Below are 144,179 nucleotides of genomic sequence, written 5' to 3' on the forward strand. Positions count from 1 at the left end.
ATTAACTTCTTTTAATCCATTATTATCTGCCAGTTTCCATACAATTCTGGAAAACAAACAAACAGGGAAATGTATATAATTAAGATAAAACTAAGACTTCTTATTTTGACTGCAAAATATAAAGAGCATGAAAAGATGGATTGGAGCCAAAATAAATTAATCTGAGTAGCTCTATGAAGAATATATATTAGATTACTTCTATTTAAATAATACTGGAAGAGATTTAAAAAGGAAGACATTCTTGGATGTTGCTTTAAAAGCAGCCTGAAAATATGAACTTGAGTTAACCTTTTCATAAAAGAAAAGAGGTCAAACAGATAAAGGAATGTGATACTTGTCTCTGTTGTACTTTAGTATGTGTTTATCTCACAATAAATTAACTTGGTTGAAGACATGAATTTGGTGAAATACAACGTGAATCTTTAATAGCAACTACATAAAGTCTGTCTTTTTAAAATTAATTTCGGACTTTAAAAAACAATTCCAAGTACACTCTGTCTGCTTTTTGGATCTGCAGTTTTATAAAGTTTGATAATCAAAGAAGTTAATACAGGACTCTAGGTTTATTTGGTTATCTAAAATGTATTACAGTTTTCCATATGAAGAACTTTCAAAGTACCATTCTACAACCAAAGGTCATTCACTTCTATGGTCTTTATGACCAGACTGACCAGACTGACCAGTTGGCATGCTCTTCTTTGTACCTGAGTACTGAAATCTTAGAATCATAGAATGGTAGAGGTTGAAAGAGACCTCTAGACATCATCCAGTCCAAGCTCCATTGCTCAAGCAGGTCCACCTAAATCAGGTCACTCCAGGTGGGTTTTGAAAACCTCCAGAGAAGGAGATTTCTCACCCTCCCTGGGCAACCTGTGCAAGAGCTACCTCACCCTTATAATAAAGAAGTTTCTCCTTGTGTTTGAATGGAACTTCTTGTGTTCCAGCTTGTGTCCATTACCCTTACTCCTGTCACTGGAGACAACAGAAAAAATGCTGCTCCATCCTCCTGACATTCACCCTTTAAGTACCTGTAAGTGTTGATGAGGTTCCACTTAATTCTTCTATTTTCCAGGCAGAATGGCCCCAGGAGTTGTAGCCTTTTCTCATGACAAAGATGCTTCAGTCCCCTGACATCACCCTGATACCGTTTTTGAGTCTGATGCGCTCCATAGACTTGTAAAAACACTATTCTAATAAATGTTTAATATCTAAGAAAGCTACGTCTTGGCTATATAAAATGTTTAATGTGAGTTACCAAATCTAGAATCAGATGCAAGCTGCTTACAGTGAAACTTAGAGGTAGAATGAACATATCAAAGTATAAAATTATTATCTCAGACATACTGATTTTCTTCTGTAATGTTTTTGAACACATCCTCTTTGGACTCTAGTATAATCATTTCTGTGTGATGACAGATTTTTTTCAGTCACAGCAAGACTGTCAGTGGCATTCTTGCAAAAACCAGGAGTATCTGTTTGAACTTCTCAAGGTATGGAGCGAAATAATTCAAATCTCACTGTCTGAGTGAGAGTTTAAAACAGGAAGTTTATCAAGAGATTACTGTAGCAACACTGCAGACTGTAGTGACACTGCAGAAAATTACGATTCTTCCTCTATTCCTTTAAAGAATGTCTGGGGATACACTTATAGTTTATGGATCACAAACAGCTCCCGATTAATGGGCTTTCTGGGATAGCTCTTGCTTGATTTCCTTTGCCAAAAACTGACCTACTATGAATAAGTTCATTACTGGTTGAGCTGGAGGAAGGGAATTTTTTGAAGGAAAGCTCATTAGAGCACCCAGAATACAGGCCATAAGAGTCTCCATGAAAAAAGGGCAAAGCCTGCCTAGAAATGCATAAAGGACCAAGCCCACAGTTCACATTATTTCACAGTTGTTTACATAAACTTTGTTCTTGTAACTACAACTCCTTTAGGTGCTTCTCAGAAAAGTTTACACCACGAAAGGTTGCCCAGAACAAAAATGTTTCTGACTGCTAGAATTAAAGATCTCATCAAGCTGAGGACAAATACCAAAAGCTCTAACAACTAGGACACTCATTCCATTCTTGTACTAGTATTGTTTCTCCTTGGTTTTCTTTCTTTGTTTATTTCCTCTTTTTCTTTTTCTCTTCTCACCTGTCCTATTTTGGAAGCCGTAGGCCTGACCACAGCTTCAAAAGGCAGTTTTCTTCATATGAGGCAACTTGTAGCTGCTTAAGTTTAAGATAATCACACAAAATCTTAATACCAATTTTGTACACCTAAACTCAAACAAAAAGAAGGAAACATTTGTCAAAACCTGCAGAGAGCCTTCTAATAACATTAAAAAAAAAAAAAAGTACCTCACCTCTTTTTAACCAACTACAAGGAGTCACAAGGTATCTGTTTCCATTTGGATCCAGTACTTTGCTTTGGGGAAAAAAAAAAAAAAAAAAGAGACATTATATAGTGTGTGTGTGTGTGTACAACTTTATATATACAGGTTAGCACATATATATATACATAGCTTTCCATTTCCAGAGTTGGTCCTGAAATAAGAAAAAATCCTGTATGATGCTGAGTTGAAAGTGCTGAAAATAGGGAGGACATGGAAAATGACAACACTAGAATATCTTGCATAAATACTTAGAACCATAGCAGATATGACTTTCAACAGGGACAAGAGATTTTCCTATACTTGAAAGAATTTGTTTTGGAGTACTAGTGTTACAGATGTTATTTTATAACTATTTTAAATATTAGAAATAGTATTTTCTCTGGAGTAGTTTCTTCCCCAGTAAGAATAATCCTTTCTTGGATGTTACAGACTTGCTTCTTACAAGACACTTTTCAGCAGTGTCTACAGTAGGACTGATTTTTAAAAAAAAAAAATTGATTTTATCTGGAGTGCATCCTTACATTGGCATCTGTGGTGGTTTAGCCAGGTGTTCGTCAAGTCATAATATCCCCCTCCTAAACTGGACATGGGAGAGAGAAAAATATAATGAGAGGTTTGTGAGTTGAGATAAGGATAGAGAGATCGCTCAGCAATTGGTGTCATGGGCAAAACAGACTCAACTTGGGGAGAAAAAGGTTTAATTTATTAAAGGAACAATAAGAACAGGGAGATGAGAAGTAAAACTCAATCTTAAAACATCTTCTCCCACCTCTCCCCAGGACTGTCCTTCCCTCTACCCAAGTGGTGCAGAGGATGGGGGATGGGGGTTGCTGTCAGTTCATTACAGATGGACTTGCCTCTGCTACACTGTGGAGTCCCTCCCCAGGGGAGACAGTCACTCACAAACTTCTCCACCCAGGGTCCTTCCCATGCGCTGCAGCTCCTCATGAACTGCTCCAGCCTGGGGCCTCCCACAGGGGCACCTCTTCACACCCTGCTCCAATGTGGGTCATCACCAGGAGAACAGTCCTTCAGGAACAGACTGCTCCAGCCTGAGTCACTCACAGGATCAAAAGTCCTGACAGCAAACTCGTTCTTTGACTTGGGCTCCTCTCTCCTCACAGACTCCCAGGTCCTGCCAGGAACTTGCTCCAGTGTAGGCTTCTCACAGAGTCACAGCCTCCTTCAAGCACCCACCTGCTCTAGTGTGGAGTCCACCATGGGCTGCGAGTGGATCTTTGCTCCCCAGTGGCCTCCATGGACTGCAAGGGGACAGCTGCCTCACCATGGTCACAAAGGAGTCTTTCTTTCAGGGCCTAAGCACCCTCTTCCCCCTCCTTCTCCACAGACCTTGGTGTTTAGCAACTGCGCAGCAACTTCCTCTCCTTCTCAAATACGTTAATCACAGAGGCATTACCTCCATCACTAATTGGCCCGGCCTGGGTCTGCTGCAAGGTCCATCTTAGAATTGACTATCCCTAGCCCTATCAGCTACAGGGGAAGTTTCTGGCAGATCTTTGTTTAAAGAAGCCACCTCAATCAAAATGACTACAGCATTATTTGTTTATTTTTGATGTATCACACATAAATAAACTGTTGTGGAGGTAGTGAGACGAAGTTAGAGTGGTTATTGCTGGAAGAGAATACTAAGACCTATACAAAGTATATACAAATGTATAATTTGCAGAGTAAGATTGGATGCTCTTTATCCTTTATTTAAGTGGATAGTCACCACATAGAGAGGAATTCTGATGTGAACGTAGTAAATGAGAATTTATTATTTACATTACTTGTTAAGTTCAACATAAAGCTCTAGGAAAGTTTTATTCATGTCAGATTATTTTATTTCCCTCTTTTCCACTTAAATTTCTTGGGTTTAGTTGTCTTACTGACTTTGTTTATAAAGCCTGGGCTGACTATGAGATGATTCCAATTATTTTTGCAAGATATTGAGTCGTTTTGGAAACAGTCCTTAATGCTCCACTTAGGCCGTTCTGACTTAATTTAGCCAGGTTTGATAAATGAGGGAACAAGTTTAGGTCCATTTTAAAATTAAAAAAGTGTATTCCAGTGCTCTGACTGTTGATTACATTAGCTCAGACTGAAAGACTCTTTTAAGCTTGCTTGTTATCTGTGTGTAGTGTATTATCTGTTGACTCCATGAAGCTTTGTGCTTATCAGCCTTTGAAGACTGAACATATTGCTAATATTTCATTGTTCTTCTAGGGAAAGAAAAGGATGACAATTTTCATTTAGGATAATAATTTTCATTTTTGGTCTCCACAGAACTCGTTCTACAGTTCATATGAGTCACAGAACTGGCCAACCATATAACCTAGGGTGTTCTATGTCCCATAGAAGTTTGCAGACAGGCATGTGTGCATTCCTGAATATTCTGGGCTGCATGGTCTAATCTAGTGTTTCTCCACTCTAGGATTATGCCATATCAGAGAGGGGATTCCTAAATGAAGGAGAGGTGTAAATGTCAGAGTAAAGAAATGAATATCTCTTCTATATTTGAGCAATCTAGAGCTGCATTACAAGTTGTCACCCTGGAACTGCTTTTTATTATGAAAATAACAAAAAGTTTAAGGTGTTGGTCTAAAATTAAACAGACAATGACACCTAATCAATGCCACCATGTAATAGATTAATTAAATTAAATTTATTTAATCAATGAAATACATAGTAACAAATCTCCAGTATCCAAAGTGGAAGAGTTACTCAAAAGTAGGAAAGAAATTCAAATATGAAACTACAAAATTATTAACCATAGTGTGTAATCATGTTGTTTCATGAAGCCTCAGTACCAGAACAGAAACAAAATTTTATTCACTAATCTTAAAAAGGGCTTTAGGAGGATCATGGAGCAATATGTACTTGATTTTGGTTTCCATGCTAGGTGAATGTTTTGAAATGACATCAGAAAAAAAGAGGAGACAGAAAATGTGCTGCTCTTATATTAAAGAAAATTTTAACTCATCCATCACTAAAGATGATACCAGACTCCTATATTTCCAGGGATTCCTATGGAGACCTCTCCTTATTTGATGTTGTACTTCATACAATTTGGACTTTGAGTTGAATGATGAGTAATGGGATCATTGCAACCAAAGAGTTAAAAGTATTGAAAAATGCCAGTGTCTGCTTATCTGTTGTGCAGATATCTGCCAGAGGGAAGCTGCAAAATCCTTACTCAAAGGAAAATTCCATTCTGAAAAATATATATAATAGCCACCCTTTTATTTTGGGTCATTTCAGAGCTGATGAACTGTTGAGCTCTCTGATAATCTTGGTATGTGCTGAAACCCCATTCTTTTTAACACATAATATTTTCCTCTTGGCAATTAGATGCCCATTGGTGTCTTCTAGTTTCCCAAATCTCATTTGAGAAGTCTCATTGGAGACTGCATATCTTTAGTTTTGCCTTTAGTTTTGGTCAGCTTTTTGTTGACAAAACAATGCAACAAAAACATATAAATTGAAAACACCTGCCATTTTGTTACATTATTTACTTTTGCACAGCCCATTTAGTGTGCATTTGTTGCTAAACTTGTGAACTGACTTAGTTGTGTTGATTTGTCTGTTAATATATTGATTGTCTGTTAACATACTGCCATTGAAATATGCTAAGGTTACCATTATTAAACTTGTTGTTTCAGGGTGACGACCAAACTGCTTGAATTCTGATAGTACTAACACATAAAGTTATGACAACAGTGAAATGCAAAATTTTATTTACGATTGAAGGTTGCATTCTCTCACTTCTGATGATAGCGATATTAACTTAATCATGAGAGAAAGCGTGGGCATGTATAATGTGAAACTAATAGAAAAAGAGCTGCAATCATTCTAAATTACATAAAGCACATATATTCTTTCCAGTTATTTGATGTTTTTCTTGTATCAGCTTGTTTTTCTGTCAGTTAACAGCAGACACAAATATTAAGAATAAAACTGTCAAGTTGCAGTTATCACCTGCATCTTTGTTAAACCACTCACATACCTCTGCCCCTGCTTTAACTATGAAAGCTGTGTAGTTTAAGTTTCATAAATGTACAGCCATGGGTACATAAATTTTTCTCTTTTGATTGCAATAGTATTCCAGCTGGCCCTACAGAAAACCAGAAATTGTTTCTTGACACTTGTTTCTGGATGATAGTTTTCCCTGTTAATGGAGCATGCAAAGTCAGTGCATGCTTTCTCCTAAAATTACTTCTGGGGCTTTTTTTGTCCTGGAACAATCTGGTAACATCCATCCATCCATCCATCCATCCATCCATCCATCCATCCACCCATCCATCCATCCATCCATCCATCCATCCATCTGTCCTTGTGAAAGTTGGGCTCTTCTGAGGCAAGTTCTGTCATAAATGCATTGCTGTTCATCTCTGGTATCCTGGCTGTGGTGATTTGCATTGCATTTTCCCATTATATTTGCCATACTTGTGCTCTCCAGTCTTGGCATTGATGCCTTATATTTTTATAAATAAAATCATTGCTTTGAGCTTGAAAGGATTTTTTAAGTTGATAAATGATCTTGTAATTATAGCTGTTCAGTTCATACCATCAACGACTTCATGACTTAGATACCATTAAGCTCCTAGACCATGAATAATTTTTCTGCTTTGGAAATTCTAATTAATACTGTTTCCTTTGATAATAAACCATCTTACCTTTGTAATTTCATTATGATTTTAATACTTTTACTTCATTTTTCTTCTCCTATTTCTCTACATTCGTTTACTCCAAGAAGTCTGACATTATAGTCCTTCATGTTTTCTCTCTGCCTGCTTGCTTTCTGTTCCTGCAGACATTGATTTTGTGTTCCAGAGATCTGTCTGTAGACTTTATTTCTTCTTTTGTAACTAAATGATTTCTCAAAGGCTGGTTCCATTTTTTTGAAGGTCCATCAGTTCAGTAAATTAAACAACAGTGAGTTTTTTTCCTCTGTAGTTTAATTTTTCTTAAGTCAGACTTTTGACTTTTCACTGGTTCTTCTACCTGGGGAATCAATGAAATTATATCTTTATCCTGCCACTGCGAATTTGTCATTTGTGTGCATTTCCTTACCACTATTTTATGAAACTGTATTTTGATTATTTGGAAGTTTCATTTGTGTAATTTCTAGACAGTCTTTATCTATAAATAACAGACTACAATATTCATAGAATCATACAATATTCTAGCTTCAGACAATTTAACATTTTCCATAACAAAAAAATTTTGATCCTTGAACAGTTTTTTAGCTACTTGCATGTTTTTATTGAAAATGTTTGCTAATGGAAAAAATGTTAGCTGTCTGGCAAAGAAATCAGAACCATCATTTCTGGACTAACATCAAAGAAAATTCTGTTTGAATATTACCCTGTCATTGATAATACCTGTGAATTGTATTTATGTACATATATATATATATACACACACATATATGTTTTAAAAACTGGATGACATCTCTCATGGAATAACAGAAACAGACTTTCACACTGACTAGTAAAGACAGAATATGGTACTATGTAGAAGGCATTGTCTAAGTCAGTTAATTTTTATTATGTGGAACAATAATGCACTGATCCCATCAGACACTACAGTAATATTTTAAACTGAAAAGGTTAACTGAAATTTTTATTTTCACTCTGCATAAGAGAAAAAAAATGGAGAAATTGCATAGAAGATAAGTTTCTCCAAAATTATTTTTATTATCTCAATCACCTAGGAGCCTCTGAGCTACAGACATGAATATCCTTAATGTTCAAAATGCATGCCATGCTCCTCCAGTAGTAACTTTGAGTCAAACTGTAAGGAGATATCCTTACTGCAGAGACATTATCTTTATGGCATATTGTTATATGAAAGTAAAGCAATTTAATTTTTGTCATGACTATATTCTCTGAAATTGCTACTCTTGAACAGACGTGTTACTGCACTTAGTCTCTTTTTACTTTGCAGTCATGTAAGGAAATGCAGTTTTTAAATGAGAATTGTATAACATAATTAAAAGGGATTACTATGAATTTTAAAATATCAGTTTACAGACAGTTAGCTTGGTAAGTAATGATGACAAATCTTAGTTTTACTACTTTGTTCATTAGTGGCAACACGCCCAAGCAGACTCAGAGCTTCCTGTAGCTGGAGAAAAAATTCAAAGTCTGGTTAAGTACCTGTTCTATTACAAAGAGAGCTAGCTACATGCAGCACAATAGCAAAGGACTTTTGTTTGTTCTAATTGGGTTTAATACAATCCAGTGTGATAAATGTGTTTCCATTTTCTGTCTGTGTGCAGTTGGATAGGACAAATATCATTGGAGGCAAAGGAGTGAGATTCCCATCTGAAACAGGCAAATGAGATACAAAATTAAGATTATTTTGGATAAATTAAATATATTCTGGGCTTAGTGTTTTCAGATTTTACTCCATCTCATATTCAATGTCAGCCACTTAGAGAAAAAACTTCGCAATGGTAAGAATTTCTTATTTTCAGTTTTTAGACAGATGAAGCTGACAAATGGAGAGACCTTTCTCATTTTCCTGTTTTGCTGCTTCAAAGAGTTTGAGCATCATCTGCTGTTATTGCTTAGGCCCAGCCAGGTACAAGGACCACAAAGCCACTTTTTCACTCTTTCCCCACTCCCAGCTCCCTGTGTTGGGGTGGGAAAAAGAAAAGGTAACAGAATCTCAAGGAAATTCCCAAGGACAGGGAAGTCTTACTCACCAGTTATGGTGCAAAGCAAAACAGACACGACTGCTTGATTTGGGGAAGAAAACAAAATTAATTGAATCTGCCACCAACTAGAAACAGAACAAGCAGGAAGCAAAACAGAGTATGAAGATGAGAAAAATACAGCCAACCTCTTCCCAGGCTCAGATTCCTGAACCTGATATCTCTACCTCCTCCCCTTCACCGGTGAAGGGGACAGAGAATGGGAGTTGTGTTCAGTCTATCACATGTGGTCTCTGCTGCTCCTTCCTACTCTTCAGATGAGGACTCCTCTCATTCTCTATCTGCTCCAACACCAGGTCCCTCTCATGGGATACAGTCTCTAACAAACCTCTCTGACATGAGCTGTTCCTGAGGGCTGCAGCTCCTCACAGACTCCTCCCTGTGGGTCTCTTCCACAGCAGCAGAATTCCAGGTGCATTCTGCTCCAATGCCAACTCCCCCCAGAGTCATGGGCCCTCTGGGCACATCCACCCCCTCCGCCATGGGATCTTCAACAAGTTGCTAGCAGAGCTCCGCTTTACCATTACCTTCCATTGGTTGCAGGGGAACAGCTACTGTCTCACTATGGGACTCACAAGGGTGTCTGCTCTAGCACACCTCCTCCTCTCCTCCCTCATTGACTTTGAGGTCCACATGATTGCCTCTTTCTCATCCCACTCTGTTCACCTCTTCCTCACACTGCTGATTTCCCCATCCTAAATTGTGATTGTAGATGTGTCCAATAGGCCTGGCCCGGGGTCTGAGTGTTTTATGGAGGTGGATCTGAGCTTGGAGAAACCCTTGCAAGGACCACAACTGCAGTACTCTCCACCTGTTAACAAAAAAAAATGCATTTCCACACAAACGCAACACATCTGCAGATACACATATTTTTTTCATATATTAGCATAAAGTTGCAATTTATTGTCATGGTAATTCCTCATTATCAGTCTAAAAATGGAAAAAATATATATAAAAGACATTGAAAACAGGAAGGTATGATATTAAAGAATTCAGCAGTTCAATAAGTACAAGGTTTTTTTGTTTTTGTTTTTTCTGGTAAATTATGCAGGTTCAGAAAGTTGTTGTGAACAAATCTCTGAATTAGCTCTACTTAGAAAAAAATAATTGGTCCAGTAATCAATTCTAATACACTAAAAATAAAACACAATATAAAACTAAGGCAAAATTTATTAGATTTTTAAAATTGTGTGTGGCAGATACACAAAAGGACTTGTTATTTTTGGCAGAACAGTTCAAACATTTAAAAGCCCAAACTTGTTTAAACCCTACCTACATATGAAGTAACAGGCACTTGTACACTTAAAAAGATCACTCAGATGTATGTTTTCCAAGTTATTACACAGAGATTTGGTATACAGCCAGGGCTGTATTGCATTTATCTCTTAGATGGTGAGCTATTTCTCTTGATTTTTAGGCTCTTACACAGCAAATATTCTCAGAGTATGCTTTCTTGGAAAGTGTTCAAATGAAATGCAGTATTTCATCTGAAAGGCATTCTGTTACAGTACTATTAAAATATCCAGTCTACTTATGGGGTTTTATGCCTTTTGAAACTATAGTTAGAAGATAGTATTAATATAGACATAATATTTGGATTGCATTTTCTCATTAGCATAATTTTTGCTGAAATCAAGATGAAACAAGGTAACTTTAAAGTATCATTCACCCTTCAATCTTTAATCCAAGTCCCAAAGTCAAAAGAAGAGCACAGCACGTTGACCAAGGCTGATTACTAGGTGCTTAGGATAACACTAAGATATGAGATATTAATTGGTTGTGCCTGTTGGAGATTATGCAGTACGAGTGGGCACATACTGAGACTGTTCCTGTCTCTGTGCTGATCTGCTTTTGTGTAGCTTAACTTCCTGACGGATTAATTTCACAGCTTGTTAAAACTTTCTAGGTAAGTAGTATATGTTGTTTACATATCTGCATCATTACAGTGAATCTTATCCTCTTTTAAATCCTTCCAAAGTGCAGCCTCTGAAAATAATTTGTTGACTGCAGTCTCCAGTTTATTCCAGTATATGCACTAGATTTTTCTTCTTCAAACACAGGACTTGACTAAAGGTTTTAAGACTCAAAAACCTCTTCTATATTTGGCACTTCTTATTCTATACTTATTTCTATAGATACTAAATCACATATGCACCATTTAGTAATTTTAGATTATAGATAGAACTATGCAATTTTGAAAGCATCTCCATCTGTTCTTAAATTAACAAAAAAAATCAGAATTAGTCTGAAGAAAACATAAAATTATAGAAATGATACCTGGTAAGAACTGAACCTGAAGAACTCTAAGAACAGTTCTAAACAAGGTACTTTAGTCTGAAATCTTTTTGTAATTTAAAAAGTGTTATCTAAAATATAAACAAATTATTATAAATTTTATTTCTGAAGTAATACAGGGGGAAATGCAGTCCACTACACACTGCAATGCAATGCTTGGGTCTATCTCCCTTTATGCACTTGCTATTTTGTAAGTATAGTCAAAGGTCCTGAGAACATTCCCTGCTGAAGATGAAACATGCCTGTTTTTCCCAGCTGCTTGCAGTGTGGTAGAGTCCTCTCTGAAGAAGTATCTCATTCACCACTTTGAATTTCAAGAGAAAACAGCAGCTGTTGTACTGTTCACAGGTCAACTATATCTTGCAATAAGGGACACTCGAGGTATTGAAACATGAATCACTGCATATAACAAGCTTACATGGATCAGTCAGTATATAAAATCTAACTGTAGTGTCTGATAAATGTATACTCATAATGTCCCAAAATATGCTATCAAATGCCTAGAGATAAGTATGTGTGCCCACAAAGCCAGTCATCAAGAAATTATTTCCAGAAGTGTTTAACAGCCATTGCAAGTATGAAGGGGACTGGTGGTAATTTTTTCTGCATTACTGATTTATTTAAATGAATCTAATTGCTTTCAGGCCGAAAAGCCTTGAGATGCTTCACTGAGAATCTCAAAACACAAAGAAGAAAATTTAGTCCTATGCAATTTGATTAATAGTACTAATTTTTTTACATTTTGTTGTAAAGAATGAAATATGAGTTAAAACAATGAGAAGTTTTTAAGTACTACTGATATTTAGATCTGCTATCATGTAGACATTAATATATTTCAATATTTTCATCAATGGCTCTAGCAAAGACAACAGATATTCCCATTGTTTGCTTAATGTTAATGTGCACAGAACACTAATACTTTGCTTATTACTATTATACTCTTAGTACTGTTATAGCCAAAATTTAAATATTTTCTTTGCTTCTGTTTGTTGTCATCCATTCATACTCTTCCTTCTTTCTACATGTCTTCCTCTCTGAAATATAATCTACTTGCTAGATGAAGACAATCCCATATTACATTTTTAGCATTACTGACACTGCAAATAGCAACATTTCAAGTATGTCATCTTTATAATTCAACAACTTTTCTACAGGCAGTGGAATTAAGGATAACACAGTGAACTGCACTTCTGTACAGTTATTCCACTGTGTAGGACTCAAGGTTTGGGTGCTTAATTTCTCTTGATGATCAGAGATACAAAAAGTCAGTCAGATACTGTATTTAAATTTACGTCCCCTTTCATTTTTGTGACTAGCATGCAATGATGACTCACTATTGGCAGTCACCTTGCAGAATCACCATGGGATTAATAACGTGGAAGCATTTGCAATAAGCTTACCTAAATCTCTCAGCCATTTTTATGTGTGTGCATGCTAGGTGGAAAATGTCTTTTTCTCTAAAAGAAATGCTACAGCAATTCCTTGGAAAGCACTGGAATACATCCCAATGAAGCCTCATTCAATGTTTTAAGTTCTTTTGTGTAGTGATGGATTTCTCTCCTACAAAGATGCTCAGATGAAGTTGCAGGAGCACTTGCTGTTGTGGCTATTACATTACAGACCTCTCTGATCCAGGCAAACTTTCATACAGTAGCAAAACATAAACTTTACTAGCTTTTCAAGGAGAGTGCTTATGCACATAGAGGCCAACAGAAAAGAAACGTGTCAGTTGTCATGATCTTCTAATTAGCTTTGTGACATGGGGTGTTGCAATTGTCTCATAGACATTGGTTTTAAGTATGCAAATTTTCTGCTAATTCAAAGTGTCTATCGGCTAGTATGCCTTTAGGGAAGGCTAAAACCTCGTTGCTTAAATCAAAATGACTATCACATTTCTAGAGGTTGCATGTGTGAAATTTGATAATCACGAACTGCACTGCTTCCCATATTTTTTTTCAGTGAAGTTCAAGACAGTCTGCCCCTAGGAAAAAATCATCATGTATTTTTTATAATTGAGATGAACAGAAAAAAATGAGGAAACAGAAATAAGGATTAGAGAACATTGGGAAACTAACAGAAGAGAAAGAGAGAAGAGGCAGTAGATACAGAAGGATGGGGATGAAGGGATTATGGGTTTGGGAACTGGTGGAAAGGGAAACAACTGTATCTGGTGCAATAAAAGAAATGGGAGAAGAAGTTGAAAACCCAGAGGAAGTACAAGACAGTATCTGAATGGAAGTAGATGACTACTCAGGCCTGAAGAAGTTAGATGTCAAGGTAGATGACATCTGCTGATCTCTCCTCATCTAGCCAGCCAGTTATGCACTCATAGTAGGCTATGAGGTTAGTCAAACAGGATTTCCCCGTGGTGAATCCAAGTTGACTCCCCCTAATGTTGTTTTCCCAATCCCGAAAAACTTATCTACACAGGAATGCAGATAAGCCAGGCACTTCTTTATTATGCAGCGCTGGGAAAACACAGGGGATAGCTCCTCCTTGTTAGTTACCATTTTCAGGGTTTTTCTACAGCTCAAACAAAAGAATCACATTTGCCAACACAAGCATGCATAAAACGTCCATCTATCAATTTAGCCCTTCACCTTGATTGGTTCCCAACAAACAAAAACTTTCTAAAATCACAGTGATTGGTCAAAAAAAAAAAAATCAGTCCCTTTGTTTTAGTAACAACTAAGGTAACAGCAAAGGTAACCTAACAAATACATTCACCAGGGTCTTGTAGCTAAGGTAACAGGTCTCCATCAGGTGTGGTATGTAACTCTTATTTGAATCCTTATGTGATTCAAACAAATACTTACTTAATCAATAGGTGTTTGAGTTATTTGCAAGTGCTTAGCTAATTGATTGAACTGTTACTAGGTGATTAACAAGTGCTTGACTACTCATTATGATGATAAGTTGTTAACTAAAATAATCGTGTATCTGCAACACTAATAACCATCTTTTCCTTCACATGTTTAGTGATGAAATTCAGGATGAGTTGTTCTACCACCTTTCCAAGGATGAAGGTGAGGCTGACTAGCCTGTAGTTTCTCAGGTCATCCTTCCATTCCTTTTTGAAAACTGGAGTGACACTGTGACCTTCCTCCAGGCCTCAAGCACCTTGCCTGTGCTCTATGATTTTTCAAAAATAATGGAGAGAGGCTTAGCAATCACATCAGCCAGCTCCCTTAGCACTCTGATGCATCCCATCAGGACTCACTGACTTATGAGCCTTAAGCTTGGTCAACAAGTCTTTAACCTCTTACTCTTCATCTTCCACCCAGGGCAAGTCCTCTCTTGCCCTGGCCATCCTACTCTGTTTGACGGACTGGGTTTCCCGAAGGCTGGCCTTGGCCTTAAAGACTGAAGCAAAGAAGGCCTTTAGTAGTTTGGACTTCTCTACATCCTATGTCACCAGGGCACTCTCTGTGTTTAGTAGCAGGCCCATATTCCCCCTCATCTTCCTTCTGCCGCCGATGTAATTGAAAAATGCCTTATTACTGTCCTTAACATCCCTGGCTAAATTTAATTCTAGAAGGGCTCTAGTCTTCCTATTTGCACCTCTGCATGCTCTGGCAATGTTTCTATACTCTTCCCAAGAAGTCAGCACCTGTTTCCACCTCTCATAGATGGCTGCTTTCTGCCTGACTTGTCCCAGCAGATCCTTACTCATCCATGTAGGCCTCCTACCTTCTTCTCCTCCTTTCTTACATGTTGGAACACATTGACCCTGGGCTTAGAGGAAGTGGTGCTTGATGACTGACCATCTCTTTTGGGCACTTCTGTCTTCTAGAAACTTATCCCATGAGATCCGTCCAAGAGGCCAAAGTTGGCTCGCCTGAAATCCAGGGTCATGGTCCTGCTTTGTGTCCTGCCTCTTCCATACAGGATGGTCACTGCAGCCGAGGTTGCCTCCAACCTTCACATCCCCAACCAGACCCTCCTTATTTGTCAGTACCAGGTCCAGCAGCACACCCCTCCTCACTGGTTCCTCAATCACCTGCAACAGGAAGATGTTGTCAACAATCTGTAGGAACCTCCTGGACTGTGTGCGCTTGTGATCATGAGGCAGCTCTCAGCTGCTCATAGAAGGCCTCCATCCACTTCCTCCTCTTGGTCAGGTGGCCTGTAGCAAACTTCTACAACAATATCACCTGCCTTGCCCTGCCCATTAATTTTTACCCATAAGCACTCAACCTGCCCCTCATCCCCATTCAAGCACAGTTCAGTACACATTAATTGCTCCCTCACATAGAGAGCAACTCCACCTCCTCATCTTGTCAGCCTGTCCTTCCTAAACAACACATAGTCGTCCATGGCTGTGCTTCAGTCACAGGAGCTGTCCCACTATGTCTTTGTTATGGTTGTTTCCGCCTTTTTTCTTGATTTGTCCTTCCTGTGAGAACAAGTGTGTTGCCTCCCTTGCTCAAATGTACCTTTATTCAAGCCCTATGTTGACTGTTCAGATGCACTGTTTTTTTGAGTCTGAATGAAGAATGTACCTTTCTAGAATGCAAAGTATGGTTTACCTTGGATACTGCTATTTACTTAGAAGTTTCTTTTTGGTCAAATGAAAGAAAGTCAAGAAAATTTCCATCCTTGCAGTCTAACAATCTGTAAATTACAAACACAATTAAAACATAACCAGAGAAGTGACTGCAACTTCAGAAAGCACTCCTCTTTCTGATTACAGTGAACCTTCAACTCTTGTCTTTACAACAAGACATTTTTCCTTCAGATTTTGAACCTAGGCCTAATGGGTTAAGTATTCCCAAACAAGGCTGTTGACAGTTAATTACTCCAGAAAATCTTCATACTATCCAGCCCTCCTGACACAACTTTCCTTGAGTCATAGAAATTACTAAGAGTTTAAATAGACTATGAATATCTCCTCATGATATTAAATGTGCTGCCCATATTGCAGAAAATTGTGAAGAACGATCATGACTATACGTTAACATTAGATTAGACCTGGATTTTTTGTCCTTGCTCATGTCTTTTGTCCAAAGTGGCTCCTCCAAGTGGGCTAGGGTTTAGCTTTGGGGTGAAATGTCAGGGTTGGGGTTGGGGTTAGAACTAGGGGTTAGGATCCTTAGGATTAGAATTTAGGGTTAGGGTTAGATGTTAGGGGCTAGGTGTTATGGGTTGGGGTTAATGATTATTATTATCATCTCTATTCTTGCATACTCATTTAACGTGGCATACAAAGCCTAAAACAATTAGAACAAGCTCTATGTTTCTCTTTTGTTCTTCTGTGCTTTAGGCAAAATTCTAGAGCTGAATAACCTAAAATCACAGCAAGGTGAATGTGGGTTTCTAAAATGCAGCACCAAGGTACTTACTTATTCAGAAGCAATATTAGTTGAGTCTGCCTGAATTTTTAAGTGCTCCTTTTTGCTAAGAAGCAGTAGGCAAGCACAAGACAGGAAATAACATGATGAATTGTAATTAAGATATGTTGGTAGTGCACCTGCTACCAGATTACTTTTCAGTAGTTACTGTAGAGATGAGATTTAAGCAAGTATCTGAAAGACATAATAATACTTACTTTGCATCTATTAGTCTAGAGCTTGCATGTTTATTTTGTTTCCCCCATGTGAATAATTATGGTTATAAAAGCGAGAAAGATACATTAAATGACTTTTTTTCTTTATTTGAAATACTATGCTTTAATTTCCTTCATTTATAGTACTTTGTAACTCATTACTGCATGCAGAATAATATATTTCCTAACCACACTGCAATGAAAAGATAACATGAGAGATTACTGCATGAATTTTCCATGTCTGAGAAATGGAAAGATATTTTCTGAGAAGCTGTAGAGTAGATTTGTGAGGTTCTACTATATTTTAATAGCTGTGAATGGCCTCCCACCAAGAACCATCATTTTACTAACAGGTCCCACCAGGATACTCACCTAGGCTATATAGATTTGGAAGTGGGTAAAGAAGTTTTTTTGTCTGAGTTCAAACCATAGCAGGAGCCATTCACTATTTGGGAACTAATTCCTGTTTTATTATTGATATTATTAGTTTTGCTTAACATAATGGTTGTTAAACTGTATATAGATAGCTTCTGAATAATAGGCTAACTGCTATTGCTTTGTGTTAAAGTCATACAAAAGAGTTTCCCATATGCCTTCAGTTGTTTCTTACTTGTCTCTTTGACAGGAACAGTTTGAGGGATTCGCTGAAATTAAGACCGTGTCTTGATGTGAATTCTTTTTTTCCCTAATGAGAAAACTGTAATTCCACAACACTGTTATAGTGTCTTATTTTTGTTTGTTTGCTTTTTAAGTTTCAACAAAGGGGGATTTTCTCCATGTCCAAAACTGTATTTCTAGTCAGAGGGAGAGACCAGACCTACCACTAATTTAGCTTGTTCTACACTCATCTGGCATACAAAAGATTTGGACTCCAATCCCTGACAGAGGTTTTTAGCTGTCTTCAGCAGCAGCTTATACATTTTGTATAGGCAGATAAATAAGCAAGGCCTTTTATTGACAGCTAATTACCTCAATATTATCTCATATTTATGTCAGACAAAAGCATGCATGCAAACTGTTACTGTACAGCAACCAACAAGCACTGCAAGTTCAGATCATACCCTCTACTGTAGTAAATTGTGAAGCTGTACTTTCAGCCTTCATTTCTATGATCAAGCTCCTTTTTTAATGACAGTTTTACAGCCTGAATGAAAGAGGTTTACAGCATCATCTCATGCTTAAGACAGGACAAAACTCCAACCTACCATATTCCAAGTAGGATCTTTAAGCAGTAGGCTCTTCAGGGCAAGTCACTCTCTAAAATACAATAATATAATTTATATTATTTTCTGTTTTATTTCTTTGCACACTAGGATTTGGTAATTGAGTTGCAGATGATCAGGGTCCAAGGTATTTAAATTACTATGGGAAAGCTCATCTCAATAATTACAATCCACACAGAAGACACTGGCACCAACCAGGACAAGAAAAACCCAGAAGGATATGTAATTTCCTATATGTCACCTAGGCCTACAGGCAGACATGTGTACACCTACAGTTGACTTTCTGACTCCGCTGAAGTAGATTAAAATTTTGATGGACTTCAATAGAATCAGCATACTACCTCAGCTCTACCTTCCAGTCCTATACTAAAAATAAGAAGCTACTAAATGTAACAAAAATATATCAAAAAAGATATTCACTAATTTACTTGCCTTTTTACTTATCTTTTTAAAAATGTTATTTCTAAGGCTGAAATTTTTTTAAAAATTAAAAATATACAAATGTATCTCATAGAAATTGCATTAACTATCTAATCTTACTCTTTGTAGTCTGCTCAGAGACAACATAGAGGGAAATAATTTTTTCCATGTTTTGATGACTCAGAAAAAGCACAAAAAAAATCTCAACCACTCAATTATAGAAGTACTTCAGAATCTTTTTCATCTGAGGAAATATAAGCACTATAGACATTTTTTCTTTTAACTTTTGAAGGTATGATTTGCATTAAATTAAAGGCAGAGAACTTTTTATTTTTGCTTAGAATACTCAATATTTCAATACTACTTAAAGGAAATTACACTACAAAAAAAAAAAAATGTTTTTGATGGAAACAAGTGGCACAATAACCATTTTTATAGTTCAGAGAAATGCTATGGAAAGTAAATTTGATTTACCAAGCTTATCACAGACTGTGACTGAAGTAATATAAGATATGAAGAAATGTAAGCATATATATACACATACATGTGAAGGGCTATAAGTCTCAAGATGTAAATATTCTGTAATTACAGAGGAAGGACAAACATGAGTCTGAAGTGCTTGAACAGGAAATTGCCATCTATGTGAGCAGAATTTTCAGAACTTATTTTTGTATGTCTGTTTTGTCTTGCTCTGGAGTGGGAAAATCGGTCTTGGTTCTAGGCCAGAGAGAAGTATATAATTACTATATATTTATGCCCATGAACATTGGGCCAAAAAACAAAAGGTCATTGAAAATAAATTTGCTCAAGTTTGGCAAAGTACTGTAGTCCGGTTGTGTGCTCTCAGTGGAGAATTCCCACACTGCAAAGCACAGATGTGCCATGTCTTGGTCTGTGTTTCTTCCCCACGTCCTTACCTCAAAATAAAAAAAAAATGCCAAGCAGAAGGAAGAAGAGCTGGAAGAGAGCTGTAGTGTACTATGTCAATCCTGTCCTGGTAGTGAAATTGCTTTGGAGCCAGGTTCTATCAGCCCAAGCTCTGGTAGAGACCACAGAGATATCCTATGTTCTCAGGACAAGGAATGGCTTAGGAAGCCCTTTGTCAATAATAGTACAATGTCTATGAAGAATGCTTCCCAAAACTCTATAGCTTGCAGATTTTACAGTATAGTATGGAAGCATCTCTCAGTATGAGTGTATTGACAGCTTTCATAAGCACCTGCGATGCATTAGCCTGTGTTGACCACACTGTTGTAAATGAGTTCAGAATCTTTGTTTGCACAACATAATGCTGGATGTGTCTTACATCTAGGACTCCTCTTAGCATATCTGAAAGCATTTCAGATTATCAAGATTCAATCTGCACACTTTACAAAACAGCATTCTTCAGGCAACAATTTTAGAATTCAAATTGACGATTTGCAAGAAAATTGTGCTTATTTGCAGGGAACTTTGTAATTTTACAGGCTGGAGAAGCAAGCAAGTTGGTGATGAATGAGCTCAAGCTTGCTGGAAAAAAAAAAAAAAAAATCATTCTTTGCTAGGTTAACTTCTTTTCCAGCTGTGATATTCTATTGTATTCCCCTGTGACATTCTTTCTACAGGGCAACAGAAAAAAAGCAATTTGAGGAAACAGACTCTGTTCAGATGAAACATTGTTTTGTGTTCACAAGTCTCTTTCTCTACCGATGGATCCTACATCACAAAAACGCTCTTTCTTTGTCCTCAATATATACATCTTTTCCAGCAGGCTACTGATTCTTTGAGTTTGTGTACAGTGTTTTATTCCTTTGTCCTGACTCCCCAAATCTAGTCAATTACCCAGTGCATTGCTTATTTGTTTTGCTTTGTGTGCTGTATAGCATAGAAAGTTTTTCTAATGAATTGAATTGTGTGTCATTTGCTCCATTTCAGCTTTAGATTTTGCCTTACTGATGGCTTCCTAAATGCTGGAAAATATCTTCAAACTCCTGGAAAATTAATATAATCCTCTGCAATTGAAGTGTAAGTAGCATTTTCATAAGGTGAAGCTTTTAGAATTGTGCTGAATAACATTGCTTAACATTATTCCTGAACCACTAGAAAGTTGAAATTAGGAGTGAAAACACTACATTTCAGCTTGCTCTGCAGTGGTCCTTCTCTTCACTCATATTGTACATGGGGTATAGATGCTGACCAGTCCATGCAAACACCTGTGTATTTCTTGCACCTTTTTTTTGAACCTTTTTTTTTCAACATGCCAAATAGTGCCCTGGCTTGTTGGCTGTCACATCCTGTATATCTTCATCTCCTTGATATTCACATTTCCAGATAAGAATTTTATTACTTAAGTAAATTTGAACTTGCAATCATTGTATCAAAGTACTGTTCATTCTTACCTCAAGTTTCCTCCTGGTCTAGGAATTTTTAGTAGGTTTCGTCTATCCATCTGTTTGAATGGGTTTCTCCATATTCTAACTACTATCATCTCTCTCAGGGAGGACTCATTTCAATCAAGACTGCAAGATTTACTCTGTTGTTGTTTCAGTATTTTTTTTTACTTCTCTGTTAAAAACTATTACTTTGGTATGTTCCCTGTTCATATTAAGTAAAGTAGATCTTTGATTTCTGTCTCGCGTCTTGAGTGAACATTAACTGAAGGCACCACATTAGTCAGTCCCTTGTTTTTAGCTCTGCTGAACACTTACCTGTGTCATTCTTCCAGACACTGCATTTCTATGTGTCCTGTGGGAATGCCCTCTTGTGAGCAGACAGTCCAAGGCTGCTCTACCCTTTGTAACACTATGAACAAGATCTGACAGCCTCTCTGTAACTTGTGTGTTCATGCTGTCTTTCCTTAGAGTTTTTGCATCTGAGAAGAGAAATAATTCAAAGAACAGAGTTTTTCCTTGCTTGAGTTGTACCTACTTTTATGTAGTTAAGTCCTGTCAGTTGTTTAAATGAGGTTGAAAAGAGAGGGGAGGTCTCATAGCAGCAGCCAAAGTGACTATCTAGGCTTTTCCTGACTTCTTCTAAAAACAAAATATAACATAGAAAAGAAAATTCAGTTCCCTATATTTTTTAAACTTTCTTAAATTCCCTGTGATGTCCTTCAGTACTCAAATAAGGCAAACTTTTGGATGCCTTTCACACCAAATTTCTGGACAATACAACTAAGGAGATTTGTAGGAATAGGTATTTAATCAATTAGTTTTCAATAACAGAGGTAGCACCTTATGCTGTGAGCCATTTGACAAAGCCCAGAAATTTTCCTCTTGCCATGACTTGCATATATCACATTTCCATTACTTGGTTTGAGAAAGAAAATAAACACTTAGCAAAAGAGAAGAAAAGCCTCCACAGCCCCTCCTACTTCTGCTTCTGTTTTCTTCGTAAAGCAAATCATAGTGTAATTGGATATGTGAAGTGCTGCAAATTTGAAGATTCAGGAACCTATGATGTATTACACCAGGAGCAGGAAAAAATGCTAGACTAAATTATTCAAAATTTAAAGAATTTTTGGTAAATATTTGATTTGAAGGGAAATTGCAAGATGCCTTGTGAAAGTACAAAACAATCTTTCCACAAGCCTGCTAAGTCATATGCATTTTAATATCCTAGTCAGAAGTTAGTGGCCACATACCATGTGAAATAAGAGGCAGCATACAAAGTTACTGTGGAGAGACCTGCTCTACAAATGCCAACAACTGTCCTCAGGGCCAGTGAAAACTCTGCTTCACAAATGCTCTTGTTAGCAAGAAAAGGAAGAAAGAAATGCCAACTAATTAAACACAGAACTCACAGAAACAAAATAAAACAAACAAACAAAACCCCACAGAAGGTTAAACCACTGACTGAAATAAGCTGTCTATGCAATAAATAGAACATTTCTCAAAGCAAAATACTGGGACATGCAGGGCAGAAACAATACATCACATAATCATTAGTATGACATTATCAACATAACAGACCATACAAAAGATTTAGTCAAAATATTAAACAAATTCAAGAATGAAGCCATTAGCCATGTCTGTTCCTGAAACAGAAGCATATACAAACACATGATCTTTGAACAATATTGAGTATCCTATTAAAAGTTATGTAGCAATAAGAAAGCACGTTGAGCAAACTTACATCAAAATTATATATTACGAAAGACAGTTAGAACAAACTTTAAAAAGTTACCTCATTCATCCTTTCAAGTTGAGTTAAGAATTCAGATATTTTTGTTTTGTCCTAAAGACATCCAATGAGAAAACAACTACAGCTTCCTCAGGCAACTTCTTGTAATGTTTCTCTATCCTTTGTCATATCACAGACAGTATTAATTCAGAATATATTTCTGGACACCCACACAAAACATGAAATACTCTTAATGCAAAAAAGACTTTATATGATCATATATTTAAGAAAATGTAAATGTTTCAAGTTCCTAGTTCAAGTTTCAGCATGAAGTGCAGTCTTTCAAGAAGTCTTTGCTGTAGGAACTAATTAGCACTCTGAAATTTGAAATGCTTAAATGTACAACGATTTGTATTATTCACATATTTTCTCCTCCAGTAGTCTTTATGAAAGAAATTCTACTGTCATCACTATATACCATGAAATAGGATTTACTGAACAAGTTTCTGGGTTCACAGAGCTAAAACATTCCTTTAATTCATATAAAAGAAAACATACTATTTGATATAAACCCTATTAATTATTTAAATATCATTAGATTGAATGAAAAAGAGAAAATAATTTCAAGGCATAATTTAGATGGCTTGTTAGAGTTTTTAAGTGCTTTTGACAGTGCATTAAAAAGGTAATTAAATTAATTAGTGACATACTAGATATGAATGTTTGAATGTTTGAATTATCTACACAGCAAATTAATTTTGTGTTAATTTTGTCATTGCAAATGAAATGTACCACCTGGCTCAATTACATTATGTACATGCTATATACCTATATAGTGTGTATAAAAGTATGTATACTACATATATACACATACTGCTATATATATATATACACTGCTATATGTATATACTATATATATAGCATTTATACTATATACATCTGCTTGTTACTTGAATACATGAGAGAGCTTGATAGTAACACTGTATTAAGAAAGAATCCTGGTCCAAAGAGCAATGAGAGGGATCTTCTTCACTGTCATCACCACTTAAATAGAGATCAGGACTGATTTGAGAGAGCAGTGAACAACTGGGCAACTTGCCCTGGATCAGCTTTTAAGGAACTCCTGTGACACTGGGACCCTGCTACACAGACAACCTCAGAGCTTAGAACAGCATATGCAGAAGCTGAAATGGTGAATGATTGCAGGATTCAATTGATGGGAGATGATAGTTGGTAGTCTTGCCAACAACAGAAGTCCTCAAGAACAGGTGAAATTATATGGGTCAGGTATATGAGCAGTATTGCAAATCCTGCCTTGAGACAAGGGATGTGTTGGGTTACTTCGCAGGATCCTATAGTCGTCTGCTGACCCAACAGTGTGTCTCCGTGGTAGCAGAATGACAGGAACGTAAACAGCTTGAATTTTCAGGAAAACAGACACAGATTATTGAGTGCTCTTAGAAAAATGTTTTGCTCAATATTTTACACAAGTGTAAACTGATAGTTTTACATTTTAGTAACTGAATAAAAGTTTTAGAGTCTTGGTGGTTTAAACCTTGTAATTACAGTTAGATAGGTTTCTCAAGGGCACTGGGAGAATTATAGAGAACATGCTGCTAACATGCTACCATGCTGCTACCACTTCATTTTAAAACATATAGAGAGTAAAAAAAAACAAAACAAAACAAAATCAACAAAAAAATCCAACCAAAATAAAAGTGTCTGCTTGTCTGGATGAGGCTGCTGTAGTTATCTGTGTATAGAGTCAGTTTGGAGTAATTTTTTTCCGTCTCTCTGGGTGGTGGAGGCCAGTTTCAGTCAGAATGGTTGCAAGTAGACTGAGCACAGAGAGAAAAGTGTACTGCTGCACTCGTGACACCCACTATCATCAGTCTCCAATTCTCTTGGATGCAAGCAGGGATTCCTAGTGTGGGGTGTGCATCAGTTCCACATGAAGCAGCAGGAAAGTCAGGTATTAAGCTTCAGAGAGAAGGAAGTGCAGCAGAAACTAGAGAAGAGGTTGAAGACACAGTACTTTCTGAACGCGCATGTGGCCTGGCATGAAACCAAGAGCTACTGTGGCTAAATGACACTGCAAATTGCCTTTCACAGTTGTGGGTGGAACCAAGTAAAACCACTCCTGAAGGTGGCTGAATCTGGGATCCTGTGTATGAATTTTCCTATCTGTTGTTGAAAACCCCACCTCTCGGCGTGGATGCGCAGGGACCCCGTCGTTTCCCTTCTCTGCTCCACGTGCTCCCGCTGGCGTTGGGATCGGGGTAGCGCCGAGGTGGCGATTCTGAGGCTAGGAAAAACCTCCGGTGGTCTTTTCAAGCTCCAGCTGTCCATCAGCGAACAGAAAGGGGCGGGGGGGAGGAACTAAACCAACAACAAAAAAACCCCTTTTCCTTCTGAGAAAAGGAAGCGTGTTGTTTTTTCGTGGCACTGCGGTCGCGGTCCTCAGGGCACAACGGTAGCTATCCCCCAAAACGCCGCAGCTAACGGCCCTCACAGCCCCGGCGCAACTTCATCCTCCGCCTCGGATCCGCTGCCCCCACCCCGCCAGGTGCCCGCCCCGCGCAGCGTCCATTGGCAGCGCTCCGCCCGCTCTCCGCCCCCCCCCCTCCCCCATCCCGAGGAGGGACGGGAGGGAGGTGCCACCGTTGCCTGTGGCTGCCTTCACCGAGATCGAGACGGGGACGCAGTGGAGCCGGAACTGGAGTGGCGGTGGAGCAGCTGCGGGAGGAGGGCGAGCGGGCTGAAGGGCGGGCTCAGCAAGGGCGGGAGGCAGCCACAACCACACAGGCTCATTCCCTCGGCCGAGGAGAGCTAACTGCTGCTTGCGAGCTCGACCCCTGATCAGAGAAGGGCAGAGTGAAAGAAAGACAAACTAAACGCCAGACTGATCCCAGCCTTTGCGACCGCCTGATTTTCTTTTTTTCTTCTTTTTTTTTTTAAAAAAAAACCCCAAAACCAAAAAACTGTGGTTTTGACAATTTGATCCGTGGAGTTGTTTTCCACACACCCCTGACAAACAAAGGAAAAGGGGGAGGGGGACCGCGTTTCGCAGAAGACATGCGTTCAGTCAGGAAGAGGTGGACTGTATGCACGATAAGTCTCCTCCTCATCTTTTATAAGACGAAGGAAATCGCGCGGACCGAGGAGCGCCAGGAGGCATCTTCCGCTGGGTAATTGTGGGCACCGCACCGGGAGGGCTCTGCGGGGGCGGCGGGGCGATGTCGCTGCCTGAGGTTTTCTCCGCGGCTCCACACGGGTCTGCAGCTCCCCCGGCGCCCCGCAAGCCGTGACCCTCCCCTGCGGTGCCACCGCATCCTAGCGCTCTCGCTGGAAGGGGTGGGGGCGTGTGCGGGGAGCGCTGCTGCGGGACAGGTTGCCAGCGGGTTTGGCTGGCGGAGCCGGGCGGCTGTGGGCTGGGGGCTCGGCCCCAGTAGTAGGGCGCGGCCGGCGTGTCCGCTTGGCCGCGGCTGGTTCCGGCGGGCCGGGGTGGCGAGGGTGCTTGTGCCTCGTTTCTCGCTTTGGAGCCCTTCAGTCACCGGCGTTCACGGGTGCGCGGCCATGGGCAGCTCCCTCTGGCACGTGCCAGCGTCCGTGAAGTTTGCCTGGAAGCTGAGCTTAACTTTTGTGCTGCTTGGGGATGCGTGCTCTGAGAGTGTGCGGGACGTTGCCCTTAGCTCCCGGGGCCCCTCCACTGGAAAATCCCATCACTCATTGTGGCTCTCTTAGGTATTTTCCCCATAGCGCGTGTCTTCAGTTCAAAATAAACTGCAAAAAGTCCCTTGACATTTTCCTGTTTGCAGTTCAGCTTTGTCTCTGTTGCACATCGTGTTGGTGTTCGTGCATGCCTGTGTTTCTCGTTTTTCTCCCAACTTGCGGCTGTCCTGTGGAGATGCTGAGTTTTCAGCCATGACTGTTTCTCCTTGGGGGGCTATCGTTTTGTGTTTTCACAGTAGCAATACATACATTCTGTGGTCACTTTATGAAATCGGCAAAAGCAGAGAAGGGATTCACACTTCCTGTTTGCTTGTGCAAAATTACTAGGGAGGTTCACAACAGGTTTGTGTCCTTTGATGTAAACCCTTGCTTTAATTTGAGGACGGGGCATAAGGCGTTGTAAGTGTCCGTGCGGACCTGCAGGAAGCTGGGTCAGTTACAACCTACTTATTCCCCCCTCAACCCTGTGGCCTGCAGAGTTAAAGGCAGAAAGTGCATTTCTCTTTGGTGACCCTTGCACAGGCAGGCTGGTGTGGGAGCAGGGCACAAACAGCTGAGTGCAGCTTGGGCACAGTGGTCCCAACATGTCTCAGGAGCAGGGGATTGCCTTGCCTGGTAAATTATGATGTGATGCTTGCTTCTCTTGGTATTGGAGGTTTTCACAAGTTGCTGTTAACTCTCCCTCTCATTCAGCCTGGTTGTAAGCCCAGTTTCTGCCACTGTGCTGTGATATTTGTGTACTTCGAAGATGTACAGAAGTTTAAAATTTTGGGGTTGTAGATGTGCAAAAATATATATGAAAGTCAATATGTGAGGGAGAATCTGCATTCAAGATAGCCATGATTCTCAATAGGTACTCCTTCCTGTCAGGCTAGAGGTAGCTGCTAAAAAGATTCAGAAATTTGTCACTAGGTAGAATACGTCTATATTTACAAGAAAGTCCCTCTCCAGCTTATGATACATTGTTTGTCAGAATTTAAAAGATACTAAGATGAACAAGAATCTTGAATGAAATAAAGTATATTTAGACATAAATATGTATGTCCTTTACAACATTTAAATATATAACTGTAATGTACTTCCACCAGGTTATTTAGTGATACCTCTACTTCTTTGCTGTCAGTGAGACTTCCTATGTAGTATGGTCCTACTCACTTTGGCTATATTCAACTATACTGGAATATGCTTTCCTTTCCCAACTGGTTGTCCCATCCATTACTGTATGAAGGGAGACAGGGGAAAAAAAGCACCTAAGGGTGCTACTAGTATCTGCTGCTGCTATTGATGTCATATTTGCCTTTCTTCTGAAGGAAGGTTCATTCTGCTTGGTTGTTTTTTTGACTGGCCGACGTGGACAAGCAAAGTCGTTTTTTCCATGGCATGTTTGACTTCCAGAAGTACTAGTAATGCAGAACTGTGAATGCCCATTTTATGGTTATTAGTGATGCTGGAGGTAAATCCCAGGTATTCTAAAATGGACTATTTGCAATTCCAAAGTACATGATCAGCTGTGTTCTCATAGCAAAATTTGCTAGGACAGTAATTGCAAAGCACCCCCTTCTTTAACTACACAGTAATAGCCCTTTAAAGGTTAAGCATGCATATTATATAGAATGCAGTATTTCATAAACAGCATTATCTCCTACTGATATGGAACATACTTGAAGACTCTTACTTGTATTTATTGAACTGTCTTCAGGATAAAAGGTAGCCATATTTTGTTGGCGTGATTAAGTCATTAAGGCAAGGTAATTCAGAGTGAAGGCTGACACTGTCAGCCACTAGTTGCTGTTACACTATGGCAGCTGTTTCATTTACATCAGAGAGGTGATTCTAGAATATAGAAAGTAGCCCAAATTTATTTCATTGTTGTTTACACAATGAAAACTTTTCCAGGTTAAATTTGGCTTTTGATATGTTTATTTAATGTTACTGTAAGTGAAAATGAAACAAAACAATTAAAAAAAAAAAAAAAGAGAGGAATGTGTTAAGTGAGCAACATTGTCCTCATAGTAGAACTTTTAATACCAAGTGCCCAGGGCCTTCTTTTAGCTCATAGAAACATAATGACACTTTTTACTGCACAATATGTACAGCCCACTGCAAATGAAAATTGTGACTATTGAAGACAACCACATTTCAAATACTAGGGTGCTTTAAGTGTCAGCAACATACTTTGTTGCCAAATTTTATCAACTGTGTCAGTGTGGAAGTGTCTACTGAGTAACATTTAACCCAACATAAACTGAAGACAGCTCTGATGTACTTTTAAACTGAGTTCTTCACCTGTATCTTGGTAATTTTCTATACATCTAGAAAATATGTGCACAAAGTTATATATATTTACAGCCATTATGGGGCATAAAAAAGGGAATTAAACAGCAAGACATTTCAATCACATTGATTTACGGACTCCTGCGGCATACCTCCCATGCCCTCAAGTCAGTGTGATCCGCATAAGTTGCATACAGCGGTTATACCGCCATAGTTGTTGCTTCAGTTATGTTGCAGCTTCTGCCCTGCAGCTTGCCCGGTAGGTGTCAGGCGTAGCCGCGAGTCGACTGGGGGCCGAAGCGGGAGAGCCGCGCTAGCCACGCTGCCGCGGTGCCTTCCATCAACTGTGTCACACAGCTCCCCTAGCTACAGGAGCTTTTGCAAGCCTAGCACTGCTTGAAAATGACTACATGTTACCAGGACAGATAAATTGCGTTAATTCATGTCCCACTGAGGTTAGTTTGAGTCCAGTCTGCTACATAATTTACCAAATTTTACTTCATATACACAGCGCTACATGTAAATCATGTATTACTGTATACATAGTTTATATATGCAACAGTAATGTTGCTGTAGCTCTTACTAAGGGCAGGGTGCAATAGCTTTGAGAATTTACAGCCATGGGAAAGCAAGAGTCTCTAGGATTCTCTAGGATTGCATTCTCACATTTTTGCATTTTCTTGGTAGAATGGCTGGTGGTCAGAAGTTCTACTTGCAGGCTGAAAAGAGTTATTGTTGTTGGTGGTATTCCAGAGCACAGTTGTTGGGTAGATAAAGAGATTTCTTTATATTACTGCTATAAATACTTCTGAGATACAAGACATTCTACATGATAGAATGTTACATCCAGCAATTTTGATATATTTGTGATTAACGGCTGCATTTGACCTCAGCTGAACATTTCTCTGTCACTTAAATGGCGACAGTATGGAAGGTGATAGAAACATGGAGATAAGACCAGAATTTAGACCTAGTATCTTAAATTGTGCATTTTTTTGGTTTCTCTGTCATGTTTGTGTGACCATATTGAGTAGTATTGTTGCAACTGACAACATGATACATCACCAGATGTTTTAGTGGTTGTCACCCACAGCTTACTATATTTTTAAATGTTACCTTACAAAAAATGATGATTATGGTAAGAGGATAAGAGATCAAAGATTGTTTCAAAATGTGCTTACAAAAGTTTGAGAAAGTCTTTAGGAAATGTTGTGTTTTGCATGCTGTTAAACTCCAGAATTCTCTGCAGTTTTTTAGTGTTGATGGGAGGCAAAGGGAGTCTGTTGTTGTAGAACATTAGCAATTGCTCGGCACAAGCTTGAAAGTTAACAATTCTTTGCTAATACTGTAAACTTGAACGTACAAGTGAAGAATGTGCCTCAGTAACATACTGAAGTTTGGTCCAGGTTCACAATTTGGTGTTTCAATTTTTATTGTATTTCATTACAAATATAAATACATTTAAGCTCTCAAGTTTCATGTTCAAGTATCAGGTATAGATATCTCAAATATTTCTCACTGGTAGTTTATTTGCTTTGGCAAACAGAAAGATTATTGTTTCTTTTGGTTATGGGTGAAAGGAATTATCAGGAGTGCTTGTGACAGAAATTACTTAAAACTAGAGTTAACCTTGATGTAACTATGTCTTTTCTACATTTCATTGCAGAGATGGTGAACTGAGTTTGAGTAGATCAATGATCAATAGCTCTGATAAGATAATTCGAAAAGGTGGCTCCTCAATGTTCCAGCATGGTATGGAAGGGTGGAAAATCAATTCTTCTTTGGTACTGGAAATAAGGTGAGTGTCTTAAATAAAAAAGCAGTTAATTTATTTTAATTTTATTTTTTCTTCTGGTCTGGAAAACAATCATTGATTTATGGTTGCAGGTGAACCCCACCCCCACACACACCCACCCCCACACACACCCACCCTGACACACCCTGACACACCCTGACACACCCCGACACACACAGACACAGACACACACACACACACACACACACACACCCCCCCAATACATATTTAGACTTAGTCTCCAATCTTTCATGAGAGTAAATAAAATGTTTTAGTCTCTCTGTATCAATCAGACTAGTGCAGTCAGTGTCTGCATTATGCATGTTCACATTTGAGATGGTTGTCTAGAGCTCTGTTGCAGTCAGTGGTGAGAAACCAAGACTCTGAGGACTTAATTTTCTCTTATTCTAAATGTCTGAAATAGAACAGTTTGCATTAGTGAGAACATACCAGTTTTTCTCCCCTAAATAATACAAAGGAAGCTTAGGCACACAACTTAGATGTAGGAATCAGGACCTAGGACATCAGGTCCTGCAAATCCAACCCTGTCGGTCACTGGTCCAAGTCATGAGGTCAGATGATGACCATACCTGTATCTTGCACAATTTTCTTTGCTGAAATCAAAGAGGCCAAAAAGAGCCTTAGGCTCATGCTGAGAGGGGAAATGGTAGCAGAGTTAAAGTGAGAGGTAGTTCTAATGTGTCTGGTAGTTACAATGAGTTTAGTCACCTTGGGGCCCTAGTGAAAAGAAAGCAGAAGCCTCTTAGCATGTAATGTGTTGTATTGTTACCATATCTTTGCTATCTTAATCAGGAAGTGGCCAGTGCAAGAAGTATGGAGCATAGACTGACAGTTTGGAGGGCCAGGAGTGTCACATTCTGTGGAAATCATAGAAAATAACTATTTTTAGCAGTAATTGCATAGCAGAGTAGACTTGATTTCTGAATATTAAAACTTTAAATAGGAATTTGGTCTAATTGAAACATGAGTTCTATGTAATTTCACTTTTAATTAATGGACAGCTTACAAAACTCTTGAACAGACAATATTTTCATGTACAAAAGCAAGGCTTCTCTGAATGAGGAACTAAATTTTTTAATGACTGCTATTTTATGTTCCTATTTCTAAAAGGTGCAAAAGGTACAGGTAGCTCAGATAAGTATGAAGCTGTTGTAAAGCTGAAGTTCTGAAAGTCTTGGATGTAGTGCAGGCTCTCTGTGAAAGGCAAGGAAGAGTGTTGGGGATAGAAGGAGTGGCAGGATTTGGGTAGGCAGTAAATTAATATTCTGAAGCCTATAGCTGTGTCTCAGCTGCTGGCAAGTGTTCTGTGGAGTCCCTACTCCCTAAAAGCCTAAATAGTATACAAAATTTATGTGCATATAACTGACAATTCAAGCTGAAGAAATATTGAGTAACTTTAGAAGAATGCTGTTGAAATTTCAAATGTTAGGTTATCCTTCTGACAATTGAGATATAATACCACACTCTTTTACTTGTGAAGTAAACCAATTTGGAAGACATTGAATGGCTATAAGTGGAGGCAGACAAGTCTTTTCAGTCACTTTGTTGAAAAATTAAGTGTCATATTTCAGAACTATTTAAAACCAATACACCTTGCCGCTAAAGCCAAACAACAAACAACTGAAAATATTACAATAACTTCTTGATTAAAAAAGAGAAGGAAACATGGAATATGCTTATTTTTCACCTATTTCAAAAGCAAAATACATCATGTAGAGAAAGAGGTAAAACAGTAGAGAATGCTTTAGATTTTGTTAAGCCTAATACTATGTATGTCTCATTTCAATCTACTAAAATAATGATTTCAAAATTACGTTTTCTTACTTTTAACTGCTATGGGAAAGTTCTCTCTTTTTTTTATAGATTGCTAATGTGCTCTTAAGAAGCATCATGACGTGGCTATGTGCTGTCTTTCAAAAACTGTACAGTGAAGGATGTGTTTTTTGTCTCAGTAGTACAGTGAAGAAAAATGTGTCTTGTACACTGGTTTCAACAGTAAAGGTTCCCCTTTATCAGTGTGAAGATTTTCTGTACAGTAGGAAGCATAAAGCTGGGGTTATATATCTCTATATATCTATATTTATATAGTTATATTACTAGTCTTGTTTTGAGATGAAATAGCTACCATCCTGGACACTGGTGCATAGAGCAGGTGTTTTCACTGAATCAGTAAAAAATTTTAGATTAATGTAACTTAGGGTCAAAATTTGACAGAAACTATGTGAAAGGAATCAATGCTACAAGCCAGTTATATTCTTTACAGAAAGATTCTTTGCTACCGTGTGTAGCATATTCACTTATGGTACCAGCAGTGAGGGAGGGAAGCTGAACATTTTTTTTCCCTGTGGAAGCCACATGTAGCCCGTTGTGATGTTTTCTACTCTGATGGTGACTAAACAATGTCCATTCTTCTTTCACTTTTACAGGTAGTTTGCTATGCAACTCACAGCAGTAAGACACAGCTGTAAATAGTTTTGTGCTTACAGACCTATCAAGACTGATTTCAAATGTGTCTAGCAATCTCCTAGAGTGTTCTCATGGTTAAACTAACTAATCAGCCCCCTGAAGTACATTACATGCGTAAACTGTAAAGATGGTTCCTACTCTATTATTGCAACTCTTAATGTGAACAGTGAGGGTCTTGTGGTGTGAGATTGACCATAGCAAATAAGGATAAGAGAGAAAAAAAATAGGTAGCACCTGTTGAATAATGCATTAAAAAAATCATCAGTTTTTAGTAGTGGATTAGTAGTGCAGCATGAGGACATTTCATAAACTTATAAACAGCTGCAAATGGCAGCTACTTATGTGTTTTATGTCAGGATGATACCCACATTAGTGATTTCAAAACAGAAAATATTTGATAGTTTTGCTTTTTGCAAGGACTGTTGACCAATGGTGTGTCTGGAGTTAGTTACCTGGTAGCTTGAATATTATGCTTTACTATTAGCTTTGTTGACCATGAACATCATCTCTGGTCATCTTATTTTTGCTTAGATTAGTGACCGGTGAGCCTCAAAGGTCTTATGAATTGTTGGCAAGGCCAGGCTCAGATAACAGTCAATGACTGAGAAAGCTCCTCTATCAGGGTGCCATGGGAGAATGAAAAACTTCCACTGGGTTTCTGGTGTCACAGGGACTTTGGAGCCAAAAGAGACAGTCCAGGCAGTGTAACAGTTCTTTTGGGAATGTAGCGAGATATTAAGCAGGCATTAAAGGAGAGAGCTGGACTTTCTGTGGTTGAGGTGGAAATCATGGATATTAATTACTGAGACTGGCAAATTTGCTGCCTTGACAATAATGATTTGTCTAGTGGGAGAGTAATCTTTTCCAATTGACGTTACCTTCTAATTGCTGACGATTTCTTTGAAGAATAATTGGGAACTCCTATGCCTAAGGGAAGACGGCTGCTTGGTTAGCTTGGTTATTTCAGTCATGAAACAGAATCTACTGTCTGCAAGGTTTTGTGAATTCAATCCTTTCTACTCTCGGTAGCAATGTGAAGGCTTTCCAGTAATGGAAATTAGGAAATTTCAGTTGTATTGAGATCTATTCTTTCAGAAAGGAGAGATGTGGCTGAGATGGTACAAACTTACTTGAGGAGGCCTTCCATAAAGGACTGATGGCAGGACGTATGTGACCTATTTGAAATGAACTACATTCTGACATCTCTGAGTGTGACTTTCTTCTTCCACTTTTTTTTAATTAAATATGGGCACTTATATTGTAAAGAGAAGATTAAGGTTTTCAATTGCAGGAAGGTAAAGTGAAAAAAAGAAAAAAAAAAGAAAAAATAGCAACCCAGTATATATCAAGGATGTATGTATCTCTTTGCAACCTAATAGAGAATTTGATGACTGGAAATTTCCTGTCAGAAAAGTGTAAGAACTTGTAAGATGTTAACAGCATTATTAAAAAAAAAAAAAAAAAAGAGGTGCGACTTCCTACTTAGAAAGGTTCAGGTTATTATCATTGTTTATCTTTCAAGTTAAAGTGAAACAGTGGTAAGCCCCTGAAGTACAAGCAGTAAATACCGAACTCGCAATTGAGCAGTAAAATTATTCTAAAGCTTTTTTGATTTTGGGACAGTTGCAGCGTTTCCTTTGTTTCCTTTTTGTCTCTAAGATATGCAAACCAGGGCCCTGTAATCTGATTTAGTCATAATAAACCTTACGGGAGTTTAGCTTCCTTAGACCCTTGCTTCAGCTGAAAAGTCAGTGTTCACTATCAGTTAGGGTGATTAGCTCCTTTGACTATTTTCTTTTGACTCTATCTTGCCTAACTTCATGAAAAGCTGACATACAGCTGAACTTCAAATGGCAAGCAATAGTTGAGTCAGCTGTATATAAAAGCCTTCTTTTCCTTTTACATACCCAGTGAAGACTTGTACCAAATTCAGCTACTTGTGCTTCAGCTACTGAAATGATCTTTCTGGTTAAGCGAGAGTGGGGTGCCTGAAGGGCATGAGAAAGGCTAGAATGGGGACAGAGCCAGATAGCAATTTCACCTAATACAACACTTCTGTTTGTGTGGTCCTCCATGGGCTGGACAATGCCAGGAACCTTTCTAGGTAGGTTTTGATTTTTTAACAAATTCAAATTGGAAGTTGGAGTGAATGACCTTTAAAGTTCCTTTCTAACCCAAACTGTTCTATGATTTTAAATGCTTCTTTCTTTGAAGAGGTTTCCTTAGAACTCTCTTCAATCATACTAAAACGTAACCCAACACAGATAAAAACAGTCCCCACTGCCTCCCCAGGAGGCCAACAGGAGTTGTTGTAAGGGCAGGCTGTGATGTGTAACCACTCAGTTCATTCTTGTTTTGGTTTGGCTTTTAGTAAAATTATCTGGCAAATAGTATGCTTTACCTAGGTTGTAGACATTGGTGATTTCAAAGGCTGAAAGCTGCCTTCTGCCTTTTGACTAAGGAGTGAGAAGTAGCATCTGGGCTTGCTAGGGTTAGAAGATCAAGTTGTTTAAAGACTTGTGTGTAGCAGTCAGAAAAAGTCTGTGCGAGAGAAATAAGAGGGGTCAAAGATCTGCAACACGTGTCCTGTCCAATTAAAAAATAAAAGGTTTTAAAAACTTAGATGGCTTCTTAGACCTCAGGTAAGTGAAGGCTATTGCCTAGAGTAAGGAATAGTGTATACTTCACAGGCAAGGTATAAGGAATGAGAACAGGCCTCAGTTGTTCTGGCAAGGATTGGAGCTAGCACAAGGAATATTGTCCTGCTGGTAATGCTAGGGAAGCATGGTCATAGATAGTGTGGGGAGTTTGCTGAGTCACAGGAAGTTGTTAGGAGCATATTAGATAAACATGGACTTGGGGTCATGTAGAAAAAAGCACATCTTCAGTGGGGTCAGAGTGTGGACTAGGTAGTCAGTGGGTCCATCTCTGTTTCAGCAGTGTGGTGGCTGGCTAGCTAGCCTAGCTTCCTGAGTACTAAGTATGCACTTCAGGGGCTTCCTGTCACAGCTAGGGTCCAGATAAGCCCAGATGCCTGAGCAACCAGGGCTCCTGGCACTGCCTTGCTCAAAAGGAATGATTTCCCAAGGAAAAATGTTGAAAGTCATATTTCAGTGTTCATAGCAATGTCTAAAAATATACATTTATTTGTAATTGTAATAGGCAAATGTTTAAGTGATTTTTTTTTTTCCTTAATCCATGCCACTTTGAGGCAGATGAGAATTTGCCATTTTATAATAGTAATGTAGCATAAAGACTGCAGTACAAAATAAAACCAGAAAAATTCACGTAAGTATGAAAAATGTCATGGTGTTGCCCCAGAGCAGTACATACTTAAATCACGTGGAAACCTGTTCAGATACAGTGCTGTCTGTTATGCGTACTTTTTTGTCAAGTAACTCGGAACTGTAGTTAGGGTTTAAATATTATGAACATCTGTTTCTGGTTATCAAAGAAAAACTCTAGGTCAACCACAGGCGACACACTATTTCTGAGCCATGTAAACACGTTGCAAACGGCTTTGGAGAAGAGCAAGCCCCTTCTGCCTTGCCTACCCACTAAAGGCTCAGGCCACACCTCAGATACGATTTTATTCATCAAAACAAAACTTGAAGACCACCTCAAATAAAAGAATTTCTTTACACATTTTAGCATAAGGTTGCAGAACACCATTGCTTTGAGGTTTACTAAAAATCATGATGTTTTTTGTCTCCCTCTAACTGAGCTTGCTTTTGGATATTATGTGCATCTGGAGGTGAATTAACACTTATTTGAAATTATTTTGTTATTTGTGATTAAAATCACCTTGCTGAGCTATTTTCAGTGCTTTGTGTGGGACAGAACAGAGGTTTAAATAACTTATTGTTACTAACCTGCATCAAAGCTGACTGAGACACTTACATATGTGCTCTCAGTTCTGGTCATATTCCTTAGTAAATTTTTTTTTTTAGCACTTACTTGAAAATGAGAAGTACTACTATCCCCATGATACAGATGAGTCAGTAGCAAAGAAGGACTTAACACAATAGCTCGAACTCTGCATTCTTAATAATGTTGCAGTATTAAAAGATGCTTGGATACAGTCAGATCAATCAATCAAAATAATAATTTAAGCATTGTTACACATCTCTTACACAAGGATTCTTAAGTATAATGTGATTTTTAATTGAATATGCTACTGACAACTTCAGATAAAAAAGTGTTTTAAGATATGAGACAATATTAAGACTGTGAATTTTGCCCATCTCAAAATTTTATTGAAAAATAAATTCCATATATATTTGTTAAATTTTATCTCTGTTAAGTCAATGTTTGATTATCTGAATCTAATTCAGATCTGCTTGAAACTCTTTGAAGGAATTCTGTGTGCATATGCAAGCACATATATAACTGAGCTTGTCTGTAAGTAACCAAATTAATAATGGAAGCCAAGGCGCCCTTTTTTGACAGTTTTTGCATAATGTCATTGCCTTTCTCTTTAGTTTTAAAATAATACACAAAATACTCCATTCATGCACAAATGTTGCTATGTGTTTGCTAACAGAAACAGTATTAGGCCCATCCATTCTGATTATCAGAAATGGGTACTTTATATTACTAAAGTGAATCCACTGGTGATCACAGGTAACTTTTTAGTCATAGCCCTAGGTTTCTGTACATTTAACATGATTTCTTTTGCTTTTTGAGACTCATTTGTGGTTAGACCTTATGTCAGAGTACATATGAAATGGCTGTCTAGATAGTTTGTCTGATGCTATTGATAATTTTTGGTGCAAACGTCTTGTTGTTTACAGACACAACTCTGGTTGCTCTCTACTTAGGTAATGAAGAATGCCAGTAAATTTTAATACTACTAGATTGACCGATTCTTTCTTTCTTACTCTTTTTCATTTTGTAGCCAGATATGTATATATTTAGATTTAGGTTTATACATATATGTTGCTGACTACCCACAAAATGAAGCACATCAAACCCAGAGAGATTATAAGTCCATCCACCTTAAAGGATGAAGTTTAGTTTTTCTCTTACTTTTGCAGAAATAAGCTTCCAGGCCTTACCAACAGCATTGTACACAATGGATTTTAATTTTGGCTATCATGGTTTGTTATTCTGAGTCACAGAACAAGCTGTCTTTGCTCTGATTCTCTTTGTTCTGGTATGCTGTCCTTTTTGGTTGGGTTGGTGGATTTTTTGGTTCCAATTTAAGAAATAAGAGGAAACACTTGAAAATAAATATTTTTAACAGTTTCACTTCCCTATGGCTTTTAAGATCCGTTCCAGGGTATTTGGTATCACTGGATGCAACGTTCAGCTCAGCAAGCACTCCATAAGTGTGTTGTGCTGAAGTATGTGTTAAAATTCAGGTGTGATCTTTATGCCACTTCACAGACATACATGCTTTCCAGAAGAGGAACGAACATGGTCTTGTAAGGCTTTGCTCATTTGCAATCTTGAGCTAACAGTGGGTCCTGCAGCCCTGGCCTTGAGTCCTCTCCAGCTTTTACACCAAGGGTGAAAGAAAACTGCTAGGGTGTACTGAAAACTGCTAGACACTGCCAGTGCAGGTATGACTAACTACATAGCTGCAGTCATTGAAAGTATCTTTTCTGAACTTGTATATGGAAAGTGCATCAGTTTTTACACTTCTACTCCTGTAAGCAGGTACAACTACCATGGCTTAACTTCTTCAACTGACATTTACGCACACATTTTTCTGCTTGCTGTAGATTGGGAGTATACAACTGTTTCATTGGCATTATTCATTTGACCCATGGTAGCTTGTTAAACCCTCTTATCTTGGTCATGTCTGTCTGAACCTGGCTAATAGTTTAAACAGTTAACTACAGAGTAGCAAGATAAAAAATTTGACTAACCAAAGATTGAAAGCAATTTTTTCATAAGTGTGTCTCAGTTCAGCTAACAGCTTGACTATACCCTGAGCAGTATGCTTTTAGGCTGATCTTGTTCAAATTAGTGTTAAAGATTCTTGAGTCTTCTTATTTCAAGTTAATTCAGATAACTTTAGCTGAACCTAATTAGGAGAAAGTTTTCTATAAACTGAATATGGTCCTACTCTGGCAGGAGGACTAGATGATCTTTCTTGGACCTTTCCAGCTTTTGAGATTCTGTGAATATATTATGATGAAGTAAGAATCTGTAAGAAAATGTGGCCATTATTTTACCAAGCTCGTTTGTGAGCGATAAGGTTGTAGTGAAACCTTATCCTTGTATTCCTTATGACCTTGTATTTCATAAGTCCTAAATACCTCACATGTTTAATTAATTGTTTTGTAAAATACTCAAGTATTATATACCTTCTGATTTCCAAAGTCGTCTTCTCTTGATCTCTCAGTGCCTTTCTCTGTAGGAATTCATTAAGCTCTATCACTGTAGTATTTACATGTCATATTGTAACCAAGCTTTGAAGTCTGTCCTAACAGCTTTGTTCCAACTCCATCCTAGACCACAGGAAATGACCTCAGTCTGTCTGTCTACCCTCTGCTTTATGTTGTATAATCTGTACAGTCTGTATTACTGTTAGATGAACTCCATGCAAGCAGTGAATGTGGGGTTTTATCTGTACTTTTTTCTGTCAACCCAGAAAGAACATTCTTCGATTCTTGGATGCTGAAAGAGATGTGTCAGTGGTTAAAAGCAACTTCAAGCCAGGAGATGTAATCCATTATGTACTGGACAGACGTCGCACTCTAAACATTTCTCAGGATTTGCACAGCCTTCTTCCTGAAGTTTCCCCAATGAAGAATCGCCGATTTAAAACCTGTGCAGTTGTTGGGAATTCTGGCATCCTTCTGGACAGTGGATGTGGAAAAGAGATTGATAGGCATGACTTCGTAATACGGTGAGTTTTCAACTGCTGCTGAAGATATAGCTTGTTATGTTTTTAGTAGAAAAGCTGGGACAAGTGATGTGAGACACATTTCAGGCATTATCTCAAATTAATCTGAATCGATATCTTTCACCACGTGAGTCCCCAAATTTAAGTACATGTCTATTGTCCATAACAAGACCATTTTACAGTGAAAATAAAACAAGAGCCAGAGCAGAGAAGTTTGTGCTACTTATTTTTGTTGTTTGATGTTTTTATTCCAGACAAAATAAATATTCATGTGGAGGCCTTGGTAGAATAAATGCAAAATGTGTTCTCTTTCAGAATTAATCTTTCTGAGCTGTTGGCAAATAAAGAAAGCCTGTTGTAAATCACTACACTACTTATGTGCAGCATGGGGTAAAATTGGAGTGTGATGTATTGATGTTGAACCAGAGAGCTACCATTATGATATTGGAAGTCACACATCTAAGTTCCTTCATATGACTCTAAAAATGTATCCCCGCAATGTGGACAAAAATGTTGATATCTTTCACTTTTTATTCATTCTTCAAACATACCAATAGGAAATAAAGAGGAATAGCTTCTGCATTTCACAGTCCATTATATAGACTTAGAGAATCCTGGACGAGAGATGAGTCCTTCTAGTTTTGAAGCAGGAGTTTCAATTGGTTTGGTCCGAGAAGAATGAAAGGGCAGAAAACAGAAGGGCAGTGGTGAAAAACAATATAGAAGCAGTTGTTACTGCAAGTTAGTTGCTTTATTTTTCCCTCACCTTGAAGGAAGATCATAGCACAAAAAAAACCCAAAGGATATGGAAGAGAAAAATACAGTTTTTCATTACATAAATCCAAACAGTATTTATACATGAAAGTTGTATTTTATTTGAAAGATGTACTAGCAAATGGCAACTGAAACAATAACACACCACTTTCATTTTCTTTTTTTTTCTTCTAGTCTTTAAAAGGAATAAAAAAGGAATTGCAAAAGGAATAAAAAAATACAGACAACAGTTTCAAGCCACATTTAGAGTATGCTATGATTTTGTACTCTTTCAGATATTAAATATGATACATTTAACAGGATTACAGAAAAAATTAGTGCCTTGGTTTCAGCTGGCACAGAGTTAATTTTCTTTGTAGTAGCTGCTACAGGCCTGTTTTGGGTTTATGCTGAAAAGAATGTTCATGAGAAGAATGTTTTGGTTACTGCTGTGCAGTATGTGCACAGCCTTACGGCCTTTTCTGCTTCTCCACCTGCCCTGACAGCACTAGGCTGGAAGTGCACAAGAAGATGGGAGGGAGTGTGGCCAGGCCAGCTGACTACTACTATGGGCTACTCCGTACCATATAGGATATCACGCCCAATATAGAAACTGGGGGAGTTCATGAGGAGGGGCAAATCGCTGCTTGGACATCGGTCAGCAGGTGATGAGCAATGACATTGAGCATCATGTGGGGTTTTTTTTCCTTTTTTATTTATCTCCTTTGTTATGTTTCTTTTCATCATTATTGTGATTATTATAATTGTTATATTTTATTTAATTTTGGTTAGTAAAAGTGTTCTTATATCAACTCTCAAGTTTTACTTTTTTTCCCTGATTCTCCTCCCTGTCCCACTGCAGGACAAGGAATGAACAAGTGGCTGCATGTTGCTTAGTTGCTGGCTGAGGCTAAACCATGACATTTAGATACTGGATTTTCTAGATTAACGTTTTCTTTCACAAGGCAAGGTACATACTTTTACTTAAATCAGGTGGTACATACTTTTACTTAAATCATGTGGTTAGTTTCTTTAAAGTACTTTTCCCCATGTTTTGGCTAGCCATGAAATGAGGTGATGATAGGAGATTTTAACTAATTCAAGGATGATAGGAGTTTTTAACTAATTCAAGTCATGTGGAGCACAGATAATATTCTGGAGGATTTGATATGAATATGTATATGAATAAAAAAAAGAATGATCAAGCTTAATAGGAACATCAGGAAGTTACTGTTGCTAAATAGCTGTTTACACTGGAGAAACGTCTGTTCTACAGTGACTAGTAAAGTGAAGGCTGATAATGTTGTGGATAATACTCTTTATCAGATTCTGGAAGCAGAATACTTGACCTTATAGCCTATAGAGAGATTTAATCAGTGATTTTTTTTAATTATTATTTTACAAATCAAAATTAGAACATTTTAGAAGTTATCTCACAAGGTAAACTATATAATATTTATTTATGGATGGTTGCATATGTACATAACATCTTTTTAAAGTTAATTAATTAACTTTAATAGTAATTAATTAATTTGTATTTTAAGTTAAAGGAAAAGGCAAAGCATTCTCCAGAGTTAGTTTCCTACATACCTACTCTTCTTTTCTTTTTTTTTTTAAAAAAAAAAAAAAGTATGTAACATGCTTTGTATTCACATGATGTAATGATACTGGCATACCCATCTCTATCGCTGTTAGGATTCTGGTATTAATATGAACCATGACAGTCTATTACTCTCTTTATTTTCAGCTGATTTCTCTAGCAGTAAAATACAGATTCTGCTTGTCACTTGATGGTCTTGCAGTTACTCTGTGTACTGTATGCAGCTAGGTATAGGCTGATGAACAGCATTTTTGTAGAATTTTCTGATGCTGGGTGCATTATGCCTATAAGCTGTGACAAGCATGCCATACTGGTTTGGTTAAATACGTTATCCAGTCGATTTTGATCACTCATTATGTTCTTTTTAAGCTCTGAAACAGAAATGTTTTTGAGAGCATTGTTTCTTAGAGCGGCAGTTAGTTCAAACACCAATGGTACCAATAGTTTAATGATAAAACTGGTAGTAAAGGTCTGTGAAAGTGAAAAGTACCCAACAGATATCCAGTAGTATTTGCATTGCAGTACAATAAACTCAATATCCTGAATTTTAATGATTCTATATAGGTGATATAAAAATGTTAGTAATAACTGATAAAGATACATATACATATATATGTACATATATATGTAATTTAAGTTTGATAGTATCTGTCAATGTCTTTGAAAGACATTAAAATCTAAAAACTGTCCATCTTCCTTTGAGACATTACAGCATATTCAGTGCATTTTCTGAAACAATGCCTCTCAAAGAACATTGATCCAGAAGAGATACTGGTAATTAGAATATTTTTATTATGAAAAATGTTTAAAAATAGACACATAAACTAGAGTAAAATAATAAGCATGCCTGCAAATCAGCTTATAATTCTGACAGCAAATTTTACAAGTAGAACAATACAATTATTCTTCTTTAACATTTATAGAAGTGCATAAATAAGGGTCATTTTTGCAAGCAAAGTAATATCTTGTCAGCGTGAGTAGATTTACATGTTTTAAAGTGGCTTAGTTTTAATTGCTTGATCACATAAGGCCTTATTTTGTTCTCATGGCTTCAGAAATCAAGAGTCTAGGGACATATCTTATGCTAGGATAAAATGGATGAGTTTCATAAGTTTAGTGAAGTCTTGGCTATTCTGACAGTGGGAATGTGACCCATCTAGTTAAAATGGAAAGCAAGGAGATCCTTTGCTGCCAGTGCTGACTACAAACTATTTTTTGTTTTCTTTATTTCCCTTTTACTTGTTACATTTTTACACCATCTTCAGTGAATATTGATCCTCGCACCTCTAGTTTTTTGCAGAGATGACCTAAAGCATGATGCATTTTGATACTATACCCAGGAAGGGTTTGAAACAGTCAAAAGATCTCTGATTCCATAAATAAATCAGAATGAAAAGATGAGCTAATCAACCAGATTACACTTAAAATGTACAAATGTCATGATACTATTGAAAAAACTTTTGTTTGCTTGGTAGTCTTTCAGCTATTTTCTAGCTGCTAGGTCAGATATATGGTGCTCACTCCCTATGAGATTTAAAAGCAATATGTCTTGTTGCCCAGTTGTCTACAATTTCTGATGCTGAATTTCTCACGCCAAGGCTATGTTAGCTGTTAAATCTTACAGAACAGATGAACTTCTTATATTAAGTGGTACATTTTAAAAGGCAGTAGTTACATAGGTCTTCCTGAAAAGACAAATGTATTTTGGGTAAATGTAAATAAAAAAATAACAATAGTAATCATTGCCAAGTAATAACTTTCAGATTCCGAGAATTACTTCTGGCAGCCAATAAGTACCAAAAAGAATTAATTTTTGCTTTGGGTTCACAATTTGAATAATGCTAAAGATTAGAAGAAAGTTTAGAGGTGTTTTTTACTGATGGAATTTAACATTTGTGCTGTACACTGAGCAAAAGCAGAGGCCAACTAGACATTTGGGGTCATTTGGTTAAGCAAACAAACAAAAAAACACAAACTAGTAAATAGTCTTGTGGGGTTTTTTTCTGTGGATGACACTACTCCCTTTTATTTGAGTTGGACTATATGGAGAAAAGACCTGTTGAATGAAGTTGTTTGACTAGCTTAGGGCTGTTATGACAAGGAGCAGCTGTGAAAAGATCTTAATCACTTCTTTCTTTGGTTTGAAGTCCCTAGTTTATATATTATGACTCAACTCTTCTTTCTCCTGTTGAAATGTTTTCCTGTTAAATTTGTCAGCATCTAGGAATGGAGCTGGATATTTTTGCCATCGCTGGTGCAAAGTTTTGGCTGAGCAAATGCAGCTCTTGATATCAGAATTTCATTTGTCCTTCATTTTTTAACTTGGCAATTCTTGTGGTTAAGTTCACATGGAAAAAACTTGTAGTCCTTTAATAGAGCTGTTGTTTTAGCCTGTGGAAAGAGGAGGATAATCTGTTTGACTTCCTTCCTGATGTCTTGCCATTGTGGGCAAGCAGCTGTGATACAATCAGAAGACAGTGTATTGGTTCAGGAAGAAGAAAAGTAAAGACCTAACTGCATCATAGGGATGTAGTGCTGATTTCAGGAGAAAAAATTGATTTTTTTTCTGCTAATGCAGTTGCGTTAGAAGAGAGTGATAGTAGCTTCTTCTGTGTTGTTCCTTCAGCTGATAGGAAAAAACAATCTTGATTTTGATGGAATGAAAAGATTTAGGATATGAGTCAGCCTACAACTTGGAACCCTTTTTTGTAACCTATATCACATTTTTTTGTCCAATTATCTATTTAATACACCTTGCTTGGAGCATATAAATTGTGTCAATAGAGCTGGATGCTCAGAGCCAGCAGATCTGTTGAAAGCAAAGTTGCTGATTTAACAGACTTATTTTAAAACATGAATCTTCCCTTATAAATAACATTTGAGACTAACTTATTAGACCTTTTTCATCTCACAAATGTGGTGGCTCTGTTTTTACCCTCTGTCTCTTCCTACAGATTGTTAGACTATATTGAAACATTAAATGAAGGCAGAAGAAAACCAGAAAGCTGTAGTCTTCAGATGTTCTTGCGTAGTGGTCTGGGTACCTGAGGAAGGGCGAGCACCTTTTCAAGTATTTTCAGTCAAGGTAGACAAGGGTGACCTCCACCTCAGAAGAGCCTTGGAAAAGGCCACGCTTCTTGTGGCCACATTTTCTGTTTTTATCTTCACCTCATGCCTTCTTCAGCTGCTGGAAGTGTCCTTTCATGACTGTTATTCCAAGTAGCCCAGCTGATGCAGAGATGTCTACTTATGAAGCTGAATCTCTTGTTCACTCAGTACTCCTGGTACTACCTACATTGATGGACCATAGCACTGGGCACCCTCCATAAGCATTTATAATTCCACCTTTGGTGCCAGTTTCCTTTTTTTTTTAAAGGAATTTAATTCTTAAGTATGTCATATATGGTAGGATTGAAAGACATAATTTTTAGAAGGCTAAGAAGTGACTTACATAAACCAATATACAAATGATCAAAAACTCCAAAGTAGCTTCTTAGGTAGATGGGTGTCCTATGTGTACTCAAATGTGTAGGGCATATAGGGCTTTCTATAATTATCCTGACATAAAGGATAAAATCCTTTTAAAGTTGCTTACTTTTATTCTTAATAATGCAGAACTTTTAATATGCTAGTTTTCTGGGCAGTTTCAAATGGAGGAAAGCTTCAGTAGTCCATTTGTTCACTGATCAAGTGTTTTGATTAAGAGATATGACAATGTTCAGAACAGTTTTAATCTAAGCATTGCCTTTTGTGCTCTTCTCCATTTTTGAATATTCGAACTACTGCTTTTTTCTACATTTCAAGCTTACAACCCCAAAGTGCTTCTCCAAAACAATAAAAAAATATTATTTTTCCTTCATTAATTGCAAGGATAATATTTTGTTTTAACCTTTCTGTCCTCGCAGTCTAAAAATTTCTGTATCAGTAACACGTAGCATTTATTATAATTGCCCTATAGAAATTGCCCTTCATAGATAGCAAGGTATGAGGGTATTCCCACATAAAAAAGCAGAGATACCAGAAACTACAGAGTTCTTGTTTTGTTCCTAAGTTACTTGTATTCGGTAAACTACTAAGTTCCATTTCTCAGGCTTTCTTACATTAAAATATCATTCCAGGTGTTTCACCACTGTAGTTTTCATTTCCATATATAACACACTTCCAATGATAAAAATGTGTTTTCTTAGTGGTATTGGAAAGAACAGTGAAACTCTGAAATCGTAGCGTTATACAAATCATAGGGTAATTTCATTTGGAAAAGACCTTTAAGATCATCAAGTCCAACCACTAACTGCCAAGCCCATCACTAAACTATATCACTCAGCACCATGACATCGCGATGTTGAAACAAGGGTTCATAGTAAAGAGATAAATCATATGTTTTACCCGTTTCTAAAATACCAGTTAGACCTTTTCTGTCACTTTGTTAAGCTGTGTCAATTGAGGATAACTTGCAGTTCAGTCACTAGTGTTAAGGAAGATGCTAGGAAGAAAGAATTCAGTGATCATCAGCGTGGATTCTAGTTTGGGCAACAATAAGTAATGAAGTTTATTAGCAGGTGATGTTATAAAAATGCATCGTCTAACTAAAGTGAAATATAATGTCAATAATTGTATATTTTACATGGCATGTCTTAGAAAACTGTAATCCCTGTATGTGAATAGAATGCATAACTATACTGAGCCTCTACACAGATGCAGTTCTCACGAGACATTCTCTATTGTGCCATGCAGAGGACAAGGACTGGAATGAAATGGGCTGTGTCAGGGGATTCCTTGCTAATTCAGATCTCTGTAGTTAATCTGAAGCAATTTTAGTTTTACCAGGAGCTAAACAAATATATAGAACATATGAGAATCCATACATTATACCAATCATTAATGTTGGCAGAGAGAGATAGATTTGTGCATGATTGGTTTCTTTCACATCTACCTTCTTTCCTTGTGTGTGAAAGTTATTATTTTGCTGCTGCACAACTTTTTATTTTACTATCTGGGTGAAATTATGTGCTAGAGTAATGTGCTTCCTGCAAGTAGGCTGGGTAGAGAGTACTCTTTAACTGTTAGGCTGTGTGCTACCTGTAGCTTAACTTTTTTTCCTTCCATGTGCTTTCATATCCAAGTATTTCTTAAAATGCCAGAATTCAAGATTACACAGGGGGAAAAAGAAGGAGCTATAGCTTCTGATTAAGCAAAATTGTATTAAAAAAACAGCCATTAATTGTTAGTTTAAAGGATACACTTAGAATTTTCATGGGGAAAAAAACCCTAAAAACCAAAGGAACTCATGAAAAGCAGTGTTTTTCAAAATTATTTTTGCTGAGGCAAATTACATTTCATCATTTTGTCTGGAAACAGTCAATAGCTTGGACTGAGGAGAAAGCGGTTTACAAATAATTTATACAATATGTTGTATATTCTCAGTTCCCACACTTACAGCTGGTCAACTCAATCTTCAATACTGTGTTTGACTGTTAATTGCAACCTGTTTTCATATTTTTGGTGTAAGTAACATTGTAGCAAGTTTGTCCTGCTCAGCTTTGACCTGCAACCCAGTTATTTTCAGCTCTACTAGTATGAAGGCAATATTGATGTTCTTTTAGACTGAATGGAAGATGGTGGTATGTTGCAGAAAATTTTGTTTTGGAGTAAAATTTTAAGTAATTGTATAGTTGCGAAGTATTAATGATATGTCATGTGAGAAAGAGGAAATGTAACTTAAAAACTTAAAAAAAGAAAAAAAAAGAAAGATTTCATTTGTTGCCTAAGCACATAATGGTAAAGCTTGTGGTGAGGAATCCCCCTCATCCCTTTTCTGGATATATTTGTTATTTTGTGCCTTTACAACATACGAGCTAGAATTAAAGGAAGGGAAGGGTACTGCTTTGCCTATCTCAGAGCTATTCAGTTATGCAGGCTTCTTAATTTCATTTAAAATAAAAGAGGTATATGTTCTCAATAAAAAAGAGGTATGTCTCTCAATATGAAGTTTTCTTGAAAGAGTCCTGAGAATTGACAGATCATTGACATTCACTAACAAAAATTCCAACAAATACGTGAAACTGTGTCATAGCATAAAATTGCATTAGAGCTTAAGATAAAAGCCTCTGAACCAAGTAACAAAAGCTACTTACATATACTTGGCTCCATACACAAATACAAAATAGCTAGTTTTATTACTCTTGAATTATGTAAGAAAAATAGGGAACAACTTTGTAGCAGAATCTATTGTGATATAACATGGGGTAATGGATTTAAATTAAAAGAGGAAACTTGTAGACTAGATAAAAGGAAGTTTTTTACAATGGGAGTGGTGAAACCGTGGAACAGTGTTGGGGACCTCACTAATAAAAGTTAAAAGGGTATGTCAAGAGCATAGGGCAACACTTTTTTCTGTAGTGTCCAGAATATTTCTCTAGTTTTCTGTGGTGGACTAGGGGTAATGGACAAAATTTGGAACACAAAAAGTTCTACTTAAGCTTAAGGAAAAACTTACTGTGAGGGTGAGGGATCCCTGGCACAGGCTGCCCAGGGAGGTTGTAGAGTCTCCTTCTCTGGAGGTTTTCAAAACCTTCCTGTACCTGTTCTTGAGTGACCTGATCCAGGTGGACCTGATCCAGGGGGTTTGGACTAGACAATCTTTAGACAATCTTTAGACGATCTTTCCAATACCTGCGATTTTGTGATTCTATGATTCTAACAGGTTGTACTGAGAAGTGGTACACACCCCAACTGTGGAAACATTCAAGATCAAGACAGGCACTCTCAGCAGCCTGATCTAGTTAAGATGTCTCTACTTATTGCAAGAATTGTTCTAGATGACCTTTAAAAGTCCCTTCCAAGCCAAACTATTCTGTGATTCTATGATACGTTTATATGACGTTTTCTTGAACTGGAATAATAAAGTTTAATAATAATATTTTAAATTTAATAATAAATTAAAGTTTTATTGAATCTAGAAATATAGCTCACTAGAACTTTAGGGTACATGTTACAGTTCTTCACTAGCACATAAGCTCCTGAAATCATATATTCTCCACTTATTCCCTGATGAAGAATTTGAATTGCAAATTTTAATTGATGGGGTTTAGCAGGTGTATCGTATTTTCCAACTTTGTGGATAAATATAAATACTCAATATTCACACTTCTAGTTTAGTGATCATTATAATCATTCTTTGAAGGAAAAAACCTGTAAGAAAATGAGAAGTGACATTATGAGGGTAATATTTTTATAAGTTGGTCATCTACAACTAATTTAGTAATGTTTATTTCCTTAAAAGAGCTAGAAATTTGTGTAGAGCTTGTCTTACGTGCATTTGCTACTAAAGTAACAGTCTTAGCAGGGCACTGCTAAGAGCATCTTGTTGTTTCTTTGAAAACAGGGCAGGTGCTGATGTACTTCTCACAGTATTTCAAACTTTGACACTGCTGCTAATCTATGTTTATATAAGTGAATTTTTTAAATTCAAAGGTTAAGATGTGTTCAGCATATGTAAAGTAAAATGCCTTACTCGCCTGTAATGTTATAACGAGATGTTGTTTGAGACACTAAAGCTTGAAAAATATGGATGATGATAGTATAAATAATGGTTCATATACAATCCCATTTTTACAGAGTGCATTTGGATTGCTCAGAAAGTGTCTGAAGTTATACTTGAAAAATCTGAATACGCAGTATGTGAAAAATTTATTCTACTTACAATGTATAGCTTTCTAAAGTACAGTGTTTTATGTTAAGTATACTACTGAAGCAGCAGTGACATGCCATGTGAGTAAACGTTGTATTTGTATTCCTATAATAATTTTTTTCAAGTTTTCGGTGAAAGGATATTTCTGTACTGGTTTCGAACTACATACACTATTAACACTGATGCTGTTGGCAGATCAGAAAGGAGCTATCAAAAGACATGGAATCATATTAGAACCATAAGTCCTATGTTACATGTTCACAATTAGCATATGGTGTACACAGCTTTTTAAACAAGACAGTGGTGGTGGTACATAGGTGCTTTTCCAAGTTGGACACAGAGAGCAGAATTTGTAATGTCAAACTCTGTCTTATATTTGTAAGTAATGGATGTTCTGTGCACATATGTGCACCTACTGAGAAAAGCTTGCTGTGCATCAATGTCGTGCAGCCTGCCCTTAAAAGAGGTGTTTTCAAGAGCAGCAGTAATTCAGCAAATTTGATTGGTTCATTTTAAGGCTTTGGGTTGTTTTTTTCCTTTTCATATTTTATGCAACACAAAACTTAAGATAATTGCAGGTTTTGCATTCATGCATTAAGTTTTTTAGAAACAATTTTCAAAGCAAATAGGAAATCAAGGGGAGTTTTTCTTGTGCCCTAACTACTATTTTCTAGAAGATAATACTCTTAACAGCCTAATACATGCAGGTGATTTGAGGAATAGATGTACAAAGATACTGAAGAACATAAATCCATTTCCTAAGAGCCATTACATGTGCCCACATATCACTAGAAATTTGGACATTACAATCTTTGTAACATTTCTTTCTGAAGAAGACAGGATCACTTATTTAGCTGATAGTTACAGAATGAAAATTATGTTGTGAGGAATTAGTATTATCATTGAGGACTAGGTTATCAGTTGGTGTTAATCAAAATTGTTCTGCGGACTTCAGTTATTTTTATATGATGTTTGAGGTTTATCCATTACAAGATGCTAGGGGATAAGCTTAAGTTAAAAATGTGCTGTATCAGAAAATAGTTACAGAACTAAGAGAATACAGTTTACATTACAAATATAATGATATAAAAATGTTTTGAAGGATGTAGTTTGGATATTGCTTCTTAGCAGTCTTCACCTCAATAGAGCATTTTTTAAAAATTATAAAAATGTTGTTGTGTCGGGATTCTTATTTGGGTCATACCAGCTGCAGGCTAATTCACTGAGGAGGTTGTGTAGGTGATCTGTTTCAATTGGATCATACTGGTCACTGAAATTACAACTGATTTCTGAATTGTATTTTTCACCTGCATTCAATACTGCCATGGAGAATGCTGCTTCTGTGATTATATAACATATATGTGTATTTATATAACTGAGGTAAAAAACTACCAAATAAATATCTTTTTCTTGAGCCTAAAATAACCCACAAAACTACTGCAAAATTATCAAGGTCTGAAAATGAGGCCTCAAGGAAAAATGAAGATTCATACTTTTTTCCCAACAACTTCATTTCTCAATTAAATGAAAATACTAAATTTGAAAATATGCAATCTGCCGGAATGATGATAGCAAAAATTGAAATACAAAAACTCATTTAACAGGAGTTAAAGTTCATTTGTATATCATATGGATTTTTTTTTTTTAAAGCAGCCATTCACATGTGTAAATTATAACTTAATTGGCTGGCATGGTTTCCTTTAAGAGCATGAACTGTTGGTATCATGACAGATGAACACTTATGAAAGCTAATGGGTGTTAGAAAGTATACTCTTATTCATTAAGTGCAACTCCAGCTATCAATGCATTTTAAAGCATGACGTGTTTTTCAGATGTTCAAGGTGGCATATTTTTTCTTGCAGCATTATGTACGTTTCATGTTTTTTAAAAAATCTAACGAGTGTCGAAATTGAGTAAAAAGCTGCATGTTATCACACCTATTATCATTGGTATTCTTTTTTCATGTTAGTCGAAACGTATATGCATGTTCATTTTGGACTTTCCCTTCAAGCACACCTCTTTCTGAGTTAATGTGTCATATATATTTTCATTTTTTCCATTAATAATTTCTTCTTCTTCTTCAGGTGCAATCTAGCTCCTGTGGTGGAGTTTGCTGCTGATGTGGGAACTAAATCTGATTTTATTACCATGAACCCATCAGTTGTACAAAGAGCATTTGGAGGCTTTCGGAATGAGAGTGACAGAGAAAAATTTGTTCATAGACTGTCCATGCTGAATGACAGTATCCTTTGGATCCCTGCTTTCATGGTCAAAGGTGGAGAGAAGCATGTGGAGTGGGTTAATGCATTAATCCTTAAGAATAAATTGGAAGTGCGAACTGCCTATCCGTCACTGAGACTTATTCATGCTGTCAGAGGGTAAGTGTCTGGAAAAGACCAGTCTGTCCTTGCTACAATGAAGGTCATAACTAGAATTCTTAGCAAGCAGAAAAAAGCTAAAGTAAAATGTCAAAGGGAATATTGTATTTCCATTATTGATGTAATTGATTGCATTCATGATAAAGTAATTCATGATAATAAATGTTGTCCACTCATTTAGCCCGCTCTAGTGCAAACAACAAAGTGCACTAGCACAATAACTTTTTTGCTTTCACTTTTGTTCATAAAATTTTTTTGTGATTTTTTAGTGACAAATTAATGAAAAAATAGTCTGAATTCAAAGGAGATCTGTGAGTCATTAAATCAGATGAAAATGAACGTGTTACATTTTGGGCAAGATTGAAAGTGTAATTGGTAAGGTAACAACTGTGTAAATAATGACGTCTGTTAGATCTGAAAATCATGATCTCCTTCCTAAAATATCTAGGATTTTGATGCATTTTTTCTCCTTTTGAATTCAGCCAGATGCTTGGGCAATTCAAAAAGATTGATCCAAATCACTGAAAACTTTAATAGAACCAGTTGAAAAAAAAAAAAAGTGCATCCATACTTTGTGCAGACTTTTTTTCACCCCGTAATTCAACAAAGCTGTCTGATGGAGACTCCGATGTCTTTCTTTTTACAAGTAAGAGTATGTAAAGCTATGAGTGAAAAATGTTCAGAAGGTCATGGTAGTGCAGTATCTGTGCAATGAGTTATGACAGTGTGATAATATTCATCTTGAGTTCATTGAACTATGATGTCTGTTTTGGGGGTTTTGGGACATGCCTTAAAGTATTGGTATTGGCTTGTACACTAGTTACTGATTATGTATCTGCCTGAAAAATTGTTAATTATACAGCAGCAGACATAAGAGCAGAGGAGTGTTTATACTGTTAGCTCAATCGAGTAGAACAGTAATTATATAATCTTAGAAATATGTTATTCTTCAGGATATTAGGTCCTTTTCTCCTCCTGTTATAACTGAAATAGATTAATTGTTGCATTCTTCATGTGGTACACTTCTGTCACTGGAAAAAAATAATCTATTCCCTTTTGAATTTGAAAATTCTTTCATTTTTTACTATGTCAATCAGTTTCCATAGCTGTTTGGACAGTTGTTTTGTTATACAGTTACAGTTTAGCTATTTATGGGCCTTGATTACATTGAATATTCAAAATGCCTGTAACACTCCGATAAGTCTCGTGAGTGTTGAATAAATAAGATTACTTCCATCTTACAAACTGCTGCTAAATCTAGGCAAAATTATCGAGTATGAATGGTAAATTCAGAATAGGCAGTCTTTTCAGCTGGCCATCTTAAAGGTCCCAAAAGGTGGCTTTGTCTTAAAAAAAGAACTAGCATCTACATTGTCTTCCTGAAAGAAAGGCAAGAAAAAAAAGACAGTGACAATCTCTGCCATCAGAATTGGTGCTGAAAATTTAGACTATATTGTAATTCAGATTATACCTAGCACTATCATCTGATATGTCTGCACAAATCAGTCAGGTTATTGAATCCGCACTCTAAACCTTAGCTCTTCTGCTTCAAGCTTGTTCAGTCACCTCAATTTACATTTGTTTTTGTGCTTGTGGGAAGCATTAAAGAATCATCATGTGTTCTTTACGGTTCTTTTTTTGTTATTTGGGTAAGAACATAAGAAGTAGTCATATTTATGTTTGGTTTAACTCTTGACCTTATGCAATTAGGTTCATGAGGTGAATATGTCTTTGTGAGAGAAGTTTGGAGGTGACAGAGTTAGCAATAGTACATTTGAATAAATACTCTTTAGATTTCTTAGATAGCAGTCTTTAAACACCAGCCTATAACCATGAGTTCTGTGTTACAGCAACGTTAAATCTAGGGAAAGAGTATCGTTTCTATGCAAGCTGAATTCAATCTCTCTAAGTTTTGTTAGGTTTATGTGTCAAACGCAATACCACACGTAAGAGAAATCAATAAGCAAAAATTGTTCTTAAAATGTGCCTGAGATAAAATTTAATATTACTTACAAATAAGTAACTTTATTTTTAAGTAATAGTTAAAGCTGCATAACCTGATTATCATTTTGACCAGTAAGGTTTGGGAAATTTTAAGCAAGCTACAAGTTCTATCTTCAGTTTGAAACTAATGGACAGCTGAGTTTCCTGCCGTTTAAAACAGTGTGTCATCTTACATACTCAAAGGAAAATCTTCCTAATGCTGAGTGCTCTCTATACTCTCATGTTTATTTCAGATTCAGTGTAAACTAATGATTTATGAACCTCTAAGAAGACACTACTTGGAAGGAACTCCTATAAAACTCATTGTTTAAGAATCTAAACTATTTTTTATGTATTTGTTTTAATATATTTGATTTTTTTTTTTTTTGTTAAAAAAAAAAAACCAACTTGTTGGTTTTGGGGAATTTTTTTGTTAAAAAAACTTGCAAGTTTGAGTCTTTGTGACCAAGTTCACAGTGATGACCTAGTGGAGGCCTGTGGTCCAGCAAAACAGAAAAGGTTAAATAAATAGAATTTTAAGATTGCTGTTAGTTGAATAAGAAGCAAAATCAGGAAAGCTACTCACAAAATCTGCATGTTAAAGCATGTAGTAGAATCTGTGCAGACCGTCAAATCTCCTTCATATTGTGCCTAGCCGTATGTAAGAGGGTGAGAATGCAAGACTTAGCCTACATTGTTGAGCCCCTTAAGCTGTAAGAGGGTCATGAAGTTTGATTTATTGATGAAGGCAGCGTAAATTTAAATTGATTTTTTTTTTTTTTTTTTTTTTTAATTTAATGGAGTGGAAGTTTAGTATGTTGTGGACTAAATCATTTAGTAATTAGTCATCAACAAAGTTAGGTTCATAATCTCAACCTGACATAGTAAATACTAATAGAAACATTTATCACTGAAGGATGCAGGTTGATAACCATAAGGCTTGGAAAGTGTTGTTTCTGTTCCTTTTCTGTGCCAAATCCTTCAGGCAGGTTTTTCCTCCATCAGCCTTTAAAGCATAAGGTGTAGACAGTTTCCAAAGACAGAATAATAGCTTTCTTAGACATCTGATCTGATTGTATATTTCTGTGTACTGTTTTATATAATAACAGGGCTGTTTTGCTGAATTCATGTACAGCACTAAAATTCTCCCCTATTTCTTCTTCTCTTTTAATGACAGAAACTTTCTGAGCAACACATGGTATTTGAGAGGGGTTTTTTATCAGGTAGTAGAATAATGACTACATTATGAGGTAATTTTGAAAAAAAAAATATTTTTCCAGTCCATTTGTGAACTTTTTGGACCATAAAAAAGGTAATGTGGTGTTGGAAAATAAATTACTTTGTTTCATATTTCATGCATTATTAAACTTCTGTGAGTGACGCCCACTCCTCTAAAATCTCAGAAGGATCTGAAGCTTTAAAAACAGTTTATGTAAATACTAATTCCAACATGATAACTACTTTTTCCATCAGTAGCATACATTAAGTGGCCATTGCATTCAGATGTTTTTTGTACTTCAGTAGATTTAGATCAAGTCATTTCATGTGATAATTAATTTTCTCTATTTTACTTTTGTACTTCTTGATAAACAAGTTTGTATTTAAGTTAAAATATTGGATGGTGATTGAGAAACAGTTGCATGATTTTTCACAGTCTTTCTAAAAGCTGTTTTATGCAACTTTTAATGTAATTGTGTTTGTACTATTGACAAAGTAATTGAGGTAATCAATATGTTACAGTTCAAGATGGAATGAGAATCTATAAATGAAGAGTTAAACTGATTAAAAATATTTATTTGCTCTCTAATGCCACTGCCAAGCAGGTTAATTAGAAAGTAATTATAATGAGCAAACCACACAACTTTCATTTAATTGAATTCAACAACAAATTTCAGAAACCTTTATTTCTTAATAGGCTTGAGAGTTAATGCTGAACTCTTTCATTAGAATTATTTTTAATATTTCCCAAGTGAGAGGATACTCTTTGAGATGTGAACAGTGTCTGTACAGAGTCTCTTCTCAGCAGCGAAGCTCTAATGGAATATGCATTAAACAGAAGGGAAATGGGAACTGAGCCTGCTGGGATTAGACCCTAGATCTTCTTGTTTACTTCTAATGGTAGCAAACAACCAAATCTTAAAGTAGGATAAGCAGCAAATGCTTTCTGTTGTGAATCCTGCCTAGCAGTTCCCTGGAGGAAGTAGAGGTTCCTAAGATCAGGCATGTTGTTAGTCACATGAAGGACTTGCATAGCTCTTCTGCTTATGCTGGCAAATATCTGTCAAGGAATAATCCTTTTACAATGAAGCAGTTTTCTGAGAAATTTTTTTCTCTTGTCTCCAACTCTGTAAAAACCAAAGTTCTTACACACATCTTCATATGTAAGAATGTTTTCTTGGCACTTTTTTCCCCATTGGAGCCATCCCATGAACTATTAGTGACTCGGCAACAATATTGCTGAAATCGCTTTGCATAAGATTCCTTCCTGTCTTTTGGGTATGGAACAATCACATGGACACCCCGTGGGATTTGCCAGTGTTCAGTTTATTTCCTCCTTGATACTGCCTGTGAAAGAATGGTATTAGATCCCATATTAATGGCAGAATTCCAGCTGAAATATCTGTGCTTTTCCTGTGTAAAGAGCATGCTGTGCCTATTTATGGCCACTTTTCAGTGCAATGTCTTTTTTCCCTTTATAAGTGAAAGCAAACAACTGTTTCAATATCATGACCTTTTACACAGCTTCACCATGGCTCCAGAGTCCTTTGCTGTGGGAATTACAGAAAAAAATCTTTGAGAGAGTCAGACATAAAGAAATTAAATAGTTCTCCAGCAGTTCTGTGTTAGTAAAGAAACAGTTGATGGGAGCAATCTGTATTGTAAACACTTCAGTTTCTTTTCTTACTGCTAACAGACATTACTTTTTCTTTACTGTTAAAGTATGTTTCTTAAGAAAAGACATATTGGAGTACATAATAATAAATAGTCACTGCAGGAAACAGCTTGGAAAAAAAGCTATTAAGATGAAAATACAATACTATACTTGATTTTAAATTACCATGTCTTTTGCATCGTGTCATACAAATATTCAAAATATTAGGAAAAATATTTTCACCTGTCCCTAATTTTCAGTGGAGTACAATCCTAGTTTTCATATATGTGGATACTAAAATAAGAGTTACAGCACTCTTATGTCCTTGCATAACCAATCAGTAGTGCTGGCTTTGTTTTCTAAGTTATGCAAGTAAATGGAATACCAGTTAGGTTGCATTTTCAGAACTTATCTATTGTGTCATTCTTTGGATCCAGGGATTCTGTCCAAATAGAAGAGCAGGAGGTGATGCTGCTGTTCCTGGAGACATTCTTGAGTAGATCTCTGAGCCTAGTAGCTAATTAGCAGTGCTGCACAGCCTATAGATATCATGAGAGTGCCTCCTCATCTGGTTCAAAACTTCTCAGGATGAGTCTTTATTTCTCTTGCACAAAATCTCCTATTTTATTGTGTTTAGGGAGAATTTGGCAAGGTCTGTCAAAAGATACTTCACTTTTTCAGAGAAAGGAGAGTTTTTTAAATGGGGCACACACGGTTGAATAGAGAGGACACAAGGGAGAGATAAATATGCACAGAACTCTCTGCTTTTTATATTTTTTCATTGCCTGGTCCATTCTGCAAAGTAGGCCATGAAAAGCCTTGTCATTGTAGGAGACATCATTATTCTTATTTTTATTTATCTTTTGGTAATAAAAAAATATGTGAGTTTTTTGTTTTGGGTTTGTTGGAATTTTTTCTCTCTTTTGCTGTGGCAACAGCTTTTTTCCCGATTTTCAGCAATATATATACTTAATACTTGTAACACTTACTTTTCTAAGGTTAAATTTCAAATTTCAACTAGAGCAGAGCAACAAAATTATTCATAAGAAAAATAATAATGAAATTGCCCAGTTTCAAGTTTTACTGCTTAGTTTGTCTACCATGAACAACAGCACTGTAGCTAGTGCTACTGACTCCCAGCAGCTCATCAAGAAATAAATAATTTATTCCTGCAGTGTATTTGCAGATTTGTATTTATTAAGAAAACTGTTTTTCTACTGTTGTATTATTTTTCAATTTTACTTTAAAAAAATCTTTCCTTGCATAAAATCTAATAATTTCTGTGTTTCTAAAAAGTGTGTGCACAATTAATTAATTATCATTTCACCATATTGTACTCTTGTAACAAAAATTTTAGCTGTGCAGCTGAAAAGGAAACCAGAAACAGTTTTTACAGTCTTTGAGGACCAAAGTACATAGAGAACTGGGGTCCTGTTCAGCAAATAGTTTTAATAATGTCTCATCTTTTTTTTGATGTGTGGTGAACTATGTTATTTCTCTGTAATATGTGTGTATATGAAGTTCTGTCAAGTTTCTTTCCTTTTTTATAGTTATACTTCTAAGGTAAAACTTCACAATCTTTTGTTTTTATTGTAATGCCTACCTAGAGTTTCCAAAGATGTGCTCACTTAGCCTTGACCTCACTGAACTCTTGTGTTGAGAATCAGTTGTATTGGATCATCCAGCCAGTCAAATGCTTAGTTAATTACTGAAGTAACATGAAAATAAGCAAACAAAGCTATAGGTGTTAATGGCATGGCATTTCCCTTTGGTCAGTTCAGGTCAGCTGTCCTACCTGTGTTCCTCTCAAGATTTTTGCACATTGCCACTAAAAATGCCTTTGCTTCTAAATTTTTCTGTAAAAGTGGAGAGTTGTTATGCCATCTTGTCATATGACAAATTATACTACTTCTAAATATATTTGTTAATCCTTTTTTACAAACTGATCCCTTCATCTTGAAAAAAAATAAAAGATAATAAAAGAAAATGTTGAAAACTAAGGGGTTTTTTTTTTGTTTTCATCTTTGTTACATACTTTCCGGGGGACAGGGAGGGAGCAAAACCAAAAGCCCAAACCAAAAGAGAGAAAGTAGAAATGGTATGGATGCATGTGCCAGTGATTGTTACTTTTGTAATTCTTCTGTATTACACTTCTACATGCAGCATTAGTGTTAGCAGAGCTAGATAAGAACAGAGTGTAGTGTTTTTTTCTGCACAGATGACCATGACAGATAAAAGATGATGCCACCAGGTGCTGTCAGCTAACTTACAGTCCAGTTCAGGTCATTGTGAATATGAATGAACAATCTAGTCTTTCATTGAGATAATACATTGGTGCAATCCTTACAGTGGTGTCAGTATAAGAGGGAGTGGTTTGGCTTAGTATTTTAAGTGGCCTTGCTTTTTAGTGCATGAGTTTCTTCAAGAATGTTTTAATTGGTTTAAGTTGCTGGATTCTTCTTCATATGTGGAGAAAGCCATAAGTTCTTTAAGTCACAAGCACAGAGCAGCATTTGGGCATTTTATGTCTGAAGTCATCAAATGGCAAGGCTAATGGCACAGCTTGTAGGGAAGTAGTCTGCCTTTCTTTTACACAAGGAGTAAAGGATTTGGAGTATTTCTCTGTTGTGAGGAGAAAAGTTCATTCCTTATTCTGAGGCATGATGAATCTGGCTGGGGTGGAGTGAACTATCTCCATGTCAGACCTGTACTAAAATATAGGTGTTGTTTTTGGGATTTGTGGGCAAAAGGGTTGGTAACATGACAGTGTTTTGTCTGTTGTCTCAAGCTGCTGCCACCAGTGAGTAGGCTGGTAGTGGGCAAAAGGCTGGGATGGAATGCAGGTAGGACAGCTGGCCTGAAGTAACCAAAGGGAAATGCCATATAGTGTCATGCTCCACAAGCAATAAAACTGTGGCAGCAGAAGAAGGTGGGAGGGGGACAAGGGAATGCTGTCTTCCCAGGTGGCCATTGCTGAGAGACAAGATAGTCCTTGATCTGGTTATGTATAGTGGAGAGTGGTTGCCTCCCCCACCACCATAGCCTCTTTCCTTCACCTAGTAAGCTGTCTTTATCTTGATCAATGAATTTTTTTGCTTCTGCTCTTTCTGTTCGCTTCCATATCTCACTGAAGAGGGAATTGAGAGAGACCATATTTGAGACCATAAGTCTTACAAGTGAATTAATGGATGACAGGAAAAATTAAGAAAATAACCACTACTTCTAAAATGGGGGGGAAAAAAAATATTTCTACCTTTTAAAAAAAAGTGATTTGGTGCTGAAATAATAGTTGATGCACTTCATGAGCACTGTGGAGACAGCTCATTGCATTTGCTGTTCTACATTTAGTAGGAATAAGTGTCATCATTTACATTTTTTTGAAGCAAGTATTTAGTGAAGTAGTAAAAAAAAAATACTTAGGAAAGTTACAGCTAGAACTTGTTTTTCCATTTAAACTTAGTTGTACTTTATTGGCTAGCAATGGGATACAGGGGAATTTCTAACCAGAACAAGTAATAATTTTCTCTGAACTTGCAAGCAAAGACCTGTAAAAGGATCTGATAGAAGACCCTACTTGAGAACAAGTGCAACTACAGCTTTGAGAACATTTTGGAGGCCTATGAAGGGGTTTTATATTTACTTTTTCCATTTCAGTATAAATGTGGGCACACTGGACAGAAGTGTGCAGTGAGGAAGTAGTGGTTGTCATCAGTCATACCGAAACCAACAGATGGCACAGCTTATGCTTATATCAAAGTCTTTAACTTTGGATGTAATGCAGCTTATAGAAGGCATAAGAGGGCAATGTCCTCTTGTTGCAGACTGCTTCTTCAATGTAAAATGTATCCCTGGGTTTTGCAAACTGAAAGATTCATGTTTGGCATGAGCTTTCCAGATGAGATCTTTCTTACCTTTGGTCTGTAAAGGACAGAGCATAGAAGGAGATGCATCAGAGAGAAGGTAGATTACAGAACATAGCTCTAAATGACAAGAAACTTTCAGGAAATAATCTCAGTGGGTTTTGTCTTCCTTTACAGAGATACCAGTCATTTTCAAGTCACTAAAACAAAACAATAAGGGCTGATAAAGACAGATTCAAGGAGGTAACCTCTCAATACAACAATGTGTTCTCTTCTCAGAACTGTGAGTTGCATAGGACTGCACCAGCTGGGAAGCTGCATTGTTGCATAGCTGCAAGCGTAGCTGTGAGCCATGCTGTGGAGAATGTGTGCTGAGAAGATGGTATGGCATGACTGGCTGTAGGGGATAGCTGTAAGCTGGCCTGGGACACAAAATGCAGGGCTTGACTCATAGACCACTAATAGCAGTTGGAATTTCTGCTGCCTGCAATGTGTTCGTTGTTCATTTTCAAAGAGGAATTGATTTGATTTAGTTTGTGGGTTTCTTTTGAGTTGCCAGGGACACTTCCCAGTGGCAGTAGTTCCACAGAGATGACACTGGCTGGCGGCAAAGTCATTTAGAAGGTGAATGAATTCTGGGAAGGGAGAGGGATGGATTTGAGAGGGTATGAGTAGTTTGGCTCCTACATTGAAAATCTCAGCTCTCTAAAGTTGTTAGTAGCGAACGTCTGTCATTTTCCTACTGAATCCATTTCAAGAACAGTAGGCTTCTCACCAACAAGGGCAATGCAGAAAGACTCCTGTAGAGCACAAAATTTGCCTGGGACATAGTTTTAACTCAAGATCTTGCCAAGCCTTTGTGGCTATATTGGTGTGATGATCATCCTCTGAAACAGAGGTGGAAGAGAAGCGGAAATCTGTCTTTTTAAGTTTTGGTTTTAAGTTCTACAAACTTGTTTGTAATTTGCAAAGCAAGTTCCAGACACAAAATATCTGGGAAATGTGCCAATATGCAAACACACTTCATTTCTATAACATTGAAGACTTAAGTTCAGTAGCTTTAACTGAAGACTTCTGAAGACTGAAGATTTCACTTCAAATAACCGTTAATTACATGGCTGATGGTAACTTAGTAAAGTCACTGGCAATATACAGTAACTTTTAGCATCATAGTAACAGACAATTCAGTTTTCACTTCAAAGCTTTAATCAAGAAAGTGACAAGTATTTCCTTTTCATTTAGAATATTTTTTTTAAATGCATTTATATAGCCTCCCTTTTCCTCCCTTTTCCTCCCTTTTCCTCCCTTTTCCTCCCTTTTCCTCCCTTTTCCTCCCTTTTCCTCCCTTTTCCTCCCTTTTCCTCCCTTTTCCTCCCTTTTCCTCCCTTTTCCTCCCTTTTCCTCCCTTTTCCTCCCTTTTCCTCCCTTTTCCTCCCTTCCTCCATTTCCTCCCTTTTTTGTTTCTTATTGTAACCTTACACATAGTGAATGGGCGAACTGATCTATTTTCAAGATTAGCCTAATTCCTTTTTTTCCTGTGTTTGATTTATAACAGCAATAATAATAGTAAACACCTTTTATATACCTCTACTGATTCCTTTTAAAGTGCATGAAAGCTATAGTAAGAAAATAAAATAAGTTATACAATGGACATAACTTTTTTTTTTTTTGGCAAATACTAGCCAGTCATGACAAAGTCTTGTCATATTTCTCTATACTCCTTTCTGAAATATGCAGTGGAAAAGAGAAATTGATGCAAAAGGCTGTCATATGAGCAAATTCTGGAAGAAAGCAAGCTAGAGACAGGAAGTCTTTCTGGAGGGAAAAACATCCATTAATCTCCTTACTTCAAAATCACAGGAATTTCTGTTGGGAAGTTACTGCTTGTAAAATCAGTAGTCGAATCTACAGGCTTTTACATAGGTATAACAGTGACTGAAAACCTTTTTCTTGTTCCATTGCATGTCCTTGTGAAACCAGTTAGTGGGCTTGCCAGAACTCCAATCACATCTCATAGCTGCTAACTGGTATTTTGGTTGGTATTGTTTGCGGTGGAGCTAGAGCTTAATAGGATGTGAAAAATGAGCAACAGTGGTTCTTTAAAGGCACTGGTCCTTTGGCATGGCAGCCTGTGGACTTCTGTGTAGTGTTTAAGTATGTTTTTCATATTTAATTAACTTTGTAAGACAGTCTGTCAGGTTTGGGTTCTGCATTAAGTTGTGATGCAGCAAATTGTTCAATCATGTTCTTCAATACATGGATGCACATGACTTCTGTGAATGCTTTTCAACTGTTTAAAGGTTTTGTGTAAACTTGATCCTAAGTTGTAACTTCTGCCTCCTTCTTTTACTGAAGTGGTTTACTTTTATTTGTATGCCGCCTGACTCTTCTGGTTGGTTAATTCTGTGACAGCTGTGGTATTTATTATGGTAAAATCAATAGCTTTTATATCTGATTAATCTGCTCTGGTTCATTGCATTGATCAAATTTAAGGTCATTTAATGACCTTAATTATATCATCATCTCTAAAAGGAAGACTTCAGATTATATTGATTAAATCAAAAAAGGTCACATTTTCTTCTATACAACTAAAGTTAGTCAAATAATAATCAAAGCAAGGAACTTCTTGTTTGACTGTCTGTCCAGAGCTGATGTTAGCCAGTATTCAATTCAGCCTTCAAGGGGAGTTGGGCACAAGCTGCAAGCACTTTTAACCTGTTTATCAGTCGAATAAGCAGAGAACATCCTAAATATACTGTCAAGTTCACAGACTACAGTTTTCAACACCTGTTTCAGTGTCAGTGCCATTAATGAAATGTTCCACGGGACAGAGCATAGTCCTTATCCTGGAGTCATATTTATAAATTTCCCCCAATTGCAGCGTTACAGTACATTCCACATCAGGGAGCAGAATGTCCCATAATTGTGTCTTTTTGCTTTTTAGGGTAGATTTAACAGTTTGTATAAGGTGTTAACAAATTGTCTCTCAAGAGTAAATACCTGTGGAACAGGTATTCTGGGGAATAAGTAAATTATTCCAGGCTTCTCTGAAATGAAAAGGACAACTTAACAATTTGAGCACGTCCTCCTGTTTTACTAGCCTTTACCTAATTGTTGTCTTTGTTAAACAAAATGTTTTTCCCTGTTCTCAATTTGACATGGTTTTCATGACATGGTTTTTGCTGATGTGGCTGAAGAGTCTTATCCAATCTGTCACATTCTTGTATTGTTACAAACCAAGTTCGTTTTCCACTGTTATTTCATAGAATCATAGAATGGTAGGGTTGGAAGGGACCTCCAGCGATCATCTAGTCCAACCCCCCTGCAGAAGGAGGTTAACCTAGATCAGGTCACATAGGAACATGTCCAGGTGGGTCTTGAAGACCTCCAAGGAAGGAGACTCCACAACCCCTCTGGGCAGCCTGTTCCTCTGCTGTCACCCTCACAGTAATGTTCAACGTCTGTTGGCAACAGATACTCACTTTTTCAAAGAAAGCACCAGATTCTGACACAAGCAACACCTTTCATAGCCTAAGAGGTTATTACTTTCCCTAACCTATGACAGAAGGCTGAGTTCCAAAGTCCAGCATCTCATTGACAAGGAGGTTCTCATCTATATAGAAAAATTCAGGATATGGCTGACTGCATATCCTAGACATCTGTCTTCCTTCTCTCCACAAGCAAGATGTTTCCTTGCACTGCTGAAACTTAAGGGTTGGGGTTTTTTTTCTATTTCACTCTCTTTTCAATATAGATACAATTAATGAACAGTTCAGGATTTTTCCCATGGCCAACACTCACAAAAAGTTGCAGCCACATCTGGGTTTATTTGCCCATGTTTGACATGGAAGATAGCTTTGCATTTTGTCACGCTCTTACCAGTACCCAAAAAAAGTCAGCACTCCAGGGCATAGTTTGACAAAACATGTTAATTTCAACATGAACATGTGGCTATGCTGTATTGTATGTTATTTCAGTTACTTGAGTATGTAACTAAAATTCAAAACTGCATAACTTCTCTCATAGCTGAAATATAATTTGTGCAATTGCCATCATGTCATAGATATTTAGTAGTCGTGCAATAGGAAAATTACTGGTTTGCATTTATTAGAGGACTCATCATTACTCTTCAGGACACAGTATTGTCAGAATTCCAGTCTGTTATCAAGCTATTATCAAGATTCCCTGCTAAAGAACTGCTTCACTAGCCCATCTGAGACTTTGAATACCTACTCTGGGTGGTGTAAATAAAGACTTTTTCAGGAAGGGAGTATGGGTGGTAGAAAGCAGGTTTCTTATTTATCATTCTGCCCAGTCTCTGCCAGTTAAAGTTATTCCTGTGGGCCAGGTGAAATTAGTTGTAGTCTTGGGTTCTGATTTCTCAGTTTTAGCTCCAGCAACAGAAGAGGTCTCAGTGTGGACTTGCACCTCTACCCTTCAGCTGGAGGCTGACCTCCAGCATCAACCATCCTAATGCCACAGACTAATCTTCTGCCTAGGAAGCTAGCCTGCTGTCACAGTTGGTCAGTATCAAATCTAAAGTCTGTGAAATGTGTCAGCAGCAGGGAGCAGTGGTGCTTGTCTCTTGTGCTACCCCTGAATGGGAAGTGAAGAAGAGACATAGTGGTTATCGTAGAGCTTTTTTTTCACTGGAGGAAAGAGTTCTGCTTCAAAAACAGATACAGCACAATCATGAGTCAAAATGCAAGCTTTGGATAGACATTCTCCCTACAAACTTAAAAATCTCAGTGAAGTGAAATACCTAGCTTCTATGACTGCCCTCTCATTTTGCTGTTAGGACATGCTGTTTTTTCGTTACATTACACATCTTCTTTTGTTTGTCACTTTTCCATAGTTTCATTTTGCTTTGCATTATTTCTCCCACGTCTCCATATGTTTCTGTGTGTGAGAGACTGTAGTAGGTAGTCTTACTTTACTTAATAGGAAATTTTACTAATAGAAAATTAGTTACAAATGTGAAGGTTGTTTCTTCTCTTAAACCAATACAGTATTCTTCTGCTATCTCCAATCTGATTATAACTTTTCCTGTCTTTCATCCCTTTGCTTCATCACTTGTATTTAATCCAAACTAATGCCAATATTTTTTTAGAGAACCAGATAAGTAATATTCACAATAAATATGAGAGAATGAAAAGCAATTGACTTCCTCATTCACCAGAAGGTAGTGAGAGCTTGACTGGCTTGAGAGCTGGGCAGAAAGGAACCTCATGAAGTTCAACAAGAACAAGTGCAGAGTCCTGCACCTTGGAAGGAACAATCCCATGCACCAGTACAGGCTAGAGATTGATCTGATGGAGAGCAGCTCTGTGGAGAGAGACCTGTGAGTTCTGGTTGATAATAAGCTGAACATGAGCCAGCAATGTGCTCTTGTGTCCAAGAAGGCCAATGACATTCTGGGATGCATCAAGAAGAGTGTGTGTCCAGTAGGTTGAGGGAGGTTTTACTCCCCTCTAGTCTGCCCTGGTGAGGCCTCATCTGGAGTACTGTGTCCAGTTCTGGGCTGCTTAGCTCAAGAGAGATAGGGAACTTCTGGAGAGAGTCCAACGCAGGGCCATGAAGATGGTCGGGAGACTTTCCTTATGAGGAAAGGCTGCAGAATCTGCGATTGTTCAGCCTGCAGAAGAGTAGACTGAGGCAAGACCTGATTGATACTTATAAGGTGTATGTCAAGAGGATGGGGCAACATTTTCTTCTGTAGTGTCCAGTGATAGGACTAAAAGGAAAATCTTTACTATTAGGGTGAGGGAGCCCTGGCACAGACTGCCCAGGGAAGTTGTAGAGTCTCCTTCTCTGGAGTCTTTCAAAACCCATCTGGATGCATTCCTGAGTGACCTGATCTAGGTAAACCTGCAGGACTATATTACTGTCTGCCAAAGAAATAAAGCAGATGTAAAACACCTCACCTCACTTTCCACCAGACCTCAGGAACCAGATGATTTGCCAGAAGGGAAAACCTTTTCTCCAGAAGTTTATCTTAGTAGATTTCTTACTCTGTAAACTGTACTCTTAGATCTATTTTACTGCACTTTTCCTCTGTACCTCTGTGCACTTCTAGTGCACCTGTGATCTCTAAATAAATTATTTATAACCATTGTTAATTATTTATATAACTATTTATAACCATTTACAATTATTTATATTTTAAAGTGTATATATATGTCACTCTTAAGAATGGTTTCATGTGTGAGTTGAAGGAGCTACGTGTCTCAACAGAGGCATTTACTGTGTTAGAGTAAGTGTCAGATGATGACTTCCATGACTCTGAAGCAAGGATAAGGGTTTAAGTCACTATATAACAGAGGACTAACCACATTTACTGCCAAAGGTTCAGCACTCTTTTTTGGTGTAAATGGATTCCCAGGGACTTACATGACATATATTTAAGGATATTCTTTGCAATTTTAAGTAGTTACATTAGTAAGTAGCCTCTACTCTGCCTTTCTCTCCTGCAGTCTGATATGTCACAAGTAATATTTCTAACTGCCCAAGCAGCGCATCAGTGTTTCCAAGGTGTTTTGAGAACTGGAGGAATACACAAGTCTGGGCAAACTCAGCATGCTTGCAACAGTAGGGAATACTGATTGGTGGTGGACAGTTACAGGGACCATGACTTATTACAGAAGGAACGAGTGCAGGTAGAGTTCTAAATGTGCAACCAGACACAGAGAATAGCTTAAAAGTCTGTGGCTTAAAAGTCACAATGAAAAGAGAAGTTGACTGAAGTGACTTCCCAGAGGCTTGTACACTTTGAGAAATGTGGAGATGAAAAGGAGCTGTGAAAATCCCCATTCAGTTTTTCTGTTGGGAATGCTGAGCAGTTAAGCACAGCCTGAAGACTAGGCTGTCTCATAAAGTCAGGAAAAGGTTTGCTCAGCAAACTTATTTTAACAGTTGTAATGAATGTGACTTGCTTTGTGAGAAAAACATGAAAATGAAGTATGAGAAGATGTGTCTTCCCTTAGTGCTGAAAAAATATTGTGTAGCTAATGGTACATGATAGTGAATTAAGTGACCTGGAAGACTGATAATAAGCAGGAAAAAAAGTTCTTCTACCAGAAATTAATAACAAAAGTGACCTTGGCTTCTGGAAGCTATTAAGGGAATGTTAAATGGACCAAAGCTTACTACCTAACAAATTCATAACAGATTCTCAGATGCACAAATGCATATGTTATGTGGGTCTGTCCTGGTTTGAGCCAGGATAGAGTTAATTCCCATGAGGAACCAGGAAAGGGTACAGCCTGAACAGCTGACCCAGACTGGCCAGCAGGTATTCGATATCATCCTAACGTCATGCCTAACTATAGGAATAATGACATTCAACAGCTATCATTATACAATTTAATTCATGGGTTATTCTCATCCAGAATCAAATTCCCTTGAGGCACACATTGGGTCTTCCCATGCTTGCACATCACCCACCAAGTACACCCAGGTCCCTGAGCAAAAATAATCCCACAGATGGGTTTGCCTTTACCTGAGGCAGGACACACCCAGACTGCCTTCCCTAACGTGTCTTTTATATGTACCACAGGGACCTTGTCCCCTTCTACAATATGTAAGGTTCTGATTGGGCAGGGCCAGCTCAATTGACAGATCCTCTGGAGTTGACTAACCAGGTGGCTTTTTCCAAGTGTGTATCCCAGTGCTTGAAAATTCCACCTCCCATTGCTTTCAGTGTGGTTTTCAATAACCCATTGTATCTCTCAACTTTTCCTGAGGCTGGTGCATGATAGGGAATATGATAAACCCAATGCCATGCTCTTTGGCCCAGGCATCTATGAGGTTGTTTCTGAAGTGTGTCCCATTGTCTGACTCAATTCTTTCTGGGGTGCCATGTCACCAGAGGACTTTCCTTTCAAGGCCCTGAATAGTGTTCCGGGCAGTGGCATGAGACACAGGATATGTTTCCAACCAGCTGGTGGTCACCTCCACCATTGTGAGCACATGGCCTTTGCCTTGGCGAGTCTGTGGCAGTGTGATGTAATCAATCTGCCAGGCCTCTCTGTATTTATATTTCTGCCATCGTCCTCCATACCATATGGGCTTCAAATATTTTACTTGTTTAATTGTAGCACAGGTCTCACACTCATGGATAACCTGTGCAATAGTGTCCAAGGTTAAATCCACCCCTCGATCACGAGCCCATTTATAGGTAGCATCTCTGCCTTGATGACCTGAGGTATCATGAGCCCATTCAGCTAAAAATAACTCCCCCTTATGTTGCCAATCCAGAGTCAATCCAGATCTATCTGAGAAATCTTAGCAGCCTTGTCAACTTGCTGGTTATGCAGATGTTCTTCCGTGGCCCGCTTTTTGGGTATGTGAGCATCCTCATGGTGCACCTTCACAACTAATTTCTCCATTCAAGCAGCAATGTCCTGCCATGGTGGAGCAGCCCAGATGGGTTTTCCCCACCATTGCCAGTTGTTCTGTCTCCATTGCTGTAGCCATCCCCATAGAGTGCCACCATCCACGAATCAGTGTAGAGGTAGATCCTTGGCCATTTTTCCCGTTCAGCAATGTCTAAAGCCAACTGGATGACTTTTACCTCTGCAAACTGGATTCACCCTCTCCTTCTACAGCTTCTGAAATTTTGCGTAGGGGACTCCATACAGGTGCCTTTCATCTCTCATGCCTTCCGACAAGGCAGCAGGACCCATCGGTAAACAGAGCACTGATGAGAAGGGTCCTCTGAAGGGTCCTCTGAAAGGCCAGGCATGCTGGATAATTGTTCAATCTCTTCTGCCTCCACTGCAGCCACACCAAAGGTATCCTTTTGAGTCCTTAAAATACCCTCTCTTAAGATAATCTATGCCTAAGATGCATGGAGCTTTGGGGCCTGTCACAATGGGATGCTTGTGCCAATTTGTGCCAGTCAGACTCACTTCAGCTTCTAATACAGATAGCTGTTGAGATCCCCCTGTCACTCCAGAAATACAAATGGATTCTGTCCCTTTAAAATTTGATGGCATCAGAGTACATTGTGCATCGGTGTCCACTAAAGCCTTGTATTCTTGTGGATCTGATGTGCCAGGCCAACGAATCCACACAGTCCAATAAACCCGATCATCCCTTTCCTCCACCTGGCTGGAGGCAGGGCCCCCCTAATACTGGTCATTGTAGTCATCATTTACTGTTTCCCACGAAACACCAGAGGTCCCCTTGAGTGAATCAAAATTGAAATCAACCCTCCTATCTTGTCTAGGGGGTTGCTCACTGGAAACTAGAGCGACATTCCTCCAAGGAGAGTTACTTCTTTTAACCCTTCCTTTACGCAACTCCTGTGCCTGTGCTCTTGGAGTAGATGGGGTAGTTGGCCTATCCCACTTGCTCATATTCTCTCCTTGGTCCTGTGGATGGGACCGTGAAACATCCTGGGGTGTATACTCCTTATGTTCCTGCTCTTGAGCACGGGGACGCTTAACAGCTGGAGTACTGGCAGGTGGAGAGTGAGACACGAATTGGTCAATCTTCCATGACATTTTCTCTACAGCTGAAACAACAGCCTGTAGGGGACAAGACACATTTTCTTCATATTGCTGAAGTTGAGCAGCTAGTTGTTCCACCGTTTGCTTCTCATCTTCTTTCCAGGAGACAACTGCCAACGAACTGGCATAGTTTTGTGGTGCACTTCGTAGGAACTTTCGCCACATAACTCGTGCGGATTGAACTTCATCTGGGTCTGTGGGCATAGTCATTATAAATAATCTCCAGCACAGCTAACTCCCTCAAATATTGAATGCCTTTCTCCATGGTGGTCCACTTGCTTGGGGGGCTTGTAATATCTTCCTTGAAGGGGTATCTTTCCTTCACGCCCAAAAGATGTCATCTCCAGAGGCTGAGGGTTTGTGACGGTCTTCCCATAGCCTTATCAATGCCCCCATCCTGGGACAAGGAGCCCAATTGCCTGGTTTCCTTGCCCTTTAAGTCCAAACTGTGGGCTCCATTTTCCCAGCATCAGAGCATCCAGGTGATAATGTGCTCACCTGGGCGATGGTTGTAATCCGTCTGCAACAGCAACATCCACTTCTGGAGTCAGAACAGCAACTGGTTCTGGCACAGCTGAGTTGACTGCAACATCCACTGCTGGAGTCAGAACAGCAACTGGTTCTGGCACAGATGAATTAGGAATGGGTTCCTGTGTTCTCCAAATCTTTACAGGTAAAAAGCTCCTTGGACACCTGTCCATATTCTGTATGCCTCTCCTCACAGCTCTCAAAAAAATTTTTACAGTCTAAGCCAAGGTGAAAACAAGGGAAAATAATACAAACATGGTAATTAGAACATTCCAAGTATTATTGTTAGAATCCATTAGAAGCACCTTGAAGAAATGAGGGTAAGTGACATAGTGGGAGGAATTAAACATGTCAGTTTTTCCCATAAATTGAGTGCCATTATTAAGTTCTAGGAGAAAATGTGGAAGAGATAAAAAAGCCATGTACACATTCCAACCCAACTTAATGACCCATAACAAAATCATATCATAAACCAATCCCATCCAGTGCAGTAGCATGAGAATTTTCATACATTTTCCACAGACGAGAAACACCATCACAGGACATACATGATGCAGATAAGAGGACATGTAATACCACCATACAAGCATATCAACCAACATTGCAATCAGCAATCAGTGTCAGGAGTGTACACAAGGAGTTTGTTTAAACCCACTCTGTTCTATTTCAACCTCGCGGGCCCCACGTTGGGCACCAATTAATGTCGTGGTTTTGCCCAGCTGGAGCAAAGGGGAAAAAACCGCAACTCTTCCCCCTCCCCCTCCCGACGGAATATGGAGGGGATCGGAGAGGGAGAGAAAAAGTAAAAGAGCCCGCGTAAGTTGAAAAAAGAACAATTTACTGGGGAAAATTGAGGAGGAACAACTATAACAAAGACAAGGGGATATTACAAAGAAAACTGGTGAGTGTCGCAGTTGCTCACCACCCAGGACCCGACGTGAGCGACCGCTCCGGACCAGCGACCAGGAGCCCGCGCCCCTGGAAAAGAGCTTCCAGCTATCCTGTACCTATACACTGGGCATGACGTTAGGATGGTATCGAATACCTGCTGGCCAGCCTGGGTCAGCTGTTCAGGCTGTACCCTTTCCTGGTTCCTCAAGGGAATTAACTCTATCCTGGCTCAAACCAGGAGAGGGTCTTAAAAATAATATGTCAACATTAGAGGATACTCATGCATTCTAGCCTACCCAGTAAGGCTATGAGAAGATGGTCATTTTGAAGTGAATAGAGGAAGCGAGGACATGATGATTCTCCTGCCAGTAATTAGGTTTGAGTAAATCAAGCACAGTCAGTTAGTAACGGTGTTATGTTATAAATAGTCTCATTCTGCAAGCTTCACTAGTGATCTTTATTTCCAACCTGATTCTCCAGTTAAGATAATCTTTGTTACAATAGACTAAAAATATAATTGTTCCATTCCTTTGATTTTGATCTTCATCGTCCTGAAAAATATGTTGCTTTTTCCTAGAGAATATTCTGCATCAAAATTCCTATTTCACCATCTCACATACAAGCACAGACATGCACACTATACTCATCTTTTTCTCAGTTATTTTCTTACTTTGTTTTTCATAATTACATCCAAAGCATGACAATGCTAAGTCAGGTCTAGATATTGTGCTAACATCAGATTTGGAGTCATTCTTTCCAGATGAGTGCTAAACTCAGCCTATGCTATCAAGGGCTAGCAGCTTTCTCATGAACTTTATTCTTCACAGGTATGTAGTCCCCAGTGAGAATTGGGCATTACTGTCGGTAAAAAAGTGCGGTTGCATTTTCAAGTTCAGGAGGCCAGTTTTAGCAAGAACCTCAAAGACTTGGTCAAACATGCTAATTGCAGTCTTCAAGAAATATCTTGAATACTAAATCAGTTACCTTTTAAATTGCTATTTGTCATTGGGTATGATCAGGTTTATACATTAGTGTTGCATCAGAAGGCATTTTTTAAGTAAATATCCTATTCATTCTCTTTTACTGTTCTTTATGTCATGAAAGGAATTTAAAGCACATGATTTCTAGATTAAAATAGACTAGTGAATTCCTGTTGCTCACCAAATATGCCCCAGGTCAGTCAGTGGTTAAAAAAACACCCCAAACCTGTAATGGGTATAATATAGACATCCTATACTCATCCTGCACCATCTGTCTTACCCTGCAAAGCAACCCCTATTGGTCCCCACTGGTTGCTTATTGGTACTCATCAGTGTCTTCAGGGGGAGCAAAAATCCAGGTAACTTTCTCTAGTAACATTTTAAGCACTTATTTGCCCAGTCTACTCTGCTTTTGAGTGATGATACAACTGTGGAGCATTGTAAGGAAGGTATAATTCTAAAAAAACAGTTTTCTACCTTGCATTGTAATATTGATTATACTGTAGCAGCAAACATAATAAATGATACAAGATGGAACATTTCCCCCACCCTCAAAAAAAGAAAGCAAGCCGAACTTTATGCTTCCATAGTTATGATCAACTTTAAGAATCCTATTAATTAGTCCTAAAGGCTTTCTCCTTCATATATAGACCTTACTGTCCCATCCTTCCAAATATATCAGGCATATCACTTATGGCTATGGATTATTCCTGTTGTTACACCAGAGTCTTTTTATGTATGATAAGTCTTCATAGTGTGCCTTATTCCTTTTAATGAAATGGGTTTTGTGTATGCTACTTCAATTTTGAAATTGAACCTTGAAAACTGTACAGTAATCTTGCACAAATACTCAGCAGTGTTTCAATGCTGACTGCCACACTCGGTGTTATTGTTCACACTTCAACTCTTTTCTACTCTAGATTAATTGTGCAGCCTCCTGCTGAAGGCATATCTCAGTTAGAAATGTTTGAATAATGCATTTTTTACTAATACATTCACATAAATCAAGAGGGTCAATTGAAGGGTTGCTCATATTAATCCCGTTGAAGACATGAAAGCACAAAGGCTTTATTCTTTCTGAGTTTATTTAGCTAATACCTTCTAGAGAAAGCAGACTCTGGGTCTGAGGGTATAAAAGCGGCTGTTCAAGTAGATTTGTCTCTAGCCTGTGATCTTAGTGATGCTGGGTGCAAACCCAGAGGTGTAGGGAAAAGTTAGAGGAAATGTCAAGCATTTACCCTCTAGTATGTGATCCCACGGCCAGCATCTCAGCAAACCCTTCAGAAGGAACTTAATCTACACCATTGTGTTTGTGAACTTTTAGCAATTTGTGTCTAATATTTAGTCAGTTGACCATTGTAATCGAAAACATCTTATTGCGTTGAATTCCACTGTTGAGTGGTGTGTTGTATAAAAAAAATATTTGCATCTCTTTATTTTAGACCTACCACTGAATAATTCTACCAGGTCAATGGTTTTTATGTGTCAGTGCTTGTGTTAAAGTAGTAATAAAATCACCATTTGCCTTCTGTACACACTTTTGGAGTTATATGTCATATCATAGAATCATAGAATCATAGAATGGTAGGGGTTGGAAGGGACCTTTAGAGATCATCTAGTCCAACCCCCCTGCAGAAGCAGGTTCACCTAGATCAAGTCACATAGGAACAATGTCCAGGTGGATCTTGAAGACCTCCAAGGAAGGAGACTCCACAACCCCTCTGGGCAGCCTGTGCCACTGCTGCATTACACTCGCAGTGAAATAGTTTTTTCTTATGTTTAAGTGGAACTTTTTGTGTTCCAGCTTCATCCCATTACCCCTTGTCCTCTTACTATCTACTAAAAGAGATATTTATTTACATATTTATAAATGTTAATAAGATCACCCCTCAATCTCCTCTTCTCCAGACTAAACAGCCCCAGTTCCTGCAGCCTTCCCTCATATGAAAGATATTCTATACCCTTGATCATCTTGGTGGCCGTGCACTGGACTCTCTCCAGCACTTCCCTGTCCCTCTTGAGCTGAAGAGCCCAGAACTGGACACAGTACTCCAGATGAGGCCTCACCAGGGCAGAGTAGAGAGGGAGAAGAACCTCCCTTGACCTGCTGGCCACATTCTTGATGCATCCCAGGATGCCATTGGCCTTCTTGGCCAGGAGGGCACATTGCTGGCACATATTTAGTTTATTATCAATCAGGACTCCCAGGTCTCTCTCAGAGCTGTTCTCCAGCAGTTCAACCCCCAGCCTCTCCTGGTGCGTGGGGTTGTTCCTTCCCAGGTGCAGGACTCTGCACTTGTCCTTGTTGAACCTCATGAGGTTCCACTCTGCCCAACTCTCAAGCCGGTCGAGATCCTGCTAAATGGCAACAAAGCCTTCTGGGGAATCAGCCAGTCCTCCCATTTTGTTGTCATTAGCGAACTTGCTGAGGGTACACTGTGTCCCCTCATCCAGGTTGTTGATGAAGATGTTGAACAAGACTGGACCCAGAATCAATCCCTGTGGAACTCAGCTAGCCACAGGCCTCCAACTCGACTCTGTGCCATTGATCACCACCCTCTGTGCTCTGTCATTCAGCCAGCTCTCGATCCACCTCACTGTATACTCATCCAAGCCACATTGCCTGAGCTTTCTGATCAGGATGTTATGGGAGATAGTGTCAAAAGCCTTGCTGAAGTCAAGGTAGGTGACATCCACTGCTCTCCCCTCATCTAGCCAGCCAGTTATGCCCTCATAAAAGGATATCAGGTTGGTCAAACAGGATTTACCCTTGGTGAAGCCATGTTGACTCCCCCTGATAACCATCTTAGCCTTCATATGTTCAGTGTTAACATTCAGGCTGACTTGTTCCATCACTTTTGCAGGGATGGAGGTGGGGCTGACCGGCCTGTAGTTTCCTGGGTTGTTCTTCCTGCCCTTTTTGAAGACTGGTGTGACATTGGCCTTTCTCCAGTCCTCAGGCACCTCACATGTCCTCCATGATTGTTCAAAAATGATGGAGAGATGCTTAACAATCACATCAGCCAGTTCTCTCAGCACTCTAGGATGCATCCCATCAGGACCCATTGACTTATGAGCCTTAAGCTTGGCCAACAAGTCTTTAACCTCTTCCTCTTCCACCCAGGGCAAGTCCTCTGCTGTCCTGGCCATCCTGTTATCCTTGCTGGACTGGGCTTCCTGAGGGTCAGCCCTGGCCGTAAAGACTTAAGCAAAGAAGGCATTCAGTACTTCAGCCTTCTCTGCATCCTCAGACACCAGGGCACCCTCAGGGTTTAGCAGTGGGCCCACATTACCCCTCACCGTCCTTCTGCTGCTGAGTTGTCCCAGCAGACCCTTGCTCATCCATGGAGGCCTCCTACCTCCTTTTCCTCCTTTCTTGTGCATTGGGACACACTGATCCTGGGTTTGGAGGAAGTGGTGCTTGAAGATTGACCAGCTCTCACTGGCACTTCTGTCTTTTAGAATCATATCCCATGAGATCCATCCAAGTAGATCTTTGAAGAGGCCAAATTCGTCTCGCCTGAAATCCAGGGTCACAGTCCTGCTTTGTGTCCTGCCTCTTCCACACAGGATCTTGAACTCTACCATCTCATGGTCACTGCAGCTGAGGTTGCCTTCAACCTTCACATCCCCAACCAGACCCTCCTTATTTGTCAGTACCAGGTCCAACAGCACACCCCTCTTTGTTGGTTCCTCGATCATCTGCAACAGGAAGTTGTCATCAGCAATCTGTAGTAACCCCCTGGGCTGCGTGCACTTGGCTGTGTGGCTTTGCCAGCAGATATCAGGGTGGTTTAAGTCCCCCATCAGGACCAGGGACTGTGATTGTGAAGCAGCTCCCAGCTGTTTGTAGAAGGCCTCATCCACATCCTCCTCCTGATCAGGTGGCCTGTAGCAGACTCCTACAACAATATCACCTGCCTTGCCCTGCCCATTAATTTTTACCCATAGGCACTCTACTCTTTCCTCATCCCCACCCAGGCACAGTTCAGTACGCATTAATTGCTCTCTCACATAGAGAGCAACTCCACCTCCACGCCTCGTCAGTCTGTCTTTCCTGAACAATACATAGGCCTCCATGGCTGTGCTCCAGTCATGGCAGCTGTCCCACCACGTCTCTGTGACCACAATGAGGTCGTAGACCCGCATCTGCACCCACATCTCCAGTTCCTCCTGCTTATTCTCCAGGCTGCTTGCATTGGTGTAGAGGCAGTGCAGGGGTTTACTCAAACACACAGGTTTCCCTGGATGGGTGCAGGAGGTTCCTCCCTGGTTTGCTCTTTCTCAGGTTGGTCAGTTTTCTGCATCTCAGCACAGTGTGCAGATGAAGGGCACTTATCATTGCGTTCCCTGTCCAGCCCTGTTTCCCAGCTAGAGGGGACAGTTTGTTCTGTTTTGCTTCTCCCCCCTGCTTATCCCTGCTTAGCTCTCTCTGTTTCAAGCCTCTCTGTTTCAATCTCTCCTTGTACAGAAGTTACTTTATTCTTTTCATAGTCTATGTTGCTTTTCTCTGTGTATTTTCCTCTTGTACAGTATTTTTTGAGAGAGTGTAGTCTAGACAATATATATCCTTTAGCTTCTCCCACTGACACAGGCACTCTTGAGGAACACTGAAATATTTTGTCATCTTTCGCACAATCTTTTTTTCCTGCTTTCTTATTAATTCTAATATTTTCTCTTTTCAAATACTGTATAGGATTTCTCAGAAAGCTCTTTTGAAAAATATTCTCTCCACATAATGACTGCAGAGGGAACAGAATTTCAATGATAGGCAAGTGTGTATGAGTGGGTTTACTTGGAGATTAGCTTGCCACTCAATACCAAGCTCAAAACAGAGCTTGGTATATAATTTTTTGGAGCTTTTCAGGATTAGAGCATGTATGTTTCCTCAGATTCAGTCCCGTCCAGACAAAGGACTGAGAAATCCACTGAAATAAACACAACTAGATTCAGTTCTCGTTTAGACTTAGAAATTCTATTGAATTTTTAGGTATGACAAATAAAGATGTTAAGTATAATAAATTATCTGATATATGTGTGTGTATCCCATCATATCAAGTTTTCATGTCTGAGACTACACATATCATTTTAAGTACAGCCTTGAGAGAGCATGTCTCATATTTAATATAGTCAGAAGTCATCTTTTCCACAGTAGCTGAGTAAACAATTGTCATTTGAGTTCCCAACTTGCCATTTAATATAATGATGATTGGCTTTAATTGTTGCATATATTAGTCATTGTAATAGAGTCTTGTCAGAAGAGGTTTTCTTAAATTTTGTTTTTAAAATAGATAGCTACTTTCATATGTGTTTATCTGAATTTTATTTTTGTTGATATTTGCAAGATGTCATTATCTAGTAGCAATGTGCTATTCAATTAATATTTCTTCTGCAATCATGCTGATAGTAATACACACCATTTTTTATAAATATAAATGTAGATGAAATAAATATATTAAGAAATAATAATAAATCATAAATGTAATAAATGTAAATGCAGATGTAGATGACAGTCTGGTGGGTTTGAGTGCAGATTAAAACATAGGTGAAATTTTGATCCAGCAGAATCAAGTTTAGCATTTTTAAAAGGCAAAAATATTGAGGTTTCTTAAACACTAAGACAAATTTAAGTGTGAAAGCAATCTTGTAAGAGTGATTATGGATGTAAAATATTGATCTATCTCATATTCATCACAGCAAGCTTTTACATCTGTAAATGCTTATCTTACAGTTTTCAGTTGTAGAAGTTTTTCCATTTCTACTACTTTCATTTTTCCAGATCATTAAAAATCTTATCAATTTACGAGTGACACAAGGCTTAAGACCAGATTTGTAAGTTGTACCATATTGTAACTATTTAAGAGCCCAGTGGTGGAGAATTGGTTGCAATTATTAAAGTCTTGTACCAGTGATTGGTGGCAATCATTTTGCCAGAAGTTTATCTGTGATCGAAGAAAGAATGGTTTTTATTATATTCTGATCACACTCAGTTTTTCATTTGGTTTCCCTTTATTTCAAATTTCTTTCATTCAAGTTTGAGTTAAATAGTTTGAGGTCAGCTGAGGTTAAGATTCATGTTTGTGAGGACTGAAAGACACATGAAAATGTTAAAAAACCAAACCAAAACAAAAAAACCCAAAGTTCAAGTAGACTGAGTGTTTGTTGATGTCAACAGAAACAACTTCTTAAACTCTTGCTTTCCAATGTTAATCCCAGTGATTCTGTGTAGTTACAGCAAGTGCAGGACTGGAAGTTTGTGGCAGTTTTCCAGTTTCTGCTTCTTTACTCTGAGTGGAAAGCCTTCTTGCAACTTTCCACTGCAAGCGTGACAGGAATTGGCATGCAAGTACCAGTATGTTACAGTAAAGATATCTGTACTGTGTCCTGTTGAGTTCTACATAGTCTATGATTAGTCCTAACCTCCACATACATCACAATGTTATACGACCTTAAAAAATCTTGCTAACCTTCACAGGCAGTTCTATGCATAACTTATATTTACTGTTAGTTAAATTACATCATATTTTTCTTCTCAGATCTGTCAGGCTTATTTTAAATTTTCAGTCGTATCCTCTACTTTCCATCTGTGGTACGTGCAGCTTTCTATTGATAGAGAGCTACTGATGGTAACTGATAATAGTTTTCAAACCAGTTTTTCTCCTAGGTAGTCAGAAACTATAATATTTTACTACATAGTCATGGTTGTTAGATTGCTTATAATGGTGTGAAAACAAACATCCACAAGAAAATGTCAAAATCTTTTTATTTTTAACATTAGCAATTAGAATTTATTGAGAAGATAACATGATTTTACCTGACAAAGATAAGCCCCTTTTAGGACAACTTACTTCATGAGGAGACAGTTCTACATTTTACTAAGTTTAGCCAGTAAATTAACTGAGCGTTCTATAAACATCCTACACTTTGTATAAGAGAGCACTGGATATCACAGAATGGTAGGGATTGGAAGGGACCTCTAGAGATCATCTAGTCTAACTCCCCTGCTAAAGCAGGTTCACCTAGATCATGTCACACAGGAAAGTGTCCAGGTGGGTTTTGAAAACCTCTGGAGAAGGAGACTCCACAACCTCTCTGGGCAGCCTGTGCCAGGGCTCCCTCACCCTCATGGGAAAGACGTTTCTTCTCATGTTCAAGTGGAACTTTCTGTTTTTCAGCTTGTGTCCATTACCCCTTGTTCTGACAAACCTGAACACACCACTACAGAAAAAAGATTCACCCCGTCCTCTTGACACTAGCCCTTAAGTATTTGTAAGCATTCACAGAATCACAGAATAATAGAATCTTACAGGTTGGAAGGGATCTCAAAAGATCATCTAGTCCAAACCCCCTGCCAGAACAGGATCACCTGGAGAGTAGGCAGCCTTCTTCAGCAAACAATCTTCTGTTATCCAGGTTAAACAGCTCCAAGCCTCACAGTATTTTCTTGTAAGAGAGATGTTCCAGTCCTCTGATCATCTTGGTAGCCCTCTGCTGTGTCTCCAAAAGTTCTCTGACTCTCTCAAACTGAGGAACCCAGAAGTGGACACAGTACTCCAGATGTGGCCTCACCAGGGCAGAGTAGAGGGGAAGAATAACTTCCCTCAACCTCCTGGACACATTCTTCTTGATGCATCCAAGGATGCCATTGGCCTTCTTTGCCATGAGGGCACATTGCTGGCTCATGTTTAATTTACTGTCCAGCAGAAATCTCAGATCTCTCTCCATAGAGCTGCTCTCCAGCAAGTCAATCCTCAGCCTGTAGTAGTGCATGGGCTTGTTCCTCCCGAAGGGCAGAACTCTGCACTTGTGCTTGTTGAACCTCATGAGATTCCTCTGCACTCAACTCTCAAGCCAGTTAAGATCCCACTGAATGGCAGCACAGCCTTCTGGTGAATCAGCCAGTCCTCTCAGTTTGGTATCAGCAGAGAACTTGTGGAGGGTACACTCTGTCCCCACATCCACGTCACTGATGAAGATGTTGAACAAGACTGGCCCCAGAACTGACCCTGTGGAACCCCAATGGCCACAGGCCTCCAACTTATTGATAGCAAGGCTTTTGACGCTGTCTCCCACAATATGCTTGCATCCAGATTGGGATATTGGGGTCTCGAGGACTGGACAACTAGATGGGTCAAAGTCTATCTCAACGATTGATCTGTACACATAGGCCAACAGGAGCCTGACATAATTCAACAAGGACAAATGTGGAATCCTGCATCTGTGAAGGGGTAACTTGTGGCAGTATAGGCTGGGGTCTGACTGAGTGGCTAGGATCAGCTCTCCTGGAGGTAATCTGAGCAGTTTGGCAGGCAGCAAAGCACAAATTGTCAGGGCTTCTTGGCAGCATGAACCAAAAATATCTGGGCCTTTATTGACAAGAGTGTAGCCAGTCAGGTGAGGTCAAGTGAGGAAAGTCTCCTCAGGAGTTGTTGGACAACATCTGGAGCATTGTGTCCTGTTTGAGGGCCCTTAATACAGGAAACGTATTGGCAGTGGAACTGGAGGCTACAGAGGTGATTGGGCTGGAGCGCAGGCCTTTGTCAGCAGTGGATGAACAACTCTACTTGAGGAAGAGGTTGGACTAGAGATCTGCTTTACAATTGTTCAAACCTGAATTATCCCATGATTCTGGTAAAGGTAATTACTGAGATGTTTAGGTTGTTCTACCCATGTCTCAATTAAAAATGAAATTATTTTATGTAACAAATATTTTTCCTTTACCCTAGTTTTTATTATTATTTTAGTAGAGAGATTTGGCAAAAAATACGTTTTTACATACAGAATATTAAAAGATACAAGACTTTTATTTATGATGTGGAACTACAAGATCTGGGTTTCTGTAACATAACAGTAGTAAAAAGGAAGGAAAAAAACAATTTCTTTATGCCTAAGGCATGAGGAAGTATTAAAACAATGCTGGCACAAATCCATTACTGACAATACTTCTCTCTAGTCTTAGCAGAAATACTGAAATATGTCTTTGATTATTTTTATTTTATATGTAACATAAAGCAAAAAATGCAGGAGATGACTGTTCAAATTTTATAATCATGTGCAATCTCTTTGAAATGTGTATGCCCAATAAAAAGAAGGAATTGTAGGAAAGAGACCCATATTGGACTGGATGAAAGAGGACATCTAAGGTGTACAGCCAATGACTTACTACAAAATATGTCTGAGGCAGGTAAAAAAGATTTGGAAACAAATATTATTGAATTTGTGATGAGAAGCTGATGTGAAAATAGAATGATATGAGAAGAAAGTATTAGGAGCATCTAGCAACAGGACAACAGGTAATAGGATGAAGCTGGAACAGAAAAGGTTCCACTTAAATATAAGAAAAGCTATTTTACTATGAGGGTGACGGAGCACTGGAACAGGCTGCCCAGAGGGGTTGTGGAATCTTCTTCTTTGGAAGTTTTTAAGACCCACCTGGACATTGTTCCTATGTGACCTGATCTAGGTTGGCCTGCTTCTGCAGGGAGGTTGGACTAGATGATCTCTAAAGGTCCCTTCCAACCTTACCATTCTATGATTCTATGATAAGGACATAGTTAGAAGAATTAGTACTTGTTTGAGCATGCCTTCTTTTTATGAAAGAGTTTTAGCAATGTTCTGCTATCAGCAAGATCCTTTAATCTTATCATAGAATCATAGAATGTTAGGGTTAGAAGGGACCTTTAGAGATCATCTAGTCCAACTCCCCTGCAGAAGCATGTTCACCTAGATCAGATCACACAGGAACATGTCCAGGCAGGTCTTGAACACCTCCAAGGAAGGAGACTCCACAACCCCTCTGAGCAGCCTGTTCTACTGCTCCGTCACCTTCACATGACCCTCCAGTCATGGAAGCTGTCCCACCACTTCTCTGTGACTGCAATGAGGTCAGAGCCCCGCATCTGCACCCACATCTCCAGTTCCTCCTGCTTATTCCCCCACCTGTGTGCATTGGTGTAGAGGCAGTGCAGACACTTACTCAAACACAGAGGTTTCCCTGGATGCATGCAGCAGGTTCCTCCCTGGTTTGACTCTTCCTCAGGGTGGTCAGTTTTCTGCATCTCAGCACAGTGTGCAGATGAAGGGCACTTATCATTGAATTCCCTGTCCTGCCCTGTTTCCCAGCTAGAGGTGACAGCTTGTTCTATTTTGCTTCTTCCCACACCTCCCATCCCTTAGTTTAAAGACCTCTTTATTTGCTAGCCTACTCCCAAATATTCCAGTGCCTTTACGGGAGAGATGAATCCCATCCTGTCCTATCAAGCTGTAGTCTCCAAGGAAGGATCCATTGTCAAAGAACCCAAGGCCTTCCTGCCGCTACCAGCCTCTCAGCCAGGAGTTCACTTGGCTGATTTTTCCACTGCAGACTCCTCCTTTATCTCTAGTGAACAGGACAGAGGACAAAATAACTTGAGCCCCTCCACCTTTTACCTACTCCCCCAAAGTTTTAAAATCTATCTGGATCCTGGAGATGTCATGCCTCATGACATCATTCATACCTACATGGAACACAAATAAGGGGTCGTAGCCTGCATCCCTGATGAGCCGTGGCACTCTCTCGGCCACATCCCTGATCTTGGCTCCAGGCAGGCAGCACACCTCTCTTGACTCCCTACTTGCTTCACAGATGGGTCTCTCGGTGCCCCTTAGCAGTGAGTCACCCACAACAAGCACTCATCGCCTCTTTCTACGGTGTCCATTACCTATTGCAGGTGGAGCAGCTGATGGGTTGTTTGGTGGGTTGTTTGATGGGTTTTCCCCTTTTGGAACTTGCTTGTTGAAGTCCTTTGTCGCCAGTGCCTCATACTTGTTTGTAGTGGGCACTCTAGAAGGAGGGCTTTGAAGACAAGCCTTTGTCCTTCTTTTTTTTTGTAACCAGGGCCTAAGGCTTGTTAGAATCATTGGAGGCTTGCACCTGACTGCGGAAGCCTCTGTCTTTCTCCACCTCTGCCCCTCTAATACTACAGAGCCTACTCACAGTTTCCTGCAGTTCTTTCACCAGGCGCTGCAGTTCCTGAACTTGAAGACAACTATGACACATGGTTACCTCAGAAGCGTAGGTCCCTGAGCATCTTAAACACTCCCTGCTCTCCACCTGGACTGAAGTGTCCCTACTAACTGGCTCTGTGTGGGTAGACACATCGACCTTCACCTGGATTTTGACCACCTGAGCCTTGGCTTTAGCCTTCAGGCGAGTGCTCACCATCTTGCTACGCTGAAGCTGGGGCACTTCTCTAACTTCTGTTTCTCTGGGTGGGCTGTGGGGTTGTTCCCTGCTTGTCCTCCCTGCTTGAACTGCCACGTGAACTGCTGCGCCACACCTGGGTGCTGCGTCACTCCCAGTTTGCCAGCCCTGTTTGCCCGCCCTGTTCATCATGCTCCTGGTTGCTCGTGGTCCCTGGGGCAAGATTAAATCCCTCCCCCCCACCCCCCCCCCGCAGTTGCTGCGGCTCCGCCTCCTGGCAAGACGGTCCTCCTCGTGAGAGCTGCCTAGTCCTGGTGGCTCTCCGCGCTTTTCCTCCACTCCACGTGCTACAGCAGCCCCTGGATTACCTCAGTCGGCCACACAGATGTGAATAAACGAGCTTTTCCTCCACTGTGTTCCACTGCTGTATTGTTACTTTATAAAAACCAAATACACAAACTTGTTTAAATTAACTAAGTACTCATCTGGCCTTCCCTTTATTTGAGATAGTTCAACATACTCTATTCTTGCAGGGTTTTTCTTTTTGTTTGTTTAGTAATGCTGTGTTTTCCCCTTACCACTGGAGATTTATTTTTAACTTCTGAGTATTAAGCTGAAAGTAATGCCATATTGCTAGAGTTTTCACTAAGTTACTGTCAACCATGTAGTTAAAAGTAGTTTCAAGTTAGATCTGTTTGAATTCAGGTTACTTAACTTCAAGTCATCAATGTTAAAGAAATCGGAGTTACTGAGTTCACATGCTGCCCGACTTCTACTTACAAGCTTAAAAGGGATAAATAGGAGATTCCATTCTCTGTCATGACAATATGCGTCTATTCCTTTGTTCCCTCTCCAGCCTGAAAATCAGGAATTTATCACGGGTGAAGATCTAGAGATTAGTTTTGAGAAACAAGGGATTCTCTTTTAGATCTGTGGTAAATTGCTTCCCTCACATTGTTATCTCAGTTACACAGAAAATTAGTACATCCCAGGTAAATAGGTAGGAAGAATATCTTTAGGCATCAAACTAAAGTTGTAACAAGACTCCATAAACTGAAAGCAAGAGAAAAAAATTCTCACTGATTAAAGCATTTACAACATTAATTGATTTCTAAAAATCAGCCTGAAGTTTTATATTAGAGTAGCTACTTTAGTGACTAAGAAGATGACACATCTATTTCAGGACCAAAATCACTAGGACTACTAACACCACATAACCAGTTCTATAAATTCAAGCAGAGACTGGGAGCCATAGATTTGAAGATATCAAATAATCTGCTGGAAGCTTCAGCCTGGCACACTGAATGCCTCTGTTCTATTCATTGCATTATTCAAAAGTAAGGTTTTTTCATCTGATGTGAACATGATCCCAAGCTGCAAAATGTTGATAGTAAATACAGCAAGTACCACATTTGGAGTACAGGATTTGGATATCTTTTTTCTGTGTTAAGACGAACTAAACAGTTAAACTTCCCTTTTATATGATATTTGAATGACAAACAGAAGAAAGTATATGCTTTTATGTTTGTAAGAGGTTCTTTATTACTTCTTATTTCCTCAGTACATACTTATTTCTGTACAGAAGGTCTCAAGTAAGAAGATGTACTGTCTTTCTTTAATACTTGGGTCCATATGGTTATTATTATTTCATTCTCTGCTGTGACTATCCTATTCCTGGAACAGTGAAAAGATTATAGCAGTTGTGCCCTGTAGTACCAGATGCATCAAGTTTAATTGCTGTTTGGCTAGAGACACATGTACAGATGTCTGACTACATGTGACTAGAGTGAGTACTGACTTTTGAAGAGACAAATACCAGTTTCTGCAAAAATTAGTTATCTTTCACTTTTAACTCTTTTGCTGTATTAAGTGCCAGAAGTGGTCAGATATGTTTCTTCAACAATTTTTCTATAAGCAAACATTTTTACAAAAATTTTCTGGAATTGGAGTCTCCCCTTTAGCTTATCTTATTTTAAAATGTTGCCATTTCTTAGAATAGGAAGCAAACTACTTAGCATCTTGTTTCTGAAAGCTTGGATTTATGAAAATAATGAAAAGATTATACGCAATAAATTTGTAATTTGTACATGAAACCATTCCCCATTGCATTTGCTTCTTAAATATGCTTTTTACCTTCTTAAATATGGTTTTTACCATCCTGTTTTTTACAGTCAAAAAAGTCCGAGTCATTCTATTTGTTGGCTTTGCAGAAGCAATCATTCAGCCTAGAACTGCTTTCTGCTTTCAGAGTCCTTTAGCTTTCAAAAAAGAAACCAAGTTCAGTGCAAAATAATATTACCTTTCACGTGCATATGTGTCTGTGATTGAAAGACATCTGCCTTTAGACCCTATGTTTTTTGCAAAGAGTTAATCCAAAAAGGCCAGTTTCAATGGGATGGTTATTTTTAATGTAGTACAACATCTGACACTTGAAGCTTTGATTAAAGACATTTTTCCACTGTCCTGTCACATAGTGGTGGGTGGGATGTTTCTTCTGCTACACTATTAAATGCATTTAAAGCAATCTGGTTGTATGCTCAGAGTTCCAGCCTTATTTTAACTGTGTTTAACATGAGGCTAACTCTGGTCTGATAAAGCTTGTCATCCTTGTCCACAAGTTTAGGCTATGATAGAAACAATTCAGAGCCTATAACTAATAAAGAATATAGCTATATAAAGCAATTATTCATATTTGTGTAGTAACACTGTGTAATGACTTGCTGACTTCCCTTACTTACAGCCACTTGATCTCATGGTTTCACCAGTACAACTGTGTGTGTGACTGTTGTTTATCTGAACCAACAGAACGGCCAGGTTTAAGTTTCTAAGTGCCCCTTTTTGTTGGTATTAAATAGTAAAAAACTTTTACCATAGACTGGTACTATTTTAATGAAGTTTATTTTAAGGATCAGGGATATAAACCAATGTCGGTGACAGATTTTGAAGATATCAACGTGAGCTCTGTGCTTGAATTCAGTTCAATTGCCATGTTTCTTCTGCACCTATCCACCATTTTTCTCTTTCAAAACTCTCTGCAGCTTCTTAACTCGCAAAGAGACATGTTACTGGTTTGGGAAAACTCTCCCATAGCATGAGTTGAACTGTGAACTGTTGAGTACAAAACAAAGTCTTTTAAAAATTACTAAAGTTACAAGCAAAAAAAATTAAAGCTTCACTTCTGTTTACTTCTGAAAGTTGTATTCTTAACATGTTAGATTTATTATTTCCATTCACTTTCTAGTCAAACAAACAACCTGTGAATTTATCACTAGACCAGTTAATTATTCTGTGTAGGACTGACTTGATGAGGTGAATTGAACATTGCAAGAGTTCAAAGGTTATAGCAGAAGACTGTTCCCTGGCCTGGCTGAGGAGGTTAGCTGCAGTCTTCTAGCATTTGCTGGCGTCATGGCTTCTTGTTAGGGTTAAAGCCTGAACTAATAACCTTAGTTGGTGAGCTTTTCTTCAACACATAACACTTTATGTGTTAAATAAGATCTCTCCTAGGTGGAGAGCCATTCTATGATTCTATGAATAAAGATGTACCAGAATAGTGTCATCATTTATGATCTCAGTTTAGAGAGAAGGAAACTTTTGGGTTTTTATAGTGTAAAATGAATGCATAATAGGTAAAAAAAGTTTTCAGTTTTTTTTCACATGAAGTTGCATTAGAGTTTCTTAATGTACTTGTTCTTTCTTTGCAGCTATTGGCTGACAAACAAGGTCCACATTAAACGACCCAGCACTGGTCTCCTCATGTATACGCTTGCCACCAGATTTTGTGATGAAATTCACCTGTATGGATTTTGGCCATTCCCAAAGGATTTGCATGGAAAACCGGTCAAGTATCATTATTATGATGATCTGAAGTACCGGTACTTTTCTAATGCCAGTCCTCATAGGATGCCATTAGAATTCAAAACGTTGTATGTATTACATAACAGAGGAGCACTTAAATTAACAACAGCGAAATGCATAAAGCACATGTAAAGTACAATAAGAAGTACAGAATACATGCTTCATCATAAAGATGTTGTGGAATGACAATGGGATCCCAGTGAGGATATGTTTCGATACACCTTAAGCCATCAGAAAAAGGAATTTTTTCATAAGTGCATAACCAGCTCTTTTACCTGTAAAGTGCTATATAACTAAGCTATCTTGACTGCAAGGGTTCAAAGTAAGTGCCACTTTCATTAAGAACAAATCTTGAATGTATACTCAGTAGTGTTTACAGGATCCAGTGACATATTCATCATGAATTAAAGATGAAAAATAAGCTTGCTTGCCACTGTCATCGAACAGCCCACGGAAGAAATCGACAGTGGATCAAATATTTTGCTGAGCAAATAGAACAGTCTTTGGCAGAAAAGACCACGATGGAATCAAGTAAAGAGAAAGTCCATAAGATCAAGCAAATCAGTAAATGCCTTCAGTCAGTGGACTGTTTCTGATCTTGTGTTATAACCTCAGCTTTTGTTGCTGTTTTTCTTATTGCTGTTGGTTGAGTTTTGTTACTTTTAAATGTTGGAGCTCTTAAAGGATTTTGAGGATGTTATGAGTAACTAAAAGTATCTATCTTATGAAAATGTATTAGGAAAGGAATTCATAAGGGCGGGAGAGTAGAGGTAAACATCAAATATTTTGTAAGTTGTTATTGTGTTGTATCCTCTGTCACACAACCTTTAATGTCCTAATTTTTTGTCTAGCTACCACTGTCAATACCCCCTACATGGAACTGCTCAGAGGACATTTTGATCCATTTCTAAAGAGAAGCTTTTCTCTAATGTTCAGATTTGAAGACATACAAGAAGGTGCCCTTTTTTTTTCAGTACCAAAGATTACTGTTATACAAATTTTTTTCTTTCCCTGAAGAAATGATGTAGACTTAGTATGATGTTTCTTTGCTGCTGAAAGGAACAGTTTATTTCATGTTACTGAAATTTTTTAATTAAGCACTTCAAAGCAAAGCCTCTTTACTGACTTTACATATAGAATTTTATTTTGCAGAAAAATTTAAAAAAATATTTCATACAATGCAATATACATATACACATACACAATGTTTTTTCCTGATCGAAAAGAAAACACAAGATCTAAAGGAACTCAGGTGGCACTGGAATACAACTAAATGGAAAATAACTGTAGATCAAACAATTCTTATAAAATGTAAATTTCTAGTGATATTGTTATCTTTCTCTAATATACCTCTTTTGTATCATCTTGATATTCTGATGTGTAAATGATGGAAAAAACATAGAACTGCATGATTTCACAGTGATTTTTCTGGGTATCCTTGTTTATCCATGAAACCAAGAATTCTTTCACTCTTGTCTTTCAAAAAAAGAGAATAAGAAATTAAAGGAAGGTAGGAGAGGGTGGAGTGTCAGTACAGCATATTATAACATACAAAACCCTTCTGCATATGATCTATTTTATCACTAATGGAGCAGGTAAATGAAGAAACACTATGAAACACTGTAGTTCCAACAGGTTAAGATAAGGAGGAGGCATGCAGATACAATATATGGGTATTTTCTTGTTATATTTTCAGGTCTATATTAGATATTCATCTCCAAATACGATATTCAATGTGTCTATTGAATTTTAAACGGGCTTGGGCAATTTCATATGTAGCACAACACTCACAGAGTAGCTAAAGGTGCCATTTATTGCCCATTTTTCCCCATGTTCATATGTATGTCATCTTGCATGACTAGAGATCTGTGATTATGCAAATTTCATAGCTAAATTGCTGTCTTGCAGACAGTTTTGCCAAAGCTTCATGGGAAATAATAGGTTACTCTGGTGTTATCTGAGACATAAGAGTATCTTTCCATATTCACCAGTCTCTCCTACTCAGAACAATTTTACTTTGGCTATATGCTAAGGTGATCACCACTGAAACCAAGACATCACAGGAAACTAAACGGCAATACAGGCTGGAATGTGCTTAATTTGTTGTTGATAAGCCAGGGAGTGTTACTAGGACACCGTGTAAACTTGCAGTTATTTCCTTGAAGAAAAGTGGGAATATTCCTTGTCTTTCTGTTAGGGTTTTTCTGTTTTTGATCTTCTAAAACATATTTCATAAACATTGACAGAATTTCTGTTGAAATAGAGAATTCTTTAGATGTCAGCAGATGAAGGAAAATCAGCTTCTGCAATTCTTCACTTCTTGCAATTCTCTGCAAGTGAACTGAACTTTCTTGTACAACAATGGAGATAAAATTTTTACCGTTACTAAGTCTGATATGACTGGGTGACACAGGGCAAGGTTTGGTGCAAGATGTGACAGTAACACCTACTTCCAAGACAACAAGGTTTGTCCATACGTTCTCAAAACTTGGCCTTAATCTCATCTCCTGCAGGCTTTCCACGTACTGCATGCTTCTGGCACCATGAGCCATGGTCTTATTCTTCCCATAGTACCCTCCCCTCAAACTAGCACCCAAGTGTGTCTCTCTACTAAAAGCACAGGACTCCCCAGTAACCTGTGTCCTGTCTCACTTGCCTCAGCTTTATCCTGAGCTGAAGTATACTCTAGTGAGTGGTAGGTTTCAAATCATCCTTTGGGGCAAGTACAAGCTGTAGTCTTGGACTGTGCAGCTTTTCACAGGCACTAAAGGAGTAATTTTACTCTGTTACTTTTGTGTTAATGTGTAGCCTAAAGCTTCTGGGGGTCTCTGGTGTGCAGTTTGTTATGCTGCAACTTATCTGTTTTGAGGTGGTTTGTGATCACCAGTTACCGGTTACTCTAGGGTGGACTGGTGGGACATGCTCATTTCTTTTCCTGTTAAGTTACACTGGCTTGGTTGTTAACCTTCTCACTGCTGGGAAGCTGTAGCAATGGACTCAATGCAGACACACTTTCTTACGTTTTTCCTATACCTCCTGCCTATGTATTGCCCTAGGGCTCTTTCAGGTCCTGAATGAAAAAAAAAGTTGTTTCCACTGTGTGATTCTTTTTTTCCCAAGGGTGACCTGGGGTATAGCACCAAAAGATTAAATGCTGCATGTAGACTTTAGAGTGGGATAAATTTCACCTTGTGGCACTTCACTGAGCAGCAGTCGACAGCCCAAGCCTCCATAGCTGCCTTGGATGATTTCTGCTGTTTGCATACATTCATACCTCCTGTGTTGCCTTCAGCACAGATCAGATAAACAATCTGAGTTACAATTATGACTTTTATTATCAATCACTATCAAGAACTAATCTGAAGTAGATAGGATAAATAGAAGAAAGATCCTTAATATTGTAATGATATATCTATCCAGTGAGGAACAACTGAGAAATGCCCATCAGTTGAGTGTTCCTCAAATTTATCCTCACATAAGTCATATCAGTTGCCAACTAATGGTTCCTAACTGTATGTTAAAAATAAGAACTAAGCTAAATCAAAACAGCAGGCAGTGTATATTTTTCTGAATCTTATGGCAGCTTTACATTGAACAACTTGATTTCATTCAGATAAATGTATTGTAAATTGTTTATTAACACACATAATGTTTCTGTGGCAGAGAGTCATATTTCATGAAAATAATAGTTAAGTATATTTGATTGTTAGATTTTCGGCTTTGGGCCAGTTCTCTCTCCTGTGGCTCTCAGCCAGTCTCCAGATAAAAGATCTACTGAACCTTTTAAACCCTCACTGTTTTACATAATGTGTGTGATAAAGACTGCAGCATTCTTTTGTTAAACAGTAAAAGCAACATGGCTTGAGGTCAGCATTTTTTCTCTAACTGACTACAATTTGAAGAAAAAAGCAGATGTGGATTCAGTACCTTTTTTAAGTGTTTGATCTACCAAAGTGCTGAGCACTCTTTACAGTGACTTTCCTGGGAGAGATATGTCCAGGGTTTAGATGGGGATCTACTTTAGCATATTTCAGGATATTACTCTGAAATTGCACATTATTTATTTTTAAGAGCACTGTTACTTTGCGTAGGGAATAGCACAATTGTCCTAAATGTAGATAAAATAAAGGGAGAGCATTCACAGAAAGCTTCATTCCTGCACAGTACTATTGCTACTGAGCATATGTAGTACAATTTCTGTGGTTTAAAGTATTGATATGTGTTCTGTCAGGGTTGTCATGTTTGACACTGTTAATGTACAGCTATGGGGATTGTTTTTTAATTGTATAACTGTAAAATAAAGAGGTTTTTTCTTGTTTTTTTCTGCTATATTGTGTTCTATATGTCTTTGTAACACAGACTATTTTTCAATTATATTTGTAAGAATATGTGGAAGGAGAGTGTCTGCTCCTTTAAGGTGTCTGGTCAAGAACTTTCTCAAAACAAAAGCAGATACTAGGAAGAGGAGGAAGCCATAAACAAAAGCTGAGAGAGACAAAAACCTTACTGACAAATTATAAGGGAGTCAGAGGTAAGAACTAACCTGTAGTGATATCTGGAGTGTGGGAATTGTTTATTCCAGTAGATTATCTGATGAAGGATCTTGTTAAATGGGATGCTAAGGAAAAGGGAGAAACAAAGTACGTGGAGACACACACCTGACAGACAAATCATAGCGGTGACAAAGACAAGAAGCCAACCTCACCAGTCACATAAACTGAACAGCTATCAAGAAACTGCAGGCACATGGGACTTTGCAGCTGATGAGGATGAAGACCTGAGGGTCTGGGATGTTGGAGGGGAGTCAGTGGGACTGTGCAAACTCTGCAGAGGAGGAAGCAAAGAGGAGACAGAAAAGGGTCCAGTCACATGTTAACTATGGCTGGTCAGTCTGCTTGTCTGGCTGAGCTCTGTGCCTGATTGACACAGTCTGTCCTGACTCCCCATTAAATCATTTCTGAACTAACTCTGTCCAATCTCACTCTGTCCTGTGCATGTGAGTGCTTGCAAGGACTCCATGTCAACTGCTGGGTGGTCATTACAAGAGAGGTGGTTGCCCGCTGCTGTAGTCAGAGCAGGAATCTGGGCAACCCTGGACTGTGGCATCAGCTGCTGGTGTGAGTCAGGGGGAGGTCAACCTGAAAGGAGGTTGTAGTGAGGTGTCAGTCTCTTCTGCCAAATAACAAATGATAGACAAGAGGAAATGGCCTCAAGTTGTGCCAGGGAAGGTTTAGATTGGATATTAGGAAAAAAATCTTCATTGGAAGGGTTGTCAAATAACAGGCTACCTGGGGAAGTGGTTGAGTCACCATCCCTGGAGGTATTTAAAAAGACCTATAGATGTGGCATTTAGGGGAATGGTTTAGTGGTGGGCTTGTCAGTGTTAGGTTTACAGTTGGAGTTCATGATCATAAAGGTCCTTTGCAACATAAATGCTTCTATAATTCTGATTCAATGCCAGCAGCAAGTGGGGTCTTTCTTCTCCTATTATGGGAAGACGATTGGCCATGTTCCCAAAACCAGGTATTCAATGATACTGGCATGAGTGAGCGCCAGTTACTGGAGCAGGACCGCTTGTCTGGTGTATCTGATGACAGCTGCTGCCACCTACTGTGGAATGAGTGTCTATACCCTTCTCAAACCCGGTGTGCAGGGGTAGTCACCAGCAAACCAAGCTGGACCAACTGGCAAGTGGGGTCTTAAGTGGGCAGAGGGTCTGTGCTGGTGTCCCTAGGGGTAGTCACCAATGTGGGGTTCTGGGACGTGACTGTGTGAGTTGCTGCATGGCTGCAGTGAGCACCAAAATGGACCAGCCAGCAAGTCAGCAACCTAAGGGGTAGACAGGGGGCCTGAGGTCTCATCAGGTCAGGGCAGGCAGAGGGGCTGCCCCAGTAGTCATGGAATCTGCAAACATGCATGAGCATGTGCAGCTGGAGAGCATCCCGTATGTGCTGCACCAGTGACTTTCTGTTCCTGCCAGGGCAGGAGAAGAGTCCAGGCTGTTTGCCCATGGGGTTGTGTGAGTCCTCTATGGGTGTGCTGCCAGGGGTTGCACTGCTGCTGTGGCAGCACCTGTGACTGCCTATGTCTGTGTCTGTACACCCATGTGTCTGTGTGTGCAAGTTCGTGTGTGCATGTTGGAGTGTCTGTGTGTGTGTGACTGTGTGTCAATGTGTCTCTGTCATTGTGCCTATGTGCGTGTCTTTCTGCCTGTGTCTGTGTGTCAGTGTGTCTGTGCATGCATACCCATGTGTCCGTGTGTGTCTGTATGCAGCTGTGTCCATGTATGTGAGTGTGTCTGTGTGTGTGGGTGCCAGTGTGTCTGTGTGTGCTATAAGGACTTGTGGTCCACTTCAGGTTGACCCTGCAAATGAGAAACATCACCCTTGTTCCTCAGCCTGGGCAGAATGCCAAGTCCCCAGGCACGGGGCTGGGCTCTGTCAGCCAGGCTGGAGAGGTCAAGGACAGAAGCAGTTGGAGCGGGTGACTGTTCCTAGTTCCCCATTAATACATGCCTTCTGTTATGTTTGAAGTGGTTCACACGAGAGCAAAACTTATCCAATGAAAGGCAGACTTAATCTTTTTATACACTTTAAATTTTTTTAATGAAAAAATAGCTTATAGAAGTCATATACAATACTGCGAAAACCACACACTATGCTTTAAAGTCTACTAAATACATCAGTACTACATTTCAATCAATAACAGGTTTCTAAGCCTTTACTAGCTGTGCTGCAAAAACAAATACACAGCTCCACCCTGGCTCTAGAATCTAGGAAATAAACCCTACCTTTTCCGTAATGTATTTTGTATTTTGATTCTATAATTGCAGATTCAACCTTCACACACTGTTGGAGTTTGTGTGTATTTGAAAATGCTACGATAGTCAATGTTTTGCTGACCTGTCTTCTTTCTCATAGCACAGGTGCAAGAGGCCATATTTTGCTGAATCCGGGTTAAAGCTCTGTAACATTAAATAGACTTTTAAACAATTATCTGTTTTTATAAGTAGGATGCTGTCTTTTGATTACTTACTACAGCAAAAACATAAGCATATAATTGATAATCAGTAACTGTGTCTGTGAAGAATTCTTGCACTGTAATGAAGACCTGCTTACACTGGCAATATGCAGCTGTGCTTTCTCCTAAGCCTTTAACACTGGCCTTCTAAGCCTCATTTTTCTGGTTCAGTTTATGCCCTCTTCTCTTCTGTTTGTCTTTTATGTCTCAAAATAAATATATATATAAATCAAGGAGACATTTTCACCATTTTCTTATTAGAAAACTTTAAAAATATTTAATGTTACTGAAGTGCTGCTTCTAAGCCTAAAACTGATTAGCAACATTAAAGACTGGTTCTGAAAGGAGTACTGCCAAAGAAAGTATAATCTCCACTTCCACTTTAGTTTTTCCTTTATAGCACTGAGTGATAACAGAGCTGGCCAACTGCATAGTGGAAAGGCTGTGGTCTCAAAGAAATCTTCCCTGGAGACTAAAAATATATTCCACAGCAAGTGCAATGAGAAACATTAAATGACAAATTTTGAGTAAGAAGGATCTGTTCTAAAGGAAATATCACTGCTAGTCAACACTTTTTGATTGTTTTAAAGCAAAGAAGAAACATCTCTCCAACAACGTCGTCTATTGATTACAGATAAGTCTCCTAGGCTCCTTATAGTCATTCCGTGTTCTCTAGACTATTGTATGCATGCTCTGGATAGTCTCATTTTTTCCACCTATTTTACATTGTCATCATTTGCGTGGAAATAGTGGAGTTGATTCTATTTAGTCCAGAATATGTTTAAAACCTAGTATTATTTAGCCTTTTGAAAGTGAGGAAAAACAGGGTCTATAGACATGTGAGATATTACCTGTACATCAGATCTTCAGGGAAAAAGTATAGTCTTTATGCTGATGCCATTAAAGCCAGTTTCCAGAGTTAGAAGGGAAGTTTTGTCCCCTTTCTCCTCTATGGACTAGCACCTCTTGTGATGCACAAAGGAGCAACCTCTGTTGAAGAGCCAGGGAGCACTTAATAACTCTTCTCCATTCTGAGAGGCAGAGTGAAGACTGCATTTCTATCCCCGAGTGGAAAACTCAGGGTTTTACCCAAAATACAACAATAGAAACAAAGCTCAGGTTGTAATATAAATAAAGCTCAGGTGAAAGTTACAAAGCATAACATTTTCAATTAGGAACAGCAATCTGCTTGTGCTAGGACTCTAGATGCCAGAACTACACATAAGGACATTTCCAAATATAAAGTAAAAAAATTTCAGTGTCCTAGGTCTGTATTTTCTTCAGAGAAAAAAAATAAATATCAAAATAGTTTATTTCACATAAGCAACAGCGTATTTTATTGCGTTTCTGTGGATGAATTAATATCTTTGTGTTTCATAAAACAATCCCTCCTGTTCTTCCAGAATAGATTAAATTGGACTGTTGCCTTTCTCCTCAGGACTAAACCTTTTTGTAGGTTATTACTATTAATGGACTTTTTCTTCCATTTTCTGTGGTTGAACAGCTCCAAGTGTTAAGATATGCCAACGTGTGGATAACATACTGAGAACAGTTATGAGTCTACTGAAGTAAAGTTCAACTTCTTCCTTTGAACATAGGCCCCCTTCTAATTGACACTCAAAAGCATTCCTGGAACAAAAAAAAAGCCAAACTTCTTGATGAGCCAGCTGTGCTGTCCAGACAGCATTTCTATGGCTTCTTTTCCTTCCTTATTACCTCATTAATATTATTCTCAGTAGCTTCTGATACTTTCAGAGACTGACAGCTGCTGTTAAATCCATCTAATCTGCCTGCTTTTGCTATCAGGTTTCTAAGGCTGACCTTCAAAACTCAGCAAGTAATCTGGAGCATTCAAATCCTTGACTCCATCCATTGCTTTGTTGCACTAACAAAAAACATCTTCAGGTCTGCTAAGTTCAAGAACAGTGTCTGAGCACCTGGTTCTCACATTGTTTTCCAATGTAATCCTCTGACTGTAGAAAAACAGTCAATGTGAAAGTATAGCAGTATGAAGATGGCAAGTACAAAAAACAATTACAAAGTAAGAGCAGATGCTTTCATATGTCCCTCTCCTGCAACCCCAACTGCATGGCATTCACCCTTTCCTCCCTAGCATTGTTTGTTTATTCTCCAAGCTCTCCGTTCTTACTCCTGCTGAAACATTGGCAAGTACATGCTGACTCCTAAATCTGTGTGTGGAGAGAGACTATTTGAAGCCTAAGACAGTGTTATGTAGCACTGTACCTACCTGGAAGAAGAACAGCTATTGTAGTATGGTTCTCCAGATGAATTGCTTCTTTTAGAACAAGAATGAATGGAGTAGCCTCAGCTCTGCATCATGGTAACGCATTCTGCTCTGCTTCTACAGTGTGTAGAAGAATTATGTGAAACACAGCATTCAGCACTAAAATAGCTCTAATTCTGTTAATCAAACAAGTCATGCTATGAGCAGTACCGTGTGTAAAGCCTACTATATTCTGAAGTAACTTCAGCTTCTTCCATGCTAGCTGCATCACTGCTTTTCCACCTTCCATCTTTCCATTTCCAGTGATATTCAGAATTCCTCTCACTGAACTGTTTCTTCTTCCAATAATCTCATTATCCCTCCAGTATCCACTATTGCAACGTGTTTTGCCAAGGCAAGAGAAGCTCACAAACCAGGCAAGTAAAGGTGTCTATGGTGTCAGTTTGCAGCCATGAAAAGGTTCATGCTAAAAAGTGTGTATCCCATTTGGGGAGTGGGCTGTTGCTGCTGAGTGCAGTGTGCTACTTGTCTTTCCTGCAGCAGCGAAAGTGGTGCTCACTTTCCCTTTTCTTCTAAGTTACTTATTTCCAAAAGTTTTAGAAATTTAAAGTGTCTAAGACAACTACTTTTCTAGCAAATGTGGCTGAGTTTTGTCAAGCAATTACTACAGAATCACAGAATTGCACAAATCCTGTTGCTCAAACTGGTTCAGCTAGAGCAGGTTGCGCTGGACTATGTTCAATTTTGAAAACCTCTAATGATTGAGACTCCACAGCCTCTTTGGGCAGCCTGGCCTTGTATTTGGCCACTCTTACAGTAAAAAACAAACACCCAAACCAAAAACATAGTCTAATATTCATATGGAGTTTCTAGCTTTTAATTTTTGCTCATTGCTTCTTGTCCTGTCTTCTGAGAAGAGTCTATCTCCCTCTTCAAACCAAGCCCTCAGCTATTTATACACATTCATGAAACCACTCTTGAGCCTTCTCCAGGCTCAATAGTCCCAGCTTTTCCAGCATTTTGTCATATGAAAGATGCTTTGGTTCCTTAATCTTCTTTTTGGGCCTCTATGTAGCTATAGACAGAAGACTACCTCAAGAGAATGAAGGTATTTATTTGCTCAATAAAAGTAAAGCTTAGTTCCCAGTTTCTAATACTACTGGCAGTATTTGAAACTCACTATGTGCAAAAGTAGATGAGTAGAAATCCAGTCCATATTCTCTCCCTTTCACTTCTAGCTTCTTATCTGGACTATAGGATGAAGTTTGGAAAGATCATGAGGAAAGTAATTCACTTTTCAAGAAATCCATGAGAGATACCATGCATCTAGGTAATTTTTTTCCCTAGATTCTTGTGGTTCACTAGACCATATTATGCTTGCATAGCCTTAGCCTTGGGCAGATCTTCAAGTGGCTATGATGAGGTGAGTGACTGTACATAGTTGGTTACTTTCATATTTTGGAAAGGGTATCAACTAATGGAAAAATGTATAAAATATACATAGCTTTGCTTTGATTTTTATTTGTAGAGCTAAATAACCAAAACATCTGGAAGCTAGCTTGTAAGGAAACATTTACTCTGAAAAAAAAAAGATTATTTGGATTTTCTCCAATTTGTTATTGAAACCAGTTATAAAAAAAGAGAACTTAGTGTTTTGAAAGCTACTAGTTCTCTAAATGTAGGAAAGATTTTTTTTCATCTCTGTATCCTATTTATTTGTGGGCTTTTTTGAATATCACATAGCACTGAAATATGTTCTTGTAATTATTTGGCATATAAATAGTTTTTATAAAGTATATTTCTGAGCAATTCTTTTACTTTTTAAAAACTTTTCTACAACAAAGTGTTCATAAAATTTTGTTTCAGTTCTGTTGCTGACATAATGAAAGTCTAGAGAAAGAAATAAAAGAAGTGGCTGAGTTAGTTAAGATAAATACCCTCTTTTTATATAGTACGTATTTAAATGATGTCTTAGTCACTAAGCAAAGGATCTAGTTTGCTATAACAATACTACTAGTTCATTCAAATTAATAATGGCATGTTTGAAAATGCTGTTCTGACTTCACTGTGGACATGTTGGTTTGGCTTTTTTTTTTGCCAAGAAAACACTGTAGTGTTTTAAGGAAGGTGTTTTCCTCCTCCGAGTATTCTTGTTTGCTTTGATAATTGTTACAGAACATATAAGTTCTATATCCTATATATTTCCACCAACATCAAGAGAAAAATTAGCAGAATTCCTGTAAACACTCGTGTGCAGCCAATCTTCTGTCACTCAATCCTCACCAGGTCACCTGTTCAGGTAATCAGCTCCACATTACTAGGCAGGAGAGCATATCAACATGAAAATCCTATAACCTATGGGCAGTAAGTCAGTAACTGTAGGCAATGCAACATTATTTACCATATCATAGAATCATAGAATGGTAGGATTGGAAAGGACCTCCAGAGATCATCTAGTCCAACCCCCTGCAGAAGCAGGTTCACCTAGATCAGGTCACATAGGAACATGTCCAGGTGGGTCTTGAAGACCTCCAAGGAAAGAGACTCCACAACCCCTCTGGGCAGTCTGTGCCACTGCTCTGTCACCCTCACGGTGAAATAGTTTTTTCTTATGTTTAAGTGGAACTCTTTGTGTTCCAGCTTCATCCCATTACCCCTTGTCCTGTTGCTAGAAACAACAGAAAAAAGAGATATCCCAACCTCCTGACACCCACCATTTAGATACTTGCAAATATTAATAAGATCTCCCCTCAGTCTCCTCTTCTCTAGACTAAACAGCCCCAGTTCCCGCAGCCTTTCCTCATATGAAAGATGTTCCAGTCCCCTGATCAGTCCCCTGGTGTTCCTGCGCTGGACTCTCTCCAGAAGTTCTCTGTCCCTCTTGAGCTGAGGAGCCCAGAACTGGACACAAGACTCCAGATGAGGCCTCACCAGGGCAGAGTAGAGAGGGAGAAGAACCTCCCTTGACCTGCTGGCCACACTCTTCTTGATGCATCCCAGGATGCCATTGGTCTTCTTCGCCACATGGGCACATTGCTGGCTCATATTTAGTTTATTATCAATCAGGGCTCCCAGGTCTCTCTCTGCAGAGCTGCTCTTGAGTAGTTCAGCCCCCAGCCTGTACTAGTGCGTATAGACATAGTTTCCTACTCGTAGGTCAAAGTCCTGGAAAGGAAGTTAGAGCATGCTGCCAGTGCAAATGAATACTAGAAGATCTAAGGAAAATTACTCAATTGTATAAATTTTCAATTTATAACAGCCTTTGGACTTCACAGGAGATGACAATACACTTTCTCAGAGCACATTGTGGCAGGACTGTGGCTCTGAAAAAATGTCAGGTTTCCAGTAGCACTGTTCTACTTAAATGTTAAAGAGAAGCATATAAGTTCTAATTGAAATGGATACTACTTGAGCTGCCTTGACAAAATAATGACTAGAGATAATGCTGAAGCTTTTTCACATTACAGCAGTACCAAAAGGTGGAAATTAGATCATTTTTCTTGAGAACAGTTTGGATGCATGTAGCAGTCTGAAAGGAAATAAATGTGATGAAAAATCAGTCTTACTTCTCTTGGTACTTTTTTAACAGATAACTCATGTTATGAAATATGGAGACTAGTAGGTTCAGTGACAAAAAATCTTTTGCCTGATGGCAAAAGCATTTTTAGGTTATGAGCATTGAAAAAGAAAAAAAGAAAAGAAGAAAATAATAACTGATTCAATGGGCTAGAGATTTGAATGTGCTTCAAAATAAAACAGCACTTCCAAGCAATGATCATTAAAGCATATTTCAGTCCACAGTAACCTACTTAGGTGTCAACATGTTAAAATTTATCAGCCAGGCCACTTACCAATGCTGTACAAAACTCACTGAATTACAATGTAGTCACTGTTAGACCATTTTTGCATTCTGCTTCTCTGTCTTTTACTCCCAATGAAAAAAACTTGCCAGTTTCAGTACTCAGACAAATCATGAAGGTGAGGAGAAAGTAAACTTATGTTACTGCTCATAGCTAGATAAAATTTTGATTTATCAGCTCCAAGAAAATCTGCTTTTAACATTAAGTCAAATGTTTCTTAATAGTGTTAAAAAAAAAAAAAAGTATTATGGACACAGGAAATTTAATGAAAGAATTAAATCTTGCCAGTGGTTGAGGCTCTTCTTCTTTTTTTCTTTTTTTTTTCTTTTTTTTTTTTTTTGTCTTTGTTTGCCTGCACAGTTCCTATTTCATCATTCTTACATTTCTAGTCTCCTGGGGACATTTTTATTGTTGCCCGAATTTCCTGAATTTTCATCCAGCTGAGAAATGTGATGTCACAATATCAGGTCAATCTACAGGTTAGTTTAAAAATCTTATTTATGGGCAAAGAGGAAACACTCTTTACATACAAATCCAAGGACTTTTTGTTAGTATCATTGAAATTTCTACAATGTAGTTCAAGATTTGTTATTAATTTATATCTATTACAGAAATAAATATTTAATAATACATAGGAAAAAAAGTAGTAGTAACAGTACCATTTTAATTGTCATACATACACACAGTTTCTGGGCTTTTTTTTTACCTTTGAAGAGGTATTCTGTAATTTTTCAGGTAATGTAATAAATTTCGTAATGGTAATTTGCTAACTGCAGCTAATAGCTGAGACAACTTGTACAGCTTCTGCTTCTGCAGGTTGCCAGGGCTCCTCTTTCAGGGATACAGTCACCTACACCTTCTCTGATTTCTCTCTCTGGCTGAAGCATTATCAGGTATATACACGGGGAACTGGATTGCAGATCAGGTCAGACACTTGACTAAGCAGTGTCCTATTAGGCAATACAAGTTGCTCTGAAGCTCAAAAAAAACTAGATATTTTAAAACATTAGTCCCAAACTTTCAGTGTTTTTTGCACAAAAATGCACTCAAGTAATATCCCATGCTCGTCAGTAATTCTAGCACACACCAATATCAGAGAAAAACAGCAGAGTTGTTCATCACTTGCTGAGAATAATTGTCCACATTGTAAAACCTGTTTATCTTCCTTCAGATGTCAACTTGAAGTCACTTTTACATTAATCCCTTGAGTTACATATTTTCTTTTCTTTCAAGTGTTACCACTTCACATATATATTTGCCTAGAACTGTGAACAGACACATACATTTTCCCCAGAAAAATATGTCAATCATAGCAAGACTTCCATGAGATCTGAAAGAATCTCATAGACATTAGCAAAATCTATTCCACTTCACTTGTATAAAGGGAAAGTTCATGCATGCTAAACTAAAACTAAGAAAACTTTTTATGTTTAGGCAGAAATGTGGAAGTTGTGTATTCCAGATATTCAAAGTAAAATGTTCTCAAACTGACTAGTCACAGAAGTTCAAGATGAAGCAGTTTCAAAGGCTGTGCTTTTCAGAATTTGATAAGGCATTTCTGGATCAAAAATAACATATTTTTCAAAATCCCTTGTGCTGAATATCCTAGAGTAGGCAGGCAACCATAATTTCTAATTGTTTAGGAAATCATCACCATTACAAAAAAAAAAAATTAAAAATTAGAATGAATAATGACAGTTTGGGGTTTTTTTCCAGATAGCTTTGCTGAGCTTTTACATCTTGAAGGTCCTGTGAGAAACATGGGATAGTGTAGAGTCACTCCTGTAATGTGCTGAGAATGTGCTGACAAAAGACCTGAAATGTTTTCAGCACCAAGAGACTTAAATTTATGAGCTGGAAAAGTTTCACAAAGAGAATGAACTGCAATAATATATAGGTAGTAAATATGAGAGAAACTCAAGCAATTACTTCATTGGGGATTTCAGCCCAGTTACGGAGTGCACTGAATGTAAGTTAGCTTTGAGCCTAAACTTATTTTATTGCATTAGCTGAAACTCATTGCCACACTAATAGTTTCTGTCTCTTTGCAGAATTCATTAACTTAATTTCAAGACAAGCTAAGAGAACTAAACACAGACAAGCTAAGAGAACTAAACATATTCTGATTTTCTGCAGGCTCCATCTTTTTGGCTCAAAACATAGGCAAAGCAATGTTTCATATGATCATGTCTTCATGTCTTTGTCATGTTTCACACATGACAAATTACAAAGATTTTAGTTTTAGGGATTGGAGATGACTAAAAGGATCTCAGAAAAATCTGTATATTCATTTACTTCTATCCATGTCTGTAAGCAGATGGAATTAACATCTGATGAGTAGGATCCCATTACTGACAGGGAATTATTTTACCCTATGAAAATGCAGGAAAAAAGGTAGAGACATACGAGTGTATTTTGTACCTCTTGTGTGCAAAAAATAAATAAGCTTCTATATAAAGGCATTTGATATTTGGAACCAGATACGCAAGGAATGGTGGCTGGTGGCATTACTCTTAACAATGACAACAGAAAGAAGCAAAAATATTGTCACAGTGTAGGATCTGGAATGCAGCATCAAAGCCTTTAGTTTTTCAGCAGTCAGATTCCACTTAGTGGAAGGGAGACCTTTTACAGTGAGAACGTGACAAGATTGCAGGCAAAATCTTGAGCACCTATATACTCTGCGATTTCTGTGCAGAAATGCGTAAAAATGACATGCTTCATCCTGAGAGCATGACATAAAGCATGAAAATTAACTGCCTATCACATGAACAAGAATGACTAAGATGCAACTGAGGGACAAGCCACTTAGTTACTCAAGTAATAACTGAGTAAATACTTGTAGTAACTCAAGTTACTACGCTGAATTAAATGTTAATTAAATAATTTTCATTAACGTGATTTATATACTCTTTTCCTCATGCACCCTAGTCCTTTACTCCTCTTCTGTTCCAATGTTTTAATACCTTTTGCCCCAAGTCCTACTCCCTGCATCCAAAATGGCCAAACAGTTTTATTCAAGTTATTATTAATTTTCCCAGTGTGTGCTCAGCTGCAGAACAAAATATTTCCCGAGCTGTCTAATCAGGATGTATTCTGTGTGCTAAACAGTGTGGGTCTGTACCCAGTAGAACAGTAAGATAGTATTGGTTGGTTTTTGGCTGGAGAGTGTTTTGATTTTTAGCATATACACAAATTCAAGACCTGTATTCTTGCCCACTTTCTGGCCAGAGTGTAAGTCAGTTGCTGATAGAGAAGTGTTCATGGTAGCAATGCTTAGAGTAAAACAACTTCAGGCAGCTGAATGTAATGCACTTCCTCCTACTGTAGTTGTTAATTCCTGGTATAGTGCAGCTACACATTTACACATATTTTAGATAAAACCTATGTACTTTTTCATGGGTTTTTTTTTAGATTTTAGGCCAGAACTGACTTTTAGCATGACTTATATTAAAAAACAAATTTACTAATATATATAAATATACAAATATATATGAGAGACCCTGTATCTACAGAAGCTGGAACCATGGAGAAGAATCCACACCGTAGAAGTTTGTTAAGGACTGTGTCCCATGGAAGGGACCTCGTATCAGAGGAGAAGAATGCCAGGAGTCATCCTCATCTGAGAAGAGAGAAGTGGCAGAGACCATCTGTGAGAGACTGACCACATCACCCATCCCCTGCCCTCCCTGAGTCATTGAGGGGGGAGGAAGTAGAGATATCAGGAGCAGTGAGCTGAGTCCGGGAAGAAAAGAGGGGTGGGGGACGGAGATCTTAAAGTGCTGGTTGTAATTTTATCAATCATCCTACTCCTTTTTTGCTTTTGTTCTATTCTATTTCTTGTAGGTAGTAGAATAAACTTTCCTACTTTCCTCTCTTCTCTCACTGACCTTGGAGTCCACATGGTTGCTTCTCTCACTCTTCCAACTCCTTGTACCACCACCGGCTGGAAAAGAAGAAAGGATAGAAGAAGAAAGAAACAGGAAGAATCCTCCTCTTCTGGCCTCTTCTTAAAAAGTGATCATGGTGCCGTCTAATTGACTCAGTCCCAGAAGTGGGTTTGGGTCAGAGCTGGGGAGAGTTTTGAGCAACTTCTTACAGGAGTCATCTTTACAGCCCCATCCCCCTTACCAGAAACAGCTGTCTTGTCAAACCATGACAAATGGAAAGGCAGCTCCTTAATGAACTAATAATTCAAATAAATCTTGGACTGTAAAATATCAGCTTCTCTGGCATGCTTCTCATTTCTCTGAGCATTTGAAGAGCAAAGTAACAAATCAGTACTTCACTGTATACCAAAAAGTGGGGGCTGGGGTGTGTTTTTGTGTATCTTATTAAAAATAGTATTATAAAACCTTACTTTATAAATAAGGGAAAATGTCAGAGGGGCAGGCAAGGCAGCAGCAGAGGGATGAAGATGTACACATTTTATGGTTTTTCAAGAAATAATGCAAACCCACAAGCAAATGGCAAAAATAAACGTCTTTATGTGTGTACATATTTTTAAATTTTAGCATTGACAAAATTATAACTTCTCTTTTTATTCTGAAGATTTAAAAAAACTCCTAAAAACTACTTAATATAAAATGACATTATGTGTTTGTAGTTCCACAAGCTTTGTCCTTGAATAGCAGATAGCATTTGTATGATCATTTTTCTAACTCATTGTCTTATGTCACTAAGTGAATGTGATCATATTTGGCCTGCACACACTTTTTTCCCCAAAAATATTAATATATTTCATATCACTTTTCCATAAATGTATTTCATCAGTTTTTCTATAAAATATGCATGGAATTTTTATGCAAATTTTCAGAAGGCAATAACTTTCAAATATATATAATTTAATAAGATGGCTGCAGCTCTGACATCTTTAGTTTACTTGATAAAATACACAAGCTGCAAAGCTGGATTTGTCCATTTCTGTGTTCCCTGATCCATAGAGCGGCCCCTCAGGAATATTAGTCTTTGAGCTTGGCTGAGCTAAGCTAAAGTAGCCTTGAGAGACCTGTCAGTCTCTGAACTGTTACAAGGAGATCTCATGTGAACCAATATGGAAAATACAACACCTGGTTAGTTTTTTATTTCTGATATCAGCCAAACATAATAGAGAACTATAACTGAAGTGTTTTTAGAAGTAGATCCACACAGAGATCTAGACAACTGATAGGAAAATTCCTGATTCCTCGAGGTGCAGCATGAATTACTTTGGATATGAATGCGCTCAGAGGGTCAGGACTTGGCACTGGTATAGGGCTAACATCTTCTGAAAAGTGGCTGGCTGAGGACTAGAGAACTAAATATTAAAGCCATTAAACACCCTCAGGCTAACATGATGCATGGCAGATGAGTTTGTAGTAGGTTTGTATACCACAGGAATTGATTTAGTTTTAAAAATAACTGTATTTTCTAGTTAGAATCATAGGAATGAGTCATGACTTGGTGCTTCATATTACTTGACTGAAAAAACTTAATTCTTAGCAAATCTTCAAAAATTTACATTCCCCCTGACTGGAAATTTGGCTTAAAAAATATGTAGGAAAAATGAAAAATTTAACCCATATGGAGTTTATTTTGTGCTTTAAGTTGTTCTGGTCAAGATGATGCAAGATCTGAGTGATAGGATGTTTGTCAAAGCCCCTGTTGTACCACCACACACTTTTCCTTTCCCTTGCCACTAACAGACGGAAGAGGAAGTTAAAGCAACACTGAGATGATAGCTACAGCCAGCAAACTGAACTTTACTGCCTGAGCATCCTCTTGCATCCTGGCCACTTCAAAAGGTCTTGTAATTGATCGACATGGAAAGTAGTGGCATATTTGCATTTGAGAAGAGTTCTTCCCAGAATAGCCTGTGCATCAGCTTACAAAGAGGAGGGAATATGATCATGAGTAGTGGTAGACAAACTGTCTCATGTTCGTTTGTTATTTTACCATGCTCTAATGTAGGAATGGATCAAAGCAGAATATGATTCCTTTATCTATTGTGCATGAGGGTTTGTATGTCTTTTTGGCTGCAGCCTAAGTAAATATTGTAAGATGAGATCAGAGAAATCCTTTAGAAAAGAGTATACAAATCACATTAATAAAATTATTGAAATAGCATTTCCTTTAGAGTCACTTGCTCACAGCTAGTGACAGCTCACCAGGAAGCCCTCAATAACCCTTCACATCTCTACTGCTCAATTGCAAATTGTCCAGTTGTTTTGGCAGAGACTTTTAATTCCATGTTGATCACATTTTTCAGGCCTCCATTCATATTATTCCACATTGTGAGCTGCAAGGCTCCATCAAGAATTAATTGGTTCTGCTTGGAGTCAGTAGTTAGCATCCCAGACAAATGGCTTTGATTAGCAAAATCAAAGTCTTTTAAAGACAACAGCCATAGCCCAGCTGAAGTGCTGCAGCTGATGTCACCCTATTTAAACATTGTCTTCGTTTTAATCAGTGACTAGAAAATATTATTTTATTTAGTGCACACAGTGCATCTAATGAACTGCCTCTAGTAGACTGAATCTTCAGGAGGTGTCAAATGAGGGGGAGCTTGTTCCTTGCTTCCATATTCCAGTTCAAATTATAATAAAAGTGCATATTCTCATCCCAGCTTAATACTGAATGAGCTTTGGATACATTTGTTTTACAGAAATACTTATTTTGTGCTTAGTACTGCCTAAAGGAGCAGAACCCAAATATCCATTCAACATTTCACAGCTGAAGGTGTGGCAGGGAGATTAAGCTCCATGGCTATTTCACTCACTGACTTTCTTATTGATAGAAATGTGGGTTTGGAAGTAGTCTGATATCATGGCTCTGCAGTACTCTAGTGCAAATCTATTAGCCTCTGCTAGGGCAGATGAGTTCTCTTGACAGGATCTTGCAGATGGAGTAAGAGTTATGATTCAGCTGGTTGGCACTGATGGCAGAAAGAGGAAAATTCTGATTTTGAGTGAAAGTGAAATCCAATTTAGCAAAATAAGAAAATTTATTGCAGGAAAACAAAGTTTCTTTTTATTCAGAAGTTATGTTTACTTTTCACTAGATGTCCAAAATAATTCTCAGTCCTACTAAGATAAAGCAAAAATGAGTGGTCTCTTGCCCTTCTCTGTTTCTCACACATACTTTATTCATCCACATTCTTTCTTTTTTGTCACACTCTCTCCCTCTTTCTTCCTCCTTTTTATCTCCATACTATCTCTCTCACTCTATTTTTCATTCTCTTTCTCTCTCAACATACCCTCTGCCTCTGACCCTGTCTCACTCATGTTCTGCATCTCTCCACATCCCCAGACTCACTTCCTTCTGCCCCTCTGTCCCTGTCTTGGAAATAGATATTCTCTGAATGCTTTTCTCCCCTTGTTCCAAATTGTTCATCCTAGGAAACAGTGTCTCTCCCTTCCTTCCACTACCCAAACAATAAGAATCTTTATTTTAAAAAATTCCTTCCCATCCCTTAGAACCTGAAAAATTTGCGAGTTTTGTTAGGGAAATTAAGCATAGTAAATATACAGATTTAGCCATGGTAAAACAAGCAAAACAAAAATTGTGGGATATTGGAAAGGAATGCTTTCCAATTTTAAAACTATGGCACTATCGTCTCTGATTTTCTACTCCACTGTTTATTATTTGACTTGCCTACAAGTTTGCAGTATGGCGCTTTGCAGCTGAATGTCTCAGCTGAGACTGGGCTTTATGAATAGTAGCTAATTTGGATGTTCATTACTTAATATCTATTACAAGCTGTTTATTTAACTGATGACCTACTTAAAGAGCCTGTAACTGACTCTTGTTTAGTTAGATGTGTAGGTGATACAATGAAAGGACACTCTATGATTATGTATTTTTTAAATTTCCTCATTATATATGTAAAAATCTCGTGCTTCTTTCCCTTACAAGTACCTTTTTCTTTCTTCTTTCTCTGTTACTCTATTTCAATTTTTATCTTTTATTTTTCTGTAAATAAATCTTCCTGGCAATGAAATGATAGAGGATAGTAACATAGAAGTCTTAAGTCTTGAACAGTCTTTTCTGGCACATAATGATGTATTAAACGTCAAGTTGTGTCTGAAACACAAAGATACTATTATTCTTCTTTTCTTGTTTATGACTAGCTTAATTTTGCAGCTAAGTATATTGCTTTCTCAACTGAGTATTCACATGAGGTTCCTCTGTGAGGATGCCAACGAATCTTGATGTCTGCTCCTGGTAATCTCATTTCAGCTGAGTTTTATGGATTTGCTTTGATATCATTAAATTTCTGTTGAGGGGCTGTAATGAACATTGGAACCTAAGGAATAAGCTGAAATAGAAACAAAAATGTTTGGGAAGAAGTGCATCTCACTGCTAGGCAGTCCAAAGCAAAAAAGTGGCCATCAGTCAGGTGACCAACAGGACACTGATAGCAGAAGTGGAAAAGAGCCCTTAAAATCCATCTTGAGAAACATTCTTCTTTTAACAGAAATTATGTCATCCGATTCACTCATCACTGTAAAGAATAAAGCAAGCAGCAACAGGCCTAATTGCATCCGAGTGGACACCTCATAACTAGCATATATAATCTAGAATGGTGTGTAATTGCAATGCTGTTGGGCACTTTACAATATGTAACAAGGAAAGCACCATCTAAGAGAGTGTTTTAAATGATCCCTATCTAATCATAGACCCCTACCATGGCTTATCTAGAGATTGCTAAATGTGCAGCTTCAGATACTTTAGAAATCTTTGCCTGTGGGAAATGTGTGTTTCTTGACTGAGAATGAACATAGTTAACTATAATATCAGAAGATATGAAGTTTCTAAGAGGCTGAGGGAAAATAAAAAAAAAAACCAGCAGGGGATGTATCACACAAGAATAGAATGAAACTCTTCCCTTCAGATTTACTGTGAATTTTGTGTCTGCATAAGCTCAAACAGATGGAGGGGAAAACAACCTTTCTTCAGATCAACAGCAGCATTGCAAACTGCATTTGTGAGAAAGGAAATACATTCATCCTCATAGGGTTAAAACTCTCTGAAGTCTCCAAGGCCTCTTAATGCATCTGTAGTAAAATAGAGAGAGGTTATCATCACCTAGGCCTCACTTTGTATCAAAAAAGAATGAAACTTTAGAAATGTCTAACAAATTACATATTGTTCACAATCTGTTGCATTTTATTCATACATGAATAGGAAGCAAATATGTTCAAAAATCAGCAGTACAAACAAAAACTTAAAAGTAGTAGCATTTACTTTTCACTCCAAGGACTCTTCTGATTTTAGTGACAACATTTGCTATCAGTACTTTGTTAGCTCAGATTTTCATTGTACATGCATGTACATGAAAAAACCTAATTAAACTGCACATTGTGTTTCCTGCAAGCTTTTTTGTTACCTACATAGAGATGTCAATTTATTATTTGGTTTTCGTGCTACATGTCTCAATTAATACAAATTTTTCCTGTAAGTTCATTTCTGATTAATTCATTTCTACTTGTTTCTGATATGCAGACTGAGATGAAAAAGTAAGACTTTTATGATATTGGCCATCAGACAGCACATACCTCATTAGCTGTGCATTGTCTACATGACTGTTAATCATCACTGAGGCAATTATCCTAATTTTAGCAAGCGTGTAGCTTGTTAAATGAGTGGTAACTTCTCGCATTTTTACCCAACACGGAGCAAATTGTGTCTGAAATGTAAAGATACTACTATTCTTCTATACTTGTTTATGACTAGTTTGATTTTGCAACCAAGTATATTATTTTATCATCTGAGTATTCAGCCTGGGTAACTTCCCAGAGCTCTGTGAGTTTTACTGAGAAAAATTATTTACTTCAGCTGAGATTAATGGCTCCATGTGTGCTGTCCCAGTTACACACTTCAACTCATTTCATTTCTGTCCTGTTTGACTCTCCAATATAAAAGAAAGATGTAATGAAATTGAGAAGTCAACAGTTTCAGATCATGCTTTCCACACTGATATAGGAGAAACTGAACACTTGCTCCTTCTTTCACTTCTTCAACCAGTGCTTTTCTGAACAATGTGGAAACTCCAGAGTGAGGGTTTCATGCTATGAAAGACTTTGCACTTGGAAATTTCATCTGACATTGAAAACACATCTTCAAGTGAGATCAGGTTTGGTTTTCTTTTTTACTTCATCTTACAAAAGTTCTTATTTAAATTTGTGCAGCTTGAGAAAAATTTCAAAATGTGCTGTGGCAGCAGTAGAACTGCACAGCTCATACCAATATGTGTAAAGATGCCCATAGGTCCCGGCAATTTGGCTTCTTAGTAGAAGTCATCTTTAGTCTAACTATAGAATTTGTTTTAAAAATGTGGTCAGTTGAGAATTCCTCAGCTTAATGTATAAAGCTATGGTTGCTGATGTTTTTCTCATAGAACTTGATGTCACTTCCTAAATTAATAAGGTACAAGTACAAAGGACAGATGGCCTTACTTTGAAAAGAAGTTGATATGTTATTTTAAAGAGTAAATCTTGCAGGGTAATAGCTTCATCAGATCAGTAGCTGTAGGTGCAGCGAAGAAAACTTTGTCTCTCCTCATGAAATAAAAATTTGTTTTTTTGTAGTGACTAAAGAATAATAATGCCTTTCATCTCATGTATATCACTATAGCTGGTACTATTAGGAGGAAAATATGTCATGTCAGATCTGACAGACTATTACACTTGAAGTTGCTACAGCTCTATGTTTTCATTTTACAGATAAAGAAGACTGAGCTGACTGTGTTTTTCAAATGCATGGCACAGCTAGGCAAATGTACTGACCAGATAACTATTTACACACAAGTAACCTGTTTTGTCACTTTATTCCTCTATTTTCTCACTCTCATTCTTCCCAAATCACTTAAATTCTTTCTTTTCCTTGTCTGTGGTCCCAAAAGTAGTCTTGTCTGAAGATCTGCTTCCTCTGCATGCCATAATGTATCCCATTTGTCTTAGGCACAGATCATTCATTCTGAAAGGTCCTCTGAGATCGACTCATCTTGAAGGATTCCATATCTGGAAATTATGTCTGGGACTGTCCTAGGACATCTCTGTGAGAGGCCAAAGTAGAGATTCCCTTCTGAGCTGTTTGACCTTGGGTTCTCACTTGTGTCTCTGGGCTCTTAGGTGATGATGGACATCACATAGGCTGATGAGTCCTGTGATGAGTCTGGAGTAAGCAAGGCATAGTATCCTCAGCTTCCACACCTGCTGTTGTGTTTCCCTCTGACTGTTCAGATGAGCTTTTATCACAAAACCTAATAACAATTAAAAGTGCATCTGGAAGAGGCCACACCATCTCTCCTTGCACAGCGCTTGAAAATATCTGTTTCACCTCCTGGTAGAGCTCTGCTCCCAGAGCAGAACACTTAGTAATTCTGCCAGGTACCTTATAAGGGGGCTCACAGGTCTATGTGACTCCAGTATTCTTAGTCTTACAGTCTCACTCCACAGGAAGATAACCACAGCACTAACGATGCTGCAGATTTCAAAGTAACTCTATTCAGAGAAAAACATACAACTTGTGTATACTATAGGCTCACTTGAGCTCCGTTCCCACCTCACCATTCTAATCTTCCCACAACAGGGGCTACTGACCAGCTGTGTCTTGACAATACCATAAAATTGGGAAGATTTCATGGCACTGTATTACAGTAAATGATAACAGTATGCCAGGTTTAAAGCAACTTTGCTGTGAGCCTGAAGTCTGCAGGTTCCTGACTTGTCACTAGCGCTGCTTCTTCTTTCCTCTGCTAGATGACCCAGCAGGTAGAATCTCAAACACCAAGAAAGAGAGAGGTGGAGAAGTTCATATATCAATATATACCTGTATCTATTTATCTACAGTTACATACATTTATATGGGAAGTGAATTTTTCATCTCAGAGAACCAAGAATCCTGAAGGACTGAGATAGTCTTCTGATTTCAAGAGAAAAAGTTTCTTACACAATGAAACTCAGGAAGACATCATAAGACATTTCTCCCAAACAATCCCAGGTCCTGTTATGATTGTTTCATAATTTGTTCTGACTTCTGTACTCTATGTATTATTATTTATATGATAATGCCAACAAAGTGGCAGTGACCAGAAGATTGAAAACAGAAAAAAAGCATCAATTTGGAACAATGGTAGTTTTGACATTAGCAAAATGCTCCAGCTTGTTATTTGAGTAATTGTTTTTATTGAAAAGCAGTCATTATTGTGGCTGTCTGTTTTCATCTCTCAATACACAAAAGAAAGGCCTTGCAGACAGCTCTATTCACGGTAAGAAAGATCCAGTTAAATGAAAATGTTAGCACACATGTTCCTCATCTTTGATGATCTGTCACATTTTGAGTTTAAGAAATCAAAAAGATAACATTTTATTAATTCGTGGTAGTTATGGCGGTTATTTCAGTTATATGAATATTCATTTTGCAGAGAACTGGAGCTTAAAATCTTTAATCTAAGAGAAAGATAGTAAAAAAGATTTAATTACTCCAAATAATGACAGTTCTTTTAAGTGCCTTTTGAAGCAAATCTCCCTTTGCTGTTTCTCTGCTGGCTTTAGGTTTTAAAGGTTCTGTCTGCAGTGATACCAGACAGCGATAATCAAGGAAGACTTCAGCCACATTTATTCTATTTGCATCTAGTAAAAAATGTAATAAAGACTAAAAGTACTCTTTGGATTAACTGTTCTATATTTTATCCTCATCATGTGACACGTTGCCACTGTAGTGAAGGACCTAAAATTTGTGGATATAAAATCTATCTTGGAATGGACTCCAGTGTATTTATTTTAATGGATTTTACATTTCTGGAACATGATTTTGTTTTTGAGGAAGACAATGTAATAGTTCTGAACATCAAACTTGGGGACAGGGGTTTTGTTGTGATATTCTTTGAATTAGAAAAATGAAAATAATACACAGTGTAATGATGATGATGAAGGCAGTAGGACTTGGTGGAGTGCACTTCACAACTACAAACCAGTCCAGCCCTGATCTTACTCTCTTCAGCACTGTCAGAGTTTTTTGTTATTCAGATGACAGCATAGTGCATAATGTTACCCATAAAACTACTGATTATACAAAATAAAATGTAGTATTTGGGGAATTAAAATAGTATGGAATTACCTTTATTATTTATGGCTACTGTGCCTTTATTGTTATGATGTAGGTGGATGCTACTAAGTTCATAGGCTTCACTTAGGAAATGGATGAAGATGGAAGCAAAACATGCCAAAGAAAACAGAAGCAGGCATGTGCATTTCTACCACTGTTGTACAGGTATCCTAAAGAAAGCCTAATGTGTGTTTTAAGTCCTGCTTTCACTATGATTGTTTCTGGGTTTTATGCAAAAGTTTCTTAATGTAGAACAAAAGAGCTGTGGAAGGAGGGATAGGCACCACACGAAATCCTTCACCATAGGATTCACAGTGATGTTTGCTTTTGCAATTATTTTCATTCGCCCATAATACAGTCTATAATTAAGTCCAAATATGATTTGTGGATTGTAATTTTCATGTGGATCACAGGAAATTTGCCTTCTATCAAGCCAATTATTTTCTGGGAGAGCCTCTTCTGTATTAACAGGAAAGTCTTTCTCATATATATGTGTTTTACATCAAAGTACCAATGTTCCTTTGCTAGGCAGTGAAACTAAAACATGTGAAATGATAGATAATGCATTAAATGGAATGGGATGGGATCTTCATTGTATATCAGGGTGTGAAGAACACATTGCCTGTGAAGCTCAGTTTTCCTCCACCACTGCAGTATGAACCTGTCATTTTAAAATATTTTGTACGTAATTGATCTCTTCTGGTTTCTTAAGGTTATCAAGAAGAGTTTCATCAATTTATTGTGAAAATAGAAAGCAGAAGAAGGGATTATTAATGACTATTATATTATCTGGCACCTGGAAATGGTTAACATATAACAAGATGTAACACTTGAGGATGCAGTTGCAGTACCTGGTACAATGCCAGGACAGAGCTCATCATAAGTTGCTTAGAGATATTAGTCTGAAGAGCTAGCCTGGGAGAATCTGACCACTTTTCCAGTTGTTTTGTCCACACGGGAAATGCCACCATTACTGCAGTGAAAGGTACTCTTTCCATTAACCCCCTACTTGCTGATTCCTTGGGAGAAACATCAGTATAGAATAATTATGAAATATTTACTCCTTAGCTATTTTTAAGGCAAAAATTTTATACAACTTGCATTATTATTAGACAGAAATCTTAGATAAGCATAGTTACAAATGAAAATACCTGTACTTGACACAGGTAACACTACCCAATAAGAATAATAAACAGCTTGTGAACATACAAGAACCTGGGCTGAGAGACTCTTAAAATGGTTTTGTAATTCCCACTCTTTGTGGGAGCTTTGTGAAGCTCTTGAATCAAATGTCAAGAGAGAATTAGATGCTGTGATGCTTTCTACTGTCACACCTTCAAGTTATATTTCTTTCTTAGAGATAACATTCACAATGTTATCTCTAAGACCAAAAGAAATACTTGCTGTAAAGAAGCTGCCTAGCGCACAGGCATTTTCAAGCATATCCTTAAAGAAGGCTGACATGGGAATGGTCATCAGGTAGACTGATTTGGGCAACAGTGCCTAATATTGTGAGTTTCCAGGCACTAGTAAATATATGGTTGCTCTCTTTGCCCAAGATTCTGCAAACTACAAAGCATTGGTCCTGGTGTCAATGAAACAGTGATAAAAGACAACTAAGAAACAGTTGCTGTCAGATGCTGTAGAGCAGACTAGCCACCAGGTCTTGCAGTTTTTATTGTGAAAGCCACAGTTTTCCCAGCAAAGGAGAGTCAGGAGTAGGCAGGAATCTCAGCACTGTATTATGTCATTCCCACTTTGCCAAACCTCCTGAAAATTCTCTTGATCCTCCTACTAAAAGCCCTCCTCCTTCTAAGGTATACCCTGGTAACCTCTGTGTTGAAGAATTCTGGTGGGAATGGATCTACTCTGGATACAGTAGGTCAATTTCCTGAGCTATGTTGAAAAACATCCTCATTTTTATTGTATTTTATAGGATCCCGCAGGATTTTGTATTTCCTGTTCATACCAGTCATTTCACAGATGGTTATATTTCTATGAATAGCTTCTCTTTCTTGTTCATTTATCCAGACTTTTGACTACTATGATCATTGTTTTACTCTGACTCATTAATTTTAGCAGTTGGGCAGAAATTCTTCTATTTTTTCCTTTAATACTAGAATTTTCTAATTTAGTGCTCTTTATTCAATACAGCTAAATTTTCACTTCAGCTATGCTCTGCTCATTCACCTTCATAACTTTATTTCATAGGAATATAAAGACAAGAATATGGTATTTGTTTAATGTGTTTTTTATTTTGTTTTATTAACCCATGTTAGGATATAGCAATGGGCTAACCAAGGAAAGAATGACCCAAAACTATTCAGAGGGGGTTGGTGTGAGTGGCCATGATCATTTGTTTAATGTTAGACCCATACATATGTGCCTATTTTGAGGAAAAAGGATAGTACATGAGTAAAAGATTATTAAGACTAGACAACTAAATAGCATGATATCCAGGTATCATTCACAGAAGAGTGATAACACTTGCAGGAGTATTGGGAAAGTCTTACTCTCAACTGTCTTCTCCATTAAAATGCAGGGGAAATCCCCGCTTTTTCCATAGATTTGTATAGAGCAAAGAAAAGCATTTTCAGGGCTGCAAAAGCAAATTGGGGCAGAAAGAAAGGAAAAGTATGGGGTTTTTTTCTTATTCTCAAAGGCTGTGGAAGAGGAAAAACAAAGGAAGTCACATTGAGTTTGTTTTAAATGGTTGTGAGACAAATTAATGATGATGGAAGACAATTTTGGTTTGCTTTTTCATTTGGTATGATATAAAATGTGTATGTCTGAAGGTAAGAACGGCTATATAGGATCCCTTTGGGCCAATTTTGGCCTAATGTCCTCCAGCCATGTCCTCAAGATGACAATGGTGAAAAGTGTATGCCTAAAGATAGTGTAAAAACTGGGAAAGTTTTAGTTTGGCTTTGCAACAACCTTACCAAAGAGACTGTTGTGATTTGCATATTAATAATCATTCCCACTTTTAATTGATCCATCATGTTTGTCACTAGGTCATCAGTCAGCCAAAAACTCTGTGTGATCCTGGCAAGAATGCTTGTTTTTATGAGCCAAAAATTCACCCATGCCTGTGAGTGATACACGCAATGCTGTTAAATCTGCTCTAAAGCAATAGCTGTAGCAGCTCCTCACAGACAGACATTTCCAGCTGTATATTCAGATGGTGTGTATCTGGCTCAGTTTTACAAAGAGATCAATGACTTAACTCTTAAAAAAACATGAAAAACAGGACTAGACAAAATGGCAAAGACTTAGGGTATCTTTTTGATGGTAAATTCATTGTTATCTATGTGAGGTAGACAAATAGTGTGTTTAGGGTGTGTGACAGAGGTGTAAATGGGAAAGGTTTATACGACAGCTATGCAGTTACGGTATATTCTTGGATACATTAAACATGAAGATTTTACTGTTTTGGTAAGACCTTGTTTTGTACAACACAGACACATAATATCTGCATCAAAAGATCTCAGTTGTTTGGATGTGTGATTTAAAAAATGGGAAGAGAATGGGAAGAGCGGGTGCACATCTCATACCTTCAGAGCACACCATGATGAGATGTAATGAGACAGAGACAGGCTGCTGGCATGTGCTTAAAAATCAGAAGAAAAGCTGGTGGTTTTGTGGCCTGTCTTTCTTTACAGAACACTGTACTTCAAGATGCATTTCCAGAAGGAGATCTAATCCTGTCTGCTCCAGGGTTATTTTAGTTTGGAACTAGGTTTCTGTGTCTCACTTGTTCTGAGTTTAATCATTCTACTTTCAAAAAATACACTTCTCTTCTGGGCTACTAGGAACAACCAAAACTAAATCTTCCACCCACATTGTGTTATTGCACTGAGTAACTGTTACTTGTTTCTGTGTATGGCAGTGGTTCACTGAATGTTGTTCATGTTGCCATTATATCTCAAGAATCTGTATTTGCTGGAGTAGATATAATGAATTAAAGTTTTTGTATTATTGAATGTCCTAGTTCTCTTTTCATGTGTAAGTATGTGAGAATTTACATGTGTTGAGTTGATTCTTTCAGCTCCTGCATAGCAGTTAGGTGCTCCTATTCCATATTAAAAGATGCCAAAGAAGTTTTGCCTAGGTATAAAATGCTTTAGGGAGTTTTAAGGAGCTTGATTTTCAGTAACAGGTTCCAGAGGCCTTGTGCTTGACAGTAAAGAATTGCTTAGCAAGTAAGGAATTAGATTGATATTTTGCAAGTGTTGTAACTGGAGCAGACGACATAAGAACTCAACTTTGAATATCCAGACTTCAATAACAAAAAGAGCCGGTTTTGAGTATCCCAAGAACATATGAAGGCCTTGATATTTTATATAAAAATCCAAACAGCATACTCTTGAGAATGTAATTCACTTTGACTGTAGGAGAATATGCTTCTCTTCAGCACTTCTCAGAGTTTGTCTCAAAGAAGTTATAAACATTCAAGTTCTAATGCTGTAACACTCTACAGAAATAATACTGTATAACTTTCCTGTAATTTTACCAGTTTTGTGGTTTATGTTCTATTTAGTCTTCTGCATAGCAATCATTAAGCAATAGCTCCGTAACATATCTCAAATGAAGTATTTTTCAATAACCAAATCCATCATTTTCTGTAACAGGTAAGCATTGATTAGTAACTCTAGATGTGTCAATCCTGGAGGATTGCCCAGTGCAGCACTACTCTATTGCCCACTACAGCTCTGTTCTATTTCGATCCAATACTAAAAGCAAAGCAGCCCTATCATCACAGGTAAAGTAATCTCCTTTTCCCTTCAATGCATCAGAGATGCAATGCCTTGGCATTGTTGTTTTCAGGTTCTGATCAGTATCTGTGTATATTTATGAATGAATATCTATGCTACCTTGTGCCTTCTAGGCATGTTTGGCAGTATTTGACTACCTAAACATGTACTCATTTTCATTACAGACAGTATAAGACATTTTGCCTGGTCTGCAGACCTGGCTTGCCATTAAAAACATGCAAGGGCTGTGCTACGTCTGCCAGGCCACAGAGATGTTTCTCACTCCCCATGAACTCTTCAATGGCATGAGAAATCCATCTTCAGTCAGTTGAATCCTGCTCTCCTGCTTGAAAAATGGTTCAGGGATCTTGTGCAGGTATGTGCTGTTGAGCCCAGGCATGGTCTTCCCTTGTGACCAGAATGAAAATATTGCTGGGGTGAAGACAATGTCAAAGTCCTCATCTACACTGATAATAAAGCCACACTTTTATTGGATGTATCTTTTGACAGAAATGGAAACAGAACAGCAGACTAGGCCTGGGGTTTTCTGCCTGTCCTGGTTTAGGCTCATCAAGGAACAAAAGACCACAATTAGCCTCAAGTACCAAAGACCTGAGGATTACCAAATGTCAGGAAGAGCTTAATTGCTGCTTAAGGTCCAGGACAAAACAGACCAGGCTACTCGGTTTGGGGAAGAAAACAAGTTAATGTAACACCAACTAAAACACAACCATAAAACCCCAGAACATAACAAACATAACGCAACACAGAGTGGTACAACAATGAACAGTCCAACCAGCTCTTTAAGAACACCTTCTCCCCACTCCTCCCCTCTTCCCAGGCTCAGAGCCCTGATCCCAGTGTTTTTATCTCCTCCCCCACTGAACGGCTCAGGGGGACAGGGAGTGGGGTTTCAGTCAGTCTATTCCCGATAGCTTCTGTAGTTTGTCTCTCCTCAGGACAGGTGGGCTCTGCACCCATCCTCCCTGCAAGTCCATGGGGTACCTCACACACACAGCAGCCCTGCATGGGCTGCTCTGATGTGCATTTATCCCAAAAGCTGCAGCTCCTCTCTGCCTCTCATGTGGGTCTGCTCTGCAGCACGCAGGCTCTCCAGCACAGCCTGTGCCATGGCTGCCTCCTCACACAGTCTCTGGCCAGTCTGGGTGCACTCACACGGAGCTGCTGGTGGCTCTCAGTCCTGCCATGGACCGTATGGGTTGCAGGGATACAGCCTGCGTTCTCACCATGGCTTGCAGAGGTCTCTGGTCTGGTGCTCCTCCTTCCTTCCTCCTTCTCTGGCTGAAGGGTCTGCGTGGTCACCTCCATCTTGTGTCACTCTTACACCTCCTACCAGTGCTTCAAATTCCCGTCCCCAAATAGTGATCGCAGAGGCGCCAGATTGGCCCAGCCAGGCCGGAGGTGGATGTGAACCCAGGAGTCGGGGGAGAGCCCAAAAATCTCTTTACCAGGTCTTCACTGCAACTCCTCCCCTTGTTACCAAGCAAAAGCTGCTCCTTGCTAAACCATGACACTGCCAAAAAAACCAGATGTCATGCAGTCCTGACTGGGAATCGCTAATAATAGATGGATTCTACAAATGAGTGCAAATTATGAACTTCATTTTCCTGTAGATATGGCCAAGAAAGGAAAAAGGCTTGCACAATCCATTTTTCTATGGCATGGTGTGATATGTGGTTAATGGCAATACAGTCTTTGAGGGGTGTTTCAGTCTCTCTGCACTTCTGAATTATTGTAGTGATGATATTGTTGCAGATAAAAAAGAAAAGATGTGTAATTTTGTCATAGAAAGAGATATGGAAATTTCTTTAGCTTGCAGAAAAACAGGTGAAATAGATGTCTTCTCAGAAAGAATAATTTCTCAAAAAGCCTGTGTGACACTGAGAGGTGCATATAGAAAGGTTCGGTTTACTTAACACGTTTTAAGCTACATGCATTCAATATAGCTGAGGGCTTCAAAATTTGAGAATGAGCCATCTTGTACTTATTTATCCTGTTTTCCACAACACTTAAGCACTTGCATGAGATCCTCTCACTTTTCTCATCTTGAATTAAATCACTGTAAGAGATAACTATTTAGTGTGGGGATTCACCATAAAAAATTCCCTCCGCAGGGAAGCACCTAAGTCATATCTTAAAATGCACACTGATGGCTCTCTTCTCTTTTATAAAGCCAGTAAAGATGTAAGAGGAAAACCCAACTTTTTGCATACTAGGTCAGTGCTTATGGGTGACTAGGAAAAATTTCTTCACTGTGAGGGTGATGGAGCACAGAATGGGCTGCCCAGATGAGTTGTGGAGTCTTCTCTGGAGACATTCAAAACCCACCTGGACAAGTTCCTGTGTGACCTACTCTAGAGGTCCTGCTCTGGCAGGCCACTTGGAGACAAAGATCTTTTGAGATCCTTTCCAACCTGTAAGATTCTGTGATTCTGCAACTATATGGTAAATATCAACCGTACTAGCTGGACATATTCTTCTGAAAAATTGCAAAACTCCCATTTCCACTGAAAATGGTGATTTTTTTTCTTGTGAAAAACATTTACATTTAAAAAAATTATGATATTGCAAACATGCAAATAGTTATCAGATTTGATACTTCTGATATTATTTAGACACAACTGGCTTGCCACATTCTTAATCTTTCACACACATATGCACAGCTTTCTGCTCTTTTGTCTTCAGAGCACCAACTATTGCTGACAGCTCTCCCAAGTACCCATGATAGGTTTACTCATTTTTCTTCTACAGGGCCACTGTGCAATTTCTACTTTTTTTCCCTTTCAAATAGCACAGTACTATCAACAGAGGATAACAGATTATCTCAACTAGGAGAGGAGCACTACTGGATCTTATACTCACAAACAAGCAGGGTCTGGTTGAAGCAGTGAAGGTTGAGGGCAGCCTTGGCTGCAGCAACCACAAGAAGGTGGAGTTCAGGATCTTGTGAGGTAGGAACAGAATACCAAGCAGGATCACAACCCTGGACTTCAGCAGAGACAACTTTGGCCTTTTCAAGCAATTACCAGGGGACATCTCATGGGACAGGGTATTAGAGGATAAAGGGGCCCAAATTGGTCTCTGTTCAAAGATCGTTTTTTCCACACTCAAATCAGAGCATCCCAGAGGGTAGGAAATCAAGGAAGGGAGCCAGTAGACCTGAATGGTTAAACAGGGAACTGTTGGGTAAACTAATGTGGAAGAAAAGAGTCTATAGATCGTGAAAGGAGGGGATAGCTGAGATGAATATAAGGCTGTTATCAGAGGATGCAGGGAGGCAACTAGGAAAGCTAAAGCTTTGTTGAAGTTGTGCCTTGCAAGGGAGGTCAAGAACAACAAGAACGGCTTCTTCAAGTACATTGCAAGTAAAACTAATACTAGAGGTAATGTAGGTCCACTGTTGAATGAGGCAGGAGCCCTAGTGACAGAGGATACAGAGAAGGCAGAGTTACTGAATGCTTTCTTTGCCTCTGTCTATACTGCTGGAGATTGTCCTCAGGAGCCCCAGACTCCAAGAGGAAGTCAGATTAAAGGAGGAGTTTTGTTTAGTTGATGAGTACTGGGTTAAGGATCAGTTGAGCAATCTAGATGTACATAAACCCATGGGCCCCAATGGGGTGCATCTGAGGGTGCTGAGGGAGCTGGTGAAAGTCGTTGATAAACCACTCTCCATCATCTTCAGTAAGTCACGGAGAACAGGAGAGGTGCCTGAGGACTGGAGGAAAGCAAATGATACTCCAGGTTTCAAAAAGGGCAAGAAGGAGGAGGCGGGTAACTACAGATCTGTCAGTCTCACCTCCATCCCTGGAAAGCTGCTGGAAAGACTTATCTTGGGTGCTGTCTCCAGGCATTTAAAGAACAAGAGGATCATTAGGAGCAGTTAACAGGGTTTTACCAAAGGGAAGTCATGTTTGACCAACCTGATAGCTTTTTATGAAGATATAACAAGGTGGATAGATGATGGTAGTGCAGAGGATGTGGCTTATCTCAATTTCAGTAAAACTTTTGACACTGTGTCCCATAGCATCCTGGCAGCAAAACTGAGAAAATGTGTGCTGGATTGACTTGCGGAATCAAACTCTATAACTCAAAGAGTTATAAAGAAGGTATGTTTATTCGGCGCCGGGCGCATGGGGGATCGCTCCACCACAAACGTGCGCACCCGACTTGGCAACTTGCTTGGCTTATATTTGTTACAAAGTTACAAAATCATATAATGAGATTATCCGCCTAGACAAAGACACAACCTGTCCCGATTTTCACATGTAAATTAGGTCTTTTCTTCCTTTTATTTGCGTGATGTCTCCCGGTGATGGCCGGTGATGGTCTTTGGGGCCTTGGGAGATAAAGGCTGATAAGTCCTGAGGCTTTCTCACCCTTGATCTTCAGATATCCCTTGGCCGCTCGCAGAACCGGTTTCTGCCCTCAAGGAAGTTGGAGGACCCCGGAGGTATTGTGTGAGGAGATAAGCGTGACCTTTTACAGCTTGTGTGAATTTTGTCCTGTCTGAGAAATAAGCTTTATACTATTGCGATAAGTTAGTATAAGGTTTATTAGCACATGTTAGTATAAAGCTCTACATCAGGATGATCAGGTAGTGAGGTGGACTGTGAACTGGTTGAAGGGAAGAAGGTAGAGAGTGGTGATCAATGGGGCAGGGTCTAGTTGGAGGCTTGTGTTTAGCAGAGTCCCTCAGGGATCAGTGCTGGGATCAGTACTATTTAATATATTAATTAATGACCTTGATGAGCGAACAGAGGGCACTGCCAGCAGGTTTGCTGATGATACTAAACTGGGAGGAGTGGCTCACACACCAGAAGGCTGTGCTGCTGTTCAACGAGACCTGGACAGGCTGGAGAATTGGGCAGTGTCCTGATTTAGGCCCATCAGGGAACAAAAGACCATGATTAGCCTCAAGTACTGAAGAGGCTGAGAATTGCCAAAAGGCAGGGAGTGCTTAATTGCCACTAAAGGTTCAGGACAAAACAGACCAGGCTACTTGGCTTGGGGAAGAAAACAAAAAATAATTCAATGCAACATCAACTAATACATAACCTTAAAACCCCAAAACATCACCAAAATAAAACAACTCAGAGCAATAGAACAACGAAGAGTCCGACCAGTCCTTCAAGAACACCTTCTTGCCACACCTCCCCTCTTCCCAGACTCAGAGCCCTGATCCTGGTTTTTACCGCCTCCCCTCCCGGCTCGGGAAGGGGGGGGGGGGGGGGGGGGGGGAGGTGTTAGGGTGTGTGCAGGAAGTAGGGGTTTCCGTCAGTCTATTCCCGATAGCTTTTGCAGTTTGTACCTCCCCAGGACAGATGGGCTCCGCACCCGTCCTCCCTGCAAGTCCGTGGGGTACCTCACACACACGGCAGCCCTGCACAGGCGGCTCCGATGTGCATTTATCCCAAAGGCTGCAGCTCCCTTCTGCAGCGCGCAGGCTCTCCAGCACGGCCTGGGCCATGGCCGTCTCCTCACACAGTCCCTCGCCCGTTCCCACTCACTCACATGGAGCTGCTGGTGGCTCTCAGTCCTGCCATGGATCTCCATAGGTTGCAGGGGCACAGCTTGCATTCTCGCCACGGCTTGCAGAGGGGTCTCTGGTCTGGTGCTCCTCCTTCCTTCCTCCTTCCCTGGCTGAAGGGTCCGCGTGGTCACCTCCATCTTGTATCACTCTTACACCTCCTGCCACCACTTCAAATTCCCGTCCCTAAAATAGTGATCACAGAGGCGCCAGATTGGCCCAACCAGGCCGGAGGTGGGTCTGAACCCAGGAGCCGGGGGAGAGTCCACAAACTCTTTACCGGGTCTTCACTGCAACCCACTCCCCCTGTTGCCAAGCAAAAGCTGCTCCTTGCTAAACCAGGACAGGCAGGGAGAAATCTAATGAAGTTCAACAAGGGCCAGTGTAGAGTCTTGCATCTGTGAAAGAAGAATCCCATTTACCAGTATAGGTTGGGGAATGAACTCTTAGAGAGTAGTGTAGGGGAAAGGGAGCTGGGGGTCTTGGTGGACAGCAGGATGACCATGAGCCAGAAATGTGCCCTCATGGCCAAGAAGGCCAATGGCATCCTGGGGTGCATTAGAAGGGCTGTGGTTAGCAGGTCGAGAGGACTTCTCCTCCCCCTCTACTCTGCCCTCATGAGACTGCATCTGGAATATTGTGTCCAGTTCTGGGCTCCTCAGTTCAAGAAGGACAGGGAGCTGCTGGAAAGAGTTCAGCGCAGGGCCACAAAGATGATTAGAGGAGTGAAGTATCTTCTTTATGATGAAAGGCTGAGGGAGCTGGGGCTGTTTAGCTTGGAGGAGACTGAGGGGTGACCACATTAATGTTTACAAATATGTAAAGGGTGTCAGGAGGATGGAGCCAGGCTGTTTTCAATGATGTCCAATGATAGGACAAGGGGCAACTTGTATAAACTGGATTTCCAAAGAAATACAAGAAAGAATTTCTTCATTGTGAGGGTGACGAGGCACTGGAACAGGCTGCCCAGGTGGACTATTGAACCTCTTTCTCTGGAGACATTCAAAACCCACCTGGACGAGTTCCTCTGTGATCTACTCTAGGTGGTCCTGCTCTGGCAGGGGGGTTGGACTAGATGATCTTTCAAGGTCCCTTCCAACACTTAAGATTCTGTGATTCTATTATCTCAACTCATTTGGTTCCATGGTCTAATGATCCCTAAATATTCACCCCGATTCCAGATATACATGGGATTTATAATTTAATTTCTAAAGGTTAGTAAAGACAAAGATTACTTATTTTTCAGGATAATTTAATAAATAATTATGGGACAATCAATCTGTTCAAAGCAAAAGGAGTTATTAGGCCCAAAAAGTCTTTACTGATTAATATGGCACAGTGTTATCTCACATACTAACAAGCAGGTGTAATGTAATTTAAATAACATGAACTCTGATATAAAATGAAGCATTTACTGAGGCAGAATGGGCAAAAAAATATCCTACAATTTTGATAATATATGGAAACATTTCACAGCAAGTCTTTCAGGCAAGTTCTATATCAAATGCTTCACAAGCTGCTTTAACGAAAATCTTCTGAAGGGCAAAAAGGATCCGTTTTCATGTGAGGTTTGAAAAGTATGTAAAAGAATTTCACCAACATATGCTAACAAGCATATGCATTAGGGATTAAACAGGGGTATGAGGTCAGCTGGTCATAAAGTTCTAGCAGTTCCTGGCATTTTCTGTATTGCAAACCATTCTGTGAAAGTTAATGCACAAAGGTGTGTTCCCTGAAAGAATAGTATTCATCATTGAACAATGCAGGTTAAGAATGAGATGACTCAGGCCTTGAACAGCAGTTGCACCAAGGGACAAGTCTGGAGCTGCAAACAAAATTGCATCAGTTCTTTGCCAAGATACCAGATGTTCCTGCTAAAAGATAAATACGAAAAAATTTTATCCAAAATTGGTACCTAACCTTCATATAATCATAGAATCACAGAATCACAGAATGGCAGGGGTTGGAAGAGACCTCTAAAGGAGATTACACTCAGGAACACATACAGGTGGGTTTTGAAAACCTCCAGAGAAGAGTCATCTACAGATTCCCTGGGCAGCTTGTGCTATGGCTCCCTCACCCTTAAAGTAGTTTTTTCTTAGATTTAAGTGGAACTTTTTGTGTTCCAGCTTTTGTTCATTACCCTTAGTCCTATCACTGGACACTACAGAAAAAAGTTGCACCATCCTCTTGACATACCCCTGTAGTGGTTTTGCCTGGGTCAGGTATTGGTAGTGGGGGGAGCTACCAAACTTACTCCTTTAATCAAAGATCTGCCAGAAGCTTCCCCTGTAGCTGATAGGGCTAGCGCCAGTCAATTCTAAGATGGACCCCACAGCTGACCCAGGCCTGGCCCATTAGTAATGGAGGTAATGCCTCTGTGATTAACATATTTGAGAAGGAAAGGAAGTTGCTGCGCAGTTGCTAAACTGCAGCAGCAACAGGGAGGGAGAATGTGAAAACATCTCTGCAGACACCAAGGTCAGTGGAGAAGGAGGGGAAGGAGGTGCTTAGGCCCAGAAAGAAAGACTCCCCTGAGACACATGGTGAGAATCATGGTGAGGTACCTGTCCCCCTGCAGTCCATGGAGGCCACCAGGGAGCAGAGCTCCACTTGCAGCTCATGGAGGACCCCATGCCAGAGTGAGTGGGTGCCCAAAGGAGGCTGTGATTCTGCGGGAAGCTCACCCTGCAGCAAGTTGCTGGCAGGACCTGGGAGCCCGTGAGAGGAGAGGAGCCCATATCAGAGCTGGTTTGCTGGCAGGACTTGTGATCCTGTGAGGAACCCAGGCTGGAGCAGCTTGTTCCTGAAGGACTGTTCTACCGGTGGGTGACCCATGTTGGAGCAGGGTGCGAGCAGCTGCCCCTGTAGGAGGCCCCATGCTGGAGCAGTTCATGGGGAACTGTAGCCCATGGGAAGGACCCATGCTGGAGAAGTTCATGAGGGACTGTCTACCGTGGGGAGGGACCTCACACTGTAGTAGTGGGAAGTGTGAGGAGGCCTCCTCCTGAGAAGAAGCAGCGGCAAAGTCCTTCTGTAATGAACTGACGGCAACCCCCATCCCCCATCCCCTGCACCACTGAGGAGGAAAGAAGGGGAGTCCCAGGAAGAGGAAGGGGTTAGGAGAAGTGTAATAAGATTGAGTTTTATTTCTCATCTCCATGTTCTTATTGTTCCTTTAAAAAATCAGACCTTTTTCTCCCCACATTGAGTCTGTTTTGCCCGTAACACTAATTGCTGGGCTATTTCTCTGTCCTTATTTCCACTCACAAACCTCTCGTTGTATTTTTCTCTCTGGTGTCCAGTTTTGGAGGGGGAGTGCTTTTATGACTTGGTGGACACCTGGGTAAACCACTACAACACCTTTGAAATACATGTAAGTATTAATGAGATCCCACCTCACGTTGTTCTTCTTCACCAGGCTGAACAGTCCCAAGTCCCCCAGCTTATTAGAAAGATGCTCCAGATGTCCCCTGATAATCTTGGTGTTCCTGCACTAGATTCTCTCCCTTTCCCTTTTCTGCTGGAGAGCCCAAAACTGGACACAGTACTCCAGACGAGGCCTCACCAGGGCAGAGTAGAGGGGGAAGAGAACCTCCCTTGACCTGCTGGATACGCCCTTCTTGATGCATCCCAGGATGCCACTGGCCAATATCTGCATTCCACAGAGGAGAAAATTGAAACAACTTGGTAAAGAAGTGTCTTCACCGCTGAGCTCTTACAGATTCATTTTTAGTTAATATTAACTGCTGGGATAAAGAGAAGAAACACTTCATCCTATGCAATTCCAAGGCTTGTGAGATTCAATTATGATGAATTTTGCTCAATACTACAAATGTTTTCCTTCCTTTCCTTACCTAATATTTTTAATAGAAAAAATTAAAGAAAAATAAATAAACCTCCCAAAATGAAGAGTAAATTCCCAGCAGAAAACACAATTTCTGTCTGTCCAACTAATATGGAATTAGATGTTGTCTTCAGAGTTTTGCCAGTGTTTGCACACATGTCTCAGAACTCCTATAAGATAAGCACTTGGCTTTGTTTTTCCATATCTGAATGGTAAGAAACCTGATTTTTTTCTGGCAATATCCACAGAAAAGTTTTTGCTAGTACAATCTTTTCAGATTAGTGGTGGTTTATTTGCTGTGAAACAATAAGGCTGCAAGACCTGGTAACAGTGATGCCAGTTCACGAAAGACATACAGTTGACCACAAACTTAATAAAGTACAAGCACATCCTTAAGTTCCAATTCATATCCACTGATTTCATTGTGAATGTTTACACTATGTTCTGCTCCATGTGAGCAGAGCAGGGTTTCTCAGCTCCTATTCTATCTTGAACATTTGAATGGAAATAAATGAGGTTAACAAAGTACTTGCCATGCCTCAATCAGAGCTAAAAGCAGAGAATGAGAGTCAAGACTCCTACTGTGTTGGTGGCCTGCCACCTGGATTCATTTGCAGGTGCAAGCTAGAGGTCAGGGGTCACTGAAATGAACACAGGAAAAGGAACAAGTATAGACTTGATACAGTGCAACACTGTGAGAGATCACCATACTGGCACTGTCAGCATAGACAGTCCAGTTGTCCTGGGGTCCCAGACTTTTATCTTTAAGACAGCACAAGCTGGCACACTTGGCTATCCTTGAAGCCCAGGAAGCTGCTTGTACCAGGCAAGAAGGAGTAAAACGCATGGTGGACACTAATGTACACATCACAAATCAGCATACAGAACCTGGAGAGGTGCTTAGAAACAGTCTTTCTGTGACTGCGTCTCCCCATTCTTTCATTCTGGATAAGCATTAATGGCAGCAAAGAAATCAGGGGAAAAAAAGCCTAAACAGTGGATGCATTTGCTTTTGTGATTATTCTTTTTTAACAGAGCATGTAACCGTGTACATTCTCAGCCTACATCTCTACTGTTTGCAACAGACATTAGTCCCCTTATCAGCATTTGTAAACAAAAGGCATATGTTTCCATTTTTCAGGCAGAAAATGCACTTGGCTTTTTCATGTGCTTCAAGTTGTAGATTATGCAATGGTTGGCAGAAGAGTATTCATAAAGACCTTTTAAGTATAATTTAAAGTCAAGATAACTAATATCAAGTATTTAGAGATTAAATTCATGCCCTAGATGAAATGTCCTTAGCGAAGTATGTGACATGTTTTATGTCCTTACTTGTTGGTTTTTATCCTGGCCATCAGCCAGTGAATCATCGAGCTATTATCAAAGTCAGTGTCCAGGTAAGTATGATACAGAAACAAAGCTATTTCACAACACTTCAGCATATACAATACAGCCAGGTGAAAAGAAAATAAAAGAAAAATCTGTTCTGGGTGCTGTGTAACGCATTATAATCAAAACATGTATCCTTAATTAGCATGCAAAAGAATTGGAGAAGCAAAATACTACTTGAATGTCTTGGTCTCTGTCTCTATGAAATAGAAGCAAAACTATAACATCCACTCTTCCCACCCCAATTTCAAACTGGTACTGGCTATAATGCCCATTTCAGACATTTCCAGGAAAGATGACATTTTCAGGAAAAAAAAGTCTGGCTTGTTTTGAAACAATAAGAGCTTGACATTTTGTGTAAAATACCAATATCAATTTACACAGAGTTTTAAAGTGCAAACTGCATCTGAACATCTTCTTTTGACTTTAGTCCACATGTAGACAAACAAGAAAGCAGTGTGTGGTTCAAAAGTCTCTGATATTTAAGTACATAAAAAGATTTTAAAATATTTAATTCTTCCCTGCTACTTAGAGCAGTGGAAATACATTACTTGATTTTTTTATTCCACTGATAGAACATCCAGCATAGGGGAGCTTGGGAGAATTACAGTGAAAGGTTTCAGTGAACATATATGTAAATCTTGTCTTCTCGAAATCCTTCTGCAACTGTTTTGGCTGCTTTTAAATACATGAGTAGAGCCAAGGAAACAGATGAAACTTCAAACTAAAGAAATTGTGCCAGGTAATTATCTCAGTGTCATCACTTATATACTTAGTAGCAAAGCCTTTGCAAGAATGTTTGCACTGAGCTTTCTTTGAAATTGCCTTCAGTCACTTTCTTGGCAAATCTTGGTGTTATTGCTGTCTACAAAAGCTTATCAGACAAGTATCTCATGTAATAATTTATGGTGGCCTTCGAAACTTTCATTATTGACAATGCACTGCTCTCCCACTGAGTCTGTTTCATCATTATGTTGAACTTCACAAAACATTATAAATCACTGCATTACCAACCTGTCATAGACCATTTGTATAGATTTTTCTTTAATTTTCTAAACCAAGATATTTAAACACACTTACTTCAGATTTAATGAATTATTAGAAATTACCATTCCTAGGTCCCTCAGTCATTTCCTTTGTTAAATTATGTGTTGGGCAAAAACAAAGAAAATCCAACCAAAGTGATTCCTAAATGAAAAATGAAATTACAAACGAACAATGAAGTACATAGTCCATGCTGGACTGTAGTCCAAAGTGTTTAGTAAAATTCAAACCAATCTAAATATTGTTGCCTCTCTGACAATTGTGGTCTTTATGTTTACACAAAATAGTATGTATCTCCAGAGATTGTATTAGAGATTTTCAGCAGCACAAATTAGAAGATATAAGGCAAGTGGCAAAAACAAACAAAATTTCTCAATGGTAGGGCCAAACCAGTATTGATTTCATTTAAAGCCTTGACCTGAACTTGTTCCAGAGCTCTGAGTGTTGCATACAACATCTTTGCAGGACCAACTTGCACAGTATGGTGGGAGATTTTTCAGTTCTCTCCCATATCCATGAATAGTATCCAATATTAGCAATAAAACTTTTAGCCCTCACCAAGATATTTATAGCTCAACCTCTCTTTTATTTTTTTCTCTGAGTGCTTTAGTATTTCTATCTAAACTAGGTCTTACAGGTGTATCTTAAGTAGCTGTCATTGTATGTGTATTGTGGTTACCTGAACATTCTGAATATATGATTTCATAAATTACAGGGAAAACATTTTGAAATTATAATTTGAAAAAAAAATCAATGATAACATTTACCTAAAGAAATTACTTGTCTTGACATTGATACTCACAATAGGACACATACAGAGAAAGGTACTCAGTAATACCTAGTCCAGGATTTACACTGTTGGGGAACGAGTCTTTAGAGAAAGGCACATGATGAAACTTGACAGATTTCCATTCCACATTTCTCTTCAGTTCACTCAGCAAAGCTATTGTAAATCTTTCAGCAGACAGTTGAGGAACTATTAACAGCATCTTCTTATGTTCCTAAAGAGCCATGGATGATTTAGCCACCTGGAAGGACACAATACTTTTAGTACCCAGAAGGTTGTAGTTTAGTGGTGGTGATGGAAGAGAGAAGCAAGAGAGAATAAAGCATCCTCAAAATCTTCAGCAAGAATTATCAGGTGGGTAACAATCAAAGAAGATATTTTATCAAGGAGTCTGTTCTATGAGAGAGCCATTCACTTGTTTTACTGTATGACTAGGGCACTTCAATGCTGAAATATATTAGACTTAGTTAACTTGGAGAGTCTGATGTGTTTCTGTGAAACCACTGTCCTGGGTTTGCCTGGGAAAGGGTTAATTCTCACAAGATGCCACAAGAGCCCTCTACAGGCTATTCCATAGCATACTGACATCACACAGCATTTCATGATCAGCTGCTGGGGCAGCAGCATGGGAACTGCAGCTGTTCTGTCAAGACAGAGCATTGGGCTCTGGGCAGTGAGCAGTGAGCAGTGACACTGGGCATTGGTTGCTTTGTGTGTTCCTTTACTGCTGTTGTGGCTGTTTGTTTTCTCCTTGTGCTGTTCCATTAAATTGCCTTTATCTCAACCCACAATGTTTTACCTTTTTCCTTCTATTTCCTCTTCCCATCCTGCCAAGGTGGGGAGCATTGGGAATGTGGCTACACGGTCTCGGTGTTGCCAGCTGGGTTTAAACCATAGCCACCCATGCCATCAAAAATACATGGTTACAGGAAACATTTCACCTTCTCAGCTTTTGTAGTTTTATTCTTGTATTTAATAAGATAACAGTGATTTGTGATACATTGTTAAATGCAGCTTTTAAAAATTACAGACTTAGCTGGTATAGTCAAGTGTCATTGAAAAGCTTTAACAGAACAGTTCATAAATAGTAGGGTTGGAAGGGATCTTTAGAGATCATCTAGTCCAAGGCCCTAGACCAGGTAGCATAGGAACAAGTCCAGGCAGGTCTTGAAAAACTCCAAGGAAGGAGACTCCACAACCCCTCTGGGCAGCCTATTCCAATGCTCCATCACTCTCACAGTAAAATAGGTTTTTCTTATATTTAAGTGGAATTTTTTGTGTTCCAGCTCAATCTCATTACCCCTTGTCCTCTTGCAAGAAACAATAGAAAAAAGGGATGTCCCAACCTCCTAACAAACACCATTTAGATATCTGTAAATAGTAATGAGATTCCCCCATCAGTTTCCTCTTCTCCAGACTAAACAGCTGCAGTTCCCACAGCCTTTCATATAAGAGATGTTCCAGTCCCCTGATCATCTTGGTGGCCCTGTGCTGGACTCTCTCCAGAAGTTCTCTGTCCCTCTTGAGCTGAACAACCCAGAACTGGACACAGGACTCCAGATGAGGCCTCACCAGGACAGAGTAGAGAGGGAGCAGAACCTCCCTGCTTAACCTGCTGGCCACACTCTTCTTTATGCATCCCAGGATGCCATTGGCCTTCTTGGCCACAAGGGCACATTGCTGGATCGTGTTCAGTTTAATATCAATCAGGACTCCCAGTTTAATATCAATCAGGTCTCTCTCTGCAGAGATGCTCTTCAGCAGGTCAATCCCCAGCCTGGACTGGTGCATGGGATTGTTCCTTCCCAGGTGCAGGACTCTGCACTTGTCCTTGTTGAACCTCAGGAGGTTCCTCTCTGCCCAACTCTCAAGCTGGTCGAGATCTTGCTGAATGGCAGCACAGACTTCTGGGGAATCAGCCAGCCATCCCAGTTTGGCGTCATCAGCAAACTTGCTAAGGGTACACTCATCTCTGACATCATCCAGGTCATTGATGAAGATGTTGAACAAGATCAGCCACAGAATCCATCCCTGTGGAACTCCACTGGCCACAGGCCTCCAACTCAATTCTGTGCCATTGATCACCACCCTCTGGGCTCTGTCATTCAGCCAGCTCTTGGTCCACCTCACTGTCCACTCATCCAAGCCACAGTGCTTGAGCTTTCTGATGAGGATGTTATGGGAGACAGTGTCAAAAGCCTTTCTAAAGTCAAGGTAGATGATATTCACTGCTCTCCCCTCATCTAGCCAGCTGGTTATACACTCATAGAAAGCTATCAGGTTGGTCAAACAGGATTTCCCCTTGATGAATCCATGTTTAGTGATAACATTCAGAGTGAGTTATTCCATCACCTTTCCAGGGATGTAGGCGAGGCTGACTAGCCTGTAGTTTCCTAGATCATCCTTCCTGCACTTTTTGAAGACTGGAGTGACATTGGCCTTTCTCTGGTCCTCAGGCACCTCACGTGTCCTCCATGATTGTTCAAAAATAATGGAGAGAGGCTTAGCAATCACATCAGCCAGCTCCCTCAGCATCCTATCAGGACCCATTAACTTATGGGCCTTAAGCTTTGTAAACAAGTCTTTATCCTCTTCCACCATGGGCAAGTCCTCTGTTATCCAGGCCGTCCTTCTCTCCTGGATGGACTGGGCTTCCTGAGGGCTGGCCTTGGCCGTAAAGACTGAAGCAAGGAAGGCATTCAGTCCTTTGGCCTTCTCTGCATCCTCAGACACCAGGGCACCCTCAGCGTTTAGCAGTGGGCCCACATTACTCCTCAACATCCTTCTGCTGCTGATGTGCTTGAAAAATGCCTTATTACTGTCCTTAACTTCCCTGGCTAAATTTAATTCTAGAAGGGCTCTTGCCTTCCTAGTTGCACCCCTGTATGCCCTGGCAATGTTGCTATACTCTTCCCAAGAAGTCAGCCCCTGTTTCCACCTCTCATAGATGGCTACTTTCTGCCTGAGTTGTCCCAGCAGATACTTGCTCATCCATGGAGGCCTCCTACCTCCTTTTCCTCCTTTCTTGGGGCACACTGATCCTGGGCTTGGAGGAAGTGGTGCTTGAAGATTAACCATCTCTCTTGGACACTCTACCTCCTAGAATCTTATCCCCTGAGATCTGTCCAAGCAGGTCTTTGGAAAGGCCAAAGTCGGCTTGCCTGAAATCCAGGGTCACAGTCCTGCTTTGTGTCCTGCCTCTTCCACACAGGATCTTGAACTCTACCATCTCTGCAGCCGAAGTTGCCTCCAACCTTCACATCCCCAAGCAGGCCCTCCTTATTTGTCAGTACCAGGTCCAGCAGCACACCCCTCCTTGTTGGTTCCTCGATCATCTGCAACAGGAAGTTGTCATCAACAATCTGTAGGAACCTCCTGGACTGCGTGCACTTGGCTGTGTGGCTTTGCCAGCAGATATCGGGGTGGTTGAAGTCCCCCATGAGGACCAGGGACTGTGATCATGAGGCAGCTCTCAGCTGTTTGTAGAAGGCCTCATCCACTTCCTCTTCTTGATAAGGTGTCTGTAGCAAACTCCTACAACAATATTGCCTGCCATGCCCTGCCTATTAATTTTTACACATAAGCACTCAACCTGCCCCTCATCCCCAATCAAGCACAGTTCAGTACACATTAATTGTTCCCTTACAGAGAGAGCAACTCCACCTCCTTCCCTTGTCAGGCTGTCCATCCCAAACAATACATAATTATCCAAGACCATATGAAACTGACAAGATACAAGTTCATTATAAATGCAGTATATCTTCCAGATGACATTCTAAATTATAATAGTCATACAATTTAATTAATTATTATGTTATACAATACTTCAGCAGGAATTATCAAAATTATAATCAGACATTTAAAATATAGCTGATACTAAAGATTAATGTAATTACACCAGTCTATTGGTACCATAAAATGATTAGTGGCAGCAGAAAGTGGTCACTTTGACCTTCATGTGGAAAATAATGATGGACAGGTACCTATTATTGAGTAACCTCTGTTCTTCTGCATCAGTTAGAAATACATTCTGCTCATAATAACATCTATTAAATTGTTATGCAGTCAAAATTCTAAGCAGACATCCAGCTAACAAAAACAGACAGAAAAGTGCTTGAACAATGTATTGTATTTCATTATAGATTGTCCTTTTTGTCCTATTAGACTCCCAGTGCTGCAGATCAAGTGAATGTACATAAAGCAGTAAGTAATCAGGGAAATATGACTCTCTGGAAGGCATGCATTTACTGGACTAGCTTATTTGTTTGGAAAGTTTTGCAAGCATCAAAATATGAAAATACATGGGCTTTTAATAACTGGGAGCATTATTGAGTTACTGACTCACAGCAGGGGACTTAAGCCAGCTTAAAAAATATATAAACCCAATTTTTATTTCATAGACTTTTTCTATATGCAGTTAGTAGATAAATCCCTTATGTGGTTCATTTCAGTTACCTTTTAATTTTGAGATTCTCTGTTCTCAGAAGAAATTGCACCTGGTTCCGCATACAGGCCCTACCTGTACATATATTTAGGTTGGCAGGCACCTTTAAAGGTCTTGTCCAATACCTCCCTGTCACAATCAGGGACATCTTTCACTAGATCAGGTTGCTTCATCTACACCTGTATTTAAACACTTCCAATGACGGTGCATCCACAACTTCTCTAGGAAATCTTTTCCAGTGTCTCATCTGTAAAAAATTTCTGCCTTACATCCAATTTCAATCTAATCTCAGTTTAAAACCATTGCCCCTTGTCCTATCACTACAGGCTTTGGTAAAAAAGCCTCTCTCCATCTTTCTCATAAGCCCCCTTTAAGTACTGAAAGCTGCAATAAGATTTCCCGAGAGCCTTCTCTTCTCCAGCACTAACAATTACAATTCTCTCAGCAATTCTTCGTAGAGAGGTGTTTCAACCCTCAGAGCATTTTTGTGGCCCTTCTCTGGATCCATTACAAGAGGTCCAAGTCTTTCTTGCACCGGCGATCCCAGGTCTGGATGTGGTACTCTTAGTGTGGTCTCACAAGAGCCAAGCAGAGGGAGAGAATCACTTCAGTTGACCTGCTGCCCATGCTTCTTCTTATGCAATTGTTTTTCTGTGCTGCAAGTGAACATTGCTGACTGATGTAGAGTTTTCACCAATAACCCCAAGTCCTGCACTGCAGGGTGACTCTCAATCCCTTCATCCCTCAGCTTGTATTGATATTGGGAGTTGTCCCAATCCATGTGCAGGACATTGTATTTGGACTTGTTGAACTTCATGAGATTCACATGGGCCCAACTTCTCAAGGCTGTTCAGGTCCCTCTGGATAGTATTCTGTTCCTCAGGTATGTCAACTGCACCACTCAGCTTCATGTCATCTACAAACTTTCTGAGGGCGCATTCAATCTCACTATGTCATATATTGTTCCCAATATAAACCCTCAAGGGATACCACTTGTTACTGGTTTCTGCTTGGACATTGAATGAATGGCTGTAACTTTTTGGACACATGCAGCCAACCAGTTTCTTATCTATCTAACACTCCATCTATTAAACATGTATTTTTCCAATTTAGAGGTAAGAATGTTGGGGGAAGCATATCAAAGGCCTTACAAAATTTTTGGTAGATGACTTCCACACATTTTCCCTTGCCCACTAATGCAGTCACTTAGTTGTAGAAAGCCAACAGATCATTCAAGCAACAGAATCGTCTCAGAAATCCACAACAGCCAATAGCAGGGAATAAGACAGTGATGTGGCCAAACAAAAACCCTGGGAAGGAAGATCTGACTTCAGTCCTGTCTGTCTCCTGATAGCACCACTTTTATCTCATCGGGTATTCAGCACTTAAATGTCCAGAACTAAAGGCCGGATGTTTATGCCTGGCTTTTCTCTGAAAACACTTCTGGCAGCAACAGGCACATTTTCTAAACCAGCAGTTAACAGCTGTGCCATTTGACTTTCAGCATTTCTTCTTCTGAATAGGGAAATTTGAACGCATATTTTCCTCTCTGTCCCCTAGTCTCACTCTCCCTTTGCTTTCTGCATTTGAATATGACACAAGCTTTTACTATATGATGGGTATGACAAATTCCATGGTGACATGCATTGAAGTCTGGAGTCATGTCAAGTTCCTGTTTTGCATGGGGCACTGAGCAGTCCAAGGAAGAGAGCTTCTGGACCTTTCTTTAGGCATTTTTTGAATGAGGAAAGAGATACTTGAGCCTCACAAGGATTTAGTCATTGAGCATCAAATGGGAAAGAAAACATACCACTCTCAGTCCTGAGATTGAGGAAGATTCTAGGGACCCTGTATCTGCAGAAGCAGCAACTGTTGGGAAGAATAAGAGATATTCATTAAGGACTGCGTCCTGTAGGAGGGACCCTGTATCGGCAGAAACCGTAGCTGCTGGGAACAACCCAGACCAGAGAAGTTTGTTAAGGACTGTGTCCCATGGGAGGGAACTGATATCGGAGCAGGGGAAGAATGCAAGGAGTCATTCTCATCTGAGAAGCAGCAGAGCCCATCTGTGAGAGACTGACCACATCCCCCATTCCCTATCCCCCAGAGCCATTGAAGAGAGAGGAGGTAGAAATATCGGGAGCAGTGAGTTGAGTGTGGGAAGAAAGGAGGGATTGGGGAGGGAGATCTTAAAATGCTGGTTGTAATTTTATCATCATCCTACAACCTTTTTGCTTTTTGTTCTGTTCTGTTTCTTGCAGGTAGTAGAATTAATTTTCCTTACTTTCCTCTCTAAGTCGAGTACTGGAGTCTGTTTTGCCCAGAACTGTTACTGGCAGCGAGCCCTCCTTGTCCTTGTCTCAATCCACAACAACCTTGGTTATCTTTTTACTCCCATTTCTCTGGGGCCTTTACCATCCTAACAAGGGTGGGGGTGAATGGGGGGCACTGAGCAAGAGACTGTGGTGGTGCTTCATTGCTGGCTGGGCCAAACCATGACATTTATTTTTTTTTTAAAAGTTTAATTAAGTAATTAATTCTTTACTTATGGAAAAAATGTTTCATATATGAAATAGGTTTTTTGTTTCAATTCAAACACCAAAACTGAAGCTATTTATTCAAGATAAATAAAGAAAACCAAAACCAAACTGAAACAATATTTTAACAAAGGCACTATCAGTATACATGGAGAATGATCTAAGACTTTTTCATACTTTCACAATGAAAAATAGATGCTTTTACAATAAAATCTGAATTCCAGATTTCTTGCTGTTTCCAGCGAACATTCTCCTTCCCTTTCCCTAGGAAGTCTGTCTTTTCTGGGCAGTCTAGCCATAAGAGAAGATTGCCAAAGCTGCTTCTATGGCTGTTCTGTTCCCATATTTATCCCATATCAATGGCTGGGGTTTTTTTGTTTTGTTTTTTTTTTTGTGAATTTGTTACATCCATGTTTTTCAGGCACAAAATTCTGTAGTAAAATGTAGGGCAATCGATTTTAATTTTCTGCCATGTAGACAACTATTTCCTTTGAAGTCTGATCCCTTAAATTAGGGGGCTTATGATAAGTGGTGAGAAATTGTTCTCTGCAAATTTCCATCACATTTATAACTTTATAGATCTTGATTGAAAGCTATGTTTCTGAAAAAAAAAAAATCTCAAGAATGACTACTGTATTCTAACAACAAATAATATTGCATACTGTCTATCTTTTAAAGATTAAAAAAAACCTAGATTGTCTTGAGTTCAACAGAGATAGGGACTATTTTTACAAGCTAGGAAGAGGCACAGCCAGGACAGTCGACTCAAACTAGCCTATGGGATATTGCAACTTGAATCATGACTGAGTGTTGGATTATGGGTGGTGACTAATTGCATTGTGCATCACTCATTTTGTATATTCTTTTATTAGTATTATTGTTATTATTGTTTCCTGCCACCTTGTATTGTCCGTTTATACTCTTTCTATATCAACGCACAAGATTTTACTTTTTACTCCTCCCTATCCCACTGGAACGGGGGAGGACTCAGCAAGTGGCCATACAGCCACTTTGTTGCTGGCTGGGCTCAAACATGACAAAGATTCCAAACAAATTTTGTTTGGAAACAATCAAAGGAGATCTTAGAACTAACAGCTCTGCTAGTCTCTCAGGACTTCCAGTCTTCTGGCTGTATGGTAAAGAGTTGGGAATCTTTAAGTTCCCACTTGAGACAACTGTGTATCATTGGTTTTTGCCATCCTATGCCATCTATCTGGTGATGCAATCATAGCTTGATATCCTTCACAAATTCCAGGGAAATGATTAAATTCTAAAATTAGTTCATCTAAGTTCCTACAGAAGCATCTGTGTATCTGAGTACACCTGCACATTTTGCATAAAAAAGTGGATAACAGACTGTTGAAAGCCACTTTCCCTTGCTGGGGAGTAAAGTATTGACATATTGGAGCCATGGAGGTTGAAGAAAAATCTTGAGCTCTGATTTGTTCCAATATCATGCAGCTTAGTTAAAGAGCATCACATCTTGCAAAAAATGTCAATATAAAAGAAAACGAGCAAAATTGGACTGATTACCATACAGCAAAAATGGTGTCAAAGGAAGTCAAGTTGAACCACCTGGGAAAATCTCTTCTCTGATTCTAGTTAAGTGTATTCTTAAGAATCAGGTGCTTCTATAAAGCTATGAAATCCAACGTTGCAGACTCATAAAGAGATGATCAAATTTATACCTAAAAATGTAATAAAAAATGGTACTAAAGTTAAGTTACCATTGAGCTGTAAGTATCATGAACAGAGTCCAACAACTGCAAAAGTGTCTTAAAAAAGAAAAACTCCAAAACTCTGACATATCCTTTCTCAATTAAACACCTTTAAGATTGCTAGATTCTTATTCATATGAAACTTCAATTTCTCTGTGCAATCTTGCTCTTAGCAGGAGAAAATTGAGTAATTCAAGTTGTGCTCTAATTCTCTAAGGAAACAACCTTTTTCTGTCATCCTATTACTTAAATGTATTGACTAGATCAATAACAATTTATAGAGTTTACACCATGCATGAGAAAAGAGTATATGCCCTTTGCTAACTTATTACATCCTTTAAAACAAGATTTTTTTGCTTTGAAAACTAAGAAAGTATTGTGTTAATTGTTCATAAAACAAAATGCCAATGCTACCAAAATAAATAAGCAGTTAATGCAAAAATAATCGTAAAACCCATCTAATTATGCTACTATTACATTCCCTGTGCTGACTTTCATTTGGCTTTTTGGTGAAGTTCTTATTTCTCATTTCCAATTAGAAGTACACTACTATGCAAATAGATGGGAAACTCAACTTGTGTTGTGATTTGCATTTATCAAAGCAATTTTGCTTTTGAATTTGGCATTTAGTAAAGAACTCATGTTTATGCAAAAGAATTTGGACCAGCCCCACCCATCCTTCTTCAGTGACTGCCAATTTTTCTGCTATGTTTTGGAACTAGAACTGTCAGGAATTGATAGATTTTAGCAACTTCCTTTGACTGTTTCTAAAACAACAAAACAAAACAAGCCTATTTCCTCATATTGCTAAAAAAAATCTAAATACAACACAATACACATTTTTCATAGCACTTGTGAAGATCAGATTTCAACCAGACTTCTGATTTAAAGAAGTATCTGCCTATCTGTATTAAATTAGCTTCCTTTCTTTTGGTCAGTTATACAGTGGATGTGCTCTAAATTATATTATACTTTTCTATTTAAATGTAATTAATGTAATTTAATTTGTTATTTAAACTCCAATTTAGGAGACATCTATTTAATCCATGCAAACTGACTTTTGGGGTGGGCTTCTGTCCTACAAAGCCAGGCAACTGCAATGTAGGCTTTGTTTGACTGAGCCAGACACTTAAAAAAATAGTTTTATTTTCCCATTAAAGTTAGGAGTGATATAAATTGATTCTGTCTGGTTTCAGTTTTCAAAGAGCTAAGCACTGAGTATGAATCTAAGAAATTAATATTTAACCATTTATATCTCCAGTCCATAAGTTTATTGGTTATAAAACAAAAACTCTAGCTCTCAAGATAAATTTCCTGAATCTTATATTTGAAAGTAATGGTTTATTTGTACTTTTTTGTAATGAAACTGAGATTTTGTCAACAATAAAAATCACAGCATATTAGACAACATAGAAGTTATATAGGATAGACATGTATTCACAGTAAGTGTAATAGAAATCATTGATTGGTAAATGTCCATGACTAATTAGACTTATGCAGTAGACTTATGGAGTTTTTTAGTAATTACATTAATAAAATAAGGCAGACAAACACAATGAACACAATAAACACATTAATGACAGCATAGTCTACATTATCAGAAGCAGAACGAATGTACCAAATAGCTGTAAACCAAGCTTGGAAGTAAGGAAGTAAAAGTGGTTTTGTATCTACACACTGCTGTGAGAGCTCTGTCATATTTTCAAATCTGCAGCCATGGTGCCTTATGCTGTGCATCTCTGGAACATGAGCTAAACTGAGCTATAGGAGGAATAGACCATGGCATCACAGCACAGATAACTTAGACTGGAAGAGGCATCAGAACATCTCTAGTTCAGGCTCTGACTACAATAGGGTCAGCTCTGAGGGCTGTGTTGGACCAGAGGAGTAATGACAAATACTTTTTTCGAGCAGAGTCTGTTCTTCTCAAACTGGTGCTTTGTGAGGTCTCTGGCTCATGACAGCAAGCTTTTAATAGTTAATATTTGGAGGAAATATCCAAGAATATCTGCTGTTGGCTCCTACACTCTACCCAGTACTTCACTGAGATAGTCTTAAGACTTTAAATGGTACTTTAGTCTATGCTGTAAATTAAGCAGTGCCAGTTAGTATTCAAGCACTAAAACTCAAAAAGCTATTCGGTCAAAATGTTAAAATGATTACAGGCAATTTTAGGGAACCAAAATTTCTTATCCTAGAAAGTTCTGAGATGCAGTTTAAGAGTTAGAAAGAACTCAAAACCAATTCTGAAACAGTTTGCTATACTGTTTAGGTGGTAAAATATGTTTAGATGTAAGGATGCAGGCTGTGCAGTGCTAGAATGCCAGAAAGCAGCCCAAGATACATTCACAGAGGGTGAAATCATAGAAGACAGTTAAAGCATTTTAATAAACAGTTTACAAGAACTGCAGTAGAGATACATTACTTCTGTTAATATTGTTAGAATGTTTTGAATGGTCAAATCATTAAGCCTTGCTTAAATGGTCCCAGACAAACTAATTGAATTTAATATCACCAGAAGTAGTATATGTAGTACACAAATAAAGACTATACAAGCAGAGTGAGAAATTTCTTTAGAAACCAGTGAGCTCTCAGAGGTAACACACTCTCAGTGTAATACATAAACAGAGAAAAGTACTTTTGCCTGTGTGAACACAATCCTCTTAGGATTTCCATTTTTGACATCTACATTTCCAGATGAAGTAGAAATACTAAATAAAAAAAAAAAAAAATAAAAAAAAAAGATATCTGCAAAAGTAATATAAGAATCAGGGAACAAAAAAAAAGGTAAATCTACTCAATTTCTCTGAAAAAAAGGTTTGGAAGTAACTTACTAAGTATGTCACACGTGGAAAAAAAAACCCATTGATTCTGCAGAGGTTTTCAGTCTTTCAGAGAAAGACATAGTAAGATGAAGTGGTTAGAAAGTGAAATTGGGCAAAATGAGCCATGAAATCAGCTGCCATTTCCTAGAAGTGTCAGCTGACACAGGAATAAATGCACCAGGATAGTGACAGAGCCTCCATCACTTACTGCTTCAAAAAAAGTGACATATGTACAAAAAAAATGTTAGAACCTTAGGAAAAAAACCAATACTGTTAAGGAAAAGGGAAGAATATCTAGTCCAGCCATAAAATAAACATTGGATGCTGCTTGTGGTCTGTAGTCGGTGAGTGTGTGCAAACTGGCAATTTCAGCTACTAAGTTTATTTTCTCCTTCACTTAATATTTTTGGGCAGACCCTACTGTCTCTACTTTCAGTAATAAAATGTATGTTTACCTACTACCTGTATTTTCATAAATTGGTGCCTGTGGTTACTGTGCCATCCTAAAACTAAACCCCACCATTCCTGTGATTAACAACAGGCACTAAAGTCGGGATTTGAAGGCAGTCATTTTGAGACTTGATTCCTTTGAGTGCAGTGATCTTCATTTTCTAACGTACCATCACAGCTGAATAATTTCAAAGATAAACCCCTGCTTTGTGTATGATGTTCCTTTTCTTACCTTGATTTCTCAGGGATAAAAAAAAAAAAACAAAACCAAAAAAACTCAACGACAAAAAAAACTATTCAGGGAGCTACTTTTGAGGCCTTCAGAGTTTATAAGTGCTTGTCAGTTTTTTGGTGACATCTTTCAAAAGCACGGGAGGAGGCACTTTCATTGTCTAAAAATTCAAGCATGTGTGGCAGAACATCAATTTGATTGAAGAGGGAATTCCTTTTGGCACTCAGAAGGAAAAAGAAATTTTATAGTCTCCGGAAGACAGGTCAAGCTTCACAGCAAGATTAAGAAGCCTTCATTTACATTGAAATTGGCCAATGTTGACAACAAGAAGGGTTTTTTAAAGTACTTTAATAGCAAAAGGTGATCTAAAGAAAACATTAGACCAATATTTGTTGAAAATGTCACGTGGAAATTAGGGATGAAGTAAAAGCCAGGCATTTGTTACTTTTCTTTTTTTCGGTCTCAGTCTTTAC

At 38.8% G+C, this 144,179-nt stretch overlaps 1 protein-coding gene across 1 annotated transcript; it reads left to right on the plus strand.

Annotated features, from left to right (window-relative positions):
* The first annotated feature begins 25,409 nt into the window (after nucleotides 1-25,409).
* ST8SIA4 (ST8 alpha-N-acetyl-neuraminide alpha-2,8-sialyltransferase 4) lies at nucleotides 25,410-92,236 on the plus strand. Its single transcript, XM_062019149.1, has 5 exons — nucleotides 25,410-25,874; nucleotides 30,359-30,490; nucleotides 39,576-39,833; nucleotides 51,958-52,251; nucleotides 87,764-92,236. The coding sequence occupies exons 1-5, from the start codon at nucleotides 25,762-25,764 to the stop codon at nucleotides 88,047-88,049; spliced, it is 1,083 nt and encodes a 360-aa protein (XP_061875133.1). The 5' UTR covers nucleotides 25,410-25,761; the 3' UTR covers nucleotides 88,050-92,236.
* Nucleotides 92,237-144,179: the final 51,943 nt, after the last annotated feature.

The sequence above is a fragment of the Colius striatus genome, chromosome Z (genome assembly GCF_028858725.1).
Source record: "Colius striatus isolate bColStr4 chromosome Z, bColStr4.1.hap1, whole genome shotgun sequence".
Classification (NCBI taxonomy): domain Eukaryota; kingdom Metazoa; phylum Chordata; class Aves; order Coliiformes; family Coliidae; genus Colius; species Colius striatus.

Excerpts from the sequence above, each read along its gene's own strand:
- ST8SIA4 (XM_062019149.1), top strand. The coding sequence starts at position 25,762 with ATGCGTTCAGTCAGGAAGAGGTGGACTGTATGCACGATAAGTCTCCTC. Across the intron at positions 25,875-30,358 it reads CAGGAGGCATCTTCCGCTGG|AGATGGTGAACTGAGTTTGA; the intron begins GTAATTGTGGGC and ends ATTTCATTGCAG. Across the intron at positions 52,252-87,763 it reads CTTATTCATGCTGTCAGAGG|CTATTGGCTGACAAACAAGG; the intron begins GTAAGTGTCTGG and ends CTTTCTTTGCAG.